This window comes from Diadema antillarum, unplaced genomic scaffold, assembly GCF_040938485.1.
Source record: "Diadema antillarum isolate AM-2024a unplaced genomic scaffold, OU_Dant_1.0 seq00000437_RagTag, whole genome shotgun sequence".
NCBI classification, from domain to species: Eukaryota; Metazoa; Echinodermata; class Echinoidea; order Diadematoida; family Diadematidae; genus Diadema; species Diadema antillarum.
Genome location: NW_027271414.1, coordinates 191,632 through 317,427, shown reverse-complemented (window position 1 = coordinate 317,427; position 125,796 = coordinate 191,632). Strand labels below are relative to the sequence as shown.

Below are 125,796 nucleotides of genomic sequence, written 5' to 3'. Positions count from 1 at the left end.
TATTCTGATGGTTTCATATAACTCAATGCGAGCATCGCTTCCGATCTCAAGAGCGCCACCTGCCGCAATTTGTTTTATATCTCGTCCTGCTTGCAGTCTGAGATGGTGTCGTCTGCCACTGTATTCTTCTCTTATTGTCTATACAACGCCCTCTAACCCTACGGACAGCGAATGTGTCCAACATTCCCACGTCATGGTGTTAGTAAGCAAAATATAATCAACGTTGGTGAAGGTGATGGAACAAACTATCACTTCCGAGGCGATCTGGATGTAGCTATCTTTCCGAAGCGCAGCTGAGGAAATATAGCGTACACATTCAGATCGCCGAGGAAGTGATAGTTTGTCTCATTGCCTGAAACTAAAAGTTGATTATTTGCTTAATATTCCACATCTAGGGTCCTAGATATTCCCATTTTATTCCACATCTGAACCCGTGTTAGCTGTCCTTAGGTATCGTCAGGGCTTAGGCTATAGGTTTAGACGTATGCGCATAGATGACAAAACAACGAATTTGTTCCGTTTGTAAGTTATATCACGCGTTAGGACAGTGTGGACGAAGAAATCAGCGAAACAAAATGACTATCATCATAGAGTGTAACGAACTTTTCTTCTCAGGTGATGTGATGGGCAAAACTAAGCTTTACCACGTGATCAGCTCTTGACCAATCCTTTAGCAAGATTCTTAGTATGTGGAATATGATATTAATGTCCCGTGGAGACGTGTGCAATGCATAGCTGCGGCTTTAATGTGTTTCATGGTTTGCATCCAATCAGACCAACTCGTTTGACTTCGATTCTTAAACTTTCAAAGGATATAAGTGTTGCTGTACTATCTTTTTCCCCATGCATGGGTCCGGACGTGGAACTTATAATTCTGCCTCACCTTAGCCAAACTAAGGTAGGGATCTGCCAGAAAAAACAAAACAACACAAAACAAAACACTTCATCACTAGCAAAAAGCAATAAGTGACAAACTATGGCAATAAAAAAAACCCCACACACACAGTGTGCTTTATGTTTCACATTAGTGCAATGATGTGACGTTTTGACATTCTATCTCTCAGCAACACGATTGTGTTTCTGCTCAAAACATTGCATCCAAGGATCATGCCACGTATTGTCAGCCTGATATCTTCAATCACTCAGTTTTGTTCGATTTGTTACTTACGTCCTTTTGCCAAACTAGAATAAACGCCAAATAAACGCTCCTAAGGTGGATAAGAATGCATTTTCCTCAAAAACAAGAATCAAGGTGTTATCCTGTATTCTGTCGAAACCTATTATTTACTTTTCAAGATATCCTCAATTTGGATTATAATCTATTCATAACTTTTACGTGTAGTTCTGCTAACAAACGGGAGAACTAACCAACAAAGCAACGCCTGCAAAGAAATAACCTTACTTGAAGGATGTTAGTGTTAATTCTTTGTGATTCCACAGCACAGCTCGAGGTTAAGAACACATTGTGTCTTCAGATCATGTGTCATTATTTTTGTTACGCCTGTCTCCATTGTTATTTCTTGCTGTTTCGGTTTCATGGCTGATTTGAGAATGTAAAAAAAAAAATACCATGATTAATGTAGGTGACAGTTGAAAAGCAACCCTGGAAAATCTGCGTATCTTCCTTACGTGATAAACTTTTCATCGTTAGTCAATCGATAAGGCTATCAGTAACAATGTTCTGATTCATCCCGCAGTAACTTCAGAAACTTTCGCACCTACATAATAGTTGTATAGGTAGAACCTATACTGTGGGTAGTTGATATTCTTTGATGCGCAATCATGGTAGATCGAGCAAATTTTACGGCTACAGTCTGCAGCTGTGGCAGTCGAAGGGTTTAGCGCAGACATGGTCAGTCGTGACGTCATATGCTGCGAAAGCGACGCTGACTGAGGCAGGAACTACGACATCAATGACATCAATGCCTGGTTTCCATGGCACTAGGCCAGGTCTTTTTTTTTCCTACATACTGTAGGATAATAATCAACTCTCAGAGTGCTACGCTGTAGAACAATAGGCAATAGGGATCCAAACTATTAGCATCACGGCAATTGTTCTTTTCGTTGCTACTTATTAAGTCTTTGATATAATGTGCTGAATGCATTCCATGTGTTTACACGGATGAGAACCATGCAGGTATCGAAGTACAGAATTCTTACTTTGTCTTCTGCGGACAGTTTATCTGTAGCTACGTCAGTATAAGCCAGCTCGGAGATAGCTCATTTGCACATGGGTACAAATGACCTTTCATTTTTCTCAATTGGTTAGGCACTTCACTTAATAATTCAAAGTAACATAATGGAGCAGCTTGCCTAACATAGCAATTTATGGAACTCATATTCTAACAAAGAATGAACCTGTGTAGATGAAGTGCCCAGAATGGTTCGTATATCAACACTTTGGGAAGCATCTATGTACTTGTGCTGTTTTGACTACATTAACGAAACTGTTTCTGTTAACATTGCCAAATACCAGGCTTGCTGTCATCTGGATGTACTGGCAGGCACCATTTATAGGGATCCATGAATGATCATAGCATTAAAGGATACTTATCTCAGTGAAATTAATAACCAACCTGTCTCTCGGTACAAATGACCTTTTTCTGCTCATGCTCAAACTGGAACCCCGAACTGGCTTATAATCCTAAATTTCACCTCGTGCGCGCGCGCGTGTGTGTGGGTGTGTGCGCGTGTATGTTCATGGTGGAGGGTGGGGCAGCAAAGATGGAGACTGTTGCATACTTTCTTGATACATGTAACTGCTAGCTGTTAAAGGGGAAGGAACGATTAATAGCGTGTTTTGATTTTATAACGTTAAACGTCCCGTAGGCACGATAGGTTTGCCTTGTTCGCAGCTTCGATACTTGCCAATTTACGTTATGCACCCTGCTCTTTGCGATGCGTGAATGAAGTGGGATCTTTTACGTGCATGAGATGCGACTCTTTCATACACGGGACCTCCATTTTATGTCCTATCCGAGGGACAGAGTGTTTTGCCTCTTACCAGACGGGACGATGATTATGATTACACACAGTATGCTCAGTTAGACTCGGGAATCGAACCCGGGTCCTTTTAGACGCGCTATACCGACAGAGCCAAATCACCGCCCTGTGCGATCCATGAGACTGTTATGGGATGACGAATTGGCCCTTTAACAGTATACCGTCTACGGCTACCAAAATGTTTGTGCTAGTTTAAAAAACATGGATGAACCCTAAATTTTGCACTTTGATTACCGATGCTATGTTTGCAGGTAGTGAGTGCCATTTGCAGAAACCTCCACGACCTTTCATTTTACTTTGCCCCTTTTTTTATTCTATTCAATCGTATGAATTACCTCTTGTGTACGCAATATAGTTGCCAGTCTATCAAGAATAAACAAGCTAAACTCTTGCAAGTCTCCGGTAAATGTGGATTTCAGATCTTTGAAAAGACAGCAGGCGGCATAGCATTTGCATGTTAAATCGACCTTTCTTTTGCAATGCTCTATGAAGTGCTCTCATAAGTACTCGTTAATTTTAGCATAGTTAGAGCATCCGCTGCACTACACGTGAAAAAGGAGAACATGGAAAAGCAAAGAAAAGGGAAAGAAAATAATGGAAAGAAAAGAAAAGGAAAGAAAAAACAGAAACAAAACAAAACAAAAACAAAACAACAAGAGAAGATGAGAAAGATCACGCCATTGCCAAACAGTGAAATCGGCCCCTAAGCCAACAGAATGAATCATTTTTATCGTATTTAGCTACGCTGGATTTCGTGATGACATTGCGCTATTTTTGTTCGGCAGACTCGTTTTCCTCGATCACTTGTCTGTCCTTTAAAAAATTATTCCAAATATAGAATAATCACAATTATGATGACATCAGCCCAGATTTAAAAACGAACAAACTGAAACATAAAAGTGATATAAAGAAGCTTTAAGTTTTAATGCTTTTACTTTTAAATCAAATACTTTTTTTGGTGAAATTCACCCAACAGAATAATAGTCTTGTATAAAGGCGTAGTTCCTTTTTTTAATCATAGTTGTTTATTGTCGCTTACTATAATCATCTCCTCTTTATAATAAAGACCTTGGTGAGCCCTTTCTCGTGCCTCCTTTTTTCATCCCTTTTCCCTGTCCACTTCAGTCTTTTCCTGTTATTCCTTCCATGTTTATCCCTTTTTCCTCTCTTTTATTTTGTATATTATAGAGTTACCTTTTGTTTGTGTGTGTACGCGCGTGCATTTCTTTTTCTCTTTCTTTTCTGTTTTCTCAGATGAATTCGGCTTGTTTTGCTTGTTCAGCAATTAGTTATTGCTATGAGGACACTGCAAACTACTACAAGCCCTGTTTTAAGTAGTCCCTTCCATTTCCAATAATTTTCATTCTGTATTTGTAATAAAAGTCAGAACATATTTTGTGTTTCAGTTCACAGTATTCTCTTTAATTACATTGTACTGATTTTGTTTTAATACAATTATGTACTCAAATGTTTATTGCATTTGCATTTTTTTTAATAAAGTTGAAATAAACGAGAAACAAAATGTACAGTTAATCATAACGGGAGATGTCGAGGCTCAGCGGTTAAGTCCACGCGGATAAGACAGCAGGCGTCGATGCAGGCAGGAGGTTCGAGCCCCAGCGCGGCAGGAGCACCCTTTGGCATGGCACTTTTACCCATCACAGACAAGTATTTCGGATATTCAGATATTGTCGAAGGAGACATAAAATCGTCGTGCAGGCGAGACATATAGTATATACAATGTGGGCTTATATCCTATTCAAGGAGAAGAACCCGCTTCACTTCTCTTGTAAACTTCTCTCGTATTAACCCGTTCCATACAGGAACCTGGTGCACTGTGCATTAAATCTATGGGGATTTTAGAATTTAGTATAAATATGGAGCGGGTTATAAGATGAAGGAGGAGTCCCGGTGAAGTGGTCAAACACACAAAGATCGGCAGAAACACTCGGGTGGTGAAGTGTATAATGGTTATTGATAAGCTGACTTTTCGCTGTCTTCGTAGACTGGAGGACTGCCAAAGAATTGATTATAACCCAGCTAATACTAATGCTAATGATGATAATGATGATGATGATGATGATTATGATAATAAAAATAATGATAATGATCATAATAATAATAATAATAATGATAACAATTATAATAATAATAATAATAATAATAATAATAATAATAATAATAATAATAATAATAGTAATAAGAATAATATCAACATGCTGGATGAACGACATTCCCCAGGCTTGTCCCATCGAGTTTCACAGACCAGCGGGTTAAAGATGAGAAGCATACGTGCACAATGCAAAGAGACAGCTGTCCCACACGGCTAGCTGGCAGAGGCCATACACACACAAAAAAAAAATTAAAATGAAAGAGAAACATATTCCCTACAGAATGATAAAAAATGACAAAAATCGGATAAGAAATAAGGAAGATATGAAATTTCGAAATTTCACGGGTTTTTTTTTTCGGAAATCATGACCAGTCCTATGGATATTCAAATGAGCAAGTTGAGGATGTCATGCTCTCACAATTTCTTATTCATTTCATATACAAACAACGGCAAAAAAAATCTCATATTTCAGCTGTATAGATATATAACTTGCCTTAAAACCACCCAAAATAAAAAAAAGAACAAATATTAACTCTGATAACTCTGATATATCTTCGTATGAGAACATGCTTTAACTTGTATTAGCTAAAAATAACAATTTTCCCAATTTCAAATGAAAAATTGTGAGGGTATGACATGAGGGTATGACATCATAAATGATGTTGACGGTATGTATGATTCTTTTATACAACAATTTTTAAATATATACAATCAATGTTTTCCATTGAAAGAGAAAAGACCCCCTAGAAGTAGTATAAATCTGTGGTTTACTGATGATATAAAGAAATTATGTAGGAAGAAAAATATGCTTTACAGAAAATACATAAAAAGTCCAACTCAGTATAGAAGATCAATTTATGTTAAATACAGAAATATGGTAAACAGTGCAATTCGTTTTCGAAAAAGAGAGTATTATAGCAACATGTTTGAGAATGTACGTAATGATATGAAAGGTACATGGCAATTGATTAATAATGTATTGAATAGAACTAGAAATGATGTGCAAAACTTGGAAATTAAACATGATGGAGAAGTTATATCTGACCCTCAAACTGTTGTCAATACATTCAATATATTTTTTAGCAATATAGGATCCAAACTCGCACAGAGTTTACCTGAATCTGACTCAAATTCTATGCAATTCTTGCCACATATATCATTCTCACATTCTTTTTTCTTGCAACCTATCCATGTAGACGAGATAATTAAGATTGTGCGAGAATTGAAAACAAATAAGAGTTCTGGATTTGATGACATCGATCCTTCAGTTGTAAAGAAGTCAATATATTATTTTGTAACACCATTGTGTCATATATCTAATTCTTCTATAGAAAAGGGTATATTTCCAGAAAATTTAAAAGTAGCCAAAGTTATACCAATATACAAAAAAGGAGAGAAGAATGTTTTATCAAATTATAGACCAATTTCTATTTTATCTGTGTTTTCCAAAATATTTGAGAAACTTGTTCATACTCGTCTCATGTCTTACCTCTCCCAAAACGATATATTGTTCAATAAACAATTTGGATTTCGACAAAAATACTCCACATATATGGCATTATTAGATTTTATAGACAAAATCACAACTTCCATTGAAAATAAGAACCTGTTAGTAGGAATATTTTTTGATTTGTCGAAGGCCTTTGACTGCATTGACCATACTATACTGTTGAGTAAACTGCAGTTTTATGGAATAAGAGGTACAGCTTTGAATTGGATTAAGAGTTATCTTTCAAATCGTGTGCAATATGTAACATATAATGGTTTTTCTTCTCCCCGTGTGACTGTAAATATCGGTGTACCTCAGGGGTCAGTTCTAGGCCCATTACTTTTTATTCTTTATATAAATGACTTACAGTATGCTAGCAAATATTTAGAGTTGATCTCATATGCAGATGATACTAGTTTTTTTATTTCATGTGAAGATATACAAAGTATCAGTGTAATCTTAAATTGTGAATTAGAGAAAGTTAATCAGTGGTTCATAGCCAATAAATTGAAATTAAATGCAGATAAAACATCATGTATGATTTTTAGACCAAGAAATAAAGTAGTAAGTATTGATAATTTTGATGTTAACATTGCTGAATTTAAAATTCCGGTTGTTTGTTTTACCAAATTTCTTGGAGTCATCATTGATGATCATTTAACATGGAGATATCATGTCAACGAAGTATGCTGCAAAGTCTCCAGAGCAATAGGTGCAATCAATAGCATACGTGCAATCGTACCCTCTGAAATTCTTATAAAGTTATATTATACTTTGATTATGCCTCATTTATCTTACTGTAACATAATGGGGAAATTGTGCAAAGTACCTCTTAGAGCGCATTTTTATTTTACAAAAGCGTGCAATTCGTATGATTAGTAATCGATCATTCTTTAGCCACACAGGTCCTTTATTTAAACAGCATAACTTATTGACGATTTTTGATATGCACAAATTCTTTCTCGCTGTTTTCATGTACACATATATGAACAACATTTTGCCAAAGTTTCTTGATACTTTCTTCATCCAAAATAAGAATTATTACAATACTAGACAGATGAATAGATTGCATATCCCAAATCTTAAATACTGTGTTTCAAGATATACTTTTAAATATACGGGACCTGTCTTATGGAATGATTTGCCAAATGTAATAAGGTTGTCTAATAGACTGTCAATATTTAAAAGAAGTTATAAATTTTTTCTTGTTCATAAAGATATGCTATAAGTCTCAAGTTTTATTCAGTGTATAAGCATGCCACTATGGAAACTCTTGCCTTCTTAAATGTATGTGTTTTTTCGGTAGTATAGTTTTCTTGTTCGTATTCCATCAATGTAACTATCTTATTTGTAATACTTGGGATCAGCCATAGTATAGAAAGACCAAACGGTCTATGTTGATCCCCCCACAAACTGAACAAATTGCTTTTATGTTGTGTTTGTATGGTGTGGAATTGTTATAAGTTGAACATTTTTCTGTATTGTTCCAATGTTCTACTGTGTATGTGTTTGTTCTAGTATTACTTGTATGTTTTTTATCAGGATGTGGAAATAAATGAAATGAAATGAAATGAAATGAATGAACTCGCTCATTTGAATATTTAAATAAGGACTGGTCAAGAAATGTTTTCCGAAAAAAAAATCTGAAATTTCAAAATGTCATATCTTCCTTATCTCTTATCCGATTTCAGTCATTTTTGTATCGTTCTGTAGGGAATATTTTTCTCTTTCTTTCGAAATTTATTTACTTTTTGGGTGGATTTCCTCGTTATGGAAAAATACCAAGAGTATGATACGTGCATGCACGTCGTCCCTTCCTCTAAAAAGTACAATGACGATTAGTTTTAATTGGCCGTTTGCCGTAATAGAAAGAAAAGTTATAGGTCCATCGCGTAAGAGGTTTTGTCGTCGGCTCTGCTGATCAGTCAAAATGTGTGTCCCAAATTGAACTGAAGAAAGAGGGTAATTGAGACTGCTAAGTTTATAGACCTGTTCGGTTTGAGTGATATCTTTACGTTTCAACCATTACTGCATCGGGGCTTGCCGTATGCATTTTATGCACTCACATAGCAATGTATCTGATTCATTACATAACCGATTAAATCATCTTTGCTTCTGATTTTGGAAGCCCCCATGCAGTTATGGCCATCAAAAGTTAAAGCGTTTTAAATCCGAGTAAGTTTATAGCTGCTTTGTTGTGTCCGCAGTACTAGTAATCAACGCAAAACATTATTAGTGATATCAATCGACGCGTATCATATAAGTTACAAAACCGTTAGGTGCCTACATCTTCTTTTCCCATGCCAGGAAGCAGTGTCTCAAAAAAGTTGGATAGCATGTAGGCCTATATACATATACATATATATATATATATATATATATATATATATATATATATAACAACGCTGTTGAGCAATCATCCAAACTGAACTTCAGAAAGAAAAGAATTTTATGTACATAACCTTTTGCAAGTGAAAAATAAGTCTGATATTCACACTGATTCCAGGAAAATGTTTACAAGGCAGACTAAGATTTCTAAATATATATATATATATATATATATATATATATATATATGAGCGGTGTAATAACATTGACGTCATTTAAAACTTCAAAAGAAACGATCCAAACTTCAAAACTTCAACTTCAAAACAACTGTGTGTGTGTGTGTGTGTGTGTGTGTGTGTGTGTGTGTGTGGGAGTATGGAGTTGCTAAGCTCCATGGTGGTTTTTTTTTCTTCAAGAAACAAGTGGTGAAATGTGCCCAATTGCCTAGAGCAAACTATCGTGTCCCCAGTTTAGGGCACTTTGCGAGAACATTTTAGGTGTGCTAAAACACAAAAACAAGCCCCAAAAAACAACAACAAACAAACAAAAAACTAACAACCAAAAACCGGATTTCGGTTTTTTTTTTTTGTCAAATGAGTCATAATGTAAGACTGACATATCTCTGTACAATGCTTGTGTATAATAATATTGTTTGTCTTTGTACAATGTTTTGCTTTTGTGAATGTGAATTTTGTGGCACTGAACGACATTCAAATAAAGAATTAAAAAAAAGTGAATGCTTCTGTGAATGTTTGAAACGTCACTCCTGCTTTCCAGTGCACACCCACGCACGACGGCTCCCGATTCCAAGTAAAAGTGTTGTTGCCATGACATGTCTGACCAGATCTCTCACATCACGTTCCTCCTGGTATGCTAATGGTCTGGCGTGACCGGATATTCGAACTTTTCCGATAAACGGACCCAACCTTCTTCACTTGTCACAACATCGGTATGTTGCAGACGAAGACAAGTGGGGTCGCAGTGAAGTAGGCGACACTTCCACGGCATTTCGCTGTTTACGATCTAACCTTGTATGTGCAGAGATCGTCCAAGTAAACGGCAACAGGTGTTCCATTTGGATCAAACGTAAAATAAGACAGTTATGGGACGTTTGATATCATCATATCTTATAAAATGGAGCCACTAGCTGGTCTCAACCACATACCTTATGTAATATAAAATTTTTAGATGGAGATACATAATTATGATGTCTTTTGTTTGACGAATTTCCCATTCACCGGTACACTAAAATTTCACTTTAATGGCAATGACAGTGTTTAAAGTGAAAGTCCGGACCAGATTAAAGTTAGAATGAGAAACAAACAACTTTTTATGCGCGCAACACTTAAAATATGATGAAAATCTGATAAGAGGTAGGAAAGTTATACACAAAATCATGAAATTGTGTCACTTTTCACAAAACCCTTCTTGAACATACAGTCAATATGCAGGCGCAAATGAGTGAGTTGATGACGTCATGCCCTCACATCTTGCCATAGTTTGTACACAAAATCTTGAAATTGTCACTTTGTCGGATTGTTAATCTGTCAATTGTTGTTGTTTTTTGGTTTTGTTGAAACGCACTTATGCCCCTCATGTAAAGTCTCGAATCCCATTTCCTCCTGAAGCAGGTCCAGGTGGCTGTTGAGAACATGCCTGTCGGAGATCACTGCCCGTCATTTCTGTTTCATCCAGGTACGAATGCCACGTAACTTTTACCCCTATATCCCTCCACTCATGGGGGCCGTATTCTGTCAAACAAACATTTGAGATGTTCGTTATGGCGCTAAAATTGTCGATATGAATAAGTTTTGACGTCAGGGTGAATGAGTGCGTGAGTTGGATGTTGTTATTTGTCGCAAAATTGTCTCATGCGTCTTTTATTAAATACTTTTGTGCTAACTTTGAAAAACAAGGAAAAAGACGAATTAGTTTATGAAATGGGATTTGAAAAAACAATGAAACATAGATGAATAAGTTTATGAAATGGGATTTGAAAAGATAAACAGAGATGAATACGTTTATGAAATTGGATTTTAAAAAAGAGACATAGATGAATAAATTCATGAAATGGGATTTGAAATAAAAAAGAAACAAAGAAGAATAAGTTTATGAAATGAGATTTGAGATTTGAAAAAAGAAAGAAACATAGATGAATAAGTTCATAAAATGGGATTTAGAAAAAAAGAAACAGACGAATAAGTTTATGAGATGGGATTAAAAAACAACAACCCATGGACAACTAAATTTGTGAAATGGGATTTGAAAAAAAAAAAGAAACATAGCTGAAAAAAGTTGATGAAAAGGGATTTGAAACAAACAAACAAACAAACAAACAAACAAACAAACAAACATGCGTAATTCTCTGGAAGACGCATCATGAGCTGTTAAGTATATGCTTTCAATTTTGAATTTCATTGACTATACGACAGTGATCGAATAGACATTTATCAAACAGCTGATTAGCCTTGATCTTTATATTCGTTAATGGGTAGGCCTACTGGCATTACGATCAATCCACTACAAACGTGTGTCTAACGCTGAGCTAGACTTCACCAAGTTTATTTTGTGCTTGTGTGTAAGAAGTTTGATAAAATGGACGCGACACTATTGTCTATGGTATTAAAAGGCCATGTTATCTATTGTCTCCTATACAAGACTAATGATAATGGCAGCTATTAATATTCCCGTATCACACCGCGGAACAAAGATATCATTTTTCATGAAGGAGCAAGATTGTTTGATGCTGACCAGTTATACATATTATAAGTAAATTAATTTTCCTCAGTTTCCAATGGTGAGTATTCTTTCAGGAACTAGACTTTGATCGATTATATTTTCGCAGTATTAGAATGATAGATGCCTTTTTTACCATCTTAAAGCCTGAATAATGTTCACAATAGGTATTGAAAGGAAACTCGACTTTGATCGATTATATTTCTGTTACACACTGCATTAGAATAAAAGTCGTCATGTTTGGTATCATCTTACAGCTTGAGTTATTCTCACAAAAGGTAGGGAAACTCGTCTCTGATCGATTATGTTTCTCTAATATTAGAACCATAGTCGTCGAGTTTGGTATCCTATAAAGCTTGAACGATAAACTCTTCGACAGTACCATATAGTGGATATGCTTTGTTGAATGGGACATGTGCGACGTAAAAGTGCAGAAAAGGTCAAAGAGAACATGTTGCGAAAAATGAGCGTTGCGCTTGGCCTTGGGTATTCTTGATGATGCTTGGACAATGGATGGTTCGTATTAAATTTCATAATCATTCTCCACGTAAACCAGAGCTTTCAAAAGACATTTATTTTGGCATATTGCATACACAGAAAGCGTATAGTTACACGTATTTGCCGTAGGAAGAGTGCTAAACCAAGAATTTTCTGCCAGGTTTTGGTGTTTCCTTGTTGTAAAATATAGTAGAAATTCAGGGAAACATAGATTTATGGAGAATTTATCCATGTATCATCCCAAATGGCATTAATGATGCCAAGAGCAGTTTTCATGATTATTCCTGCCTTCCTTAGATACATTGCTAAAAACACACTTATTTATGTAGGCCCAAATTATTGGAATTCTTTGAATCATCACATAAAAAATGCTCCATCCATATATTCTTTCAAGAGGAGACTGAAGTTTTTTTTATTGCAATCGTATTACTATACAATACTGAATTAACCTTTTGGCTTTTTTTTTACTTACTGACCTGTTCACTTTGTCCCCTCTTCGAAGAATTAATGGTATATTCTTTCCCCTGGATGTTTGTAATGCTGTCATCTATGCTATTCTGCCCATAGCGTCTAGAAGTTGACTTTCCGTATGTTACTCCTGTTCATATGTCCCTCTATTTTCTATTTTCTTGTCTTTTTTTCAGGCGTCAAAATATTACTTTTCCCCACAACTATCTTCTGTTTCTCTTGGCAGGCTTCTGCCGAAGATCGCTGTTTATGTTATTTCTGTTGTTCTGTTACTGTTTCTGTTTCTCATCTGCGTCCGGTCTGCTATTTTGTCTTCAGTTCGTCAGTCTTGTCCATCCCGTTTTGTCCTGTACAACCTTTTCTCCAGTAGTTGTCTTGTTGTCTAGTCCTGTCTCATGTTTGTTCGCGTCTATGTAAATGTATTTAATTGTTAATCTAATTTTTAGTGGGCTTCCAGACTTCTTCCCCCCTTTTTTTGGTTGTATCTACGATGATTCAATTTATATTTTCATCGATGTTCTTCTCCAAAGGGGCCCACATACTACAAGCTCTGTCTTTTTAGTGGGTCCCTCCATTTTTCGCACTTAAAGCAACGGTATACATGTATTTCACTTTGATCACTTCTGTTTCTTTCTTATTATAAAATGTATGATTACTATAGGTCCTCAATTGTTGTAGTCTTTTCATTTCACTATGTTCTACTTATCTTATTCTTTGTTATTGAGTGAAGTGAAACATGTTTTGTTTCTTATTATTATAATGTATGATTATTATAGGTCCTCAATTGTTGTAGTCTTTTCATTTCACTATGTTCTACTTATCTTATTCTTTGTTATTGAATGAAGTGAAACATATGTTTTGTCGAAAAATGAAATAAACTTTGAATTGAATTGAATTTATTAGTTGTGGAAACGGAATCTTCTTTGGAAACGATCCTGTTGCCTACAATTATATTCGAAACTATACTACATTTAGCTTCGTCCGAAATTCTTTAACCTTCGGTCTTCGAATATTCGACATTGATAAATTTCATAAACTATCTCTACTGTGTCGCGACGCGTCGATGCCTGTCACACTTATACGTGATCAATATTTATTATGTGAAATGGAGGAGTTGTTTTGAGTGAAGATGACTGTGAATATATTTTGAAGGATGTGAAACTGAGACATAATTATGTTATAGTTCTTAGGCTTATAAATCTTGGATCCCATGAAGAACAGATCTATCATGTAATAAGATTACACAATGTATATCTGAAATGGGCTATATTACTGTTACATATTTTATTATTTGATACATGTCAATTCGTTTCCAGTATGTTTTGATAATTCACCAATTATTCATAATCATGCACTGTGTAGTCAATAATGGAAAATCTAACCATCCAGCAAATATCTTGTATGATTCTCCTATTTGTAGTGGGAGAATTTTAACCGTATCTGCTCAAGAAATCCATGTGAGGATCCAGTATGTCTTGAGTGGGTGCTATACTCTTATCTACTTTAAACAAATGATATGTATTGCTATTTCGAGTGTTGTGACTACGAATGTAATCATTAAATTCAAACATACCAGAAAACATCTCAGGCAATAAATTCATTTGATGTTTGAACATATTCTTTACACAAGAACATTAAACTTATTCAATTGATATATATTATTTTCAAAACATTCATTTTCAGAAACAAAGTCATTGAGGGTGCGTCATAATTCGAGTTTGTGCAGAATCGAATTGCTCTTTTTTGAAGGATATACGATTGATAAGTATATAATTCATTTGCCCACACAGCGTTACAATAATTCAAATGAGATGAGATTAGAATGTTATATGACAAAATCAAAACCTTCATTGGTAGAATTTCTTTTGGCGTTTTAATTACACCAATATTTCTTAATATTATTTTATTCATCATCGCTATTTGTTTTTCCAGTTCAAATTGCAGTCTATATGAACCCCTAAAAATTGTGTACATTCTGCTCGAGGTAATTTCCCATTATACAGCGATGTCTCTGCTGTACTGCTTTTCTTTCATAAGAACGGATGAGCATAGTAGTGCATTTTGAATGCATCAACTGAAAATGGCATTGAAATAATTATGATTGGTAGGGGGTCCTGTTTGAAACTGCATTTATTTTGACAAGTCATGGCGAATCCAGGGTCTCAAAATACCACATTCCTGTCTGTGTAAGGCTCATTTATCCTGGGTATTTGGCACACGATTTCGACTTCGAATGAAACGTATTTAATTGCATTAACACACTTACCACAATTGCTGCAGAACATTGTACGTAGGATTTGGAATGGGAATACTGTTGGGGGAGTTCAATTAAAAGCTTTGTTTCATTTGTATTTCGTGGTAGCAGAACTAAATGCTGCTGCCAAGTCATTTACATCAAAGCTAACACCGATTAGGAAATATTACGAACTAATTACATGATTATGCCATTTTTATGTGTTTCATGATATCCTATAACATAATTATCGCACACATTAACTATATCTACGTCAGATACATAGGCATATATACAACAAAATATGAAAACAATACATGTTTCTTTACATCCATTCAGCAATGTTTTGTCACGTGACTGAAATGAAGGACAACAATCTTAAAACCCTTTGCAATTGCAAACTTTACCAGAGTTTACAGTAGAGAAATGCCGCTTTTAGCGCAAGCATCTCCAATTGTGTACCCCGCTGACATTTAAAGGTTAGATGAGTAGGATAACTTAACTGGCAAAATTACTACCCTAAACAAGGACGAAACAGCAAAAAAAAGTAGTGAAATTCGAGGGCGAGTCTTTGGGTGAATTGCTATTTTAAGACATGTATTTGCTACGTCTTTGAAAAATGAATTAATGCCATTTTGAGAGAGTGTTTTCTGTCACTTACAGCACTCCTGCAAGCTCCCCCGACTTCTTGCCAGCGTCAAAGCCCACCTCTTGAGTAAATTTCTTACTTCCTTCTTAGGTCACGCCCCTCAACCTGTTTCATGAGTCACACGGCGAACGATTGATGTACGGGCTCAGCCAATGGTGACGGCGTAGCCTCTCGATGACCTTACCCTATTGGTCGTGGACAACTTTATGAATATGCTAATTGCAGAGTGGGATGTCGTCATAAGCACGTGAATCATCTGGCAAACCTAATTATTCGTGGGATATGATTTGTATGTGATGTGCTCAGCCACGAAGCGGTGAAGGGTAGGAATATACGAGGGGAAAGGAAAAGCCGCGTTTGGGAGGAACGTTTACTCCTGTTCAACTTTAGTGCCACATCGTAACGTCCAATTCACAAAGCACCCACAACATTTTTTGCTTTATGTTGCTGTAGCTCTTTCAAGTCAAGAGTTCTATCCTGCGGACCTCTCCCTCTCTTTCACTCAACATCTCCGTTTGAGTTCTGTAATTTTCTGTTCCCTCCAGTTTTTGCCGTGGAGTTCTTTTCTTCGGAATCAACGATGAGGGCTTTAAAGTTAAACTTCTCCGTTCTGCTGGTTGCGCTTTGGGCGGCCATATCTCTGGCACAGCCGTTTCAAGGTAAGTTCAGATCCTCATCAACTTTAACCACACCACTACCACGAAATATTCCTGTACCCTACATACACCATCAAAATAACGCTCCTTCTGGACTGAAAACCTCTTTCCCGCTATGTCTGTTACATGTGACTCTGTATCGTCTGCTTCGTGTTGATTGCGTTTTTACGACTTTTCATTTAATCTTAATTCCTCTCCATTTCTTTACCATTCTACACCTATCTATGTATGCGGGACATATGTGTCATTCATTGCAATACTGCATGTGTAGGGTCAGCAGATAGAATTAGCATGCGATTGGTTTATGTCGTCACCTGAATTTACTTTAGGTGTGTCTCTACTTCGAGTGACTTATAAGGCGCTTGCAATGCGCTGCTGGCAGTCGTCTCTGCGGTATACTTCTTGGGAAGCACCTTTTTCTTGAGACTTTCCTGACATTATAGGGGACTTCCGCTGAACTCCACTTTGGCATTTGAATGGGAATCATTAAGAATACGGAATCATTAAGAATATGGAATCATTACGATGCACTCGTAGTCCTCATAAGAAGTTACGTCTACGTCTTCGGCATTCACTATTAATTCCCGAACCCAGCATCATCAGCACGCCTGGATCATCGATGCTACCCAGATCAAAACGGAACGACATTTCGCGATCTGGATTGAAATTTCTGTTCAAAGGTAGTTCAGAGCGCTTGGTCGGCCACTGTACACACCTGCATAGGGTGAAAAGTGTACAGAGAAGACAGTGATCGGCAATCCCTGCCAGGAAATTTCACAATAATTGTGCGCTGCGCAGTGTCAGTTCAATGGACCTTGAATAAACGTTCAAACAGTAAAGGAATTCTTGTTAATTTCATTTCGTACTGTAGTCAACATTTTGGAAGAATGATTACTGCCTTGTAATGTTAGAAGAAAGCAAAATAACTAATACGTTCCTATGTGGACCATATAGTTAATGAATCATGTTAAAGCTGGCTCTGAAAACTTCAAAGGAATGACCAATTATTAAAAGGCAAGTGGTGATAGTAGAATTTGATATACAAATTATTAGACGATAATTTCTAAAAGTGGTGTTTAGGGAATCAGGCTTCATATTATCTGCTGACGACGGCTTTGAAGAATTACATGTAAGTGCAAAGTCTTGGTGAAGTTCTCATAGAAAATAAAGTTATCAATAGGCATGGATGCAGACGAATCATATGGGTTATTGTAATGCAAAGTATATTTGCAAACACTAATATAATGTTTTGATTTTTTTTTCTTGTCTTAAAACTTCGCAGTATGAGACTTTGCAGTGTTCAATCATCCAGAACTTTTTACACAGATTTCGTTCAAGGTGCATGCGGTTCTCGTAAGGAGTGGGTTAAACGACCAAAAGTACCGTGATTTCCAACTACAGTAGGCCTATACTCTTTTGTTTTCAGTACTCATAAGGTTTTGATCAGAGTTGAATTATATCTAAACCACGTACTTCCGCTGACATGAGGAGGATAAATCACTTTCTTTTGATTTGGCAACCCATGAGAGTCCTTTAAACACTGTTCTGTTGCCGTTTTGGGAGCATTACTCACTCTGGAAATAGACGGCTTCGAATCCGATGGGGGCCATCTTTCTGTCGTCTGTTAAAGATGACATTAGTCATGGTGAACTTGGGGATTGTGGGTGCAATGTGGAATATACTCTGTGCAAGAGGGTGACCAGATTCAGGAACACTGATTTGACACGCACGCACGCACGTTCGCACGCTCGCATGCTCGCACGAAATGCAAGATGCTCCACACAGGATGTAACAGTCGTGGTGAAGTAAAGGCGAAAATTTGCAGCATCAACGAAGACAGGCGCCATTCACTGGGACATTTAATTGCATCACGCTCTGGTACTTGCGAGTGTCTTTAATGATGGATCGATTTAAGGATAACGTGTACACCTCCATCTTCCAGGATGGAAGGGTCAAGAAACTTTCATGAGAAATCTTCAGTCTTATTTTTTCTGTTATCCTCTGATTGCTTCAAACTCATTAAAGTTTAACCAAGCAAAACTGATGACAGAGTGGCTTTCACAGACAAAATGGGATGATTGAATGAAATTGCACAGTCTAGCTTTTATAAGAATCTTGCACGGGAACTTCCGATATGGTTTCAACGTTTTCCGTAGGCCTGTATGAAAGCTCATTTCCTAGAGTTAAAATCCATATGCGGTGATCACGTGACCGTAGATATGACATCACAACCATTCTGTTTTACACCACTAATAGGATATGATCTGTAACTTAGTGCACGCATACCATCACCCAGAATTTGACCATATCGAAGTAGTCATATTTCCTCGCGGAACAGCCCTGTTTCTCCTTACAGTTCCAAAATAAATAAAAGAAATCAATAAATCAATACATAAATTGAAATAGAAATAGAAATATAGGACGTGTCATGCCAAACGTCTGTTAAATTTGAATCAAGATAACGGAAAAAAACCCCAGAAAATGTCTTATCCACATCCACTACCATGTAAACAGAGCCATTAAGCTCCCCGATTCAAATGCTGCCTCCACCCAACTGGTGTGCTATCTCAAGAGTAACTTCGAAGAAAAGTAGGCCTATGTGGTTTATCGAGCTTTCTTTATGATAGGATGACACATGTTTCTCCGATTTATTTTTCTAGGATGCGTTGATTCTGTCTCGTATTTTTTTTTTCGTGATATCAAGAATGATTTCATCAGTTAGTTGATTGAACGTGCTTAAAATGCTTACCCGGAAGTTACCAATAATACCAATTTTCGTGGTCGTCAGTTTTCTTATCCGTAACCCCGCTTGATTATCTTAAAGACTCAGCAGTAAAACCTCGGAAGTCCTTGTTCGCGAATAACGACTGTCGTCTTGTATCGTTAAACACGCTGCGGGGTTCTCAGGGGAGAAGTCAGGAGCGTTTAAGGTTGGGTTATCGTTAGTACCCTGTCATTGGGCTTCTAATGTACAGTCTTCTTGTTATAAGAGCGAGTGGTAGTATGGTTAACTCGTAACACGCGCCGTCACCCAACCATTGGCAAAAACAGCTCCGCTGTATACTGAATAACCCCGAATATGATATTCATTTTGGCTTGGCCTAAATTCCAATTAAGCCCTTTCCCTGTGCAGAAAACACACTGTTTCAAAAGAGACAATGCGAGTGACTTCGAGTTTGTCCCTATGTGACCATTTCTGCAGAATACAACCCCCCCCCCCCCAAAAAAAAAAAAAAAAAAAAAAAAAATCACATGGGATGAAATAGATTACAAACAAGACTTTGTCGCCGGTGTCGTTGTTGCTGAAATGTATCCCAGCATGCAGTCGGGTATCGATGGTAAGCACTTCCTGTTATGATGAGACATCGATACCTATATACCAGTGCATTAACGCATTATCCATCAAACACATAATTATTGTAGTTAAAAGTCACAGTCTCGCTTTCATAAAACATGAGAAAAATAAAAATAGAAATAAATATCTTCTAAATGAATAAATACGCATGAAAGGGAGCCTCATTAGCACTCTAACACAATGATTATGGGCAATTAGAAGCAATTAAATTACCATTTGGACATAGGTTGATTTTCCAAAATGTCGTGTTGAAAACAGATGCTCCATCACGTCCATTGGCACTGATGTAAAAATTTCTACATCCTATAACATGTACGCACTTTGCTTACATAACGTTATTATACTACGATCACGTGGAGACCAATACGTGACATAAGGCCTGCTTAGTTCAGCAGGACTTAATAAATACAGGCTTATGCTCAAGGGGGTGTTTCATCAACGTTTGTCAGCGCTGACAACTTGAATCACCATAGCAACAGTCAGTGACCAGAGCATCTCAGCCAATCAAAACCAAGGATTTTGCTGAAATTGTCAGCGCTGACAAACGTTGATGAAACACCCCCCCCCCCCTCCCCAATTGACGCCAAAGAGATGGTACGGTGAAAGTTGGCAGAAATTTGGAAACCTGGTTCTCCTGGATTTCCGAAGATGGGATGTCGCAGTGGTTGTTGCTGGCTAGCGCGCTCCCGTCTGTCACCTCTTGGATCTCGGACTGATTTCCGATGGAAGTTGTGACTCTTGGGAGCTGCGTCACTAGTAGCTGCAAATTCCTTTCATTTCTTCTTTTTCTAGTTCTTCTTTTTCTCCTCCTCCTCCTCCTCCTTCTTCTTTTCCTCCTCCTCTTCCTCCTCCTCCTTCTTCTTCTTCTACTTCTTCTTCTTCTACTTCTTCTTCTTCTCCTTCTTCATCATCATCATCATTATCACCATCACCATCATCATCATCATCTCTAAAACTATTAGTCCAAATTACCTCAAGTCGTCGGAGTGGAGGTGTGCCGCTCCAACCTAGTTTGCAGGCGCCACGAATCCCCCTTTCTCTTCATAACTATTTAGATTACTTAATACAACATGGGAAAGACACGCGTTGAAAGCATTATGACGTTGGCGCAGACTGCACTACTCAGTATCCCGCCAACCCTATCTTGGTACAAATATCACGTCATGGCCCATATTAGTCAAGACAAGAAAGAAAGAAGAAAAGATAACAACAACAACAAACATGTGTTCCCACTGTTCGTGGTTCACAAGAAATCCTTGTTGATAATCAGTTCGGACACTCGGCTCTGAAAACCCTTGGTTAAGTAGTGATGCGTTAATGCGTACGTCTTGTCAAAGTCTTTCCAATGTGCACTGAAACGCGGTTTGCGTAGGGAGGTGGAAGATCACTTCCCTGGTTTGCGTAAGCGCCTCCGCTTACCGGCGTCTAGATAGAAAGCAACCTGGCTCATACTTGGCCATTCTCTTCCGTTGTAATTAATGGACAAGTTCCTTAGTTCTAATTGGATGACTCGGCACCATGGCCGGACACCACCTTTTCATTCCCCCCGCCAAATCTCTGAGTAAGGCACGAACACACACGCGTAACTTGGCAAGTGTAGACATGTACTCACACACACCCAACTGCCGTTGTCTAGAGAAGATAAGAAGTGACTCCATGAGAAAAAACTCATTGCAAAGGTTCTACATCACTTCCTTTAAAGATGTAATTGCCGTTTGGGTAGAGTTCATTAACCGTCAGATCACAATGCCCTGTGGTGTCTGAACTGACAGGTCTCACTTCACTGCGTTAGACTCTATGAGCAGGGAGGTGGTCTCTCTTCCACCTCCATGCTATATAAGGAAAGTCTCCATTAAAGTGGTATGGGTGGAACTCGCATCTGCCAAAGAGGCGGCCCGTCATGGAGAGTGGTGTAAGGTTACCCATCGGCACAATCAGAATTTACCTGGCGGTCATTTCCACGAGAAAAAAAAGAGACTTATGATTACAATGTGGGTTTGGGCATAATATTTGAGAAACTGTTTCTTTCCTCAGCCGCAAACGCATTGAGCGTTGGACTCCAGCTCACCTCTAGTTGACACCGTCACGCAAACATGGTGTGTTTCGTAAACATACCCGGCATAATTTCGACCTCTCTCGTCATTTGCTGCTCGTTCGGTATGCCGGCGACGCGCTCGCTCGCTCCCTGCGTGCTCGGATCACCCGAATTCGCCATGTATCTCGTGTCAAGGTTAATCCCCGTCCTGCTCCCCGGGCGGTATTTTAGGGCCGATTCCCGCGAAAACAGCATTTTAATGCGTCGCGTATCGGGTGGCCAAAGCAATCACCTGCCAGGGGACTCTCGGAAGGGTTCGCCTTACCTCATGTCCCTTCGCAAAATCATTTCATCTCTCCAACGCGGGCAGAATATTTTCTCTAGCGGTGCAAAAGATTACGACCGAATTTTGAATGCCATGCATGCTGAGGTTTAAAAAAAAAAAACACTAACTTGATCGGCATCTAGAATTGATTTGTTTCTGGAAGGTGGAACATGTCTCATATACCATAAAACCGTTACAGTGGTATAAGATGCGAAAAAAAATGCAGACAAACGAATTCAGTTTTCCGTAACCAGTAACCTGAATTTCTCTCAAAATAGAATAATTACATTTTGATGACAACATAATATACCACGTCCCTGTGAAGGGGGTACACGTATATCAAATGAGTGTAGATTAAAGGGACGAAATAAAGGAAAAGAAAATGAGTGAAACAGTAAGCAAGAACGCAAATCAATTTACACTCCGATAACGATGATAAACGTATCAACTGCTGATATGAGTCTAAAATGACGTTACGCGAGAAACCGATGAGAACAATAAGCGAGGACAGAGAGTGACGGTAAGGAGGGAGACGACCTTAACCTTGTCACATGATTAGAATATCTCTCCCCCTCTCATGTTTTTTTCTTGGATTTTGACAAAGCTGTTACATCTCCCTCCAAAAATGATTTGGATGACAGCACCACGATGTACTTTGAGGCAGTGGCAGGCAGGAAGTGGACCGTGGCGGGCGATGGTGAAGGGCGATTCATCATACATTACGACATCATGTGTCGATAACTGTAAGGACGTACCCGTACCTCTTACTATATTACCAGATCCTCGCCTATTAAATGTCCATGACAACTTACTTTCCCCTCAGAAATATTTCACATGTCTCGGCGTCGATTATGGGATATCAAATTTCTCATTGTCTTCTCCCACTATCCTCCCCCTCTATCCTCCCCCTCCCTGTCCTTCATTTCCTCTTTCGTCGTTGGTTGAGCTCCTCCCCACTCCCCTCCCCTCCCCACTCACCCCCCCCCCCCCTTCCCATTTCACAAATTATAGCTGTCAGTTCCGTATAGGTGCGCCGTAAATCCAGAGAAACCCGCGTAACACGAGTCGAGCTGTTGTTGAATGGGACCGGCTGAACTTTGCACGGAAACACTGGGTCACTCAATGCCAGAAAAATGGACAGAATAATATGATTCGGTCGTCGGAGCTCGTTCCGCCCCGACGATATCATTCCCCTCTCCTTCTTCACCCCACTCCTCTCGAAATACTGGCAGCTACGTGCTCCATCGCTCAGCCACTGGGTTAGCGGCTGTGCCCGCGAATCATCTATGGGTATCAATTTTCACCAATTCTGGGCAAGGTTGTCAAGGTAAACGGAATATTCTGACGAAGGGAATAAATCATTCTCTATCACAGCCGCAAAGCAATCATGGGAATCGCGTCATTATGTATGATTTCATTCGGAGAAGCATTTTTGACACTTTTGTATTCCCCCTTTGAACTCAGATCGTAATGATGATCGCATGCTCACTGGTGAGTCTGGGGTCACAAGGTCAAAATTAAGGCTCTGATTTTAAACTTTTGACGATGTCCCTCAAGACAGCACAAGTTTCGGGTCAGGGAAAGCGAAATTCCATTCTAATATCATTATGGAACAAGGCTGCGTCTGCTCTCTGTCAAATTCCATATTTTATTAAGATATTGTGCTCGATGAGCATGTGGTTGTCCCAAACAAATGATTCATTGGTTAGATCACACAGAATAAGCTAGGCAGTTACAAGTAAAAGAAACACACGTTGATTTGTGTCCCCTTATCCAATGTTAGCGGACAAAAGAAAAATCAACAAAAACAAACGTCATGTTAGAATGAATAATATTCCACGTGAACAAGAACCAGTTGGATTCTTTATATGATGGTGAACTTTTTTTTTACAAGGTAAGCTCATTCAAATGTGTACTCCTATGCAATACATCAACATGATCATTACCATCAATAGAGTTAAAAAAAAGAACAACACAAAACAAACATGGTTGGATCCGGAGTGCCTGTTTGTGTATTTGGCTCTCATTATTTGTGCTGTCGTGTTTGTTTACATTTTCTCATAGCACATTGCAGTACATTGCCCTTTTGTTCTTAATTAAGGTTTATCAGAACAAGGGAAAATAAAACGAGATAGGGAACCATTAAATTTCTAAAACGTGGAGTTTGCCTTTGAATTCCCAGTGACTGTCTTTAAAGGGAAGGTAAACCCAAAGAACAATGTGGAGTGAGTGAAAGCAGCAACATTAGTAGAACACATCAGTGAAAGTTTGAGGAAAATCGGACAATCGATGCAAAAGTTATGAATTTTTAAAGTTTTGGTGTTGGAACCGCTGGATGAGGAGACTACTAGAGGATATGACGTATGAGTGGACAACAATACAAAGAAAATATAAAGGAAATTCAACAAAAATTCACTTTTCTAGAATTATGAAAGAGCAATGGACCAACCGCTTTCAGAAAGCAGGAAGAATAATTGCTACCCTTAACATATGTCAATATCAAGTTGATGGAATTTGTAATTTTCATGAAAAATGGATTTTTGCAGAATTTTCTTTATATTTTCTTGGTATTGTTGTCCACTCATACGTCATAACCTCTGGTAGTCTCCTCATCCAGCAGTTCCAACATCAAAACTTTAAAAATTCATAACTTTTGCATCGATTGTCCGATTTTCCTCAAACTTTCACTGATGTGTTCTACTAATGCTGCTGCTTTCACTCAATCCACATTGCTCATGGGGTTTACCTTCCCTTTAAGACCAAAGAGCTTCACTGATAAAACAGGGCATTACATGGGGGATCGCCACGGGAAATTCCTCCTAAAGGGAAACCCCTGTGAATATACCTAAGGCTAGGACATCCCGCACAAAGTTTTGACAAGAAAATAAGAGTCTCTTTTTTCCTGACTTGTTTGTTATTCTGTTTTGTTTAACGTTAGATTTCTCCGTTCATCGCTCCCCCGCCCTTTCCCCACGCCCTAAACATCATTTATCTCCTTCACTCGTTTTGCCGTGGAACATGGATCCCCATCTCGGACAGTCAGGAAAATGTATAGTCTTCGGACAACTTTATCTCCGTCGACTCACAATCCATTTTTCTCACAAAATTACATATTCCAACAAAATTCTAGATGTTGATATCGGTGTTGGACGGACCACCCGGTGAGATTACTGTATATATTACTAAGAGTGAAGAGACCAAGAATCACTGATAAATTTGGGATTGACCGCTGACATTTTGAAATTTAAGAAAACAATGGATATTTCAGCGCTTTTCACACATACTGTAGTGGAGACATGCACTCGTTATTCTTTCTTTAAAAAGTCTAGCATTAGTAATAAAATTAGGGAACTCAGATGAGCGAGTAACATATATTTATATAGGCCTATACAGGATTCAAGGAGACAGAGTTAGAGATCGACACTTGGCTTTGACCCCGTTCGGCCTGTATCTTACTTTTTTTGAAATACACGATCTTGAGAAAAATTGACCCCCCCCCCCCAAAAAAAAAAGAAAAAAAGAAAAAAAAAGTGTATTTCTTGACACAGAGCGAGAGGAATTATTGATCACTGCCACCATCAGGAAGATATCAACAAAATAACAAAAAAAGAATAAAATATCAAGTAAATAAGGACGAGGCGATACATTTTATCACCTCGTTCTTCGACTTGGTTGATGATCTGTTTTTATCCAAAGTTTATGCAATTTTTTTTTATGAAGATAATGGGATTTTGCAAAATGAAACAAAAAATCACTGTATTATATAATATTTTACACCAAACAACTTGTGACCAAATAATATCTTTACATAAAAATCCTTCTGTGCCTTTCGGAGGTCAACCATGAGGAATTTCAAAATGTTCATCTCTGATTGGTTGAAAGTTATGTCATATTTATTCTGTTTCAATGCAGAACGGTCCTATGAAGACGGATAGTATTTTAAGACGATTTGAATAGGTCACCAGAGCAAACTCTTCGCAAAAGGCTCTAGGCAATTTAAAAAAAAATCCAAGATATCTTGGAATGGTCATTATTGTCTTTCGAGGAAACGCAGAACGCACAGATGGTGCTATTTTTTATGATTGTAAATTCTGTTTCTCTCATTTTCCTTCTTGCGTCATTGCAGACACAACTGCCAAAGCGAGATAAAGAATTACAAAGAAAGATTTTTAAAAAATGTATGATAAACGAAATATGGAAGAAAAGGGGTTGGGGTTGTTTATGAAATAATGGACCCCGAGGGCTCGAAGTGTTATTTTTTTTCTCGGCCAAATTATAAATTTCCGGTTGACTTGTCCCTCACTCTACGTCATGGCCTACCCAGGTCATGCCTTGTAGCAGCCATTTAATGTCCGTACCACGAATCTTGCGGCTTTCCCGAGTGAAGGATTTTACATGGAAGGCAGATGTATATGTACGTGTGTGTTGGGGGGGGGGGGGGAGGGAGTCACAGAATTAAAGCTACAGTTTACGCAGCAGCATGATTTGAAGGGCAGGGCGAGATAGGAGAATGACCAGACTTGAGTATACATTGCATTGTTTTGTGCATTTAGTATGTTATTATCGGTGTTGACGCAGATGGCTCCCATTTATTATCGGACTGTCTTGATGTTAAACAGTATTGATGGAGATGAGATACTAAGAAAACACTTATGAAATACTACAGAGCATACCATCTTAAGAGGAATTCAAAGTTTATTTGATGAAAATTGGGTTTGGAATGACTGAAACATAAAAAAAGGAGTAAAACAAAGCAATCGTAATAAAAGGTGGGTCCCACACTTTCTTAGAATCGCTCTGTTTTGGATATCTCAGCCATTTCAAAACCAATTTTCATCAAATAAACGTTGAATTCCTCATGGAATAACATGCTCTTTTTTATTTCAAAAGAGGTTTCTCATTGTCTCACCAAAAATGTTAGAAACCTGAAATTAGGTCTCAACCAAAACTATCGATCTGTCTTTGACTCAAAAGTTGTTTGTACTTAGCTCTTTGTGCTGTAATTTTTTAATATGCATCATGCATTCTACATCAATCAAGCAATGTCGTTTTTCCTCATCAAACTACCAACTCATATCCATCCTTCCTCACCCCGCCCTCATCATGATAGGACACGACGAATTTGACCGTCAGCCACTGAACGCGCGGCATATTAAACTTCTTGGATTGTCGTGTCAGACTTTAAATGACGAGATCATGATCATTAAAGTAGGCCTACATGAGTTGACGCTACCGCCACAATTTATTTTGCAAATGATTCAAGGCCACTCCCTTACGTCAACCCCCTTCCAAGTTTTCTTCTTCCATGCCATTCCTCTATTTAATGACTCTACGGTTTAAGTAATTGCATTTAAATAAAGATGATGTTGTTGATGCGTGACAATATACCTATATACAGCGCCCTGAATATTTTGCACATCAGAGGAGTTCCACAGGGCATGGGTTCGGCAACATGGTAACTGAACAAAAAATGGAAAAATGCCTCACGAAAATGCTGAAATTTTAGTAGAATGGAAGTACCGGTAATCTACTTGCCAATTGTGAACATTCTTCCGTGAGCAGCAGTCGGTATTAAAGATGCGATTCCCCCGCCTCTGTAAGAAACCTTCGCTCTGAGAATGCGATAATTTAGTGCATTTCAGTGTATTCCTTAATTATAAGAAGCACGGGCACACTGACCCGGACCTCAAAGGAACTTAATACACTGCTTGTTTTTCATGATTTGTTTTTCATGCATTGTTGTATCATGAGTATAATTGTATTCATATGCTGTATTCATACGTGTTGGAAATGAAGTAAACGAAACTCACTTACATTATATTCTACATGTAGGCTTATTGCTTGTACAGTTGTACCAGGGAGGTGGGCCTCCCTCGTTGTACAGAAACCTGCTGATGCACAGTGTACACCTTTGTACTCTGCGCCGTGCACTGACCACTGAAACTAACGCTTTAAGATCTCTTCGTTCCAACCCTGGGTGATGATAATTTATTCGGTTTTAAGTTATCCGATGTTTCACTCATTGATATTAAGATTTGGATGCTCTGATACACGGGACCTAGTTTCGTTTGTTTGCTTTGTTTTGTCTTGTTTTGTAGCACTGTAGAGCTTCGTCTCTGTGAAGTTGGATATCATTTGTTTACACAAAGCATTCACCTTAAAGGTCACACATTTAAGAAAGCGAACCTACATCTTCGCGTGCTTGAGTCTAACTACTCAGTAACTTGCTTCTCCAAACATCAAGATGCCGACAGACTCACATCACCTATTTACCATGTGTTGAGAACAAATCTGTAGCAATCATACACCCTTTGATCTATTGCTGTTCAGTATTCTCTTTGCTCTTAAAGTAGAGGTCATTCAAGAACTGCAGTGAATTTCCATTTACATGTATATGGATCGTAAATGAGTGGATAAATTCAGTCGTGTAAGTCTGTTACATAACACATACCAAAAGTTCGTGCTAAGCAGATTTGTTTAACCATAATTTGACGGATGAAACTGAAGGGACACAATTCAAGATGTACGCAGTTTGTAGATGGGTCGATCCTGCTGAAAAGCGAAGATTGTCGTCAGGAATTCCACCTGTCGTTAATAACGCAGCCGTTCAATGAGCATCAGAATGTGCAGGCGCGCACTTTATTATCTATATAGACTAAAGCGCGCTCCAAGTTTCAGGCATTCCTTGCCTGCGAACTTATGGGCTTCCTTGGCGTAGATTACGGTACTAAATGTACCTTACACACAGAGAAATTAGGGTTCTATTAGGGTTCTTATTTTCACCCTACGAGCAAATCGAACTACGTGGCACCTTATAGGGTTCGGGATGGATGTAGGGGTGCAAATCCGAACCCTAAAGGGAGCCAAGTCTTAAGGGTTCGAATTTGGAACCATTCCATAGTCTTTCCCGAAAGCTGACATGTGGGTGTTGAATGGTGTTTGCTTAAAATGCCACACTATTTTTGGATATTATCGTATATTTTTATTTGAAAATATAACCACACGTTGTTAAAGAGTAACAGTGTCATCAGTAATACTGTACTCAAAAAATTACTACTTGAATTAAACATTTGTTTTTTCTTCTCGCACCGGGATCAAGAATATCATTTCAATGACGTTATCATAGAGAGAAAGCAAACGAGTACAAGTACACGTATTATGCGTGCACGCGTGGACCGTTGAGCACTTGGTCAACGGCAAAGCTAAAATTGCATGCGCACGCCACGCCGTAGGTCGCGCGGTATACGTACGTGCATACTACTGAAGTTCCTCGTTTGGAATGGACAGACGACCGTGAGGTTGGGGTGATGAATTAATCTTTTTGATGAGCCAAACGTTGTGAGTAGATAATTGTACTGTAATTCCGTTGAAAATATTTCACAGTAATCGATGATGATATGTGTGAATTATGCTCATAGAATGCTGAGTGGTGAAAACTGATGCGAAAGAGTTGTATCGAGGTACATGTGTACTAACATGTCAGAAGTGCGATCATACCTACAGTAAAGCATAGCGAATAAGTCAATGAAAGTGCACGGTAATACGGAAAGCCTAAACCAAGGTACTAACTACGACCAACAGCCCCATACGCATAGCGTAATTACGCTATGCGTATGGGGCTGCTGGACGCAGTTACCAAGGTATGTACGTTAATAGGTGACCGGATATAGTCGCATCATTTTCGTTAATGGGAATTATTACGTTTGAGCCGAGTTGAGGCTCAGTTGGATATTGGTTTCTGTGAAGTTGACAGAAAGAACGATGTACGCATGTATGATGTGGCTAATGAAGAAAAATAGTGTTCCTGGTTCATTTAGGAGAATTTAAGACATGTATGAAGATTGAAGTCAGAAAATTTAGGTTGGCCTTAACTCCTTGTTGTCTATCAATGAAACTAGAATGTGTGTTATAGATTAGCAATGCCATAGTCACAGAGCATAAGCAATGATACACGATATGTGAATTTAGATAATATCCACTGGGGAAGTTGCATGTGCTAGACATGACATAAAATTAGTCACACAAACAAGGTATGTAATGTAAACGGTAAATCACTTCAGAAGTACAACCACTTGATCCCATACTTTAGCAGGTAGATACATGTAGGCCTATTCCAATATTGATTGTATGTTGAACTTTTTTTTATTCAATTACTGGTTGAACCTTGCTGATCCATGCTGATGCATGGTGTTAGCTTGGTCTCATACTGGGCCAAAGGGACCTGTGTTTGATTGATTATTTGTCATCGAGTTCACTATGCATCAAGTTCAATAATGGTCTTCAGGATGAGTGATGCAGGTCAACCTCGAGAGACTGGTGAGCCATATAGGATGCCAGAGCTGGAGACGGAAGATGTTCAGGATGTCAATCCTGGTTCCTCGTTGAGTCAGTGTGGAAGCCATGCCAGTTCTTCTGAGAGTGATGGCCTGAAGGGCATACTATTTGGCAGCTGAAGCAGCTGCTATAGAAACGCATCAAAAACTAGAGCTCGAGGAGTTTCGACTTATGCAGCGTAAGATGAGATTAGCTATGAGACCAAGCTGCAGGTTGCTGAAGCAGAGGAGCAGATATACCTTGACTACGAGAACAAGAAGTTGGGAGTCGGCTTTCCTGTGAAAGCAGAGGATGAAACCTTGCTGTACCCAACTGAATGCGCCAACCAACCAGTACACACGAGTACACCGATTTCCCTGACTAGAGAAGTAGTAAAAAAGTTATTTTCAAATTTTCTTTGACTTTTAGCAGATATAGTCCAAAAGCCAATAAGATCATCAGCATCATGTAGTATCCCTGAACCAGGTTTGATGAAAGCCCATCAATTTTTCCGTAGATACATCCGTACAGACCGGGAGACAGACAGGCAACCTGAAAACATATGCCTCCGGCACCATTCAGGGTGGAGGCATAATAATGAGACTCCTATAATATGTCGTGTATGTTTAAACCATATAAAATTTGAGACGGGTCACATTGAATCTCCCCCCTCCCCCCCCCCCCCCCCCAATTACAATTGCTAAACACCACGGCTCTAGAAACATCTTTCCATTTTAATCCAGAAAGTAATCAACTCCCTGTTTTTAGCCGAGGGTGAGCATGAAGGCATTCCATGAAATGAAGATTACCATTTTTTCTTTTGCAAAATATATGTGAAAATGTTTAATTTCATAGATAATGATAACTATTTATTCTGTCTTTTAAACTGTTGTCAGGTTATTCCCTTTCTTAGAATGCACTGGCCTTGAATATTTACAAGAATACTCTAAAGAAATATATAATAGAAAAATACAAGAGAACGAACTTAAGAGAACTTGACTTCTATTCACTTTTATCTTCTTTTTTTTTTGGGGGGGGGGAGGGTGGATTATGGATGAAAATATGAATCTGCTAATGGATATAAAATACTCAAAGTATGCTTTCCATTATATTTCATACTATACAACATGGGGTTAGTTTGTATTGTTCATATTTTAGATATTTCTTCACCATCGATAGCCTCAGTGCTTCAACAACACCTGCACACTTTGAATTGATTGTTTAAGTAGAGAAAAAAAAATAAGTCGCCTGATGTTTTTTGTAGTAGACAGCCACACAATGTATGTCAATTTTGGGCAATCTCTGGCAATGCAATGTCATAAGTGGAGTAGTTTTGTGACACTTGACAGAAGCATGATTTTCTCACAAACCCTTTATGTATAATATAAGGATTGAAAAATAGAGTTTGTTCCGAAACCTGAGAAAACTCAACATATCATATCTACTTTTTTGCATATAGAAAAAAGAACACTGGACTTCACTCTTTAAGAAGGCAGAAACTATTATCATTGCCCTTACGTCAGTGACTTGTCGAGGAAATGTGCATGTTTTTCCTAAGAGAAAAGAAATGTGAAATTCTCTTTAGGTTTTCCTTGAATTGTTCTACGCATGCGACTGCACAAATGATTTAAAGATTATTAACTTTTGAATTGAATGTCCGCTTTTCAATTTTTTTACTGATGTGTTCTTATCGTATAAGCCAGTTCGGGGTACCAGTTTGAGCATGTGCGAAAAAAAGGTTATTTGTACCGAAAGACAGGTTGTTTTTTTAATTTCACTGAGATAAGCATCTGTAATGCTAGGATTATTCATGGAATCCTTATAAATGGTGCCTGCCAGTACATCCACTTGACAGCAAGCCTGGTATTTGGCAATGTTAACACACAAAAAAAAGTTTGTTAACATATTCAAAACAGCACTTGATAAAATAGATGAGTCCCTAAGTGTTGATTGACGAACCATACTGGTCACTTCATCTACACTGGTTAGGTTCATTCTTTCTTTGAATATGAGTTCCATAAATGGCTATGGTGGGCAAGCTGCTGCATTATGTCACTTTGAGTTGAGAGAAGTGCCTAACCAACTGAGAAAAATGAAAGGTCATTTGTACCTTTGTGCACATGAGCTATCTCCGGACTGGCTTATTGCAACGCATTCACTCAATCCACATGTAGGTCTATATGAAGGTGGACTTGCCCTCTAACTCTGATTATAATTTTAAGCTTTCTTTAAGTAGGTTGTATAAAGTGCTGATATATTTGTGTAAGGTTTGGTGAAAATTAAGTGTTAAAATGATTGGAAGAGTTGTGAGACTGTATACATCAACACTTGAGGTATTTCTCATGCATGATCATAAATCTGTAAAATATTAATGGTAATAGTAATAATGATAATAATGATGATAATAATAATAATAGTAATAATAATATATTTTGCTCCTGATCATTATGCTTGTGATGGTGCCAATACCAATACCTGCTTTATGAATGTGAAAAATCGACTGCTCTTTACAATATTTTGAATGTTGGGGCTAAACTGCATACATTTTGTAATTATATTTATGGTCTACTGAGTACAATGTGCTTCTTGTTTCCATCGCTTGAAAAAAAACACCACAATGTATCAAAAAATTTGTTTTTAAACTTGTCTCACAAGACATATTCCTTCCTCTTTATGTCCAGTTTGTAATACCACTGATTGGTTAACCTTATTTTCCCTTTCTGAGTTAACATTTTCTGTGGAATTGTTAATGTTAATTTGATGCAATGAAAAGTGTTTTCAGATGTGCTATTCTGCCCAAGATTTATAACTGGGACATATCTTTAGCTGTGTGCATAAAAAAGTAACCAAATTTAGATGTGCATTCTTCATTTTTTTATTTTTTTTTCACCTTTCTTATCATTGGTGTAATTATATATGAAAAACAAAATGTGAAGTATACTAATTGTATAATGGGGCACATTTGCAAGCTCTCAATCTTGGAATTGGATGGAATATGTCAGTACAAGTAGTGAGTTTCAAATATATATGACAGAACTTTGCCATACCCTTCATTGTTTTGGCAATAACTTGTGTACCAGAAATCAGAGTTGACATATCGCTGTTAATGTCTAAGAGCGTCATAAAGGTGCTTTTGATTACCGTAAGATGTACCGGTAAATTCAAGGTGCATATCTATGATCCATTCTAGAAGTAGAAGGACAATGTGAAAGATATTCGTCACATAGTTTACTATTACTCTGCGCAAGCTTCAGTAATTTTTTGAATAAAAAGAATTAGTGCTTTTTGTCAATGTGGTAACTTCCTTTAAAAGAAGAAAAGGTAATCATGTGATGGAAAGAACGAATATTATTTTTCTTATTCAATGCACTGACCAAATTTCATACATTTTTTATTTACATTGCCCTTTTTATGACAAAATATGCATCTCGTATTAGAATTTGTAGAAATACAATGTATATTTCATGTTCACTTTAAAGTAAACCATGAAAACGAAAATCGCTGTAAACTTGTCCCTCTTCCATGAGACATATATTAAAATGTTAATAATCTATATGTAAGTATGCACTGTATTCATCATGTTTATGTTCTATTTGTTGTTGAATTGAAGTCTCTGACTTCAGTTTTCGAAAGATTGTGGATTTAATTGACTGAGAAACTGTGTGTAAATCTACTGTATGCATGCTACTTTGCTTCAAGTCTGGAGTGTTACCTTAGTTAATTGTGAAGTCAGTGAAGGCATCCAGTAGACCTTAGGTAATTGTGTGTGAAGTTAGTGAAGGCATCCAGTATATAATTATTTTGGTTTAAAAAAAAAGGTTATAATTTTCACCATATGGGGTGCAGAAAGGTAACCCTATATAGAGACGTGTGCAAATTGTATTGCATCCTATATTGCGGTGACTTTATCACCCCATAGGGTGCAAAATTACAACAATAACAATATGAACCATAATGGGTGCAGGTATGAGGTGCAGAAGAGGAACCCTGTATAGAGGTCTATATTTGCACCTTTTTGGGTGTTGAATATAGGGTGCTAAATAAGAACCCCCAAAAATAGAACCCTAAATGGAGCCGCTGGTGTTACAACGATATGAACCAGAAAGGGTGCAAATTTGCACCTGAATTTTTGTTCACCCTATGGGGTGCAGAAAGGGAACCCAATGGAGGGGTGCAAATATGCACCCCAAAAAATAGAACCCTAAATGGAGCCGCTGGTGTTACAACGATATGAACCCTATTGGGTGCAGAAAGGGAACCCAATGGAGGGGTGCAAATATGCACCATATATGGTGTTAAACATAGGGTGCTAAATAAGCACCCCCAAAATTAGAACCCTAAATGGAGCCGCTGGTGTTACAACGATATGCACCCTCTAGGGTGCAAATTAGAACCGTAATTTCTCTGTGTGTAGGGACTTTCGACCGGTACTGCGTTTGATTTATAGCCATGACGTTGGTCACTAGTTAAAGTGCAACTAGTGACGAGAGTGGACAACCCGGATGAAGTATAATTCAATGCCCCCTCTCTCCCTCCTCAGAAAAGAGAAAAAAAATACTCTGGCCGACGTTTTCATCTGCATGTGACAGTGGACACCGAGATTGATGTAAATCTTGAATGTTACTGCTGATCATAGATCACACTCATAGACGGGGATCAAATTGAGCGATACCTCCATTAATTATAGGTTTTCCCGGCCAATTTCGCACTTTTGTCAGTCCATTTGATAAAAGGTTCATTCAATTTAGCGAAAATCCTCGTCACTGCACATTCTGTCATTCAAAATTGCAAGTTGGTCGTTCAATTTAGCATTTCGATCAATGAAATTTGCTCATGTGCCATTCGAATTCGTAAAACGAGCATTCAAATTGGCACGGGCTCTTCAGTCATTCAAATTCGCCAACACTGGCCGAAAGGGGTATTTCAATCATTCAATTTCGCGTATGGGCAGTCAAATTCCTAACATGTTCATTCAGATTAACGTCATGTTATTTCTTTTTTGAAAAGGTGATAAAATTTAAACGTGTATTTCTATGTGACTTTTTGTTTCATCCACGCACTGTTAAGCAGTAAAAGTATCATATTTTTTATCATAATATATAACTCGAGTTTGTTGTTCTGTAACGCCCCTTTTCTTTCATACATGTCATTTTAGGCCTACATGTACCAATACTACAGATTAACTTCATCTTCTTACAGTCATGACAGCATAAGTTAGATACAGACGTATTTCTCAAGAAGACAGAAGAAGAATTATAGAAACATTTGATGATCATAACCTTGACTTCCTGGAACTGGCCTACACACTCGGAATAAAGCACCCAACGGCCAGATAAGTTGTGGTCAGTCATGATACACTATATCTTCGGACTGGAAGAATCACTAAGCACAATGAAGAAAAAAATATGATGCCAAAATATCTAAAATATGTACGAAAATATGAAATGTAATGATGCTTGCAAAGCAATAACTATGTTGACAAAAAAAAAAATAAAGACAGAACTAAAGCATTAATATGCGTGCTAAATTGACTGCAAAAGATGTTAAATTGGATGCCCAAAAATGAATTTGAATGAACGAGTGCGGCATGTCCGTGATCACGTGACTATATCATTCTAAATTGAATGAACGAATAACTAAATGGTGCTTGTTTTACGAATTTCAATTGAAAAAGTGTTAATTAGAATGAGGCTAAAGGTAATTTGAATGCTCCAAAACGAATGTGAATGAAAAGATCATAAAATTGAACTACCGAACATGTCATCTACGCTAAATTTTGCTAAATTGAATGCAGCAATTAGGAATTGGACTGGCAAAAGTGCGAAATTGGCCGGGAAAACCTATATTAACTACTTTTGTGACGTCATGTGCTCGTACTGCGACTCTCGACACTCGTTTCGCCATCGATTTGTATTTCTTTCTTCACGATCAAAAGGTGTAGGCACCTATTCGAAACAAATCGTTGTTTTCTGAAATCTTTAATCCCTAGTGTGTAAACCCGGGATTGCTTTGAAAAGTATATTTCAGTTCACAATTGAAATCATGTTCGCTGCTTTCAGAAAGATACACAATGATAGCAGCTGTACACAAGGAAGTAAACAATCAGATAAAATAATACCGCATTTTTTTTTTTACCAGGATATAAAATTGGAATGTACTTCTATCAACTGTAAAGCACATTCACACTTACTCACCTAGAAACACTTTTACAAAGTACTGTACCATCAGCTACTTGTGTTAGTTCCTAAGGGAAACGCACTTCAGATTGTGACGTGTTTGTCAAAGAAAACAACATCTAATCGTGTAGGTAATTCCCCTACTATTGAAATGAAAGTGCCAAAAAATTTGCATCCTTAGAATTCCGCTGATAAATAAAAATAATTTCCTCTGAATTCAGAGGTTTCAAAGGATGAAATACCTTCTGTTAGTATATCATTGTATGTCTGATTGCGAGGTCGAAATGTCATTATATCCATCAAGGGATTTATCACAGAACATTTACCATTAGGATCTACTCTACTCTACTTCTACCGAGAAAGACTTTTTAGTGCAAATTAATTTGTGTCACAGCATTGAACGAAGTCTAAACTTCCGCTTAGAAGCATCAAACATCACCAACATCATGCTAGTATCTTTTTGAACTCAAGGCACAAAATGGTAATTTTGTTGGTTAAAAAATTATCTGTAGGATATTACCATGGTCGAATCCTGGTATTTTTCTCCCGAGCAGTCTAAATCCTCAAGATATCAGTTTCGTGTTGGGGGAAACAATTATGATTTGACATTATTTGCTGTTAGGCCCTATTGTATACCTTGCCAAATCAAACCGCAACATACGAGTAATAAAGTCAATCATTTTTATTTTCCTGCAAAGTTAACCCAGCATAGGTATTTCTTTGTTCCTGTGGGATTTTCCTGATTACGCTTATATAGCTGTGGATAGCAAAAAGAGAAAGAGTTATGTGAACGAATTTGTTTTGAGTGAGTGTGCGTGCGTGCGCACACTCGCCTATTCTAATCAAATTTATATCATACAAAGGAACAAACACCCCATTATCGTTTATAGACGGATAAAAGCTGTAGTACTTGTATATTTCTCGTCAAAAATGACCCATGTACACATGTACAAATGTATAGTCACTCCAAGCGTCGCGTCGAAGTAGGTTAACAAGTTTGTAAATTGCACATCTCGGCGCCCGCGGTTGATTAACAAGTAAACTACATCCTGTAGGCATGTAAATAAGTTGTAAACTAATTTAGACCTGCTTTATACTGACATGGTTCTGTCTGTCTATCTCTCTGTCTGTCTGTCTGTCTCTCGGTCCTTATTTCATCCATTTTCGCTTTCTGTCTGTCCTTTCTCTCTCATTTTCTCTTACTCTCGGTATAATCTTTCTCGATCTATATGATTATGTTTTGAAAGTCTGCTTCATATTATACATACACATAACAAAAATGTGGAAAGAACTATCACATAGACATGCATGATTTAAACAAATGATTCTCTGAGTGGAGCCGGGAAGTAAAATAATATAATGTATTTATGACAATAGTTTCGGGTCTCTGATGTTAGTATACCGTGGTGATAGTGCTAAAAGGAAAAGGCAAAAAAGTTTAAAATATCCATAAGAACTAAAACCTTACCATTCTTTCCTCCTTTTTGTTGTTGTTGAGCAATTACATATTTCCTGACAGGAACTGCTGTCCCATAAATGGTGTTGTTTACTACGAAAAAGAATATTGTTTTAAATTTGAGGACTTATTATGCATAGTTTTATAGCTTAATGAGTTGTGTGCAATTGACTTTATAAACATTTAGCAATGTCAAACCTAAAGATTCTAAACTAATGAAGTGCAATGCATACAAAATACATGCAAACCATCAAGCAACACATACAATGAAGTGGTGAGATATAATGTCCTTTTGATGAGAAAGTTAAAGAAGATGATTAAACATGGATGGCCGTAAAGTAAGAATAGCAAGCGTCAATTTATAATACTTCATTGCGCTTTAGAAATTGCGGTGGTGTGTTGCAACATGACAAAATAATCACATGAAAGAGAGAGAGAGAAGAAAAAAAAAAACATGCTTCGTTTTGTAAGTGGCAAGAAGTCGTTTGTACCAATAAATGTCACAGTCGCAGTACGTCCCACTTCAGACTGATATCGCATTGTCGTCATCAGTCATTTGCAGGAATGGCAAGGCGTGACCGATAATGAGATCGGTCAAGAGAGAACCGATAAACGTGTCGTCTGCCGACAGGGAGAGGTCGGTAGGGAGATCATATTGTATTGAGTGATGGCACGAAAGAATTTTCCCGCGCTTTTCAAGCGTCCCAATTTCGGACACACGGCAATAATTAAGTTGATGTTTTCTTGAACTTTATCGCTCACCAACCCAACTATTGCTTTTTCTCCTTCCCCTCCCCCTTCTTTCTCTCTCCATCTGCCTTGCTCACGTGACCACAAAATGATAACTGACCACGAATGTCGTTCGGATAAAGCAAATACGCTTGTTTGAAAACATAAAACATCATCAACACAATAGTTTCTAACTATTTCCTGCAAGAAATTCACGGCTTGAACGAAGGGAGAGTGTCAAAAATTATTAATGATCCAATATTTAGCTCTGAATGGTATAGGTAAAGGTTGTCCTTCATTTCATTGACTATGACGTTTTTGTTCCGTCACGAAACTGCATTTTATCTTGCAAATATTTTCGGATTAATCTCCATTGAGTAGACGTTCATATTAAGTTAGTTATTCAAGTGAGGGAATAACAGTGCACGACAAAGTTTACAAAAGTAATAAAAGGACAAAATCCTTTGTAATAGCACTGAAACAGGAATAAAGCACTAACAAAAAATACTACTTTCGAAATACGAAAGATGATTATAGAAGGCAGACTGTTGGTAGAAAGTACAATGCGGTGTACTGAGAAGCACCTCAAAATATTAAAAAAAAAAAGTTATTTCATAGAGAGGAACACTTGGAATTTTTGTAATTCCATTTTCTTTGAAATGGAGTGGTTTGCAATTTTTTCAGTGTGTAAGTTCGTTTTGGGTTTCTTCATTAGGTCACTGTGTCGTAAAAGATAACGTTTCCAGTTACGTCATATAGTTGACGGTAGTTTCGCAGAATAACACTCTATAAATGTATCATTTCCAACAGATTTTGGAATTGAGATTAACGTAAGTTTATACCCAAATACTCAAGACATAGGCCTACATCAGAGAAGAAAAAAAAGAAAGACAAGAGAAATCCCGCACGATCAAAGATTGCAGTGTGTTCAAGCACTAGTGTTTCGTTCAATTTCCTTTGTCATTCATTACCTAATTGTACTCAAAATCAGACATCACTCACGGAAAGGCGTTTTAACACTCTCGGTTTCCTTCCCTTTCTTTTCCCTCTCCCTCTCTCTGCCTATCCTTATATCACACACATTCTGTATAATGTATAGGCCTCTATGCGTATATAGGAGCAATTTGTTTACATCAATAGTAATAAAACACACATACACACACAAAACTTCGTGACATAACAATGTACCAGTCACAAATGTGTTCGTTGAAACATCTTCTTTTAGTTTATCTGCGTGTGTGTGTGTGTAGATACACAAATATCCTTCTTACTGAAAACTGCTTGCCCGTGTGTATGTTATGTTCTTCTTCTTTTTTCTTCCCTCCACGTAAGAATAACGTCATTGCCTGCCCCCAATTTGTAATTTCCTGTATGTAAAAATAGCCCCGAGCCTCCTTCCGACGAGTCCAAATCAACTGAGCGTGTGTTCCTTAACCCTCGCGTTGAACGCAGTCTCTAAAATCCCATCGCTACATAGCACGGAGTGGTTCGTCTCTGGCTGTGATTGAGTTAAGGGAAGGCGAAACACTGAGGAAAGAAATCCTGTACTGGAACAGTGTGTGAAACGAGACCTGGTCCTAAGGACAAGGCCAGTTTCAAGGCCTGGACTAGAATGTACCCTGGACTCGGAACTAATTTTATCCTGGCCTTGTCGATAGTCTTCTGAAGATGACAAATTGACATTGGCGAAGACGATTTTATTTTTGTTTGTTAGTTTGTAAGTGTCATTTTCTTTCCACTTTTATTAACGCGCACATACTGATACACATACTAAAATAAGCCTGCTATCTTTGCACTTATTTTCTTACTCATCTATTCGTTATCTGTATATCTATTAACAGGGTGAATGAGATTTCTGAGTATAGGTAAATGTGTTACTCTATTCCCAGCGAGTATCCAAAAAGACGTTTAACCATTTCTGGATAACAATCACAGAGGAAATGTATGGTCTCAGAAAAGAGGGGAATTATAACAAGTTCAACTTTATTTCCATTTCCATTGAATAAACAGGGAAAAAATATACAATACATTAACAGAACATATTTGTTACAATTTCAAAGAAAACGTATATGTGATCACGAGTAACAAGAGGAATTCCTTTTCTAAGGTATATACATAGGCCCTATACATAATACAAAGATTAGAATGGAAATGGAGGGTCCCACTAAAAAGCGAAGCTTTTAGGGTAATGATGGTCATACTGTATCTGTATCTGTATCTGTATATGAATGGATATGGGCGGGAAAGATTAAGACAATGCCAGTGATTTTCACACTGCTGTGAATAATGGCGCCACGCTCCTCTGCTCGGGTGGCAAACGAATAACACGTTCCCCGCTATCTCATGGCCATCACGGGTAATTAAGTCAGATTTGCTCCTGCGAGAAAGCTCTGCAGAGATCACTCTTGCAATTGTTGCGGATCTATCTTTGCGGCCACATAATCACGCCAGCGAAGGTCGTTTGGATTAAGAGAATAAGAGGCAGATTTTTAGAGAGACCAGTGTCATGCTATCATATGAAAACAAAGAAAACAATCAATCAAACAAGCAAACAAGCAAATGTGAAAGACAACTGTGAGGTTGTTGGATCGTCATTTTGATTTTGAGTATGATGTATAAACGAGAACGCTGTCTATAACGTGATTAATCCCGTGTTGGAAAAAAATCGCATGAAAATACTTGTTGAGACCCGTGTGAAGTGAGTTTATTTCTGTCGCCCCCATACACCCACCCCACCCCACCCCAAGAAATACACGTTTTACAACCAGAAGAAAATCGAAGGATACTAAATGTTAACCATGGGCCGCTGACCCCCTACGGATATTCTGCCTCGCTTTAGCGCAGACGTTCTGACCACTTTTCACCTGGCATATGATAATTTCGCGCCAAATTACGTCTGCAGGTGCACGCCATTTAATGTCAAATCTCTCTTCCAGTCCATTTCCTTATTTTCTTTTTTAACCAATATTTGGGGCCGGAGCGAGGGGGCGAAAACCACCTCTAGACGAATGGAAGGGGATAATCATAGCTTGAGGGGTAATCTTGACCTGTCTTTAACTTTTGCTCATTCGTCACCTGTGTAAGAAAGCATGTAAATTCAGACAAGGATACAATATACCTGGTGGTTGTTTTGTTTGATATCGAATTGAAAAGCGGCAGTGAGCTGGCAGAGTTGATCGGCTTAGAAAATCAGACTTGCTCGTCTCCCATCATCCCCCCCCCCCAAAAAAAAAGAGAGGTGGAGGGGCAAAATATTTGTCCAATTTATCTACGAATTTGCATCAGAGACGAACATGTGTATGCAAATAAGCATGCTGAAGTTCACGGCTGAATGACACGGGGAGCGCTTGCCGTAGCTAGCCTATGTGCTTCCTACTTTTTTCTGTTCTTTATCGGTAGCTTCGTCATCAATGTTTTTTTGGGGAACCTTTTCAGGTGAGAACATTCAGGAATAATACCAGATCATAGAGGAAAAGGGAGAAAAGAGGTGTGTGTATTGGACCGTGCGATTCTGGTCGACTGCGTGGAATATTGAGTAGGTTTTCTGTGCGCGTGCGCATACCGAGAAATTATCTCTTTCCACGTCGAACGTCGAGTGTCGTGTGTTTCCGCATGGACTACAATAATATGCATCACTTACATGTATTATGAAGCTTACACTGAGAGACATGGTCTCACAGCACATTTCGTCGGGACGTCTTCAGACACGATTGCTTATGTTTAGAAACGGGCAGATGAGATAGAACAACAACAACAACAACAACAACAACAACAACAACAACAACAAAACAAGAACAAACCACGGTATAAAGTTGCAAAGGAAACTAATCAATCTAAACATTACCCTGTATTTCACTGTAACGAGACACACACAAGCACATAGTGTCTGCATAAAAATTGTTAACCCGTTCCTGTGCACGTTCTTTCCGAACTGCACGATTTACTTTTAAGAGTCCAGTCTAGTACTTTTTGCCTTTTGACATCATAATCAATGTGATATGCTTTTGTGATTGTTTCATGTCACATTTTTCGTGGACGTTTTTTAGAAAAATTTGTAGAACTCTCGTCCCGACAATGCTTTCCAACACAAAGAAGCTAAGCCCATATCTTGAGATTTTCAGTTTCTTTTCTCATTGTTCGATTTTTTTTTTATTCGGGGAGTGAGGGTTATAATAGCAGACGACAGTTGTGCCTGTCTCGTCTTTTCCGAGATATCCGCCATAGAATGTAAAGTGATATCGCCTTCCTGCGACTTTTAAGCCGATAACCTTTAAGAGTTGAATATTCAACTCCGCGATCCTTCCCAACTTCCCCCAACGGATCGTGGGGGTCTGGCTGACCCGGTTTTACGGGGGTAAACGCCTTCTTTTCAAAGTGATGTGGGCCAAAACAAGAAGAGGGACGAGAAGTTGATAACGACGATTAGATACGGAGGCTTGGGAGGATTTTCCGGAGAGCATCAAAGCCGATTTATCCCCTCATCCTAGCATCTCGCACGATATTCTTTATTACTGATGATGTTGTCTGTGCGTTGTTGTTGGTTTTTTTTCTTCATATTACTGGTTCACCTGATTCGTATGTACACACCAGCATGCAGTCGAGTATCCAGGACGGATTCTGATGCGGGTATATCGAATGACAAATTCTGGCGTTGACCATCGCAGTTTAATCGTGTCTTATCAAGTTTGTCTGTTATTGAAACCTTAGACAATTTTCTCTTTTTTATTTTTTTTTATTGGCGCGCACGAAAGACTGTGTCCTTTGCGATTCTGCTGACCGTCCGCAAGAGTGAAACCCAACTCGCAGCTTTTCTTTTAATGTCAACAAATAACTGAAGGAGAGGCAAGGAGACGTCTGTTTTGTTGGAATTTTTCCCCAGGTATTCTTTAAGATACGAGGATAGATCAGCAGGGATCACATTAAATGTTCGAGGAATTTCCAAAAGAAAAGCAAAAGAAGAGAACGCCGGTTCTTCATTTCTCTTGTGGGGGAGTTAAAACTGACCTGTAATAAAATAATGTTGAAAGATACCACGGATCAAAACTGACTTTAAGGGATACAATGCTAGGTAAAACAGAAGCGCATTTTACCAGAAATGATGCCCAAAGACTACCATCATAAATATTCATGTAGACATTTACGTTATACGTTGACGTTTGGATATTGTATTTCGATAAATTCCTATTAGTATTTGTGACACTCATGTAATTTTTATGTGCACGTAAAAGTAGAGACTTCAGAGTGAAAGCTGTTTTGTCCACAGATGACCATGTGTTTTCGAGTTGTGTGGAATAACCCAGCAGCATAGCTAGTTAGGTTCTTTGACATGGGACGACATGGGAATGGTGTTGTGTGAGAAAGGAAATGTTCTAATTACGAGGCGGTCGACACGGAGTGTACTAACGGAACAGGTGTATGAGGATTATAGCGTTACGCATTTAGCGCCAGACACGTGACTTTCGCTGGTCCGTGTACCGGTTTGGCACTTGATCTACAAGTCTTTCAATCGGAGGAAGCTCGGTAAATAAGATTACAACTTGAGGAGCAAAATGGAACGCAGATTACCGACGATTTTTGACACTCTATCATACATGCAACCTTACGATTTTGCAAATTTTGCCTAAAATTAGCGAATATGTCAAGTTAGTATTTCGTCGAAAGTAAATGAGTTTGCTGTGAAGCCAGCTGATAACACTATCATCGACTAACCTGGCACATGTAATTTCTCATATCACACATTCTCTAAATATACTCTTTCGATGTATTTTGCTACTATAGAATGTCAAGCATCCAAAAAAAAAAAAAAGAGGAAAGATTAGTCCGCTTTTGTTGACGTCACTATCAACACGCCTATATCGGAAAAAAAAATGCGACAGACTTTTACCGAAATCAAATATCGATAGGGTACATTTTTCTTATGACTATCTAAGTAGTGTCTGCACTCTCTATAAAGAATAAGAAAAACATTTTAGGAACAAGCGAAAAGCGTGTATAAGCGATATAATGTTCCCTACACACCATCATTGTCATCATCCACTACGTTAACGGCATGACTGGAATGATCTGATCTGAAGAGTCGTTCACTCTACAACTTATTTGAGAATTACTAAAGAGAAAAAGCTGACGAAAACAAGAAGGGGAGGAAGGAGGGGAGGGAAGAGGAGGAGGAAAAGAAGAAGGAAAAGGAGAAGGAGAAGGAGGAGAAGAAAAGGAAGAAGAATTAGGCGAGAACGAAGGGATCAAACCTTACAGAGAGTTTGACTCTGCCGGGGAGGACAAATTTGCCACGCGATTTTGCACTCGACCCGCTATTTAATAGAATACCTTGCTTGTCAGATGTGGAAGAGGGGACGATAAAGGTCGAGAAATCGTCTGTATCTCATTCATGAACCATGCCATGGTCACAACTTGGTAAAATAGGGCGCTTTTAGTCTAATGGAGCAAACAACTTGCAGTTCTATTTTCAAGCGACTGATTTTTCCGATTTGCCATGAACATCAGACATTTACAGGATAGAAGAGCTTACATTCTTAGATGTTCTTTACGTCACGGACAAACTTTACGATGACCTCGTTGCAACGGGTAATGGCTGTTTTCCTTTTCCCCATCTCTAGAGTGTCCGTGATTCTTGTCAGTACACTGTAGTATTTGAAGTTTAATCTTTCCATGATCTAATCCATGAAAACCGTTCGAGAGTAGACTAAGTGCTGTCCGTTTCAAAGTTTTCAAGGTTTGTTTTGGTTTAAAGGTCGTGTTTAATAAAGGAATTTTGCCTTCTCTTTTCTATGAAGGGATTAAGTGTTGTGTTTTGATGAACATAGTTTCAAACCAGATAGATATCTAAACTGTCAGATTAAAAGTTTTAAAGGTGACACAATATGACTGATAAATTTGATATTTCCCGTCAGTGTTGAAGAGAGCAACATCGCGACCAGCTCAGTCAGAAGAGCTTCACAATCATGTAGGCTAGCTTTACAAGTCCATCTGATATCATCCACCCTCATCAGGGGCGGATCCAGGAATTCTGTAAAGGGGGGGGGGGGGGGGCGCAACTAATATTTCTGGTGCCACTTCCGGTTTCATTGCAATGTTTTCTTTTTCTTTTTTTTTTGTTTTTAAAGAAAAATAAAGAGGGGGGCGTGTGCCGGTTGCGCCCCCCCTTCTGGATCCGCCATTGCTCATCTTACGTATGCACTAATGCACGTATGCACTAACCTATCGCGAGAATCTTTGTCCATATACTCCTACACCCTCTCTCTCTCTCTCTCTCTCCGGTCTCTTTCCCGCCAGCTTTTCAATACTTCGCCCACATTTCCACCCCATTCTGATGTAATCATCACGTGACTATTTTTGTTTGTGACGTCGAGTCGCCAAACGGATAAAAACAACAACTACCAGAATATCTTCTAGGGGACAAGCAAACAAACTTTGATCTGATTTTAGTCAGCGTCTATTTTAAGCCCAGGTTGAAGAATTGTTTCTTTTTTTTTCGGTGACCCCTAGAATTTGCGAGCTAGTTAGCTCATATTTGCCAAACCGCAACTTTCTTCTTTTAGACCGCGTAATAAAGACAGAAAACAATGGTTTGCCTTGACAATCACTGCATATTGCTGCTCCGTGATGAAGCTGTTTGTCGTGGGCGGTGTGTGGTGCACAGCAGTCACATTAACTCTCACACATTCAATGTCTGTCAATGTGCATTCACGTACAAGGGCACTTTCAATCCGAAAGAATCTCACGTGACAATTGGCAATGATCACGTGACCAACGAAATTAATTGTCTTCTCGATCATCTGTTCACTTGCCCTCCTCGCGCCGTCTAATTATTCTATCCTGTGTCAAACGAAGGTTCGTGTGATAACAAAATATCTGCGTGAGGCCAGTTCACCGTATAGCGCCCGACGCGTAAAATGTCTATTTGAAGTTTTGCAGAGCTTGTAAATCGTTGTGTCCTTGAAAATGCAGCTGGGGTACCTACAATGCACAGTCCGTTGAGCAAAAGTAACACTCACATCGGTATCAATTAAGAAAAGATATATCATAATTTAATCATACAGCTCAGACAGTGATAATGTTGAATTATTAGTTTTGCTCGCTGTCTCACCAGCAAGCTTTGCCGCTGATCTGAAACATGAACTGAGGTTGGACAAGGTCAGGCCAAAGTGGGATGACGTCAGAATGACGGTAGACACTTTTCATTTTCAAAATCAAATTTTATCTCGAGGGTGACAACGACATGTAATAAGGAGCTTTTGGATTTGCCGTGCAGACGTTTAGACAACGTCTGGTTGGCCATTTTCCCCTCTCCCTGCGTCGTACATGTGTTGCAATGTAGCTTAAACTTTAGATTTCGCGAAGACGCACTCCATCTACCGGGTATACAAAGCAAAATGGCGCCTTTCAATGATCATCAGGTAGCTCTCTGCATCGTGAATTTGAGCGGACACAAAAATGACCCAGAACCGACCTGAAAACTCTGACGACGCGAGATCAGTTTGATATATGATTTTGCGCATGCGCAGAACAGATCCCCCCCCCCCCCCTCTGTACGTTCCCGAAGCGAAAATCTAAAGCTCCATACTGATGTCAAAATGAAAGCGTTAATGGCGGGAATACGCCAACATTCTGTTTATAGAATCTGCATATTTGTCTCTGTAGCTGTTGTTGACAGTGCAAACCTAAAGACACCTTAAAGGTTTGACATTGATAAAAGACGAGTGTAGAAGAGCTGTTTCACAAATGCAGATGTACTTTAATGGTTAACCAAACGGTAGTACCATCGGAAGTTTGATCGGAGCTATTCTTGTGTTCAAAAATGCCATCTGTCAATCAAATTTTGGCGGGAAATCAGAAGGAGCTCGCAGTATAGGAAGGAGGATTATTTCTATTTGGCAATGTCATCTCCATTCTCATCTGCAATGCTGAATGTTGTAGGAGACAGAATGAGTGGTGGGATGTTGTCCTTTTAGGCTTTGATGTCTCTTGCCTCTTATTGCAGCATCCTCCTCTTTAGTGGTGGAGATTTATTCCCTAAAACAAAAAAGCTAGAATTATCTTTGCTGCTACGTTGACGTAAATTGAACGCCATCTTGGGAATCATTTGGACGTATCTGGCATTCCAAACCTCGGAAACTAAATGTCACGCCAGGACCTACTTATTATTGTCGTGTAACATTTCCGAATTAGTGTTTCTCATCCATCCAGTATGCCTCATCAATCAGTATTTATATCATCAGCTATTAGAGTGCTCTTCGATTTAAGATGTTATCTTTTCCTTTCATCGGTTTATTTGTTTAGTTATTTTTATGCGAGACTGTGAACGTTCTGCACTCGATTATATCATTGGAAGTAAGATGTTACTTTGGTATCCCACTCTGTCTGTCGTATGCGATCTCGTATGATTATTCTATGCTCGTAATGTGTGGATGCCATATATTTCTATGCTTCAGATGCTTTAAAGGACCTGCGCAATTCAAATGCATATTGACATGTGTTGAGCTCTAATACCCTGATTATCACGTATATCATGGCAAAAAGAATCTGTCCAGTATAATTATAATAATTTTCTGATATATTTTCTTTCGATTACATGGATACGCCCATAAAAATCCAAAACCAAGATTCTGTGGATGACTGCTACATCACCAATTTGATTACCAAAGGAGGAAAAAAATGGACTGCACCTCCTCCTGAGCTGGGTATTACTTATAATATCATGTTTCCATACTGTGCAAAAAAAAATGTTGGTGGCATTAATAGCCTTGAAACTTGCAAGAACTTAGTACCACTCTTTTTAGGGAAAGGTGCATTCCAATGTTTTTGTTAATCGAATAAGTAATGAAGTCGTGATTGACAACGAATTAAGTCAACAGAATCTTGCATTGGAATATTTGTGTGTGTGTGTGTGTGTGTGTGGGCGTATCCAAGTAATCTAAGGAAAATTAAAAGAAAAAATATAAGATATATGAGACAAAATCATGCTTGTTTATTGTGTCAGCTGGGGGAAACGAATTATTGAAACGGTCATCATTCTTGAAGAGGGCCTATTCGGGGGGGGGGGGGATGACATGATGTTGTGGGCGTAGAGAGAGGGAGAAGTCTCAACAAATCTCCATCAAGTAGAGACGTTTTCCTAAAGCTGATAGTAGTTTTCCGCCACTGATGTGATGATTTTAACTTTCCCAGGCTCCTGAACGTCCGTGCAATCCACTATGTCTGAAGCTTGTCAAGACATCTTAGCTTCGAGATCACTACGAGTACTCGATGTATCGGGTATATGGAGAAAGGATGGATACGTCAGCGCAGCAAAAGGAATTGAGGAAAAGTCTTTATGGAAATATGTAGGCCAAGAGCTTACATGCTTCTTCTTTTTAGGGGTTGGGGTCAGATATAAGCGCAGGCTTATGATGTACTATATCGATAAAAAATTTGAAAACGCAACATGTAGTAGTTGATTTATGTTCATTGCCAAATCGTCTTCAATCATTGTTTGGCATAAACGCGGATTGTAATCGGGGCAAAAAAAAAGGACCCCCTAAAAAGAATGCATGCCATACAAGATCTTTAGAATGTTTTGAGGTTTATCTCCCCTCCTGTTTTTTTTTTTTTTTTTTAGTTCTTATAGATAAACTGAAAAGATTCAATTCGAAACCATATTTCGCTCATTGGTTGGTTTGTTTCTATGAGCATCATTTACATTTCTGTCTGTGCAGTTGTTTGCGTATAGGAAACAGCGTCAGTCAGCAGTCACATTGTGCCGAAGGCAGCTTTTATCTCAGGTTCATTGAAATGTCGAAGAAAAATGTTCAATCTAACATTGATTTTCTGAAAGTATGCAGCTTAAGGTAATCTTGTGCAGTGATACTAAATAAACAAATTCTATAGCGTTAAGTGATCGGTAACCTTTAGAAGATCAGGGACCGGTGCCCACCCTGGAAAAAAAGAAAGTCTCATATACTGCCGCCTATGGAAAACTTCCATCCTCGTGCAGCCAAATGCCTCGTCTATTTGCATTACTTGCAAGTTTCATTCAAACAGCCTGTCCACTCGATGAAAGGAAGTATTCCTGACAGAATAAGGGGGCCTGATGTCTCGGCAGGTCTCTCATCCAAAGTTTCGACTCAAAAGGCCGCTGTGGTCCTGGAAAAAAAAAAGTTCTATCTGTGACAAACATCGGGCTCTGTCTAGCGGTAACCCGGGAGGGAGACGGGCGAGTACTTCTCAGGATTTCCGCCGACTGTCCGGGAGACTAAAAATACCCGCAGTGACGCGAATCGCTAGGCTGACTCAGCCATCCCTTGGTCCCCTGCAAGCTCGAGATCAAGGTTCCAGGGGTGCGCTTAACACATAGGAAGGGGTAAGGGTAGGGGGGAGGGAGGGGGGGGGGGGGTAATGGGAGGGGGGCGATGTTGGTTGACGAGGCACCACAACTTTCCTACTCTCCTCATTCCATAAGCGCCTTAGATGGTAGAACCGTTCCCTTCCCATGGCCTGTGCCTTCAAAACGTGACGATTCCACAGCTGCCTGCAGTCTTCTTCATGCAATTTATTGGGTCATTAAAGTTATTTTCCTACTAATTATCCCTCATTTGCATCTTTACTGACTAATTCATCCTCAAACCCGATCTTAGGTAGATATAGAACTAGCAAACGAATTGTTGAGGTTTCGTTTGCTCGAACGAGACCTTGACGCACTTGTGCGCTTGATGCTTGTGAAAGATTTGAAAGACGCTTTTAAAGAACATTAATGGGGTTTGTTTTATTATTGTTGTTCTAATTTATCTTATGATTTTGCTGAGGCCCTCCGAAGACTACCGTTCCACAGACTAGTCGAAAAGTCAACAGTTATGAAGTTTGACCAATTGAGCTGCAATTACTATCTCATACGAACTCGCCACTAGTTATTGAGAGATGGCGTGCCTTACTGACGTCATAATTTATACTTGCCACCAATTACTCAAAGATGATGTAGCTTGCTGACGTCATAAACATCACAATAAGTTATTTAAGTGAACATGACTTACTTTTACTCACGTAAAGGACGTATGGCAAACTGACGCACCAAAAGTGTCCCACAATTACGTCGTTGGCACCATCCCAATACAGGGGAGCCAAGAGTTAGGTGATTCGCACATTCTAAGTATTGTTCATAAATTCTATATCAAAATCATATGCAATCTTTTTTTTTAAAGCAACGTTCCGCTTGCAAGGTTCCTCAAACAGAGGAGATATGTTGTGCTGTCTAAGTACAATAAGCTAAAGACAAATTATATATAACAACCACTGTTTTATCCAGTATCATGGGTACATAGGAGATAATTCAATCTACCACATGAAACGAGCAGAAATATGAATATGAATTAAGAATTTGCTCTTTTTCTTATCATTCCCGAAAAAGAAAATGCGTAGAACCATAGATAATCCCCGATATATGGACGTCATAGAGTTCTTATTCTTGGGGAAAAAAAATCCAGCTAAAGCCCTTGTGTGCTTTTAGTGCCTATATATTAGCACCTGAAAACTCAAAAGAGTAAAATTGTGCGCATTACTATAGAAGTCCCTGGCACAGAAACGATTATACCTCCAATGTTTTGGTAACAGAGACTCATTTGCCCAATTTACAAGACTACATCTTTCCTATCTCTATCACACAATCCTACTTTCCTCACTTTTCAGGCTCTTAATGATTCCATGTATCTTGTTAATGGCCAATGTATAGTCACGTGTTGCTGCACGCACCTATCCTAACGCACTTATTCTTTAGACGTTCCAGCATCTTATTCACTCTCTTCTGTTTTTCTTCCTGTCTCTTCATTATTTCCTTATTGCACTACTCATTTACTCCGGAATTATTATTCAGCAATGATGACAACAATTTTGTTGAATTATTGTCATTTTTTCATTGAATATTTGTCTTTTCAATGTGTTACAATTTATAGCTCCGCTAGACACAACGGGCAAGGAGTTTGTCTTCGCCTTCCAGAGCAACTTCCAGAATAAGAGACCGGATCGCCTGTCACTGCTTATCGGAGCCAACGAGCCTGGACCAACCCGAGTGCAGATCGAAGCACCGAGGTTTAACTGGCAGCAAACGCTTCAACTTACTCACAAACAGGTAGAGTAAAAAGTCTGTAATGAATATCAATTTTTAAGTTGCTGACGCGGGGGATCGAAAAAACAAACAAACAAAACGCAACAAAAAATTGGATCAAACTTGGCAATCTGCTATTACGCTTTAGATTACTTGACTAATTGATTGATGGATTGATTGATTCATACAGATTAACTCTCCATTTTTTCCCCGTTAGTTAAACTGCAAAACATTCACACAATTCAACAAATATCATAGAATGGAGATAAATCTGTTACTTAATGATGAAAAACATGCATGTAATATCAACAAATAAGTTATGTAACCTAAGAACATGGATGTGGGGTGTAGGAAGAATGCTACAATAGCTGCCGTCAAGCAAGAATGGTATGTAGACGTTGTTGTGGTGTCCTACCACATCATTTTGGCTTCTCACTTTCGTCGTAACAGGTGAAACAAGTCGATGTCAATCCTGATGTCGCCGCTCGAGGTGCAGGGCCAGTCAATGGCACGCTCATCGTCAGGGCCACCAAGGATATCACAGTCCACGGTCTCAACTCGCTGACGATGACGAACGACGGCTTTCTGGTCATCCCCACCCATGGTCTCGGTAAGGAGTACTTCGTCGCTTCTTATGATCCTGTGCCGATTGAAATGTCGCAATTCCTGATTTCGGGTGTCCAGCCCGATACCACTGTGACGATTACAACAGCTGCCCGACTTCAGCACAACTCCCAGTGGTACAACAAGGGGCAGACTCTCACGGTCAACGTCGGCAAATACGAATCCATCCAGTTTCAGAGCCAGGAGGATCTCACGGGAACCAAGATAACATCCACCAAGCCTGTCAGTGTGATGTCCGGAGCCTCCTGCACCCTGGTCCCAACTCAGGTCTACCGGTGCGATCATCTGGTTGAGCACCTCCCTCCATTCAGTACGTGGGGTAAGCGCTTCACTCTCCTGCCTTTCGCCAACCGTTCCGGCGGTTTCATCTTCCGCATCATCGCCGGGCGTCCCTCCACCACCGTCCACATCATGGGCAACAACGTCCAGCTCCAATTCCCGGGAAGCTTCCGCGAGTTCAACCAGCCAGCCTCGCTGAAGACTACCCTCCAGTCGGACAAGCCCATCATGGTTGTTCAATACGCCAAGGGAATGCAGAAAGACAACAATGGTGACCCCTTCATGACCGTCGTCCCGCCTGTTGAGCAGTACATCCAGAAGGAGGTGACCTTCGGATCCTTCAACCAGTCCGGAAGCGACCCGCTCGTAATGTTCGCCGGTGTGTCCATGACCTCCGAAGCTCTCTTCACTATGACGATTAACGGCAAGGCGGAGTTCGATCCCAAAGCTGGAATCCCCGGCACTGGCATCTCTTCAACATTCACGGCTGACAAGTAGGTTTCCCGATCAAAATTCCTTGTATCATCGATAAGAAAAGCAGATCCATTTGATCAATCCCGTGTTATATGTTTTTTATCAGCAAAATTAAAACAAATGCTGACAGTAAGAATATTCATTGGGAAGAAAGCACTTAAATAATGCTTTTTGCTCACACCTCATAAGTAACGATACCTCATGAATACTTTGGCTTCAACGTGAATGCAGGCGCATTGACTGCTAAATTCGAATTTTCGAAACTTCGAAGTAGCTTTCTATCTGTACGAAGTTACGACAATGCATTCATAAATTACAAATACAGTACTCTCCGCATAATCGGGTAGGCTCGTGCAGAGCGTTTCTTACCCGATTAAGCGGAGTACCCGATTAACAGAAGAAGACGTCTCATTCACATTGGACACACACAATGTGCATGTACATGCATTGTACACTGCACCAAACACCTACACTGTATGCTTAACACGCGTGCTTGTAAGGCACATTCGGAGCGCAAGTGAAGTGTGTTCAACTCATGTCTGTCTGTGCAATTGTGCACTGCAATTGTGAGTGCCAGCTACATGTGTAATATTCGTTTACGTGTGACAAGTGGAGTCGGTACTGGTACATGTGTTTTCATTTTTAATCACTCCCCAAATGATCGTCTTCTTTGCTTAAAGCAGAGAATGCCATTAGCCGTGGAAAATTTGACATTCATGATTTCTTAAAGTGTCATATTTTCGATAAAATATGGGTAGAAATTAGATTACAAAAAAATTATTTACCCATTTATGCGGAGAGGCAACCCGATTATCAGGTAATTTTAATGTGCATTGGAACTGATTTTGACATTACTACCCAATTAAACGGAGAACCCGTTTAAGCGATACCCGATTACGCGGAGAGTACTGTATATGCATTTGTGTAACAAAATGACGGAGAAACTTACTGCTACTGTGCATCAAACGAGCTTTAATTAGCTAATCTTTTCTGATTAGCATCGCTTTAATTTTTCTTTTTTTCAGACCGGATGTCACTGAGTATACCTTCAAAAAGCAAATATTCATACGGTTATGACGAGTACTGAGAAAAACAAAACATGCATGTATTATCGTAACTTTTAACCTCCTTCCCTATAAGTATTTGGCAACATGTTGTGGTGATTTGTGTTTATACGATCACCACACACCGAGAACCATAACTGTTATTGATTGCTAGGTCGAGGCCGGTTCGCGATCTTTTCAGGACAAGGCTTTCACAAAATAATACATAATTCTATGCATTTATAAATTTATCTGAGTAAAGTGGTCAAATTTTGTGTCGTATTTTTTTTTCATCAAGTTTGAATCAATTAACATGATAAATACTGTACTCTTCCCTCCTCAAGGACGGTTTCTCTAGAAAACATCCAAAATGTACTTACGAATTTTGAGAAGGACATCCGCTACATGGCCATCGTCTACGGCTTCGCTAGCGGTACCTCCTTCGGATACCCAGCAGCGTATTCACTCAGACAGATCACGTGTACACGACCAGGACGAACAGGTATGTGTTGTTGGGATATCTGGGAGGGGGAGGGGGGGGGGGGGTTAAGGGTGTAGGGATTGCTGAAAAGATAAGAATAGAATATCGTCCATCGAAGTGGCTTCCGGTAACATGATGAGGAATAAAACTTTGTTGATGAATTACATCCAGGAATATAACAGGAAACAGTGTAAGGTACACTCGAGGTCAGAATATGCTCTGAGCTATAACGGAAGTGACTACATAAAGCTATTCCATGGACTATTACACAAAACAATCGTCGTGAGAGATCCGATGTATGTAAAGGTACAGTTTACCAATGGGAGCAGTGATTCATACAATGTTCGAGCTATAACTTTTGATGCATATATTGTGTAGGTCAGTTATATCACAAAAACATCCTATCGTATAAAAAGTTCGCAATGAAGCCTAAAATATACATAGATATCATTATTTACTTTTCAGGACACCATAACTGTAGACCGTTTATTCCAGAAACAATTCTGCTATAATTTTTGTTCACGTTTTGTAAATTTAACAATACTTAACGTTGATTATACTGATTGACATTTTGGCATTGATTGTTTCTATCCTTTACTCACATTTTTTTTTCATATGCAAATGGTAAATAACATACCTTTAAACACAATACTTACCATTTGCAGATGAAACAAAAACGCAGCTTTAGTGCTTCAAAATAGTTCTTAAATGTGAGTTAGGGATAGAAAAACAAATCAGTTTAAAAATGTGAATCAGTATAATCAATGGTAAGTATTGTTAAGTATGCAAAATGTAAGAATAGTTATTATATAAATGTTTCTAGACTAAACAGTTATGGCTTAGCGAGAAAAATAGTAATATCTCGTTATACTTTAGGCCATATTGCGAAAGTTTTATATGGTAGGATACTTTGTGTTACAACGGACGTTTATGCATCAAATGTGATTTCTCAAACATTTTTAAAACACTGCTCCCAGTGGTAAACAATACACAACCACTTCAATCTGAAAGTCAATATTATCTGGATTACAAAATAACAGCAGATTTGAATTCGAATTAACTTTTATTTCCTGCATCACAATTTCTATACGATTAAAAAACAAAAACAATATGATACAATACAGCTGAGAGAGATACAACATATTTTCCTTTAGATTTTATATAAAAGAGAAAAAGAATTTACAAAGGTCAACCGGAGACAATTCAAGTTAATCGGCGTATATATCTAATGTTGTATATAAATGCCACCATCACATTATCGTTGTATTGTGAAAACGTCTGAAACATTATTGCGCAATGCATTGTAAGGTATTAATATCCTATGCACACAAGGCCTGAGTGGATAAGGTTCTTCAAGTCAATGACATCATTAGCGTATATATCTTATATTGTATAATAATATGCCACCATCAAATTATCGTTGTATTGTAAAAACGTCTGAAACATTATTACGCAATGTATTCCAAAGTATTCAATTTATGCGTGGGAGGTATGAGAGGACAAGTTTCTATTTATACTCTTTACGAGGCCTTCAACAGTAGCATTTTAGTGATGGAAGCCCGCTATAGTAGGGCCAAGGCATCAGTTTTTCATGCTTTGGGTATGAATCTTCATGATAGCCTTTGCCGGTGCCGTTTTAAAAGAGTGCATCCGATATTTATTGGCTTCGTATGCACGGCGTTTCTTTTATTTATTTTTTTTTTTTAGCTGAAAAGAGCTACATTAGCGCTAGCGCATGCTATCCAAACTTTGGATGACATTAAAAAGCGTGCGATATGTCATCCGAACGTGCCGCAAACTCGTGAGAAGGAATCTTTGTACCGCGTTGCCTGGCCCCTTGCGGTTGACCAAACCATATGACATGATACCTATAGAGCGTTCAATGCCGTTGTAGTCTCTAGTGAACGTCTGCATCTGAATTTTAGCTTTGGCTACAGTTACCTGTCTTCTGACCCCGTCAACAAGGGGGGGGGGGTGCATGGTGTTCCAAGACGTGTGCTCACATGCAGAAATAATAAAACATAGCACAGCGCATAGCATGGGCAAGGTATAGCATACAGAATACATGGAAGTGTTTTTCCCCGTGACATTCTTATCCACTGACATCTGGGCCCCGTTTCATAAAACTTGTAATTTTAACTTATCAGTTACAAGTTGTGATAGTTGTTACAAGCTTCTGAAATCATTGCATCTGACTGGCTGAGAGCAAATTTGTCACAGAAATGTGGCAGTTGTCACTGATAACAATTTTTATGAATTGGGGCCCTGGTCTCCAATAGTCACAGAATGCAAACCAAGGACGACTTTTTGTTTCGTTATCATTATTAGCTTTTGATTTCTATTTTCTCTTGTTGTTGATGTTGATGTTGTTGTTGTTGATGATGATATCAAGGAGAACAAACAGCAGGTTGAAAAGTGCAGAGCCATCTTTACTAAAGGCGTGGTGAAAACGACGATAATAGACCAAGCCTTTAAGTTATTTTAGTGTATACGTGTCTTGTTTTCCGTGCTTGTTGTTTAATGATCGTGACTGCAGCACTTTAAAGATCCTAAACTGTTCACCCTGCACGAAAATACCTGAGCTAAAAAACAAAAATAATTGTCGTCTCTTCCAATATAGTTTACGATGAGCACGATGCCATCAAAGCTAAATTTAGAAGAATGAAAAAAAAAAGATCAAAGGCAGGACGCTTTGTGACGTTAGTGCAACTTTTCGGCGGAAATGCCTTAAAAATCAGATCACCGAGATGGATTGTTACTTCGGACATCCATGAAAAATTAAATGACACTAGAACGTCTGGTTGGCATGGAAATGACCTTATCTACAAAGGTCATACAAGCAACCAATCCCTTCATTTCATCGAAGGGATGGGTTAATTTGATGACTCAAGTCGGGGGACATGGAGCGCTTCCTCAGATTTAACGCGCGGCCCATGAAAAAAAAAGAGGGAAAAATATGCAGCTAGCACTGCTATAACGTTTTCTTACAAATTATCACAAAACTGGTCAGAGCTAAACAGAAACGAAAGAAAACGTATACGTGAATAGAATTTCAACGGTCAATATATGTTTACGATAGCAATTTGCTTTTTAGACCCTTGATATTTACAATGCCTTTTTCTTTTCACGTTTGGCGCCGTAACATGAGCCGTGTGTGTGCGGGGGGGGGGGGGGGGGTTGCTGTAGTAAGTTGTAAGATCACCTCCGAGGAATTTTTTTTTTCGCCTTAGAGCGATGTTATTCTACAAAGATTATAGATAAGCCTATTAATATTTTTTAACATAAGTATATAATACATGTCCGACAACACGGAATACAAGTTTTTTTTTTTTTTAAATTCTGATCATGCTAATTCTGATTTGTAAAGATGCTTTTGCAATTTGCGCATCATTAACTTCATGCAATTAACGCTTTACTGTAAATTGAAATTATATAAGTAGGAAACACCAAAATGTCGTTTCATGCTGTGTATGGCTGCAAATAGCTGAAATAGTCATAACTTCACAGACTATTGTGATATTCATAGTTGACATGACGGCCCCTAATGAGATTTGCATTGACTGTAATTAGTCCTGTATAATTGTAGAAAATATCGAATGAAGAAAGAAGGCATTAGGCACATAGAGGAGAGATACATTGGAGTACAAAACGGTCGTAACATAGTTTTTAACTGATATAGATTAGATCTGATATAGATTAGAGACGAGTTTCATAGAAAGTGGCAAGTAAGACTTGTCAGAAAGATTCATAATGGTTTGGGTCGTCTTTTCTTTTTCATGGATGCTCTTTGAGCTTCCAACAAAAGGCTGCACGTCAGTAATTAGGAGACAACGGCTTCTAAAACTGATTGAACTTCCCGCATAGTTCCAATGGATTTCCTTTGTGGAAATACCTCTGGGGAGGGGTTGAATCTCTTCTGATGTCTCTGCATCCCCAGTTTGAATTTCCGCTCCACCGATTGGCCTAAAATAGCCCTCCAAATTCAGATCACGCCAATGATATCGCGCTGTGGAGTGAAAAGGCTGATTGTATTGTGTAAAGCAGTAAGACAAAAAACAAGGAAATATAAAGCAACATGTGATGCGAATGCTAAATACGGTTCGAAAAACAAAAGTTGGAATGGGATACCCGAGGTTAGTAAATGCTATTGTTTATAGCTGTCAGCTTAATTCATATAAATCGATGGCATGATTTCGATAAATCAAGTTGTAACGGCAATATCCATTTTTATTATTGAAATTGCTATTGGATTCACAATGACAATTGACTCTTTGGTTGATTTAAGATTATCAAAACTATGGATGTTCTCGCCGGTAAATATCGTGAACACTTGTTGATGTTGTTGCTTTACAATTGCGATATGACAATAATCAGATAAATCCCTTTAACAGTCATAGGGAATGGTGACCTATGACTCAGGACATTGTGAAAGGGGACGAACGTCTACAAACACTGGCGGCATATCTTTCCTTCCCCCAAATTCCCCCGTAATTTTGAAACACATCCAAGTCTGCGTATTATACAACGTTAACAGTGATCACCGAGAGAAAAAAAAAAAAAAAAAGTACTGTACACGGCGCTCCCGTATCCACACGAACGAGCGAGCGAGCGCATCCGTGCTGTACCTTTACAAGAGCATTAGATTCTCCTCCTGTACATAGTGCTATAAGTGCAAAAGGGGAGATGTGTGCCCAAATATGGGCATGGGTTTTAATGACAAACACGATGACTTTGCAGGCATTAATACGCATGCGCCTCTTGGATAGGGGAGGGGGAGTAAATCCTAGCCATGTCGTTTGCAAAGACGAGCGCCAGATTGAGGGGATTGGACGGCACCCACTTTCCTAACACTTTCCTAACATTGCTAACGCTTTCCTAACACTTTCCTAACACTTTCCTAACATTCCTAACACTTTCCTAACGTTTCCGAACTTATGCCCCTGTGTCAAAACCTTATCTGCGCATGCGGATACGTCCGTCGCCCGTGAATGGCTGCATCACTGTACTGTATTTGCATATGTAAATTACAGTCTTCGTATCATCGTCGCTCTCTCTCGCGCAACCACCACGCGCGAGACTCGAAACCTGGAGCGAACTCTCGACAATCCTGGCCGCCGAGCGCCGCCCGGCGGCGCGGCGACGGTTCCCGGCGGTGGTGGTGCACGGTGAGGCAGGTGGATCGGTCGAACCTCTGTCTGATGTTTCTTGCGAATGTCAGTTCGAGAAAAGTTACTTCCTTCTAAGGTAAAGGTGAGTAAGAATCTCATAATACTAATTGAACGTGTGTGGGGAAATACCCGGGTGATAATAGAGCATGTGTGAGGAAATGTTGATGTTGGAGTTACTTTCTCAAGCACGCGTCAACGCTTATTGTCGTGCTTTGCGTACATACAGTGCCAGTGCAGTGCCAGTGGCCAGGTTGTCTCTGCATTTCTTAATTTATTTCCCAAATCGGATATTGTAGAATCTAAACCACTCCGTCTTTCATCGAGTTAATCTACTGTGGTTATATTTACTGAAACTGAAACATGATTTAGTTTTGTCCTCACTACATTTCGAGGTTGATGACAAAATGTTGCTCTAACGTTACGACCTAACCAAAATTCAAAAGTAAACAGAATCTACTTAAAATAGTCACAATGAGTACGGTATCGGTATAGAGGTTCTAACGTTAGATCCACTCGTTGCTTCAATTTTTACGTAACTTAGCATTGAAAGTTAATTTCATTAAATTCCCCTGCTAAATCTAATTTTCACGTATGTTTCTGCTGCTTGTTTAACTTTAAAATACCAGATCTAGAGTAACTGTAACACTCCACAGTAACACAGCTAGATAGAGCACTGCACACTTTACAGTGACTAACCCATACCATGGGCATGCATTTTCCCTATTCTGTTCCCATAACTGGTTCTGTAGCGTAGTGGCCTACTTTTGTTTTGTTTTTTTCAGTTGGCCTTGACAATGTTGTATTTGTTGTTTTACGTGGGCATTCATATCGCAAAATACAATGTAGGTCCCCCTCCATTCACCTCCAGTCATTTCGTCAAAGCCGGGGACTTCTTTCTTGTAGACTTTGCACATACAATTGTGTATAATTATGAACACACACGCAGAACGAGAGGGGACCGACATCACGATTTGGCCTTTACCTGTCATGTCAGACCAGAAATTTAACAATCTCTGAAAATTTGCTCGTGCAACAGTGGTTTTTAGGGCCTACTAATGTTCTGGGACCGTCAGACCAGTGCCAGTGCAGTGTTTGCTGCGTTGTGATGTAAATGCAGCGTGTCTATGGCCAAGGCTTTTATGGCATGCTGTCACTGTAAAGGGAATTTTGGAGCAGGTGAAGTAAAGCAGATGATGGGTCTACCAATTTTGGGCATGTGGTAGTAACAACAACGACTTGTTGTCACTACTAATTTGACTTAGGTCAGGACAAGGGTGACGAGCTGGCTGATTGTCATTTTATTGCGCACAAAGTCACACAGTCTAGCCTCAACCAGTTCTCTATGACCGGTATATGACAAGTAGGGTTACTAATAGACAATTTATATGTCACCGGAGTCTAATATTGTAGATTAAGTGTGGTTGATTGATGAATGTTACATTCTGTCCTTTGTCTCATTATAATGACGACAGAGGAGGAGAGCTGGGTCTGGGACCCTAGCTTTAGAAACTATACCCAACAGATTAAGAACAGTTGTTAAAGGGAAATGTTATCACTAATAACAGAAATGCAGCAGAGAGAAGAACATTGGTGAAGAGAATTATGGTTGAGATGGAACAAGGGAAATGTTCACAGAAATAGGAAGGATGATGAGGTAAAGGAAGTTATACAATTAGCCAAGTGGTGATCCCTTACAGTGACAAAATCAAATTGTTGTCACTTCAAATTTGACTTGGGTCAGGTTGAGGATGGTCGTGGTAAGCTGGCTGATACACATAGTCATCTGTCACCCAAAGTCTTACAATCTAGCCTCTACTACATGTAGTTCTCTCTGTATGACAAGTATGTCTACAAGTATGTTTGTCAACACAGTTCTTTTCACATACAGTTTAACATCAATGTTCTGTTCTGTGTAAGGTAAACTTCCATTTCAGCATACCTTATACATAATTGTACATGTTTCTTCTTCTCTAGTCTTAATTTTTTTTTTTGTTTGGTATCTCGTATGTTGTTCTTTGTTTCTCGTCTAGTCCCTCTCTCTCATGCCATGAATAGTAATTACAATGATGATGACGGTGATGATAATGATAGCAATAAATTGTTAAAACTATTATTATTGAATTCATTTAATTGATTGAGGCCAATTTAGGCTATTTATTCAGCAAAATAAAACACAAAAACATACAATATAATAATAGTGGCATTTACGATGAGAGCCAGGCAGCCTTCAAAGCATCTTGTGCTTATACAGTAGGATGCCTACACAGGAAAATATTTGGCTACATTACAAATAATTCTGTGTGAAATCGAGTAGATAAAACAAGACACCATCACATACACTCACACGCACAACACATACACTCACATGCAGTAAGACAGGATAGAAAGTATGTTGTCTAGTCAATCATGGGTAACTGTTAAAAAAAGGAGCACTTCAGTAAGCACTGAAATGTAGAAAGAGTTGTGCTGTATTTCAAAGCGGTACTTTTGCACCTCCCCCCCCCCCCCTTTATGGAATTCCTGGATCCGCTCCTGAGTAACTCAGGACAGTATAAGTATGCTATTAAAAAGGTCAAACCTTCTACTGTTTTCTCTTCTGTTGTCTACAGACTACTACAGTTCAGCATGCAAAATGACCAAGACTGGGAAGCCGTACAGCTGTTGAGACCATATTATGAGATTGTGTGCAAGAGGACAATATCGGTTTGGTGTAGGCCAATCACCAGGTGGAAAAAAAAAAGTGGAAGGAGGTGAAACAGAGGATTGACGCCTGCCACCTTCATGGTTCCATCTGAAGAAGCAAGCTGTTGGTGTGTTTGGAGCTGTGCTGGTCTGCAAACATCAATAGGCCCTACCACGAGGTGAGTTTTTTTTTTGTTTTTTTTTTTTTTGTTTGTTACCTCCGCCAAGGGAGGAGGTTATGTTTTCGTTATGGTTTGTTTGTTTGTTAGTTTGTCCGTTTGCAACATAACTCAAAAAGTAGTTAACGGTTTGGATTAAACTTGCAGGAAAGGTTTAGAATGACACAAGTAACAAACGATTAACTTTTGGTAGTGATCCGAGAATTGTGGGGGAATTTATGAAGGATTTTTTATATTTTGACAGGTAGGGTCAATGAACTTGGGAGTTCAGGCTGCACGTATTTGAGGTTTACATGCGCGCACTAAAGTGCGTGGTCTAGTTTCTGCTAGGGCTAGGCTCGCCATGCAGCTGAGGGTTTATGACGTAACAAAGGCTTTTATATTGGGAAATGCGGCGACATTCAACACACAATGCTATAAGTACATATGGGTGGATGGAAGAACAAGATCAGTGGTGGAAATGAGCTGCATGCTTTGCGGAGGTCTGCGCTCACAGTGCTTTTCTAGTTTTGTTTTGCTTTGTTTTTGTTTTTGTTTTGTTTTGTTTTGTTTTGTTTTGTTTTGTTTTGTTTTTTTTTTTTGGGGGGGGGGGGATAACACCCAGAAAGTCCCCTGAGTTGTCAGATTAAATATTTCCATCCTCATGTTTTGCAAAACATAGCTGTACATGTGATGCAGAGTTCATACAGACTGTTGTAAATGTCCAATACATTATATATTAGGTTCAGAGATTGTTTGCTGGGGAATTTAAAGTGATGCAATATTGGAAAGAAGTGAAGAAAGTCTAATTTCAGCTGCAGCCTCTAGATCATATTATGTATGATGAAAAAGAATAGAAGTCAGTTATAAAAGTCCAAATAAAACATATATTGAAATTGGTGAAATACTTTGTGCACACTAAACTGTACCAATTTTGAAGTCATTCATATTAGAAGTCATGCCTTAGACCTAATCTTTTTGTACCAGCAAGTTCTTGTCCAAAATGTGTTATTGCGATTCTACATAATAAACTATAAACAATTTGAATGTTGAAATTACAATTTGACTACTAGTATTGGTATGACTTTCAGCCCAGGACTGTAATAATGTATCAGAGAGATGAGAGTGATTGTACCTCGGAGTGGACATGAATTTAGTGTTAGTCTGTCTTTAAATGCTATTTTTTTTTTTCAGTTATGAACTAAGCTCCAAATATGCCTTTGGAATTAAATTCTGACCCTCAGCCTACAATTTTAAGCCTCCGCCACGAAGTGTCGCCGGAGGCATTATGTTTTCAGGTTGTCTGTCCTTCCGTCCGTCCTTCTGTCCGTCATAAATTTTGTGGACAGCGTAACAAAAAAAAAAAAAAAAAAAAAAAACCTTTGAGGCATCCTAATAAGACTTGGTATGTATATCATGCATGAGTGAACGAAGTTGTGCCTATTAACTTTTAGGTGCTCATGCTCAAGGTCAAAGGTCAAAAGGTCAAGGTCAAATGGCTCAAAAATTTCACTATTTTTCCCTTATGCAATGCCTGAAGGTTTTTCTTTAAACATGATGCAAACATGTGATACCAAATAAAGATTCTCCAGAGAGTTTGGAATTATGAGTTCAAAGTTCAAAGGTGAGAGGTCAAGTTAAAATGTTGAAATTTCACCCTTTTTTCTCCATATCTTGGAAATGGTTCACGGCATCTTCATAGAATGTAATTACATCTATGCATGTACTTACTAGCAGTGATCATCTAGGGAATGTAGGGATCATGGGTCAAAGGTCAGGGGTCAACAATCAAGGTCAAATCAAAATATCATTTGTTCCCTCATATTTCTGCAATATTTCCAAGATTTTTCTTGAAACTTGATATATTGCCCAATAGAGATTTTCTAGGAAGTTTCTTGCCCAAAGGTCAAGTGAAAGTGCTAAATGGGCCATTCTCAGATTAAGTGTTCAATTCCATGTGAGTAAAACCGAAAAATCAACCACAAAGTAATACATTCAAAGATGTGTTTTCGGAAACTTCAAAACCGGTCAAATACGAAACAAAAAGTGGAACATTCTAAATGATGGCCATTCATCGAGTAAAAATGAATTGAAATAGAGCATCATATATGATTTTTGATCACCAATCAGATACGTTACCACAAATTTACATGTTGTAATGGACTCCTAACTCTGAATTAAATTTATTGTTTTGATCCAATTTCTGTTCAGGAAAAGACATCTGTCCCCCCTAAAGATATTGGGGTTTTTCAAGAGGTAAAAATGTTGTCATCCCTTGCTAATTGGTAGAAATTATTTCTGTGTGGTAGGTTGAAATATGCTTTTTGCTGAAATGAAACATAACCTTAAAATTCACTTTGTATTTTTAGCAAATTTCGCTTACAAATAAAGTTTCGAATCCCACAAATCATGCAAAGGGAACGATCCGATCTGGAATTTCACAGGAAACAAATATGAATTGCTTTCCTGGGGAAATAACTATTGAAAAACATCGAATCACCCTTGGTAACGTATCTGGTAAAATATAAGTAATAATTTTAGTTGTGTATGAATTAATAAATATCACCTGTTTAATTATTTACCTCATGAATTGATGTAAAAATGAATGATGTAAGCCCAAATTAACCATTTTAAACATTGTACGTAATATTTAAACAATGAAATGTAGTGGAAAAGAGCCCTAAATGTGAAAGCTGAGTTCTTCATTCACAGAATATTCTCATCTTACGTCTGAATGTATTTATCCATCTGACTATAAATATTCATTAAGTTTTGATGGATAATGCAAACAAGGTTTAAAAAATATATTTTTGCAGGCACTTAGAAGGAAGTAGGAACAGTCTCTATGAACTCGATATGCTAAACAGTTGTTTGACCTATGGTAACGTATGTGGCTCATCCCTTTTAATCAAAATGAATAAATAATTGTTCAACTTATCAATGAATCTTGAGTAGTTCTTCATATGTTGAAAAACACTAGAATAAATATGCAACAGAACACTGAAACTTTTCTCGGAAGCGTTTCATAAACTACTTTTTACTCTTTTAAAGTTTGGTAACGTATCTGGCGTACCGTAAATGAATCTGTCGGTGAAGTTACAGAGCAATTTCTACTGAATATTCTTCATTTGAACATAACTTTAATTTTTTATGGAAGCGTCATTCTATGCAGAATTGTTTTATGAACACTTTGTTTTACATAACATTATTTGTCACCGTGGGTGCCCTGAATTATACGTAACGTATCTGCTAAATCTGAAAAGCAAAAAACTGATATGCTGAATCTTAGCTTCGTCTTGTAAAATAAACGTTCAAAGTTGTTGCATAGAATATGAAAGTGGCTGGGTTTTATAGAATAGAACTTTGGAGTTTATGAGCACACAACGATTTGTTTGTAAAAACATTTACAATTTCTTTTCAGCATTTTGATTATGTGGTAACGTATCTGTCGGAAAACTTGGCATTAAGTTGTGAGACACTGACGCAGAAAAAAAAAATCATGTGGACGTGTTGATCTTTTTCACCTCTCTGTCCTTTTGGTGTAAGAATATAATCCTGAGGTCCAACAAAACGAAGCATGTAATGTGTAGGGATGAATTTTGACCAGATTTGATCCCCAGAAAGCACAAGACCAATGAGCAAAATTCGGTCACGTATCTGGGGTAACGTATCTGTGGTAACGTATATGGTCGATCATATTATTATGAGAGCGATATCTACCAAATATTTCTCACTTGTACTGAACTTTAATGTTGAATCGATGCGTCATTCCGAGGAGTAATGTATAATATACAATTTGTCTGACATTGCAATATCTGTCGCAGTGGGTGGCGTGAAAAGTATGTCACGTATCTGTCCAAATAAAAGTGTAGAAAACCGATATTTCAAACATTGTACCGTATTCTCAAAAAAGAGCTGTTGCACAAAAAATCTAAGTACTTGCAATGTATGAAGTATATCCTCAGGGTTTCATATACACAGGGTCATTACATAGTCTTGTTATTTTCGCAATGCTGTAACACTAAAAAAACTGGTAACGTATCTGGCGGTGAACTTGGCGACAGGTTTCAAAAGGCTATAAAAAAAGAAGTCAATAACAATTTTGGAACTTTTTGAGTATTGTGATTAGCACATATGATATGCTCATCGTCCATGAAAATGATATTTGGAAAGTGTGTTTGTGGACGGAGAGGAGCAATAAAACATAATTCTGAAATAGCCGGCGACACTGCATTTTGGGGGTCTTAACGAAGTTTAACAGCAAAATTTTATACAATAAGGCAGACAACCGCATTTGATCGTGTTTATTTTTAACAAATAAAGTCCTCGTGATATATTATAAACATTTAAATAGTATCTAATAGGTTTCAAGGAACTGCAAACTGTCATGGAATATCGGCGACACCAAAATTCCGTATTTGAACGCTTTTACTGAGAATGGGCCAAATTTCACTTCTTCTTTTTTTCCATATCTCGAAAGTGACTCAAGATATCATCATGAAACTTAGTACAGATTAATGCATGTTCTACCTGACGGTGATTCTTTCGGGAATTTTAGGGTCATAGGGTCTAAGGTCCAGGGTCAAAGGCCAAGTAAGAATGCAAAAATTGTATTTAATACATGAATTACACTTTTTCTCCATACTTTGAAAGTTACTAAATGCATAGACTTATAAAAGTGTCAAAAGTCAAGTAAAGATTCTCAAATCCCCAAATACAATTGTACCTGCACTCTTAGGCAGTATAGCCATCCATCCAATTAAAGCTAGTGCAAGGAAAGTGAACATTCAACACATTTGTGACAAACCTGTCATTCTAATATTTTGCCAGTTATGTGAAACTGTAATCACACATTGTCAAGATGTTGTACTATAGACCTATTAGGAGAATGATGCATTATGGCAGAGGCATACCGGTCGCCATAGCGACATTTCTAGTTGTTGTTGTTTGTTTGTTTGTTTGTTTGGGGAAGTGAATTGTGTGCTACAGTGTTCAGGTTTGTCCCATGGATTCAATTGAAGCTCTTTTCCTGTTAAATAGATATCAAGAAGTCCTTGTAATTTTCGACAAAGAATGAACCATCTGATTACATTAAATCAGCACAATAACAACAGTAACATACATAGCTATCAAAAATATTTTACCCATTTGAAAGATTTTTTTCTTCTTCTTCCCAGTTATCTAGGTCTAATGGTTTCAGCAGTTTGTTATTATCCTTCTTTAAATTTGAATTTTTATGGTCATGACAAGTATGTGGAGGTGTATTACATTGGAATTTACATTTATTTTTCTCACAAACAGCCGACTAAGAAAAGCAGTGAAGGCATTTTACCTGTGACAAGCATCTCATCATCTGCAGCAACAAGGCATCCAGCAACTGAGTCAGTGTCAGCATGTGCTCAGCCTCCATTACCTGCTCAACCTCAACAATCTGCTCGGCTTCAACAACCTGCATCTTCCGAGCAACAGTATTTAAACTAGGCAGCAAGAGAATGTTGCCTGTGTCACTGAAATATCTTAGTCAAAGACTTTGCAGAGCATCATGACTGTACCATGCACAGGTGTCTTGCCAGATATGTGGCAGAATGTGTCGTGTCCAAGTAGAAGAGACGCTTACTCAAGATATTGAAAAGCACACAACAACACAATCTTTGCCAGCTCTTCCAAGACATTCAGCAATGTATGGTTAGTATCATAATTGATGATTGTCTATTGGCTGATAAAGTTTGTAAAAAAGTTAAAAGTGAAACGTATCCAAATTCCAAATTTCTTTCCTCCATCGTAAATGAACATGCTTGAAATGCTTGTAGAATTGTGGGACAATATTGACATATAACAGCTACACAAATTTACCGTAAAACTTATGGAAGACAATTGATGCATCATTCATTTTGAACTAAGGTCACATGCTCATCATACAAGTGATAAACTGAATTATACTTCTAAGAACTATGTGAATTAGTGTTGACCAGATTCTTTGAGTGATGCTGTATTCAAATTCATGAACTTCCTTTGTCGAATTTTTTTTATGTGAATAATTATGCAGTACCCGCTGCATGCTATAAGGATTAGGACCACCACTTGCTGTCTTGCGTAAGCTCTGTAGTCTAGTGGAGATGATGCCTGTCAGAAAATCAGGAGGCCGTTGGTTCAAATCCTGCTTGAGTACATTATGCCCATGATTTCTATTATTATGGCTGCTGGCAAAACACTGATCAGTTCAGACCTAGTGCTTATTTACGTCGGTGTAGGGCCATTTGTCTGTCAGTTGCAATGGAAGCATCTCGACGCAAGAATTTCATTAATTTGAATAATTGAGCAGTATCCGCTGCATGCCATAAGGATCAGAACCACCACTTGCTGTCAGGCGAAAGCTTGGTGGTCTAGTGGAGATGACGCCTGTCCGAAGATCAGAAGGTCATAGATTCAAATCCTGCTTGAGTACATATGCCCATAATGTCTTTTTGTCATGGCTACTACTAAAAGACACTGATTAGTTCAGTGCTTATTGAAATCAGTGTGGAGCAATATGTAAATCAATTGCAATGATGCTGAATTGTAATGTTGATAAGCAATGATTTCCCAGACATGGCTTTGTATGAATAAGTCTTAGAATAGTGAACAAAATAGATTGTATTTTTTTTATACTTGTCAGCTGTGCGTGATACACATGAGATATTGAAATATTTGTCTGTGAAAATATTCTGCATTGTTTGTTTTGTCATGCAGGAAAGACACAGCCCCCTGCCACAGTATCCCAGCCTCCTGCGGAAGAATCTGTACCCACTGATGAAGAATCTGTGCCCCCTGCTGAAGAATCTGTACCGCCTGCTGAAGATTTATTTTGACACCGCAGTTTTTCAAATTTATATTTCTTAATACTATATAAAAAGTTAAGATAAAAAATTGCCCATTTAGAATTCATTCAAAAGTTTAGAGCTTAAAATCTGATACGCACACACACACACACACAAAAGAAAAAATTATTGTATGTAACTAGCATAATGAACATAATTTAGAGAAAACAACCATGTTTTTGGAAAAAATGCCTCTTTATTCTTGGAGATTATGCGATAGGGAACATGCCTGGCAATTTTCGCCGCGATAGTTTGATGGATGGCCAAGATCTTAAGGAGGAGCCCAAACAACCCTCTCCCCCATTTTCCCCATGGTCGGGCGATTGGAGGTCAAGATCTGAGGAGGGGGACAAATAAGCTCCAACCCCACACTTGGATTAGGAAGGGTTAAATGTGAGTTGTGTATCACAGAATATTTGCATTTATATCTTATATGACAGTGACATGTTGTCATGATACCCTCATCATAAAAGATTTTGGGTTGTCTGTTCAAACTTGTTTTAGCACACTTGCATGAACTAGCAGTAATCTTTCATGATTAATATGATTAACCTGGGAAGATGAAACCTTGAGAAAGTTGACAATGGCTCTTGATATCTTTAAAGGTACTAAACTTTTTTTTGATAATTTCAAGCAATAATATTCATTACCAGCAAAGTCGTGGGTTTTTCCATCAGGACAACATCATGCCAACTCAAAAGCACTGTACATGGTCTAGTGTGTGAAAAAGGTCACATAATTTCACTCAGAATGTAAGGACTGATATATCCCTTAACACTTTAATTTGGTTGGGTTATTTTTCTGTAATGTATATTTGCAGATGACTTCAAGAGAGCAGAGCTCTCCCAGCCCCCCCCCCCCTGCAATTCAGTATACAAAACTGTAAAGTTGGGTGTTTTTGTTTTTTAAAGGAAAAAAAAACCACTTAAAAAAATTGCACAAAAAGGCATATTTTTGGTAAATTTGGTTGATGAAAAAATCATTTTTTTTATGATGCCTCCACCACAAATTGTAACCAGAGACATTGTTTTGGGGTTGTCCATCCCTCCTTCCATCAGTCAGTAATCAGTTTTGTGGACAGCATTAAACTTAAAGGGAACCCAACCCAAAGAGCAATGTGGATTGAGTGATAGCAGCAACATTAGTAGAACACATCAGTGAAAGTTTGAGGAAAATTGGACAAGCGATGGAAAAGTTTTGAATTTTTAAAGTTTTGGTGTTGGAACCGCTGGATAAGGAGGCTAGAGGTTATAACGTATGTGTAGACAACAATTTAACAAATATTAAAGAAATTCCACCAAAATTCACTTTTCTAGCATAATGAAAGAGCACATGACTAACTGTTTTCAGAAAACAAGGGAATACTCAATTTACTCAGTCCACAATTCTCTTGATTCCCTTTAAGAACCATTTTAGGTATCCAAATGAAACTTGGCATAAACGGTGAGTATGAGAGAAGGAAGTTGTGCCTCTCAACTTTTGGTTGCACATGTTCAAGGTCAATGGCCATGGTCAATTGTAAAAAAATTTGTCTGTATACATATTACCTGATAAAGTTGCTCTGGTAAAATTCTGGGCTATGGGATCAGAGGTCAAAGGTCAAATGAAAATGCTAAAATTCTATTTTTCCCATATCTCAGAAATGGCTCATGGTATCATCATGATATTTAGTGGATATGCATGTACTGCCTGACAGTTATTCTTTGGGATTTGGGCGACATTGAGTGAAAGGTCAAGGGTGAAAGGTCAGGTTCAGAGGCTAAAATTCCATTTTATTTGATTACTCTTTTTTCTCCATTCCCTGGAGATGAATAACAAGTCTAGGCACAAGAATACACATAACTCACTGCCCAATGATTCGTAGAGAAAGATTTTTGCCATGGGGTCAAAGGTCAAGAGAAAATGTTCAAATGTCTCATTATGAACTTATTATGAAACTTTTTAAAGGGGGTGGCTAGTAACTGATCAGTGGGAATCAGTGAGAATGCTGGGGGATGATTGTTCCAATCGTGGTGGGATTCAATTTAGAGTATTTCATATATGTGTGAAAATTATTTGCTTCAGAATGGTCTCATATTCAAGTAATGTGCAGTTCAGTGTTTCCAGGTTAGCATGACTGTGCAGTGACGGGGTGATCGTTAATGATCACCCCGTCACTGCACAGTCATGCTAACCTGGAAACATTACTTGAATATGAGACCATTCTGGAGCAAATGATTTTCACACAATAGATCTATATAATGTACTCTTAAATGAATCCCACAAGGATTGAAACAATTATCCCCAGCATTCCCACTGATCAGTTACTAGCCATCCCCTTTATAAAGACATATATGTGTCAGTTTCCAGAATGTTTTATGATTATATCATAAAATTGTTTAGGCTACCAATACTTTGTACCTGTAGTTGCATACTTGTCAGTTGCCTCAGGAAATATGTATAGCATATACAGCTGTATTGCCAGTGTAGGCCTACCAAATAACAATGTATATTATGTTGAATGATTCTGATGACTTATTATGTTTATTGGTAGAGGAATGTTAAGGGGGGGGGGGGGGCTCATCCCCTGGCCTATAGATTTGGTTCATCTCGTGGCATTATTTCATCTGCTCAGTAAAGTAAGGGACCTTTTATGAACATTATGAACTTATTATGAACATTATTAAGACATATATATATATAACATAAATGTCAGAATGTTAAGAAGGGGGAGGGGGGTGGGCTGCTCCCCTGGCCTAGTTTTGGTTTGTCTCGTTGCATTATTTCATGTGCTCAGTGAAATAAGGGACCTTTTATGAACATTATGACCTTATTATGAACACTGTTAAGACATATATGTGTCAGTTTCCAGAATGTTTTATGATTATATCATGAAATTGTTTAGGCTACCAATACTTTGTACTTGTGGTTGCATACTTGCCAGTTGCCTCTGGGAAATATGTCCAGCATATAGGCCCCTACAGCTGTATTGCCAGTGTACCAAATAACAATGTATAATATTATGTTGAATGATTTTGGTGACTTATTATGTTAATTGATAGAGGCATTACATACTTGCCCAGCTCATTTAGGAAACACTTCCAGTTAAATATGTATGTGATATATGCCGCAGGAAATAAGTGACTTTCTGTGACAGCATATGTAGTGAAAACATGGTGTACTTGACAGTTGCATCTGAAAACACTCCAGGTATTCATTGTCTGTGTGCAAAATGCCATGTAACATCTTGATGAATCTTGCCAAATTCATTTTAATGAAGATCGTAGTTTTGAATAAAGAAAATATGAACCTTTTGGTTCAGATCATGTTAAATGAAGGTATGAATTTGTTTTCCTCTCTTTCATTTTCATTTTATGTATTTTACGAGTAAGTTCATGTGTATAATTATGTTGATTGTAAAGTTTTGGTCTCTCCCATATATCAAAAACGAGGCATAGACATCACTTTTCTGTCAATGGTGACATCAACAATTTGATGTACTCTTTCCATGAAATCTTTGAAGGTTTTTGCGGCGGTAAAACATTGGATCGTAGAAGGCTTGAAGGTGCACCGCATATATTTTCAAGATTATATGTTTGGCCCTGAAAAGGGCCTTCCCAGCCCGGATAAGACCTTTTCTAGAAAGAAGTGTTGCACCTTTAAGTCTTATACCACCCAATCTTCCTCCAATTTTCCACAACTTTGAGCTATTACCATCAATCCTCACACAACAGCTACATACTTAAACATGCCAGTCAAGTTCAAATATGAGTGATGTCTAACTAGGTCAAAGGTCAAAGTGAATGTGTCAGTGAACTAGCCCTGATAAGCACTATACTCATAATATTGATGTATATTCTGTAACTTTCTACAGATCTAAGGCTTAGCTTTGACTACCAAACTCATCACAGGTGCATGACCTAAAGATACCAATCAAGTTCAAAATGTGGTTGTCAAAGTCGAACAAGTTCAAATGTCAGATGGTTGAAAATTTTTTCCTCATAGGCAAGGTACTCACAGTATTGAAGTTACATTGGTTGCCAGTAAGGCAGATAATTGCATCTAAGATTTTGTTATATGCAAAGTACTGCATGGTCAAGCACCTGGTTGTCTATCAGAATTAATATTAATAAAATCATATTCATATTCACATAATTTACGAAGTACACAAGAGTTTTAAGTTGCTTCTAAAGCAATCTCACGTAAAACAAAAGTAACTTTTGGGTATTGTACCTTTAGCTGTGCTGCTCCATAACTTTGGAATAAATTACCTGAGAAAATGAGGAAGGCCCCATCACTTGCTGTCTTCAAATCTTTGTTGAAGACTTACCTTTTTCAGAAGCATTTGATTAATTTGTTATTTATTTTTTTTGTGTGTGTGTCTAATCAGTAACAATGTCAGGAGCTCTGTTACATCACAGCACAGTAGAGTATATTTACATAGTAGCTGCGCTATACAGATTTGTCTAATTATTATTATTATCATTATTATTATCATTATTGTTATTATTGAGGTGTACTCATCAATATTTTTTTTCAGATTTGAGCAATGACCACCAAACTCACAAATTAGGTAGGCTAAATAAATAAAAACTGCCAATCAAGTTGTATATGAGTGAAGTCCAACAAATTCAGAGGTCAAATTAATGGAATTAATGGTCGGTGAACTTACTTAATAAGCACTTGAAACAATATAAGGACACATTGTGGTGTACACTCAATAACTTTCCACATTGAGAGCTACGATAGCCACATATTAACACCACATGCATATCACCTGAAGATTCTGCTCAAGTTTGAATATTGGTAAATATTCTAGGAACTAGGTCAAAGGTCAGATGGTCTATGAACTTTCTCCGATTTAGTGTTATATATTGTTTGCTCTCAATAACGAATTTCCACAACTTCGAGCTATGTCCGCAAAACTCAAACATGGGTACATCTGCTAAAGATATATGCCTGTCAAGTACTTGGTTAAATTGAACAATGTAAAAGGTCAGAAGTAAAACTCTAGAACTAATACACTTAAAAAACATTTTAATGACAGAGTGTAATATTTATGTGGGCGAGGACGATACATGGCTTGGTGTTTGTCTGAATTGTCATGAGTTACGTGTGAGTGGATGTTCATCTGTTATCTACAAAAACTTGTTTTTTTTGCGTGGAAGATGCAGTAAAATAAGGTTAAGATTTAAAAGCTTTGAAGTAGGATCCTGAAATATGTTGCCATTTTTCTCACTCTAGGGTGCAAGTCTAGTCAGTATTTGTAAGTATCAAGTTGACCTGACTATTATAAAGGTCAAAGGTCCCAAAATTGAATGATTATATACAGAAAACCAAGTATTTTTCAGTATATTTTGTAGAAATCCGTGGTTTTTTTTTTCTCCCCCTCCCTTCCCCCTCCTTCCCCTCTTTTCCCCCTTCCTTTTTCCTTCTTTTTCCCCCTCCAAGCAGTCCATTATGCCCTGGTTCGAGCGCAGTAGTTTAGCCATCAGTCGTCATCGCAAACATCTCTCCGTAAGAGGTGGAACAGAGCGTAGGCGAAAATTCAAGTTAAAGCCTCTATCTTTTTTTTTTTCAGTTATGGTTTGTATTCATCAAGTTTCACCGTCTTAAGCCATCTAGCTGAAAAGGGGCATCTTTTTTTTTTCAAAGAAAGAAACTTTTTTCCGAGTTTATTTATTGATTTCTGAAGACAGCGTTCCACGGTTACCTGGAACCTGTAAATAGGAATAGTGTAATTATATATATATAATTCACGCTATTTTTGAATTCGAGATAGAATGAAACTTTGGAGGAAGGTATTATATTCAATTTCATTTCATTTTCATCATTTTTCATTTTCCAACAACAAATACTGTACATGCAATTAAATGATTTACAAGGTGATCAACTCTGTGATATCAAGGAATTGGAAAACGTTGATTTGTTCAAACATAACTAACAAAACACACACACACATTATGTGTTTGCAAATATATATATATATATATATATATATATATATATATATATATATATATAGTACAATATATAGTAGGATGGAAGGCGTTGCTTTATTAGTGACTTAGCTGGACAGTCTGTTTCGGCCGAAGCCTCGTCAGCAACTAAATCAGTTTCTTGTTAAAGTACAGTGTAAGACATACGGCTCTGGTGCACTCAAGCAAGCAAACAAAAGATACAAAAGATACAAAAAATACATGCACGTGGCTACTTAACAGCACAATAAAGTTGATAATGACACTGGTACTGGGCTTAAGGCAGGGGTAATACACTTGTATGGCTCAGATTGTTACATGTGGAAGCCGGGGAGGTGGGGGGGGGGGGGGGGGGGGGGGGGGAGCTAACCAAGCTCTGCGAGGGAAAACTTTTTCTTATGTTTACATGTTGAAATGAGTTCTGTTCTTGAGTTCAGGATTGCTGGTTTCTTGTTATAGTGTGCATATTGTCCATGCAGCTGTAGCTTACTTTCAGAGTGTTCCTGTTGCATATCTTGCTGAGCTGGTGTCCTTTAGGGAAGTGGTGCTCGACGAGGGCTAGGAACTTCCTCCCGATGTTTGTTTTAACATGTCTGCTGAACGGGGGGTTGAACCACGTTATGTTTCGTTTCCCCCGTTCAGCAGACATGTTAAAACAAACATCGGGAGGAAGTTCCTAGCCCTCGTCGAGCACCACTTCCCTAAAGGACACCAGCTCAGCAAGATATGCAACAGGAACACTCTGAAAGTAAGCTACAGCTGCATGGACAATATGCACACTATAACAAAGGCACACAACAACAAAATAATCAACAACAGTCAAGAGCAAGCCAGGGACTCCTGCAACTGCAGAAAGAAGGAAGATTGCCCGATCCCTGGGAAATGCACAGCCAGGAACATCATATACGAAGCGAAGGTAGCGACCCCAGACGATGAGAAAATATACATCGGCCTCACCTCAACCTCCTTCAAATCCAGATATGCCACACACAAGGCAAGCTTCACAAACAGGGAAAAGCGACACCAGACAGAACTGAGTAAACACATTTGGGGACTGAAGGATGAAGGCACTCCCTACTCACTCACATGGAGGATCGTCAGGCACGCCCAACCGTACTCGCCCAAAACAAACCGCTGCAACCTGTGTCTATGGGAGAAATACCACATCATCACGGCCAAGAAACCAGCAATCCTGAACTCAAGAACAGAACTCATTTCAACATGTAAACATAAGAAAAAGTTTTCCCTCGCAGAGCTTGGTTAGCTCCCCCCCCCCCCCCCCCCCCCTCCCCGGCTTCCACATGTAACAATCTGAGCCATACAAGTGTATTACCCCTGCCTTAAGCCCAGTACCAGTGTCATTATCAACTTTATTGTGCTGTTAAGTAGCCACGTGCATGTATTTTTTGTATCTTTTGTATCTTTTGTTTGCTTGCTTGAGTGCACCAGAGCCGTATGTCTTACACTGTACTTTAACAAGAAACTGATTTAGTTGCTGACGAGGCTTCGGCCGAAACAGACTGTCCAGCTAAGTCACTAATAAAGCAACGCCTTCCATCCTACTATATATTGTACTACATGGGCTCCTATATAGTTGAGCACTGTCAGCCATATTGCAGTTCACACTCTACTTACGTATATATATATATATATATATATATATATATGTATGTATAATATATGCATACTATATATGTACATAATACGTGTACTTTTCTTTTTTGGCAGTTTTAAATGAGATGAAAAAAAAAGATGCAAATCCATGTTTATCCGGTCTTGGTATTGGTGTATGCTTAGTAGAACTCTTAGACCAGCTGCTGAGATGGGCCAATTAAGTTTGCCAGATCCAAAATGCAATGACTTGATGTCAGTCTGACATTGTGTTGCGATCCTAAAAAGATTACGGGCCCAAAATTTGTCGATGTTGGTATAGGCCCTATAGGTGGATAGGTTGATGACGTCAATACCTTGGTCTTTCCCCACAGGTGTTCAGGAAGAGTACGAGTGCCCCGAAACTCACCGCCGGCCACGCCCTACAGGCCCACCTGTCCCTGAGGGACCCGGAACAGGGCCTGGAGGCGAGGGAAATATGGAAGGTAATGCTGTGATTATTGTGGATACCATGGCTACCTTGGTCAAGATTCCTTGATTACTCCCGAATCTCACCCCCCCCCTCTCTCTCTCTCTCTCTCTCTCTCTCTCTCTCCTGCACATTCCCACACGCCCATTTGTGATGTCACCGACGGCCGTCCCCACACTGTATAGGCTTGGTCGCACTGTACTCCTCAGTATTACGGAGGAGCGAACCCAAAGTATGAACCTCACCTCCCTGGTATAAAATGAGTCGAGGGAATTGAGGGAATTCTGAAAGCACATCATCGAAATTTAAGGAAAATCGGAACATCCGATAAAAAAAGAAAATATAGGAACTTTTAAAGTTTTGGTTCTGCCATCGCCGGAATAGAAGACAACAATACTAACGTCTTTGTGACGTCATGTATTGAAAACGACATGAAAATATTAAAGACAACAACATATTTCTTCATAGTAAAAGAGCACCTGACTTTCTTCTTGCAAAAAGCAGGGGGAATGATACTATCCATAGCATATATCAGCTAACATAAAATGTTAGTACCTATAGCCGAGGAAGTATGTTCTTTTCATAGAGAATGAAATTTTGTGGAATTCTGTTGAGATTTTCTTTACGTTTTCCATACATGACGTCACGAACTGCCGTTACGTCACGAACTGTGGAAGTCTTGTCATCCAACGATGGCTGCGCAGAGCTTTTAAGAATTCATTGCTTCTGAACGGACTGCCTGATTGTCTTCAAAGTTCGCTAATTATTTTGTTCTTACAATGATGCTGCATTTAGTCAGTCCACATGTTTATTGGGGTTTCTTCCCCGTTTACTTTAGAAATTATTTGCGATTCCTTTGCATTCTTCCCACTTCAAACGACCTCTCTTGATAGCGTAAAAAGCAGTATTGATTGCAGTGCACTCTAAAGAGACGGAGTGTTGGGTTTAAAGGTATTGTTTACCATTGGGAGCAGTGATTTAAGATAAAAATGTTTGACCTATCACTTTTGATTAGTATGTGTAAGTCGATTTTTTCACAAAACATCTTACCATAATTCGCAATAAAGCCTAATATATAGAGGGAAACAATATTTTTATAATTATTGTTCACATTTTTTACATGTAATATTGATTATAGTGATTAACATTTTTACATTGGTTGTTTGTATCCTGAACTCACATTATCTAGTATCAAATATTTTAAAGCACAATAATGCTGTGTTTTTGTTTCATCTGCAGATAGTAAATACAGTACTGCCTTTGAATACATTTGTGCATAATGAACAGTAATTGAAAATTACCATATTCTGTTCAGTTGCAATATTAATGGCAGCTGAGGTTCCTCATGCATTGGTTCTATACTTGACTTATTACGTCATAATACATTTCCTGATCTGTTTGCTTCTTCCAGCTTGTTCATCTAAGGGCGTGGTCGTTCTCGCTGCCATTCTGCCTGCTCTCATTGTCTTCATCATTATGGTCATCATCCTAGTCTTCGTTCTTTACAGGTAAGCGATCTTCCTTTGCCTTGAAATCATTGCAGTTAAAAGTATCCTGTTTCAAGTAAATAGATAAATGGAGTCACGCTTTAATTCTTGCTTTGTTTTCTTTTTTAGCTCCACGTGTTTTTCACCAAATGAGCACACAACAAATGTATCTCTTTAGTCATGGATTTTGGATTTGTTTTGGATTTTTTTTGGTGATTTCGAATTCAAATTCGAATCACAGGTACACATCACACACATTCACACACCCACACACACACACACTCACACTCACACACACTCACAAGCGAACAATGATATTGACTGTCAACGGATAATTTGATTATCGACCTTTACCATCATCGCTCCTATTCAAGATTGTGGCGCTTATTTCGATGTCTGATTGTGCTCTTTCTGATGGCCCTTGACCTATCATTGATTACGTGTAACTTGCAAAAATGATGTGCATGTTAACTTTTTCTGTAGTGCTGATATCATAGGTAGAGTCGGTCGGTCCCGTCCGAATATGTGTATTATTTTGTGCATGTCATCTTTTGTCCATTTTCTCCCCTTCCTATTTTTTGTACATTAAGTTTCAACCAATCTGGTTTCACATACTTTCTCCATTGCTTTCATTTATACAAGGGAGCATCTATCTGTCATGTTTGTAGTATTATAATTTATGCAAATGTATGTTGGATAGTCAAATCAGTGGAAAAAATAGATGTATGTCCCTATTCGTATGCTCAACTGTGTACATACTGAAAAGTTTCAGTTGTACATCTCGATATTTCTTCAGTAGTGAGTTGTGAATCCAATTGGCGGTGCATGTGGTCCATTTTTTTTCTTTTATTCGAATATTACGCAGAGGTGGACTGTACAAGAACTTTTAATCAGCCAACGTGGAAGTCATGAAGTGCAATAAAAAGTTGGAAACGTAGGTGGGCAGTAAATTGCATTTGGAAACTCGAGAATGCACATTGATTGTGACTGTAGATGTAGCATTTTACTTTCCGTCATAACAAGCACTCACTCCTCTCTTAAGTTCCTCCCCTTTAGACATTAACTAGCTTGATCCTCTCACGACACAAGCATCGCTTACGCTAAATTTATTACTCAACATCAATGTAGACATCCGTTTGGCTTGGGCGATTTCTCCATCATTATCGTTTGCACGTATCGATCACAAGTAGAATACATTATGCTTCACTCTGCGCATGTGTTGCCGATTGGCGACGCTGCTTTGAATGATTTTACAGAATATTCCACGCACTCCTCTCAATAAATGCGTTCGAGGCAAACAAGGTATCCAACAGAAATGATTTCACATCCAACAATTTGATCCGAATGTGCATACCCTTTTTGAATGCAATTTGCAGCTCTACCACAACTATTTGGATTTATCACAACTCGGCGATCCAATTTTTAGCCACTCTCTGATTAGCCTCATGTCAAGACGTTACAATGATTAATACATTCGTGTTTGATGTCCCTCTTCTTGTATTTCCCTTTGGAGGAGTCCCTCTTCGCCGGAACTCGAAAAGTTCAAAATGTTTTTTAGGGTAAACCCAAGAGAGCGGACTCTCTCTAGATGTTCGTTCGTCCGAAACGGAAGTCTATGATCTATAGGGGTTGTGAGGTATGCCTTCGAAAACGTTCCAATCAGAGCATGCGACTATGTTGCCAAAATTCATTTGACGAAGTTTTTTCAGTTCTTCTACGTTGGCTGAAATTCACCGCATGACCGCACACACGTTCGTTTTTGTTTTTCTTTGTTTTTTCACATTTTGTTTTATTTTCTTGGCACGCATCTATATTTCCCCTCTTATTTTCTTCCAATTTCACTATTTTTGCTCAGCATTTTTTTTTTTTTTTTTTTTAGTATTTGCACCTCATAACTCATGCCATTAATGGCAGAGTTGGAATGCGCAATCCTTTGACCTAAGCACATGCCATGAAAAGATCGTTGCCTGTAATGTTCATTATGAAGAAATTTAGGATTGGAAGTTCATATGTACTCTCTGATAAAACATAAAAACAATCCCTGGTTGATATGGAAAAAATATCTCAATGATAATACTGATGTCACAAAGTATCTACAAGGTTTTACGTATCAAAAAGAAAAAAATCTACATTTGCCAAAATAGCAATTGATAATTGTGACTATCGTAAGAACAGCCTGACTACGATAACGAATCGTGCATAGGTGGAAAACTACAAAATGAAGCACAAGAAGAGACGTGATTTCTTTCCCCAAAACTGCTTTCTGAAGACCGATAATGATAACGATAATGATAACTACAATAGCAAATTACTTATAGGAGCAGTTTCCCTCACCGTTTCAAGGTTTGCACCACTGTCTAATACCTCATGGAATATATTTTCTGTAAAAGACATAGAACACATTTACCCGTTATTGTTTTTGTACTAATTATTATTTTTTAAACAAACGAACAAGAAAATAGTTGAAAAGATAAATCATCCCCGTTTTTCCTCCCTTCGGCGAGGACAATGACGTTTTCCCAGTCTAATTTAGTCCTCGTTCTGATTCAAGACTAAATCATTGTCGGAGCAAGAAATGCATTTTACAGCCCCCTATAAGTTCATGCCTGCCTTTTCGATGCAGAACTCTGAATATAAAATAAAGTGCCTGCATAATCCAATTCAAATTCATCACTGGAATGACTCGTAGTCATTTATTATAATTATGATTATATGTGTATACACATCAATACAGACCTACCATTTGTGGTCATCTTTTTTCTTGCGGATACGAGATAATCATTATGATATTGTGAACGTGTTCTTTTTGTGCGGAAAGTAACGTTTCGTATTTTCTTTTTCTCCCTTGATGTTTATTTTATTCTGCAGGTTGAGGAGAAAGTTCTAAAGCGGTTCACGCCATCACCGAAGTGCAATAAATAAAGAAGATTACAGGACAAAACAAATACGGACCATGCTATCAAGATTATATGAGTTGACTCTTTTTGGAACTTCACTGAATTAACAGACAAACTTGACTTTTTAAAGATTTTGTTGATTCGACACATGACTATAAGGATGTTATTTTTCTATTTTTCATGTGGTCACATTGTCTTTCCATTTTCCATATTATTACATAAAGAATATATAGTGTACATAGCATTTTATGTGTTCGTTATTCTGAATTTCTGGTGCTAAATATATGTACAAATTGTAACAAACTTGTAAGATATTGCGTCGGAGATAGAGGCTGCCTTGATTTTTGTATTATCTTTTGGTCAGGTCTTAACGTTCGTTTGTCAGTCAGTCAGTCAGCAAACACACGTGGTCACATGAATCTCTGAATAACCAGATAAGATCAGATGTGAACGGGTATATACAAATACTCTTTTCAAATTGCCCGAACAAACGGAAAGAAGTGATAGAATAATGTGAAACTTTTTTGGTTGGTTCTTTAATTGCGGGAGATAGTTTTCACTAGCTGTATTTTCATGTATATAGTCTTTGCTTTGTTCCATTTTCTTTGTATCTCACATGTCAATATGTATTAACGGAAAAAATATAGAACAGTAAGGGTTGAATAGAGAGTAGGTATTGTGTAGGTTTGTATTGTAACTTTTAGGAAAATCGTATTATAAAAAAAAGAAAACTGTTGCTGGGATGAAATTCTATTAACTCCACAGTATCTGAATGCACTTCAACTTGAAATAATTCTTCCTCGATGAAGGAGTAAATGGCTGCAAAATTTGAAGGTATGTGGACCTCATCGACCGGAGATAGAACCTATGTAATATCCAATTGTATTCTCTAATGTCTTTCTTGTAATCCTTAACCTTCGAGATGTATTGAAGCAGTGTAAAAAGTTTTCATGCGATACATTTTGGAAAGCTTGTGAAACTATAAGTAAATTTAACTGAATTGTGTAGTCAACTGTCCATTTCACAACTTCCTAAAGATTGATCCTATTAAACACTTTTGTCCTATTTAGAGAATGAGATTGCACAATATGATCAAGTTTTGTCGATAGTGTACATGAGAGTAAGGATTTTTTTATTCTACTTTTATTGTTATTATTTTAATAATGGTGTGGTGATGTCTCTGGCAAAGCTTTTGACAAACGGTATGGAATGTTTTGTATTGCTTTTATACAAAATGTTATGACGTATATGCACCCCAATAAATGTTTTATTTCTTACAATTCTCTTTTCATTCTTTTTTCCAATGTGTGTCCCTAAAATCGAGACTATTCCGAACGTTGACCATGTTAACACATTTCTCCTATAAGACAGGTGAAGTTTTTCATATAACAATCGATCAAAGTAATGCAACACGCGAAAATGATGTTTACGCTGTACAGCACTTTTTTAATAAAGTTACCTTTTATAATCATTTCATAATCAATGATTATGGAAACATTTAGTGTAACTGACACAGTATATTTCAAATAGAGTAGTACACCGGAGGCTTAACGAACAACGGTGCAAACAAAACCATAACTTATATCCTTTGACAAAATGAGAAACAGAACACTGATTTTTAAACACTATCAAAGGAAAAAAAGAATTTTTTTTCTCAAGGAATGAATTAAACACACACACACACACACACACACTCTCTCTCTCACACACACACCTATGTATATTAATACAGATACATGTACATAGATTGATAGAAAGATAGATAGATAGATGTACACGTAGATATAATTACATTGTCAATGTGATCATTATCATATTCAAGAATCAAAATGATGTTTACTAACTTATCAGTGTGATTACAAATCAGAGATGCTGTCTGCGTGTATTGCGTTAATCTTCCGAGCTACTGTACGCTCTATAGAAGTATGGTAAAAGTCAAATTTGCTGGTTCACTAACACACGTTTTTATACACATAGGCAAGTTCGTCAGGCTCCCGGAGGCGACTATGTGCTAATGTGCGCAGCCACAGCTCCGATGACGCAATGCCGCTGTGCCCTGAATCACGTAGATATCAGCGCACGGTTTGCCAGGCTGCCCGAGATTAGATGAGGAAGCGAGATTTAAAAGTGCTAATTGAAACAGCTTTCGCTCATTTGAAAATATGATTAACACTTCCATGGGGTAAGGGAAGGGGACGGGTATAATGGGGTGGGGTGGGGAGATACTATCGTGGTGGATGAGGATGGGGAAAAGGGGTGATATTCGGCATAGCTTGATACCAAATAGTGAGGACATGTTTGCTAGTGTGCCCTGTAAGGTTCTGCATAATGTTCTGTATATCTTCGTAGGATCATGAAAAAAACAACATTTTCGATTGAGACTAGTTTTGAATTATTACTTATACTAAGATTGATATTATTAGTTTGATTATTACTACTTCCGAGGACACGTTTTTGTGCAAGGCGTCCTACGTCATAAAATCCAAACGAATTACTCATACTCTCAACATGGTTGAAGTAGGGCCTACATGCGTTTATGCGAGGCAATAAGTGTGTGTGTATGTGTTTGTGTGAATATGCGTGAAGACGTCCGAGTGGCGTTTACAGGCAAAGAGTACGCTATGAAGTGGATACCATTTATATTACACGGGCAATATGTGTTCTGTATGTTTATCTTATCAATAAATATAAGTCTTATGCATAATCTATAAACATTGATAAGATACAGCCAGGTGGATTAATGTTGGAAAATAAAATCCGCCATTTGCATATGTATATCATATAATGTACATATGAATAAATTATTGATATACAAGATGCGGTAGAAAGACAGCTGCACAATCTTTGAGATAAGACAAGAAAATATTTAAATCATTATATCCCATTCTTTACCCATTCCAATACACATTTAACCTTGTGCGAGTATATGAGGAGTACATGTAATAAAAAAACCCAGCCACAACAACAGCACCATTCCGCCTCGGGGAATACCAACATTGTTCTGTCGATTTACTCGTATGTTCATGGAGTTTAAAAGCGGGATCTTGATTTACATTTGGTTGCGATGAACACTTGTACGATACAGGGACAATGCGAAATAGTGTAACTGTGTAACAGAGTGTGCATAGAAAAATGGCGAAAGGAAAAAGTGAAATTAAAGGTCTACAAATATAATGTGCCTATATACTCAAAGTTCTTATTGCGTTCACAAATATTACATATAATATTTGTATCGACGGAAAATTGTTAACTGGACGAACGTCTAATTTTTAGGAGTAGTTTTGAATAATAGATTGACCTTGTATGATCATATAAGGAATATGACAACTGTTATATCCAGACAGATTGGTATATTATATAAATTGCGATATTTATTGTCATCCAAATCATTACATGTGCTTTACAATGCATTCATTTTCCTTCATATGGCTTACTTTAATATTGTTTGGGGTAATTGTAATAAGACGCAGATAAATTTAGTTTTTATTTCAAAAGAAGGCGATCAGAATATGTTCACACTCTACGTATTTAGCGCATATACGACCCCGTTATTCAAGCAGCTAAATGTGTTAAAAATTTCTGTATTTATGTACATGTATAAGTACACACAAAATTTGCTACCACAGTCCTAATTTTTTTTATATTATAATGCTAACATTCATTCGTACCCTACTAGACACTCAACAGATTTTCATCTCCATAATCCAAAATTTCTTATAGCTCACAGGTCAGTGAGGCATCACGGACCTGATACATGGAATGCTTTACCCGACACGAACATCTTTGTTTTCTTTTAAATCTAGCTTAAAGAAATATATGTTAACTCAATATATTTAGTAAAATATAGTATAATGTATAAAAATTTGATATGATTTTGTTTATATTTAGGTTTGCAATTTTTAGTATCATTGTATTGATATACTGAAGAATAACATATTGCATGGCCCCAACACAAACATTCAAGTCACCTATTGCACTCGCACAGCACTCACTCACATCTTTTTCCCTATGAAGATACTATTGTAATGTAGAACAACAACAACAACAACAACAACAACAACAACAACAACAACAACAACAACACTGTACTTTCTGTGAGAGGCAAACCAGAGTTATATTTCCCAATGAGGCCATCAGCCCAGTCAAGCTATGCTTATGCTGACGGTCTCCTGCTTCCCTATCTAATCAAATGTACTGCCTTATTTGTATTATGTTGCGTACGTAACAATCAATGTTTTACAAAGATTTCTGTTATCCATGTATTATCAACTGCACTTATGTTTTGTATATTGTATTGCTCTTTTGTCATTTAGGTATGTTTGGTTTCAATTTGTCAGATTGATGTTATTCATTTTTTTATTTGATTTGATTGAGAAGCAAAATAAAATACGAACGAACGAACGAAAGTCCCAGACATGGAAAAATGAAATAAGAGCCTTCGAAAAGTTTGGGAAATTAATTGACAGAAAAAAAAAAGCGAGCTCTCTGACCTACATAAATCATCCTGATTATTGAATCGTGACTTCAGAAAGAAAAAAAATATAAGGATCCAGACACCATGCAGAGTCCATAGCTATAACCACTGGAGCCGTTCAAACGATTCAGCGAAATCAGGCCACAGATGTCACGACACAAAATCGACTGAGAAATCAATAAATGATGTAGGCTATAGAATCAGGTTTAAAGGGGATGGCTAGTAACTGATCAGTGGAAATCAGTGGGGTTGCTGGGGGATGATTGTTCCAATCCTTGTGGGATTCATTTAAGAGTGCATTTTATACCTATTGTTGTGTGAAAATTATTTGCTTCAGAATGGTATCATATTCAAGTAATGTGCAGTTTAATGTTTCCAGGTTAGCATGAATGTACAGTGTCGGGAAGATCGTTAACGTTAAGGTCTAGGGCAATTAACCCCTGGGCAATTACCCCGGACCCTTCCACCTGACTCTCACCCTTATTCTAATCCTGAACCTAACCATAATTCTAACCCAAACCCTAACCCTAAACCTTACCCTAATCTCAACTCTAACCTTATCACGAACCAGTTTTTAACGAGAGGAGGGGATTAAATGCCCACACACACACAGACACACACACACACACACACACACACACACACATATATATATATATATATATATATATATATATATATATATGTATGTATATATATATATAAACGAATGAATGAATGAGGTTGCTAACAGCTTTTGCCTTCTGCGACGCTTTAATCTTATTGCAATAACTGAGAAGCGGTAAGCATTGAACGTACAAGTATTGTTAAAAAGGTACAGTCGAAAGTTTGACACGTGTAATGTCCATTTGCCGATGGAAAAAAAAAACAATTTAAGTGCTTCAAAACAGTTGTCAAATATGAGCTAGGAAGTGAGACGACTAATGTAAAAATGTAAAATATTGCTAAATATACAAAATGTAGGAAAATTTTTTTCTTTTAGAATAAACCGTCTGCAGATATGTTTTTTTGAGGAAAATGGTGATACAATGTATCTGCTATATAGTTTAGGTTTCATCGCGACATTTTCAAATGGTATAAGATGCATCAAATGTGATAACTTGAACATAAGATCACTGTTCCCAATGGTAAACAGTACCTTTAATCATTTCTTGGTTTTGTTTACACAGAAATCATAGCCATACTCTAATTTCATTTTCACACCCTTTCGCTTAATAACCAGGAAGTCGGACAGTTCGAACTTTTGAAGAGACCTTTGTCTCTCAAATTTCTCCCCGACCGGTGTATTACCATAATTAACATGGTTATAAATATCCTTGAAATGCCTATAAGATGCATCAAAAGTGATAACTTGAACATAAGATCACTACTCCCAATGGTAAACAGTACCTTTAATCATTTCTTGGTTTTGTTTACACAGAGATCATAGCCATGTGGTAACTCTAATTTCATTTTCACACCCCTTCGCTTAGTAACCAGGAAGTCGAACAGTGCGAACTTTTGAAGAGACCTTTGTCTCTCAAATTTCTCCCCGACCGGTGCATCACCATAATTAACATGGTTATAAATATCCTTAAATGCCGGCTATTAAAGTTTTTTTTTTTTTTTTTTCATTTGAGAGCGAAAGTGGAACGATTTGGCAAGTACATGCACTTGAAAGACATCACCAACAGTGAAGAAATCCAGTTCATGTCTTACTCTCTAAAAAAAAAATCGAGTGAAAATATTCACTCTTAAAGGAGTGAATGCAAAAAAGAGTGAATTCAGAGTGAAATTGGAGTGAATTTTGAGTGAAAATGTTCATTTTCACTCATTTTGGAGTGACCTCAAGGATCACTCGAAGATTTTGGAGTGATCCCTAAGGTCACTCTAAAACGAGTGAAAATGAACATTTTCACTCCAAATTCACTCCAATTTCACTCTAAATTCACTCTTTTTGTTATTCACTCCTTTAAGAGTGAATATTTTCACTCGATTTTTTTTAGAGAGTAATGAGAGTATCGATAGGATGTTATGATCATCTCGATATCATTAGTCTACATAGTGTACCTGCTGTGCTGGGTCCATCTATAATCACTGCAGCTTATCAAAGTTTATCGTACGTTTTATCAAAATAGCACGCAGGCCAATCCATTAGAACGGATTGGAAAAAAATTCTGATTTAACATTTCATTTATTATTGTCGGTGATAGTGTATTGACATTTTCTTCCAAACATGCAGTTTACCTTCGGGAAATCTACCTTGACGAATGCAAGTCCCCCAACCCCCGCCCAAAAAAATAAAAATAATGAATAAAAAAGGATAGAAAAATAAAACCCAAGTATCTATAGGGATATGCACATAGATTTCCCTATCTATACCCGTGAATCGTAACGTTAACACTGCCTGGCAATGCTTCAACGCATAACGGCCTAAAGCGAACGAGATGGTGTGTATCGCAAAATGTATACGGTCCGACTGCTTTAGTGCTTAGAGTGTATGTTGCAAGCCCGATGGAGTGGTGGCTTCTAACCTTGTTTCTTTAGACAGGAATTATATATATAATATATATGTATATAATTATATTATATCAATAATGTAATACTCTTCAACGAGCCAGAGTGGTCAGAGGCGAAATTACATGAGAAGACAGTAATACATCTGTGTCTAAAAAGGTGCCCGCCAATACTTCGTTGGAGGACAATATTTACTCCCCACTACTATGGCTATGGTAGCAATAGTCGAACAATTGGCTTAAAACAGCTTGAACAGAATGTCAATATTATTATTTTGTTGTTGGAAGATAACGCTTTTCGTTTACTTCATCAAGCGAATATCTCGAATTCAATACAACTGAACTTTATTTTAGTGTTCAACACACTGTCAAACGACTTTGCAAATCTCGTACCCAAGGTAGTTGCATGTTGGCAGCAGCATGCAAAATGTGTTGTTGTTCATGCTAGTTTGACAAAATATTGATTTTTACACACACACACACACACACACACACACACACACAAACGCACACACACACACGCACGCAAACAGATGGAATGAAAGGGCAAACTGACATGCAATGCTGGTAGATTATGAATTAATCAAAGGGAATCTTATGACAATGAATTTTAAGAAAATGGCAATATCTTGACAAAATATTTTCTGCGCCGTCTATTTATTTAAACCCTCTCATTAAGCCTTTAAAAAAATAAATGTCCAAAAATCAATTTCAGCTTCAAATCTGCTTTGATACATCATCAGCTAAGGAAAATGCTGTGCTGACCCTCCCGCACTTTCTGCAAGAAACTTAATAAAAAAAGAATGCAGCGAAATCAATGACAGGAATCTTTAATGAATAAAATTTAATCCTGTCGGTCTTTTGCTTTCGAGCGTTATCACCACCATAAGAATGACAAACGTCAATCAAATCAATTAGAGAAAAGCACTCCTTGAGCACAGACCTCAGCCAAGCAGACGATTTCTACCACATAGAGATTGGTGATTTTCACTCATACATACCTGCTGAAAATCGCCTGATTTTCCAATATACCAGACTGTTGTCATGTCATCAGCTTCCTGCTTTACGCGACGCCTCGCCCGAGCAGAGAGCTTTAAAACACTGCCCTATTTGCCTTTGTCAGTATTATGTAAACCTCAAATACGTGCAACTTGAACTCCCAAATTCATAGAGCCTATCTGACGAAAGGTTAAAAAAAAAAGATCCGTCAAAAATCCATGAAAATTCCGAAATAACGGCCGAAATTTGCCCATCTGTTCCTTGTATCATTATCAACTTTTTCCTGCATGTTTCATTCAAAACCGTTCACAACTTTTTGAGTTATTTATCTATCTATTTTTTTTTTTTTTTGCACACAGACAAACAAAGAAACAAATTATGAAAACAACACTTCCTTCCCTGGCTTAGGTATTAATGTGAACAGTATTCCACATCTGTCAAAGGGGGCAATATAAAGCAGAGATGCCTAAATTACATCAAGAATACCGTGAGGATAGGGATTGCTGCGTAACTCTTCCACAGCGCGCACCTTTGCAACAGTTCATGCAGGCCCTATAAGTGTACATGCAACGCGATCTATTTTCTCGTATTGCTTCACTTCTTTGAGCTCAACTGCGCTAGATACAAATCTCTCCCAATGTGGTAGTTTTGATATTCCTGATTCTATACTGCTAATTACAATAGATAGTGTCTGGTAGGCAACATTGTGTTACACTGTCTCAATTATAATAAAAGCGAATTTCATTAGTCCACAATCAGAACATCAACAAGAGGCATATTTCACAAGGGCCAAGAAGAATGAGGCATATCTCACTCATAAAAAGTCAGCCATAAGTGATCACGTGGCTCAGGAAAACCACACCATTGATTGGAAAAAGAGCAAGATTGTGTCCAAAGACAGCAATAAATTCACACAAGTCACAATGGATAAGAGAGGCTATCCACATCCAGCGGGGGCGTGCACACATTATTGACGAGTCGTGACATGGGGCAATACAAGTTATCTTCAGCGTACATTCCCATTCTCTCGGACTGTAAGACTGCTGATATCCCATCTGCGGCGAGTCAACGCCAGTCTGAAGACGCTTGTAGAAAAACGGTAGGCGAAAGCACACACACAAGGTAAATAGATTTTTGATTATGGACTAATAAAATTCACTTTTATTAGACATCTACCAATCAGATGAACCTCTTCCAAGTGTTTCAATGAGTTTAAATCCCCAAGAGTCGGTGGGAAAGTTAACAACTAAAATATATAATTGCAAATTCAATGCACGTATCTTTTGATTACACATGCGTTTGGGTAATTCCTATAAAGTATGGAACAAAATTTCTCTTTTTCACTCGACATACCATCATGCTTTAGAATGACTGTGCATGTTATTGATGAAAATTAACTTGAACATTTTGTGTGCTTACAACTGCCAGTAATACGAGACATTAATTTTATAACTAAGTTCTTTACAAAATGACAGAAATTGAGGAAGAGACAGGAGGATATAAAGAGATAGCTTTCCTCAGAATCTGAGAAACAAGCTGTAAGATGAATGGACCTAAGGAGAGAGAAAAAGAAACTAAGGTTAATTTCACTTGGTCCGAATCAAAGGACAGCTGTTACAGTATACGAGTGAAATGCACTGATCTCAGTATGGAAATCCATATAAATTTGATTCAGTCACTGTGGAATGACTGATCGGTCTGCCTCCCTCTATTGACAGGATTGTCGACTTTATACAACTCCATGCAATCTCACTTGAACTTTAGTTTTCTGTAGCTTGAATACCAACGAAAAAGTTAATACAAGTTACCCAAGACAATGCCTCCAATCGACAGTAACACGGAGTCTCGACATACCTCTACAACACGCCGTAGCCTCTCGCTGTATCTTCGGTGTTCATGAAAGATTTTCTGATGGGACAATTTAAATGCGCTGCTGGCACCTATCGTCGAACCGTCGCGTCGTGCCATGTCGTCTTTCTGGAGAACAAGTCAAAGTTGCACAGAGTCATGAAATACGACGACGCCCTCTGCAGCCTTTTGATTTACATGCAGCAGGATGTGAACGAAGACTCCGAAATGCAGGTTTTGTTGTTGTTTTTTTCTGGGTGATCCACATTTTACAAGTTCTGATTTTCAGGAGATCACTTTGCCTTTTTCCCATGGCTTTATCAAATTTTATTCTTTGTTACCATTGCAAAGTGAGCATTGGTATCCGGCTACATAATGTGTACGTGGATTATGTGTATTTTGTGTTGACCAAGTTAGTGTCGGACAGCTGGTATCCTGTGACCTCTCTTCCCATCATTCGTCACAAATTATAAATATCTAAATAATACTGGATGGCCTTGCGGTTAATACAAGGAAATATTGGACGAGCTATGCACAAATATTGGACGAGTCGAAGACGAGTCCAATATTTTGCTTAGCGAGTCAGATATTTCCTTGTATTAACCGAAAATAGGACATCATTATCACTATTATCCTACAGAGGATTTTTGCAAAGCATATTTTCACTTATCCTTTCAGTCTCTGAGTGCTGTATGGTCTCCTACTGTACTTGATCCTGACATGGGATATGGTACACTCTTCAGTGCAAGTTTAATACACTTTATTCCCAGATAAAACAGTGATCTTTGTATTTTGATGTACAATTTTAACTAATTAATATATGAAATTTGTTTGTATAAACACAGAATTTTAGAAAAAACGACATTATAGTTAAGTCTTGATTGACCAATCACAGACGTTTTTACTTCATATTTTGGGTCATCTCGTATGTCTCAACCAATCACGGTGCAGTTTATAAAAACTTGGGGGAATCCCTGTCTTGCCGTCCAATATTTTAAATATTTGTCGTCTCGGCAAAAAAAATATTGGTCGAGATCAACAAACTTTCTAAGTGGGTCGGAGGTTATGAGGTGCGTCGACAAAATAACACTTGTATTTGGGCTCTACATATCCTCTGTATAGATAATGATACTGTATATGTACGTGACCCTGCGTCACAAAACCAATAAATAGTGGCCAAATATGGATTCTTAATATAAGAGCAGATTCTGAAAGAGCAGAATTTAAGCTTTAAACTGATGTATAACTAAATCCAAATGGAAACTCCAAACCTAATCTAAATATTGGTAAGAAAACACACACCCTGGGAAGGCGTTAACTGAGAGGAGAGGCTCTGAAATACAGGTTCTATTCAAGCACAGTGGCCTTACGAAGCCACTCTAGCTGTGCAATGAATGGGACAAAAATGGAATGATAAAAACCGGAGCAACAACAATGAATTGATTATCAGATTGAGCTGCAATTGAGCATGTTCTATTAACACATTCTGTCCATGATTAATGCCAACCTTCAAAGAAGTAGCATTATCCTTTCAAACGTTATTCGACTTGAAAGTACACTATCACCGACAATGATAAACGAAAAGTTGAATCAGAAATTTTCCCATTCCGTTCTAATGGCTTGGCCTGCATGCTATTTAGAGGAAAACGTAATATAAACTTTGATAAGCTGCATTGATTATAGATGGACCAAGCACAGCAGGTATATTCTATAGGCTAACGGTGATGTCAAGATGATCATAAACATTCTGTCAATATTATCATTATGACATGAAGAGAGTCGATTCTCCGCTGGTGATGTCTTTTAAGTACATGTTCGTCCAAAATCGTCTCACTTTCGCTCTCCAATTAAAAGCACTTAACTGGCATTTTGAGAATATCTATGATGACATGTATGCTATACTTACAAAACAAAACTAGGCATGATTAACGTCCTTTACAGGAATCACACCCGCAAAACTCTTGCCATTTTCGGATGAGAAGGCTATAACACTTTGTCATCTCACCTATTTATGACATGAAGGAAATAATAACATAAAAATTCATATTTTACTTCCTTAGCATTGTGAAAAGCACTGAGTTCCCTTCTTACCAAAGCAAGGGTGGGGGTGGGGGGGGGGGGGGGGGGGTGGGGGATGAGGGGGAAAAGATTCCTTGTAAACACGAGACGCCAGGAAGTGCAGAAGTCTTCCTATCCAGCCATTACTTCTTGAAAAATGAGTAACATTTTGCTAGATTGTCTAATTTTCCTCTACCTTTGCAGATGTGTTTTAGTAATATATTCAACCCAACATTTAGGATCTATTCCCAATTCATCAGTGACTTCCACCACATTTCTCATCGAAACACAAACACGCACTCACACAATTGAGTGCATGGGCGGCCAAATACTTTTCAAAGAATAGCCACATGTAAGTCACAGATAGGGGGATACCGCAAGTCTGACCCATCTTTAGCTCATCCAGCAAAAAATGGACCCGATAATATCTTGTCAACGCTATGATATTTACCGTTAGGTGTCCATCTAAATATTGAAAACAATTCTTGATCATTATCATGCATCTGACTTTCGCTACACTTGCTTTGTATGAATTGGCTAGATATTGAATTCAACACTTGTGAAATTGATTGAAAAGGGTTATTTACCTAGTTATTGCTAATTTCCTTTTCTTCTATTTTTGTAGATATTAAAATCAAACGAGTTATACACTGAACTTGCAAACCAAATTCTAAAGGCTTGCCTATAAGGCTTGCATCAGGCATCACATATTTACATGAATTGGAATTGTGGACATAATGAACAAAATGACTGTCATCACATTTATGAATAGATCTTTATTTCCTTTTATGTGATTTACATGAGTCAAGTCGACAGAACTTCTACACAAAATGTGCACAGTTTGTTCTGATTTTGCCCACGTATTCATGTGTTTCCAAAAGAGCGATAAAAAAAATAATTAATATATTTCCAATAGATGGAACTTCTTTTCTCAGTATGTGACATTCTGATAAAGAGATTCTAATTAGTTGTGTTGGGGAACATTTCTGTCCTAGTAAAGGCTATCAGAATTCGACAATCACCTAGGGAACGCTTTAGTATCGTCGTTGTCATTGTTTGTGATATCTATTATTTTCGTTATTCATTATTCATCATTATTATCGTTAGCATTAATGTTAGCTGCAGCATTGTAATACTGATTTGCTGGACACAAGTTCTGACAAGGCCAGCATGTTTGATGGTATGGGTTTTCCCGGTCAATTTTACACTTTTGTTACTGATTCGAGTTTCTATTCCAAGCATTCAGTTCACGCATTCCACGCTAGCAGTAAATCGGAAATCAAACTGAAAATCCGGTCATTCGAACTCACTATTGGAGCATTCAAATTTACGAGAGGAGCACGCATTGCAGCAACGAGCATTCAAATTCATGTCAAGCTGGCGACGGAATCTCGTCGGTAATTCAAATTTGTGAATAGGCAACCATGTTCCAAATAACTGCATCCAACTTTGAAGGAAGTCCTGAATTTAGTTAGCTTGGGGCCGTGTATGTGTGTCCTTTTTTTTCATTTAGCTTTGAATGTATTGGGATTTATGATGGAGATTATTTGTTTTGCAGTATAGATCCACCTGCTCAATCTAAAATTTGAACTCGAGCTTCATGAGAAGGAATATACAGGCACATTATAGGCACAGTATAGGCCTACAGACGAGCATAATAGGGGAGGTTGATTGACACCTTCGGAAGAAAAAATCGACTGCATTAAAACTGCATACAGAACCAATGAAGGCTTGCATATAGTGTAATTATGATTGTTTAAAGGTTCGATATTGTTCTCTGTTCATTTATATTTTGTTTTTTTCATCTCAATAAATTTGAAATTGAAGACCTGAATATAATAACGACCCAAGTCCAATTTTTGGCCAAATTCAGTTTGACATGGGAAATTGTAGCTTATGCATGGACTCATCTTGTGTATAAACGATAAATCCTAATTACCCCCGGAAGTGCCTGAAATGAATGAGTTTAATCTTATATGAATGTAAGAATTATAGCAGAATATCATGTATATGATTCAAAGAACGACCCATGTCCATATGATTCAAAGAACGACCCAAGTCCATCACACAAAATGACCTCTCCACAATTAATGTTAATGTTAATTTATATGCTAATTTGTATATACAATGTTGCCTTCCCATCACAGTTAAATAGAATATTATTGGACAAATAAAACAGATATGAAGTGTTTTTTTTTAAGTTTACTCGAAATGGTCTTCCATGGACTTGGGTCGTTCTTACATTCAGATACTCAATTGTAAGGTCCAATCAGCGGTGCATCCAAACAACGCCATAACAATCTTATTTCTGAATGATACTGCATGCTGACATCGCCCCAACACTAAACACATCATGACAATGTATCAATAAAAGACAAACTGACTCACAATTATCTCATATATTCTCGCAAAAGTAAACAAATAGGATGGCAATACACAACAAACAAGACGACCTCATACATAATGTTCATGTATCAGTTTCAATGAGACTAGCTGCGAGAACCGTATGGAAATTGGTCGGCCATCGGCTATACATCTAAATGATATTATGTGATATGCCAGTTACCTGCATTCAAGATTACCACTTGTACTTATTCTGATTGCATGTAAAAAATAGAATTTGTGAAACATATCATTTTATCGTTGCTGTGTACTATCTCCAGCACCCCCTATCTGGAGGATCTTGAAACCTGAAAAAACAAACAAACAAACAAACAAATAAACAAACGTGGTTTCTCGTTTACAGTCTTTGTTTGCCAAATACCAGTACATAACAAATAATGTAATCTCTTAAATGTTTTCTATAAAAAAATGCGTCAATCATAAGTATATGAACTATTTGACTAAGAGCTAACGTTTCTACAACAATCATTTTAACTAAACAGAGTAAATGTTCTCTTTCATCCATAATTTGAAAGTCTTTGCAATTTTGTGAGTTTATTGTCCCAATTCAAAACCCGTACTTTATCCATACAAGGTAAAACATGAAACCCTAAGTAGTTTGTAGGTGTGTCTGTGCACACTAAACCAAGATCACTGAGTGACCCTTATACTTGGCTGCACCCATCCACATGACTGATGTTTTGCTCTTATTCAGTTTTGGTCCTGCACATCTCCAAACAAATTCAACTTTTCACCTGCTATTTCTAATGCTCGTTTATCAAACAAATAGAACAATGTGTCATTTACGTATTGTAATGATATGATTTGCATCAAAGATTTCCTTCGTTTTTAAAACAGAAACATTATTTATATAATCATTATTCCCTATTCGGATAGACATAAATTTTTCAGCAAGAACAAAAGTAAAGCTGAAAATTGGCAATGTTGCCATGGTTGTCTAATATTCCTTTGTATCAAAAGACACAGACATCTTCATATTTACTATATAACACTGAGCTTTATCCATTTTTGAAAAATGATACATGTACCAAAATTAGATTTGTCTACACATGTAAAGCATGACACAAAATCAAGATAAGTTACATCATCAGTACAGCATGTATTCCTTCTCTTGTTGTATGTTCAATAATATTAATTGTCATACGTATATTGAAATCACATAATCGATTTTTGTATAAACCAGTTTGATCTTCATTTAGAATTTCATTTATCACCGATTGCAAGCGTGTGAACAGAACTGGGGCTATTATCTTATACTTTTATCTTATAGGCGCAGTTCAAGAGTGTAATTGGTTTCCTTTCGACACAAAGCGGTGGTTAAAAAAATTAAGCAAAATATATTGAATCATATCCCAAAAATATTTGGAAAAATTCAATAGGTATATCCGCAGAACAGGGTGATCTGATTTTCATTGAAAGAAAAAAACCCGAACGTTTGCAATCAGTAATCGTTTCCAAACCATCACATTTCTTTTTCCCTTATTCACTCAATGTATGCATATGAACTGAGTTAATATACTGATTTTGCTTTAATATTTTAATCAACATCATATTATCCTCTTAAATACACTGAATAGAATTGCAACACTTCTTACAATACTTGTAAATGCTCAGTATAAACATCTGTCGTTTTCTTCTGAAAAAAAAAAAATGAAAACATGAATTAAATATTTCAGTGTATTCAAATCACCAGATCATTAATTGTTCTCTTAAGTTTACCTTCACCTTTTTCTTTTTGAAGCTTTTTTTCTACAATACTTTTCCTTGAACGCACGTACTTTACTTTTAATGATTTCCATATCTGTGCAAAAAAAAAGGACAAAATTGCGTTATATGAATGGAATACTTCCCCTAAGAGGCTTATTATTTTTTTTTAAACTTCATCTTGTCTTTCTGTATGCATTCCCCGGCACACTAGACCTTTCGAAATATTTGAAATCTTTGACATAAGAAAAATAGCTTTGAAATAATATTATGGTGGTATGCCATTTGACATTTTCTTTCCTGCACATCTTTACACAATAACCATTATTCAAGTCTTGATGCTATATTTAATGCCAAATTTCACCAGGTGAATTGTCTGATATCTCCATGAGTATTTATCCGCACATCAATCAGTTTTCGTCGTCAGTTTTCGTTTGTGTAAAAACTACGTAGTGTTTAATGAGCTTTGACTACCTCGTACACTTTTTTTTAAATATCTGTTACACAATTAAAATCCCCGCAAATAATAAGATGGGCTCTATTATCTGAAGCATCGTAATAACTCATTTATGAATTTTCACCAAGAATCTGTCTCTTTTTTGTTTTTCTAATCTTTTTAGGTGCATAAACATTTACCAGAGAAACAAAACCTCCTATCTTAACATCTAAAAATAAAATAATTCTTCCATCATTTTGTGAATCTGTCTTACTTATCTTTTTTTTTGTATGCCAAATCTATCATCTATAAGAATTGCCACCCTGCAAGATTGATTGGTGCCATGTGAAGAAAAAGAAAATGCCTCTTCATCCACTTTGGATGATTGTTACCCTATCTTTGTTATGTGTCGTGCCAAAAACATTTTATTATCTTTTTGTTGTTTACACCATCCATATATCTCACTTCGTTAAAGTTTGTTTCTTAGTCCCCTCATATTAAGATCAAGTAAATGACATTAATAAGAAATCACATAAAATTTTAGAGAGACACAATTGAACACATTTCACATTATTTGTAAAATGAATTAATTCATCTTATTTTCGAGCTTTTTTCCTTTGTTTTCTGTTTTGTTTGAGGTGTCTGGTTTACTTTATCACCAACTGTTACTGTGAAAATATAATTGTCCAAGTATGTGGCCAAAAGAAGTATTCAAAACAAGAATGCAATCAATCTCTAATTTATCTAGATTGAGACTGAGATTTAGATTGAGAGACCAGTCCGAAATTAGAATGATATTCTCAATCTAACAAATTTAGCAGTAAATCTTTTCTCAGTCCTATTTCGGATCGGTCCGTCAGCATAATCTCATGGATGGATTCCCATTCTAAGGAATTCTTGAAACTTGTATTAGATACGTTGCATACAGCTGTATTACATACGTATAGTACAAATTCGAACTGTATACTATACAATTATTGCAGTGGCGTATCTAGGGAAAACGGCGCCCGGGGCAAGCGCGAAATTGCGCCCCTAATTTCTGAAAAAGACTATTGTTCAACCCCAACCTCATCCCGGAAGGGACTTTAAGCAAAGTCCACATGATATGCTTTTCAAGCCCATAAAAGGGGTCTTTTGAGGGTGATTTAAATGTAATGAATTTTGATGAATTTTGGCGAGCGAGCGCAGCGAGCGAGCCGAAAATTTGTGTATTTCAGCTGACAAAACATGGAATTCTTGTCATTTTTTGCTTATCAAATCTTACAATCCTACTCAAGATAGTGACGGCCAGATAGTGACCAACAAACTGAGTAAAAAAATATTCTAAATCAGGGGGGCATTTCATGAAGCATTTTGTCCGACAACCTGTCGGAAAAAAATTGCTTTCAGCCAATCAGAAGCAAGGATTTCAGTAGCTTTTAACAGTTTGTCAGACGAAATAGATTCTGACAAATTGCTTCATGAAATGCCCCCCATGTACGCGCGAGTGAGCCGAAATTTGATTATTTCCGCGTCATCATCATCACGTTTTGTTCGTATCTTGTTTATTTTTGGCGTCCCCCCCCCCCGTATGTTTGAAACGGTTGGCGCCTTCTTTTGATCCAACTGGCGATCGCTTCAGAACGAAAGAAATTGCAGCCGCTGCCCCGTGAAACATTTTGCCTGCTAAGTATAAAATGACATGTGTGAACACAATAGATATTGTCATTTTGTCCGCGTCATCATCACATTTTGTTCTTACCTTCTTCTTCTGTATGAAATTTAGAGAGCGAGCGCAGCGAGCGAGCCGAAAACTGTATTTCAGCTTACATAACATTGAATTCTTGTGTGAACACAATAAACATTGTAATTTTGTCCAAGTCATCGTTATGTTTTGTTTTTATCTTTTTTTTATTTGGTTTTCTGCCCCCCCCCCCCCCACCATTCTTCATCACAACATAAAACGGCATTTTGGAAAAATGTCGTCATTATTTCCATCTCATTCAGGCGGAAGTAATGCACTAGCTACAGTATTTGCATATCCGACCATTAATACATACAATTTTTTTTTAAAATTACATTTCATACAAGCGTACAAGAGGAATTTCGACATGATTCAAGGGCAAATGGAAGAAATATTGTTGGCCTAGACAGAATTGCAAATAAAGAGAAGTAAAGCAAATGTAAATTATAGGGGAAAAATAATCTATATCCCAAAACGACAGTAAGTGTGTGTGTGTTGCCCAAATCCAGTCTGCACCCCGAGGTAGAGTCATCAACACACGTTTGAAATAAATGAATAAAAATATATTTTCAACTGTTTTTTTGAAGGTTGAATATTTACTGAATCTTGCCCTCATTTATATGAACACAGACTAAAAGGGAAAAACAATGTTGCTCTTCGGCCCACTCCCATGTAATGAAAATGGCAGTGAACATGCTACAGGTAACATGACATACTTTGTGTTCGAATCAAATTTTTATTAATTAATTATTATTATTATCATCATAATTATTATCATTATTATATTTTTTTAGATCGGAAGGACATGATTAATCTGTGGATTTGACCGCATGCACTTCTCAAAATAGGCCCAAAACAAATTCTGACCATCGGGGTCCTCAGTCCAGAACAGGTTAGGCCTGTCTCTGCTCAGAAAGAGTCTTACCAGGTATGGCAGCCGCTCATCTGGTATGTCCTCCAAATATACCAGGATGACTTTGTCAAGCCCTGTTTCATTCACATGCTCCAGAGCCACTCTGACCTTGGTGATGAACCAGGCATCATCAGCACAGTGGTTGCTAAGCAACAAGACAGTCTTGTAGCTGTTGTCGATGATGTGGTAGACAGCATCAACGTAGTACATAGAAACCCTGAGAGCTTCATCGCCGTAGGCAATCCGTTGGAGATGGGGCATCCTCTCTTCCAGTGCAGGTCTGAGGACACCGTGAACCCAGTCATCATCATCATCATGACACATGATGTTGAGCTGATACTCATAGTCATCCGCCTGTAGGTCTTCTTCCTCTTGTTGCTCATAACCCAAGACAAATAGTTTAAGTAAGAAAATCTTGTATTTCAGCCACCAGCGTTTCCTGTAAATCACAAGTCCCAGGACAGTAACTGTGACACCAGCAAACATGAGTCCATATATGAGTGGTGCGTTGATTCCACAGAAGTCACCTGGATGAAATTCTTCAAGTGGCAGATTCACAAGTTGTTTCAAAGAATTCTGTGAACATAGGGTTTCATTAGCGGGGGAGACATCAGCATTGGTCGTTTGGAGCCAATTTCGGAACCATGCCAAGCTGCAGTCACAAACTAGAGGATTATTAGAGATATCAAGGCGCACAAGTGTCTCTGGCATAAATGTGTTTGGTGAAATTGTAGTGAGCTGATTTTTGTGGAGGTACAAATGTGTGAGGTTTGGCGTGTCCAAGAGTAGATTTTGGTCAAACGCAGACATCAAATTATGCTGCAAAAGCAATTCCTGTAAGACTCCAAGTCCCTCGAAAGCATGTGGGTTAATTTCCTGGACATTGTTTGAATACAGCCATAAGTGTGTTAGAGACGAAAGGTGAGAAAACAGACCTGACGTCAAAATGGTGATACGAGTATTACTGAGGTTAATTTTTTGCAGTTTACGTAACGGCAAGACATGACAAAGTCAATAGTGCAGTCAAAACTATGACAACAGTACCTCCAGCCATTTTGATTTGCAGCAAAGTAATTCACTCTGAATTGCAAGCCTTCTTGCTGTTATATTTAAGGTCTTTCCATGAGTCTCAGTCACTCTGTAAGCAAGACCATGCTTCCCTGATAGTAGTCTAGCGGCTTTTTTTCTCTTCTTTTTTTTTAACTCGTAGTTGTGATTTAGTGTACTCAAGATATACGCCATGAGCTGGAAGAGGGAGTGACACCCAGGACTGCGCTATGCCGAGAAACGCGATACGCGAGATTTTTTTAATGTGTGAGCAGTCTCATCATAATGGGAATAAGAAAATTAGCCCCCTTTTGTTATCGCACCAAGGAGAAAGAGGCGAAACCCACATTATCATCAAGTGTTCGTTTCTTTCACTTTCTTTCGTTAGCATTTCCGCCTTTCAAAAGAGGTTGATAAAATTTTACCATCGGTATGATCAATAGTCACATGAAGAAAGTCCAGTAAAATTGCTGCGTGCCGTAATTTCTTCATCTTTTCCTGGAGTCTGCACTTAAAAATGCACTTCATAAGGAAGATCAGACGCAATCCTGTGTTCATGTTTTCTCTTTCGCTTGTTTGTAATGTTACGTGATTATTTTCAAATGAGGTTAGGGAATTTCGTTCTACTCGTATTATGTACAACCGTAGAGAAGAAAAGGTTTACAGATAAAGATATCGTTGATAAAAAACTAGTCCCTATGACGAACGAAAGCTTTCCGTTCTGTATGCAGCTTTAAGTCAAGAATTTCTCTGTGCTTTGTATACTGTCATCTTGATGTTACCGTCAAAAAAGGAAAGACTCAAGAATGTCTCATACATTCTTTGTACAATTCTACAATTTTGTCTTTAGCTTTAAACGTGAAGATCTTCGTCTATGGGCCTTGTTTGCACCCTTTCCCCTCAGGACCGACATCCCTGACCGCTTAATGAATGTTTGATTGCATTATATGAGTAAAATTCGTCCAGCTTTGTGTATTATGAATAGAGGTCATCTATATATCAATTATCAGCAAAATCATATCTGATTTAGTCTGATATTGATGTTTATTCTTCTCGTTGTGATAACGCTTGAACAAATTCAACTTTTCATCTACTTTCAACCAAAAATAATTGTTTAGACTCTTTCGGTTCATTTTGGTACGGCATGCTTCCGATTAAATGTTTCTATGCAAAGTGAGTTGATATCTCTCAAGATAACTGATTGCCTTTTTTTAAATTCATACACATCCGATGGTAAAGGCACATAAATCAAAGGGATATTAAACAATAACACATAAGGATAATACACGATACTTAACGAAAAGGAACGAGTCAATGAGAGACACAAACAATTTGATCAAATCTCGCTGAATAAAAAAGTTTATTTTGTCACAAACAGTTGCAATTCACCTGTGTGTCCAATGACAATCGCGTATTGTTATGACGTAGGGTTAATAACACCTTAACAACGTACATAGGAGTGGAACTTTAAAGTGGGTCTGCATTGGTAAGAAACATGTCTAGCGCCATCATAAGGCTCATTTCTCTCTGTGGTGCCCAGCATGTCTCCCATAATGCCGAGCGGCGTGCATCAAAATTAACCCGTTCCATACTGAATTCTGATATTCCCATAGACTTAACACACAGAGGTTTCCGTAGGGGATGGCCTAGCAGCGCAGCGGCTCGCTTCGCTCCCGTATTATCTTGCGCAGTCCAGTGCATACATTCACGTACCACAGATATCTAGATATCGATACCGTTATAGGTTGTCACTTATCACTTCGCGATGCGCGATCTGCATGTATGTTCGGTGCTTTCAAACACTGTCTTCGACACTCAGATCGTTTATTCTGATCGTTGTGTTGAACTTCAATCTGCGATTATGTCGCGGATACGACTTGGTAAATGCTGGATCCAGTGGGAGGAGATGCGAGCTGTTTATCGGCAAGAAATGAACAAGATAAACGTTGCCCTTGACAGCCTATCAAGCCATTCAACACAGGATGACTTTGCTGGTCATCTGCTAGCTGCTGGATGTCCACCACTGGGCATCAGCACTGACAGTGTCGAGCCTATGAAGCTGTGTGCCAGGATTGCGGGATCAGCCCGTCGTGAAAGTTCCGCTTGCACTCAGACTGAGTCAGAAGCCTCTGATAAGCCATGGTGGGTGAAACTCAACTTGTATGATATACAATTGTACCTACTTTTTATTCAGTTGCAAATGACATTCACTGAACGCTGAATTTATAACCTTCCAAATCCATGTAACGACTAACGTTACCGTTACTCGAATTACCGCTACGTTGCCGTTGATCATCATAACATCGCGATGCACGATGACAAAATTTAAAACAACCTTATTCACGTTTTTTTCAGTGATTATTACAATAAATACTGACGTCCAACTTACGACAAGAAGTGTCTATGATGACTTGATGACTAGACCTAGACCTAGGCCTGATTAAGTCAATTAGTGAACGTGTACGGTGTAGACCCATAACGGGCCATATCACAGTATCACTATCTTATCAATCAGTATGAACGTTTTCATTTTAGCGTTTACAAGTATTTTTAAGGTTATTGTTCCTCACTAACCCAGCCTCAACAAATTGTCGAATGAAATTTCTAGGAAGGGAAATCATGATCAATTCAAGATATGTTACCTGTTTTCCAATTGCAATCTCGAGATGTTAGCTTGGTGTCATTTCTCACATGTGTGATAATAATATTCAGGGCAGGGGGACAGCACGGTAGGAACCGCATGTACATTTGTTCTGGTACTACTAGATACCCATTCTAGGCCTAGTAGTTTACTAGTAGTACACTTTGTACTATTACTACACTGTACTAACGTTTAGATCTATATAACTCTTACCGTCTAACTGTTAGTAGTAGCAAAGATTTATGTGTGAGAGATATTCGTAAATGCATCTGGAGCTTTCCCTCATCACTCATTGTGTTGGACTTCATGAAAACTCAATAAAGAGCATGAAATTTGAAGGAATATTTTACTGCACATCATGTAGATATCTAAATCAGCTGGCCCGACGAAGAAACCGACGGCCACATTAAAGTATTTTCACCGCCCAGCGACGTTTTTCTGCTCGCTGCGCTGGTATGGTGTATAGCGATTAGGTCATTTGGCTGAGTGAGTGGATTGTCGCGGATCTCTCTCGCGGCAAGTAACCCGTTCCCTCGCGATCGGCCGAAAGATCGAGGCCGCGCCGGGCGGGCCGCGCCGGCCCGGCCGCGCCGCGCCGGGCGGGCAGGGCTGGGCTTTCGGTACCCCACCATAATTATTATGCACTGCTTGTGTGTGTTCTCTCGGCTCTGCGCACAGCTGCTGTGAGATCGCGCGCTGACCGGCATGCAGGCGGCGATCAGCCACAAACGATGTAACCACAGAACTAGAGTTCTGACTAGAGTTAACCCGGCCACCGGAAGTTTTGATAGATGGCGCTCTTTACAAAAAGTTCTGGCATCAAAATAATGGCCAGTGCAGACCGGCTTTAAAAAAAAATCTTCCTAAAATTTGTTCCTAAGTGCATTTTAGAATACCAACTTCTTCCCAAGTCTGATATTTGATATCTCATCTTCATTTGCATATCTTTCTAAGTTTCTTCCTAACTCTAGGGAAAAAGTTAGAAAGACACTTGGAAGAAACTTGGGAAGATTTTTGGAATACCACTTAGGAAAAAAAATCCTGAATTTGGAAAACATTTCTTCCTATAGGAAGGATTTCAGAATACCACCCTCTGTTAAAACCTCGCGATGAATAAGGGAAGCCATCTACATTCGCAAACAACAAGGCAAAACCTGCAACCGAGACCTGGGGCAATACTCACTTTCCTTAATATACGATGCCATTCCCTCAGATTGGCATGCGCTACGTCGGCTAGTGGGAAGACTCTCTCACAACGTTCGATCTGAAAAAGCCTATACAGATCCAGTAGGTGAAAGTCTAATGTAATATGTAAATTACGTCTGATTGGGACAAAATGAACTTTTAGCCAATGTGATTGTTTGCATACTAAATACATGTGTGTCATACATAGATCAGCTTGTCCTGGAATATCGTATTAACAATTCTCAAAGTTATATCTACGAGGTACTAAATTTCTCTGTTTGGTTAACAGAAGTGATTGTCATTATCATTATCGATTTCTTCCGCAAAGAGAAAATCGAAAACATCATGATTTTTCTTCTTTGATGTCACATTTCGTCTTTGCTGTCATTATACATTCGGTCACTTTAAAATTTATCGAATTAGAATGTTATTTGGGGACGAAGATGAGAATATGCCATCTCAAACCTTTTTTTTTTCTGTCAGTGTTTGTGGGAACCCCCCCCCCCCCTCCCCGACCCCCCCCCCCCCCCCCCAAAAAAAAAAAATATATATATATATCAACCGACACAATGCAATTACACTGGATGCATTTCACTCATTGCTGTTTGTCAGTACCATTCTAGTAATTATGCCCCTCTATCCGGCTGGAAAGATTACACCTAGAGCCTTTCCGAAAAGAGGATACTGTAAGTAGGTTAATTGCAATGGAGAAATGAAGCTAATCGCGTCAGTTACACTATAGCAATATCTTTCTTTATAAAGCAATGACAAATAATTCTAGTTCCCGTCCGCCCCTTATTATGTATATCTATTACGCTGCGCAAATTGAAATCAAATTTCTTGCAAACCAGTACTAAGAGCATTACTGAAGACACCGCAAAGACATCACTTGTTGCCATTAGCCGCTTAAAAATGAAATGGTAAATCCAACACTTAGATTGTTCATAAAACACTAAATATGATGGATTTTACCATTTCATCTTTAAAGCTTAATGATTACGAAATGTTATATCCAACATTTTGAGTAACTAAACCTTTCCAAAAGGCCTGCTTGGAAGTGACAACATATAACGCTAGGGTAATAATAATGGCTGGGCCCTCTGGTAGAGCAGTGTCAACACTGAAGAGGCTACCTTGGGTAAATAAGACCTTATTATTATTGTTATTATTATTATTATTATTATTATTATCATTATTATAAGGTGTTTGTTGACCATTTCAATTTTTTTTAATGTTCATTCATCCAGGGTGTTTAAAGTAACACCTACGAGGATATTTTGAATTCATTTATTTATTTATGTTTTCTTTAAAAGCAGGTTTTCCTGTTGAGAGCCACAAAGGCCTGCTTTCCGAGCTAGCCCTGCGTCAAATACAAAGATTACAAAATCAAAATCGGATTTACAAATTATTTGCAATCTTTATAAAATGTATGTATAAATATATATATGTATTATATACATATATATATATATATATATACATACATATATATATATATATATATATATATATATATATATATATATATATAAGAGAGGGACGGAGAATAAAAATAATCAGGATAGAGAATTTCACAAAATGTCATCTTTGTTAAAAAAAAACACGTTCCTTCAAGATGAGAATGACATACGTTAAAGTGATGCTATTACCCGTCTTTTCTGAGAGAGGTATTATGTCAAGTACGCTTTTATATAGAAGAGCGAAACGATGTTGACCTTTCTATGACATTTCATCTTTTCATTTTTCATATTTATCTTTATACTGTTTTCTATACAGTATACCTCACAAATAGTTGTAGTCTTCTCATCTGACGATAGGGGCACTAAACATGTTAATGCAACCTAGAATTTGAGTCTCTATCTCACTTGTAGCTTCCACAATCTTGTGGGATTCGTTTACAGGTTTTGCACTATGTGTGCTTTTTAGAATCACTGGTTTGTAGGTGTGAGTGTGAGTGTGTGTGTGTGTGTGTGTGTGTGTGTGTGTGTGTGTTCTGCGTGTTGGTAAATAGTATTTCAGATTAAATTTAGATTCTGACTTTTTATTTTTGTTTTTAATTTTAATTAGGCGTTTTTCAGAAAAGGTACAAAAAGGAAAATGTGTACAGTGTATTCATATCAATTCTTTTGTATTTCTAGAGAGAAACAAACAATGGAATATGCCCATTTACCTTCAGCAAACTATCATGTCCCCGTTTTGCGGGCATTTTGCGAAAATGTATGTGTGTTTAAAAAAAAATCGGATTTCGTTTCTCTGGTCAAAAAAGAAGCATAATGTAAAGCTGAATTATTTTGTACAGTGTTTGCGTATAATGCATTTTGTCTTTGTATGATATTTTGTTTTTGTTTTTGTTAATGTGACGCCTGATGCGGTACTTCTAACGCACAGAGCAGACCAGCTTTGTACGTCTTATACGACGCTTCATAGTCATAGCTTTTGAAGGAGTATCTCCTCGTGTTGAGCTAATGTGAGAGCATGAATCTTACCCGGGTGGTTGATATGCAGAAAATAGTGTATTGTCCTTGCTTTATCATATCTGTTATAAACGTAGTGAAGTTTTCATCTCTACGTCTTCTCTTGCACGTTGAATCGTTATTGCTGCTATATCGGATATGAATTGAGCAGGGCTGTCAGCTTGTGAAGAAAAATATTTTGTAACAAACAACATAGTTTATATAAACATAACAATTATGCTTTACGTAGCGACACTTGCATCATTCCTCTCACACAAAATATGAATAATGATTTTAAATGAGTATCATCACTCACATATGATGGTAATTCTCTTTGATTTTTGTGCACATTTTTATCTGTCCAAAACATCTTCGATTTCCTCATCCTCATCATCATCCTCCACGGAAGTCGATGACCACGGTTCCTTCAGGCAAATCTCTTCCGAGATCGATTCGCATACTTCCTGGTCGCCCGAATTACGTAAGAAATCGCCTTCAATCGATAATGACAACTACAAGCCTCGACGTGTTAGCCACAAAACGGGAACCTCACGTCGCGTCCTAACAATTTCGTTGTTCATCATTTTTTTTTTCAGATGTGCTGCCACCTATCGGTGAACCATCGTGCCGTGTCTTCTCGCTGGATGATAAGTCAAAGTTGCACAGAGTCATTGAATACAACGGCGCCCTCTGCGCCATTAGATGGACATGCAGCAAGACGTGAAAGAGGACTCCGAAATACAGTTTTTTGTTTGTTGCTTTTTTTTTTCTGAGTGATCAAGTTCTGATATTCAATAGATCACTCTTATCCATCGCTTTATTAGAATTTATTCTTTGTTACCATTGCAAAGTCTCCATTAGTTTCGGTTACATAATCATCCGTGCGTGGATTATGTGTATTTCGTATTTTACTCATGTGTGTACTGACAATTATATGACTTATGACAGTATGAATGGGTAAATGTTACTCTGCATTATGGAATATATTCATCCTGAAGGATGGAAATGATGTATCATGAGATCACCATTGCATTGAACCAAGGGCGAAGGCCTCCCAATCGGGGACGAATCCAGGAATTCCGTTAAGGAAAGGCTCATTCACAAAATTAAAGGGGGTGGGGTACGCCCCCACTTTTTCTTTTTATTTCTTTTGTTTTAAGAAAAATAAAGAGGGGCTAGCTCGTGGTGCGCCCCCATCTGGATCCCGACAATTCCGATGAATATTCTGACCAAATTTTGGCCGGTGAAAACCATCCAATTATCGGCAGCGACTATGAGCATTGATGTCCATATCTTGTACAGATGAACTGATGGAATGATGCGTTGTTTGTTTAACGGTGACATTTTCCATTCGTCATTATTTGTTTGGTGATCTCTTGTAAATGATAATGATAATAATAATAATAATAACTTAGAGGTGTGAGGAAAGTTAGAATTAAGATTCTTTATAATGTACTTGACTATGAATGTAGTAGTGTTTGATTCAGAGATTTTCGAAATCCCCTACATGAATAATGGAGTATTCCAGAACGGAAAGGGGAAATATCTGAGATTTCATCGGCCAGTTTATTGCGTACACTTCCGAAAATCTATATATTCTTGCATTCATGCATAAATCAGGAGGAAATTGTCTCCCATGTGTTATAATTATTAAGCGGTAGGTCACGTGTTGCGAGGCATTTGGCGCAAGTGCCTTGTTCGCTTTGATATCGACTCTACCGACTGTAACTTACAGTGCCAGGGCCGTACACAATCAAGATTCCAAATGACGTAAACAAAATGGCTGCAAGTCATCACAATTTCATAATCTACACTCATATAGGCCTAGTCTCAAAAAAGGTCATATTGATATTTATTCTAAACCACAATAGCAAGCTCCACAAGTAGAAAATTGGTTAAGACATTATCATCACACAATATTTTTCAATATCCAAATTACACGTACACGTAAATATTCAAATAAAAAGTCGCCTTCGAACGCCCCAGCATTGGCAATGTTTCCATAATTACTGCAGTTATAGGGCACAAAGTCACATCAATGTGTTCATAGTCAAGTAAAGATGAACTACCGTAGGCGAGTCAAGAAGTGAATATCAAAATGAAAACTTACAAGCAAAATGATAACATGGAAGAGAATAAGCTTCTAGCAAGTTTCGAGATAATATCTTGAAGTTCTGCCATGATTACTTAATGTGCGTAATATCACTATATCTGTCAACTAAGGACACGAAACGATTCAGATTACAACTTTTCATATGCAGGTGGACAGCCAAATATTCAACTGGAGCTAAAGGAGTAGCTCAAGAAATTTACATCTGGATTCAGTTAATACATGCAGAAATAGTTGAAAACAACCCTTGAAGAAATCAAGAAAACTACTAAATCCCGCATCTCCCTTAGTTAGTTCTGTTGGGCTTTTTGATGTCAAGACATGTCTTGCATTTTCAAAATCTATCAAAATTTCTTGTATAGCTGGCATAGTAGAGTCATCATGGACACTTAAGGCTCTTATGGCTTGTCATAACAACTCTCTTCTCTGGCTCTTAGATTTAAAGCTTATTATTCATTACCTGATTCAATAATTGCCAATCGCGAGTCGTCTCCTAGTAAACTATCATATTGAGATCACGTTTGAAAGACGATGTCATAATGTTCATTTTATTTCATTTTCCGCAGCTTAAGATTTCATGTTACTTTCAATATTTCTAACCTAAGCAGGCACACGATTTATGGTTATTTCTTCATTGGTTCCAAGACATCTACTCCTGCGACAGTTGCTCCCAATAACAAATATCTACACGCTAAGCCATACACATTCTACTGACAAACATGACTCTATAACCCTTATCCTAATTCTCACATCAAACTAAACCTAAAGCCCTATCACAATCCTAACCCTAATCCTAACCCTAACCCTAAGTCGTTGGAGAAAATAAGAACAAAGCAATCGTCGCATGATCAAATATCGTGTCACCTTCTTCATGATACCCCATGATTTTGTACAGACAATTAAGCGAAAGAACACCGAGTGTTGAACGTTTTAACTATTACATCTGGTATCCTGTATCATCCCTTCCCATTGTTTGTCACAATATAAATATTGCTGTATAATGTATGTGACCCTGCATCACAAACCATCAAAAAACGAAAAATATTGATTTTTGATTAAGGGCGGATCTTAACAGAGCAGACTCTAAGCTTTAAAATGATGTATAACTCAATTCAAATGGACTTTCCCAACCTGTCTAGATACTGGTAAGAAAACACACACTCCGGAAAAGTGTAAACTGAGAAAAAGAAGCTCTGAAGTCCAGGGTCTATAAGCACTAAATCTTTACCAAGGCACACTAGCTGTGCAATGAATGGGACCCCCCCCCCCCCAAAAAAAAAAAAAAAAAAAAAAAAAAAGATGTTGACCACCAGAGCAACACTAATGAAGGGATTATAGATCAAGTTGAAATTGAGCATTCTTTATCAACACATTCTATCCATGTTTGTGATAATTTATAAAATACTATGTAGTAGCATTATCGTTGCAAAATTTACTTGAGTTGAAAGTGAAGAGTGTACAAAGGATTTTCAAGAAATAGAGAAATATCCAGTACCTGATCCCACTACTCTACAAAATAGTTGGTTGTAGAAAAATTACTAAAAACATATTTTCCAATGATCTCACTTTCATTGAATAATTGTGACCCGCTACAACAAAATGATCCTAAAGTCGGGCGAGGTCGATTATTTGAAAATTGCATGATATAATCCCCTAATCTTTCTGCTTTAAATTGATATATTTTATAACACATTTTATACAAATAATCGCCTGGGGAGATATCGATGTTTAAAAGAGAGCATGTCGAGACGTCTGGAAAAGCACTGTTTCGAGAAAAGCGCCCTAAAAGTCTTCCTTTCGACGCAATCACGACCAAGGGACACGCAAGTCAGTTTTCACCTCTGGACAATAGAAGGTAAGCCCTAGCAACCCCCGAAGAGTTCATTCAAGCACATCAGCGTCGGCGGTCTCCTCACCAACCGATCAGTGACCAGGATGTGAGAAGCGGCTGAGCATAGCGCACCCCGCCCACACGTGCACCAGTCGACTGGGCAGTGTGCGAGCTTCACGCTTCGGTTAGCAGCAAGCAGCAAACTGACCAATGAGATCACTCTGGTCGTTGTTAGGGGCGGAACCTATCTGTGGCGCTCAATCCAAATTTTCGAACCAGTTTCTGCTTCGTTGAAACGCCAAAAAACATGGCTCAGAAAAACTCTATTTTTCAATCTTTCCTTTGATCATTTTGCTTCAAAATTTCGACAGATGATAGAAGACATGTTAGACTCCAATAATATATCAAAATCAGAAAATCGTAAGTTTTGACCAATTTTAATGCTCTGACTTCAGACTCGATTTTCACGGCTTCGACAGTGCACGACTTTAGGACCTTTTTGTTGTAGCGGGTCACAATTATAGATGAAGGACAGCTTTTTCAGAAAATATGAAAAACTCAATTTTGACTACATTGACCGGTTTCAGCTATTTTGAGTAACCGTAAAGCCACACAACGACTGAAATTTTAGTTGGAAACACACACAGACACACAGACACACACACACACACACACACACACACACATATATATATATATATATATATATATATATATATATGTTGTGAGTGTGTTTATACGATATGGATAAGCATAAAATCGTCCATAGAGAGATAAACGTCTGAAAACGTGGCATCTTCAGGAGAATTCGTTCCAAGGGGGATTTGTTTTATTCCCCTTAACGTGTTTACGTCACGAGTCATTTTGTTATTTTATTTCATTTTATTTCAACATATTTTGACAGGATAACAAGATCAACAAATGAGTGCTGTTTTACATCACGGTCCTGTGCAATCCAACTTTATAGATATAAAATCATGTTACATAAATATAAGCATAAAAACCACAACAAACAAGCAATCGGAGTTGAAAGAAGCGATACGTCTAGTTGAAATCAGATTAAAGTAACCAGATCCATGTATGATATGACAAAACAATATGATAGAAAAGGATATAACAGCGAATGAAATGGTGCAAGATTATAAACACAATAAAACCCTTTGGTGTACAAATTGAATTTAAAAATTCTGCCAGTAAGAACTTAAATCAACAAGCCCACAATCATAAAAAGCAGAAAAAAAAATCATGTAAAAATCTACACTAATAAATGAATTAAATACAATCTGGCAGCCATGCCCATTAATCCTAAACAGTTGAATGCTTGTATACCCATAACACACATTCAAGGACTCACGCACACATACATTGCACAAGGCAAGTTTGTAAATGATACAGTGTGACTGAAATTGATATGATACATATTATGTAAGAACAGGGCGTTGGCTAAAATCAGTAAAAATACATTTTCCTATATAACGATTTGAAAGCTGATAATTACTTGGATTTCTTTCAAACATTTGGTGGTGAGTTCCATACCTTTCTAAAGCAACTTTCAAAACACTTTACATTCGGTTTAGGTGGTACCACATTCAGAGAATCAAGTGATCTTGTATTAAACCCATGCCTGTCAAAAATCATCTCAATATCATTACGGCAGAAATAAGAGATTATATGTGCATATCCCTATAAATACTTGATTGTAGGTACTGACATTCATCAAGGTAGACTTCCCTAAGGTGCACTGCATGTTGGGAAGAAATGATCACACAATTTCCCTGGCATAATAAACGAAAGGTTAAATTAGATTTTTTTCCAATCAATTGTAATGGTTTGGTCTGCATGCACTTAAACAAGTTAAAAAGAAAACCTGTGATAAACGTTGATAAACTGCAGGAACCATAATGGGCTTAGCACGGCAGTTACATTTTATAGGCCAACACCTATACCGGGTGTCCCAAAAAAAGCGGAACGGTGGATTTTAAGTACCTTGCAGTCTAAAAGTTATATATCTTTTGACATCATTAGAAAGAGCATCTTCCGCAGAAGACTATGATACCAAAATTATTAAATTTGGTTCAGTGCTTTTTATTCTACGCCAATTTCTGAAAATGCAGTCATTGTCAAATTTCGCCGGATTTTTGTGACTTATGAAATAATAATTTGAGTGCGACACGCGATCCATACGGTGACTATTGTGTAAGCTCGGTGATCCATGTCAACAAAAGATACAGCTTTCACATTGGGCACGGGCCAGGAAAAAAACGGTGTGTGTGTGTGTGTGTGTGCGCGCGCCCAATATGAAAGCGTTATCTTTTGTTGACATGGATCAACGAGCTTACACAATTCACCGTATGGAACGCGTGTCGCACCCAAATTATTATCTCATAAGTCGCAAAAAATTGAAAATGACTGCATTTACAGATATTGGCGTAGAATAAAAAGTACTGAACCAAATTTAATGATTTTGGTATCATGGTCTTCTGCGGAAGGTGCTCTTTCAAATGATGCCAAAAAATATATCACTTTTAGAACGCAAGGTACTGAAAATCCACCGTTCCGCTTTTTTTGGGACACCCGGTATATATATAAAGTTATATATATAAATAAAATTCTCATCATGACAAGTAGAGGACTACCTCTCTGCTGGTGATGTATTTTAAGTATATGTAAGTCTCAAATCGTCGCACTTTCGCTCTCCAATCAAAAGTACGTACATGGCATTTATAGTTATGTTGATTTACAATGGTGACACATCAGAGAAATTTGAGAGAGAAAGGACTCACTGACTTCGCACTGCTGTTATAGTAACTTCCTGGTTATTAAGCGAATAGATGTGCCTATGAAAAATATAATACACACACGTATAAAGTAAAGCTATAATCTCTGTGAAGACAAAACCAGGGAATGATTAATGACCTCTACAGAATTTGCACGTGCAAAACTTTCGACTGTTTGTGCCCTATGACCAGTTGTAATAAGATTGAAGCATCGGTACCGGTGCAAAGGAAAAAAAAAAAACACAACAACTATAGCTACATCATCACGAGCGCAAAGCAGTATTATATATGTAAATGGGTATTTTCCACGTTATTGTAACTAGTGCATGCTCTACCACGCACTATGCTAGATTATAGAAAAACGACAATACTGAGTTATCCTCTTGTTCTATTGATGCATCAGACTGGTATTGTTAATTAAAGACCATAAACCCCCTAAATTTCTCACTTAGAATGTAAGCAGTGCGCGTAGTTGTTCAAATGTAGAAGCCTGAAAATCATCCAGAGGCCTCCTTCGGAAATCAACGAAGCTCATTTTCTATAATAACGGAAAATATAAATTAAAGGCGATGGCTAGTACCTGATCAGTAGGAATCATTGGGAATGCTGGGGGATGATTGTTCCGATCCTTGTGGGATTCATTTAAGAGTACATTATATATCTATTGTTGTGTGAAAATTAAAACCACATACAGATTATCTCCTCTTTCCAATGATATCTTTATAGTCATACACGGTCATGGATGGCTGAGTAATCATTCTGTTTGGACAATGGGTTGAACTGGACTTGGGACCAAGTGATTACCTTACTAGAAATTAATTTAACAAATGCAATAATGAAATTAATAATAGTAATAACTTCCCATCGTCTTCTTTCAGATATCTCTTTTTAACATTACATCCCATGCCCCTCAACATGGCCACCATTCCTTTCCACACAGAGATTAGCTCTTTTCTCCATCTCAAGCACAGCCCTGCGAATCATTGGGGCATGGTAGCGTAGAGCTTCAAACTCATGAGTGATTCTTTGTCTCAGAGTTGCAATGTCAGGTGGAGGGGTAACGAACGCTTTGCTCCTGAGTTGAGATAACCCCAAAGAAAAAAAGTCACAACAAGTCAGATTCTGAGATCGTGGTGACCACTCCAAATCATGATACAAGGCAATCACCCAATTTCCAAATACCTCAACCAATCTGTTTCTTCCTGCAACTAGTTGATGGGCTGGTGCGGCATCCTGTGACCACCAGACAGGCGTCTGAACACATCCCTTTGTTGCACAGGAATTTTCCATAAATTCAGGAATCACATGTCCATTTAAAATTTGTAAATATCCATTTCCGTTCATGTTGCTTGCAAAGAAGAAGGGCCCTAGGTATGCCTCACCTGGCTGTACATTCCAAATAAAGGGAGAATTGAAAAGGATTTATGCTGGTCTTACTAACTGAAACTTGGTCTCAAATCCAATTTAACCCATTGTCCAAAAAGAATGATTACTCAGCCATCCATAACCGTATAAGAATGAATAAGACAACATTGCAAAAGAGGAGATATGTGGTTTTAAGATGTTGCTACTCACTTTGGTGTAAAATTAACACAATCTTCACAATTTTGAAATTAACTCTTTTTCTTTCTTTTTTCCCCCTTCCACAGGGTTCATTTATTGAATAGTATCATACACACAAATATATACAAAAAGAGATATGTATGTACATGCAGATTTAACACATGATATTCTTGGCCATTTTAAATACAATAAGAACAGCAAACAGTTACAAAAATCAATTATAAATTGCAAATTCTTTTCAAAGTGTCAGAAAATTACCTGACAAATCATTTCATAAGAAAACACAATCAGAAACATTTAGTAAAATGTAACCACTTTTTCATAAATGTCTTTTCTTTCAGATTTGTTTTACATATATACTTTTCCATATCATAATAACTTTTTATCGCTGACATGATTTGTTCAAAAACTGGCAAACAATTTTTGCATTTGGCTGTAAAAATTTCTTTCCTTACTATAATCATAATGCAATTGAGGGCACTGTTATTACGTCCATAAAAACCAAATAATTTATTTTGATTTGTAAGCTTAGTATGAATAGCATTACGGGACAGCCAAAGCTCAAGTTTTGACCATATCTCGTTTGAATATATACAAAAACAAAATATATGCATAATTGTTTCTTCGCTGTTATTACAAAAAGTACATAAGTTATCTGTTACTAATTTAAATCTCAATAAAGCGTCTTTCATATAAAGAATTCTATTTAACATCTTGAACTGAAACCATCTCATGTTTACATCGACAGTTGAATAAAAGGGAATTTGGTAATAAAAACTCCAAATGATATTGTCAAAATCAAACTCCTGTTTCCATTTTATAAGACTTTTACATTCCTTTGTCTTATGTTTCAAGAAAGCCTGGTAGATATGTGCACAACCTTTTTTCACTTTCAGTATTAAAAGCAATGTTTCAGGGATAATACATGTAGGTTCCATAATCTTAGGTATGACATTTTTATTATAACCAAATCGAATAGCATTACACAAACCATAATATTGAAGAAAGTTTACTTGTACATTGTATTTACGTTGAAAATCAAAATATGAAAGAAATTTTCCATCTGTTTCTAGAACATCGTTAACAAAACGTACCCCCTTAGCACACCATGACTTATAATAAATTACATTATTATTAACTTGTATTCTAGGATTGTTCCAAAGGGGTTGACATGCGATATTATCTACAATGGACTGAGTTAAATCTGAAAAGGCTAATAATACCTCTTTCCAAAATGGGTTGCGCATTGAAATGGCTAATTCTTTATAATATTCAGCCCCCATGAATAAGTGGAGAGATGTGTATGATGGAGGCAAGAATGATTGGAACATATGTAAAGTGAAATTTTCGTTACTTGGATAACAAAAGAGTCTTCTTATCCATGATATTCTGAGTGATTTAAAATGTATAAAAATATCTGTCATTTTGACCCCACCATCACTGTATAATTGGCACATTTGTTTCCTACTTATTTTATCAGGTCTATCGTGCCATATAAATTTATAAAAAGATCGGTTAACATCATTCATAATTTCTAATTTTGGTTCTGGAAGAGATAAAAGCAAATAATTCAGTTTGGGTATCAATAAAGATTTTACTATCGTTACTCTCCCTAAGGGAGTCATTGTTCTTTTCAGCCATATCGCTATCTGACGTTTTATCTCTTTAACCTTTTCTTGATAATTGGGATTAACCATTTCAGATAATTTAACTGAAAAATCAATGCCCAGGTACCTGAAATATCCTTCAGATATCCAGTTTAATTTGTACTCGTGTAAAATCTCTTTTTTGAAAGTTCTGTTCTTCCCAATCCATATTACTTGAGTTTTAGTTACGTTAATTTTGAGGTTGGACATATTTGCAAATTCATTAAGTATTGTAAGAGCACTTTGTAAATCCTGGGTTGAACCGTTGAGTGTCAAAAGGGTATCATCTGCATATTGCAAAAGTTTAAGCGATTTCCCATTCATATGCAATCCAACTAAAGAATCCGAGTGTCGTATTAGGATACCAAGTATTTCACTGACTAACAAAAAGAGGTAGGGGGACAAAGGATCTCCCTGGCGACACCCTCGTCCTATTTCAAATCTATCTGTACAGAATCCGTTAACTAATACACAAGAGGATGCATTTGCATAAAATAACTTGATCCATTTCTTTACAGATGGACAGAAGTGAAAAAAATCCAGGACCTTGAATAGAAAAGTATGCGATACGGAGTCGAAAGCTTTTTCGAAATCGACAACAAGAAGCATGCCTGCTATATCATTTAATTCAGTATAAAGTAGCGTGTCATATAATAGACGTATATTTTCGCCAATGAAGCGACCACTCAAAAATCCTGTTTGATTTTCATGTATTAAAAAAGACAAAACGCCCTTGAGTCTATTTGCAATACAACCGGATGCCAATTTGTAAACTACATTCAGTAAAGTGATCGGGCGCCAATTTTTCAACAAATGTCTAGGTTTATTTCCTTTAGGAATCAAGGTTATTATTCCCATTTTTTGTGAGTTTGACAATTGTCCTGAGAAATACGCATAATTCAGTGATCTTACCAGAAAGTATTTAATATCTTCCCAAAAGTAACGATAAAATTGTACAGTAAAACCATCCTGTCCGGGAGATTTATTATTTTTCATGAGTTTTAAAGTGGAATAAACCTCATCAACACTAAGTGGACCTTCCAATAAAGAGGACAATTGTGAAGACAACTTAGGAATATCAGGATGATTTAATAACATTTCCAAATTAATTTCATCAGTTTCTTTTTCTGCATAAAGATTAGAGTAAAAATCAAACACTTCCTTAAGTATGTCATTTTGTTTATCTAAAATATCACCATTTTCAGTCGATAACTGACGTATTTCTTTATTGATATTATTTTGCTTTTCCAAATTCAAAAAGAATTTAGAAGGTTTTTCTCCAAACTCCATCCACTTTATCCGAGATCTAATCGCACTTCCTTCATTTGATTTTAAACGGAAAACTTCCAATTCTAATTTCAATTTATCAATTTCCTCTAATATGGAATTCTTATCATTTAAAATTGTCAATTTTCTTTCTAACTCTTCAATTTTCTTTTCTAAATCCTTTTCACTATTCACACTTTGTTTTTTAGCGAAAGAAGCATATGATATTGCTTCTCCCCGTATTATCATCATTAAAGTTTCAAAAAATAACTGATCATTTACAACAAATTCACAGTCACCCACTATGCAATCATTTTGATCGAACTGTACTCCGTCTTTTGCATAAAACAGAATAGTATCTTTTATTTTTTTCTTAATGTGTGAAACAAAACCTTCGTTTTTTAACAAAGAATTATTAAATTTCCAAAAGCCAGGGCCTCGTTGTAACTGATTCAAACTGAGACTTAAAAGAATTAAAGAATGATCTGTTCGATAACCTGAAAGAATATCAACCTTATGCACTAATGAAAGAAGTTCTGAGGATATCAAAAAGAAATCTAATCTACTATGTTTAAAAGGGGTAGGTTGTCGCCATGTATAATATTTTTTATCTGGGAATCTAATTCTCCAAGGATCACATAAATCTAATTCATCTTTCATGTTATTTACTTGTTGTTTTGCTCGCGGGTTATTAACATGCAAGTAGTTATATGTATCAAGGTTTGAATCTTGTACTAAATTCCAGTCTCCACAAACAATAGCATGTGGATTCTCAAAATCTAGTATAATTTGTTGAAGATCTGAAAAAAATGTTGGGTTGTCTGTATTTGGCCCATACAACGTCGCGATAGTAATATTATATTCGTACAGAGTTACATCTAAAACCACAAAGTTCCCTGCATTATCTACTTTAAATTTATTTATATTTACTGGGATAGCGTTCTTAAAAAGAATTGATACTCCTCTTGAGTTGGACGTATTGAAAGAGAAAAAAACATTTACCTTCCCATTCCCTACTTATATCGGTCTCTATTTCCCGAGTAAAGTGTGTATCCTGAATACAACAAACATCATATTGTTTAGCTTTTAAATACAACAAAACATCTCGTCTTTTGCGACTATCTCCTAGGCCGTGACAATTCATTGAAATAAACGTAACGTTATCCTGCATCATGTACGAAAAGAATGAAGGAAAGAAAAGAGGAACAACCTGTGGAAGTTTTCATTTTATGTACACAAACAGTAACGACACAAACAAGACTGTACTGTGACGAAAACATTACAATACACACAACACAAAACAAAACACACAAACGTTTGGACGCAACGCAACGCATCAGAGCTGACTGACGACAGCTGCGAATAGCAAATCAACCCCCATAATTTCCGGATCAATGTCTGGAAATCAGTCCGAAAAAAATCTATGCCCCAGACCATCACTGTCTAAAGGTAAATATTCATAAATGTAACCGTGAAAAAAAAATGTCTATAACAAACAAGCAAAATGTTTTTAAAGTCAAGAAGTATGACTATTAAACACGATGACCATTTCGCACCAAATGTTCGTTCAAAATGAATATCTATAGTCAGTCTCTCTTCTGGATCATACTTATTCTCTCATTTTCATTTGCGAAATGACAAGCTCCATAATTATGTCAAAAATTAACTAAAACATTTCACTTCGCGTGATTTAAGCTCTTTTTTCTTTCTCTCTCTTTTTTTTTTTCTTTTTTTAAATTTTTTTACAAACGAGATATATAAAAAACAAAGATCGTGTAAGGATTTTAGCACATCAAACGGTGATAAAATATCACGGATGTAAAAATCGCCACTCAAAAAAGTCCAAAATAAGGCGTCTTATGATATTCACTTCACGTGAGATCAAGGTTCAAAACTTTCCATTTTGTTTCATCCAAATGAAGAAGATTTACATCATTCAATCAATAACAATACACCATGCTGACGGAGATCCCTTCTCCCTCTGCACTCTAGATGCAGATTTACACCATTTAACTTGATTTTGTAGATTTGCTATTTTTTTTTCTCACCATATTTCTAATCTTGGACCCAGCAGAAGCACTTCCAAGAAGTGTACATTAGAATCATCCATATACATGTATAGAATTCGTTATATGCACTTTTGAAAATTCAGAACAAGTGCTCAGGCATTAATGATAAGCATTGTGAAAAAAAGAAACAACCAACATGTCACGTAGGTTATGACCTCGCTAAAAATAGATACTCTTTTCACTGCATATAGTGATAACCCTGACTTTACTAAACCAATTTAGGTCGCACATTTCTGTGGTCATGACATAGTTATTTCACACATTAAACCAATCTGAAAAATATTCTTTAATTTCAATTTTGTGATTACAAACTAGCTATAAGTTTTACGATAAAATGGTTAGGTGGTGTTTTCCCACTTTTGGCTGTTTCTTGTTACAAACCACACACCCACACACACACACAAAAAAAACATTACTCCGTCTTGAGTTACATTTGAAAAACTCAACTATACAAAACGCCATATAATTATGTCCTTATACAGGTAGTATTCATAGGAACTGATTTGTATCATTAAAACCAATAAACTTTTGTCCAATCCAACAAACTCGTTTAACAAAACCCAAAACATTTTTCTTTTGTCGAAAGTATTTTTCTTTCCTTTTTTTCTCTCTCCTATTGGATGTATAATAATCAAATATCTATTATCTCTGCTGAACAGTCTCTTTTTTTTTTCCAAATCCGTAAATGAAAGTTTTAACAGTTTCTGAGAGATCTCAGTATCAATTTCTTTTCATCACATTTCAATTATGTCTTCTTCTTTTTTACCTCTATGATTTTCTAACAATATAATGGTTAACAAATATTAACACTCAATTATATTTTTTTTCATTAAAAAATTCACTGGAGAGAATCTTGTGGTGTATGTATGTATCAACAACAGATCATAAAGAGACACGATTCATACATTCGCTTGATCAATATGCACATTTGCATCTTTCTCGATCACGGGCAAAAAAGCGATGATCGCGTAAGGGTTTTAACACATCATCTGTGATAAGATAACATACTGTAGACTCGACCACCGGAATCAAAAAAAAGAAGAAGAACAAGAAAAAAAAAGGGGGGGGGGGCGTTTTATAATAATCAACTTCGGGACTGGTGACGTGTAGATTCAAAGCTTTACATTTTTGATTCAACCAACTGTAGAAGCTTTAGATTACTCAATCAGTGACAATACGCCATGCTGACGAAGATCCCTTCTCCCTACACTCTAGATGCAGATTTACACCATTCAACTTGATTCTTGTGGATTTGTTCTCATTTTTTCTCATCTGATACGCTTTTTGCTCGAGTAAGAAACGCTTCCTCTTCAGTGGTGCAGGTAAGTCGGTCACAATGCGGAAAGCGTGACGGACACCAGTTTGACCTTCAGAGGTCATCGGACGTACTTGCGCTCGTAGGTATGCATTTAAGACGGCATCTCTATCCAACATGGCGCCAAACCGTACAATGATTGGATCGTGACCACGCCTACTCTGCTCATTTCCGGGTATAACACGTCGTGGAAGCCGGTGTGCGTTAGCAATGAACATACTCTGCGCCTCCTCCTTCGAGAAACCCAACTTCTGAATTATGTTTCTCACAACTTCTACAACTCTTTCATCTTTCTTTTTCTCCACTCCATATATCAACAGATTCATTTTTCGGTCATGTATTTCCATAGCCATTATCATTTGCTTCAATTCATTTTCGAGATTTTCGTTCTTTTTTTGCATCTTAGGCAAAACATCGTCTTCAATCGCAGTGAGTCTTGCACTAGAATCTGCAACTGCGGCTTGTAAATCCGACATTTCTGCCCGCATTTCAGAGACTTCAGTGCGAATCGCTGTCACATTAGCATTCAGCGCATCTAATTTTTCCAGAATTTTTTCGGTTGTTTTAACAAAGTCAGAATGGCTTACCGGACCAGTATCCGTAGTCGGGGGCGCCATCTTGTCCTTCACTGAAGTTAATGAGCAATGCGTGGGATGTGTTGTGCACCCGGGCGTGATGTGAAGTGGGCCTATTGTAGAAGACGTCCCTCCCGTTTGATTGCCTGACGTGGCACCAGCAGAGGCCTGTAGAGTAGGTAGTGTAGCGTCCACTTGTGAGGTATCAAAAGTAGTTGGGTGTTTCGTTTTCCTGTTTCTCAACAAATACGGCTCCCTTTCAGTTCCTGTAGATTTACTCACTTTGCTCATAATAATACTGGTAATGGAGCAATATCAAAATAGTAAGATCCGGAAAAAATGTGAAATTAATCGGCCCTCACATCAAACCGCCTTGCCTTCTCCATAGCGTGCGTGCGTTCGTGCGTGCGTGAAATTAACTCTTGTTGCGTTTTTTATACGCACTGTATACATATATATATATATATATATATATATATATATATTCATATATTATCATATTATACATTATTCTTCTCTAAGGAACGGACCAATCCAACTAAAAAGATAAAAAATGAATGTCTCACCAATTGATGGATTGAAGAAAAAAAAATCAGTGTATGGCATTTCACGTAACGCCGTTAATGTTGATGAAGAGATTCTTATAATGGTTTTTCTGGTCAATTTCATACTTTTGTCATTCAAGTTCCTATTATGAGCATTTAATTTCACGCATTCCGGAATCGCAGCAGTGAACCAGAAATCAAATTCAAAAACCGGTCATTGTAATATATTATCGGAGCATTCAAATTCACTGTCGGAGCACTCGAAATCACTATCGTAACCAGCTATTGCAGCTGAATATAGGCTATCAAACCATCTTCTTTTACGGAAAATAAAACAAGCAAAATGGGGCTATAGGCCATAGGCCTACATAAGAGCATAATAGGGAAGGTTGGTTGACACTTTAGAAAAAAAAATCGACTACATTGAAACTGATAACATGGAATCAATATACGTCTTGTTTGTTGTTTATTTCTTTCTGATTGGTTTACCTTTGCTGAACTATGTGAGATCACTATGTGTCAAATTGATGCAATGTCATTATGTGGTTAGTGTTGGGGCGTTGACAGTATGCAGTATCAATTTAAGAAATATGATAACTAGTAGATAGTCGTTGTGTTCTTTGGATGCACTACTGATTGGACCTTACAATTTGAAATTTATTGAGATGGAAAACAGAAATTACATGAACAGAGAATAATGCAGAGCCTTCACACAATCATAATTACACTATATCCAAGCCTTCATTGGTTGCGTATGCCCTCTCTCCTTTAGTGAAAAAAAAAAAAATCTATTTTATTTTCCTCGTTAAATTGCTTGCACGAAGTAGGAACTTGATCGCCTGAAAATGAAATTGAACGCTCTAAACAAGCTCGTCGGGACTTTCACATGATCATCGTATATATCTGAATGTACGAGTAGGAAATGCATTGCTCGCATTTTGAAATTGAAGGCCCAGGATTGAATCTTAACTTGAATAATAAATCTTTGAAATTGAATGACGAATGTGCGAAAATGGATGGGAAAAGCTATAGTTATCTAGGTTTTACCATCAATTTTAGCACTTTTGTCATTCAATATCAAAGATTTATTATTTCGTCCCGAGAAGCACGTGGAACGCAAATCCTAGCTTCAATTTCGTCAATTGTCATTGTAATTCGTTTTCCGTCAAACATTTTCGAAGACGTAGCAAGAATCGTCAATTGTCATTCAAATTCATCCCTCCCGCTGACGGATCGCAGAATGTGAGGATCAAATTCGTTTTTGTTCACACAATTTCATAAATTTTTCATTCAAATTAGTCAGATGTTGTCGATTCATTATTTTGCTGGTGAACCAACTTGAGGCCGACATATTTTTATTTTCTCTCGTAAATGGTATCCTTACACATTATTCCCTAACCAATACACACGAAAAACGTGACTGCCAACCAAAATTTATTGAAGGATAAACAACAGTCAAAAGTCATAACCCAGGACAGTATGTCAGTGTCACCCTTTGAACTCGTAATGTTCAGGTTTTTGCATCATAATGCATGAAGCAAACTTTAAATTTTGTACCCTGGATAGCAGCAAACACAATTATGTTATTCATTATTTGACATTAAACAGGCTACAATTCTACCCTTAAATTTTATCTTTAATCATGTATGCCTAGAAATCGTTTGTCAGTGTTTTCATTTGCGTACGTCTTCTTGTATCAGTGTGTACCCGGATTGCTTGTGTGTGTGTCAATATCTATGGTTCTGTGTGTGTGTGGGTGGGGGGGGGGACACTTGTGTTTATGTTACCTCCTGTATGTAAAATGTGAACGGTTGCAGGAAAAAAATACATGAATGACTGGAAAAGAGATATGAGACGAATATGAATGAAAATTTGAAGAAA

General features: G+C 37.7%; 1 protein-coding gene across 1 annotated transcript; it reads left to right on the top strand.

Annotated features, from left to right (window-relative positions):
• Positions 1 to 16,064: 16,064 nt before the first annotated feature.
• Positions 16,065 to 81,942, top strand: LOC139732568 (IgGFc-binding protein-like). The gene is made up of 8 exons (XM_071643421.1): positions 16,065 to 16,176; positions 51,501 to 51,676; positions 52,103 to 53,049; positions 54,417 to 54,574; positions 77,361 to 77,471; positions 78,867 to 78,963; positions 80,456 to 80,578; positions 81,811 to 81,942. The coding sequence occupies exons 1-7, from the start codon at positions 16,098 to 16,100 to the stop codon at positions 80,559 to 80,561; spliced, it is 1,674 nt and encodes a 557-aa protein (XP_071499522.1). The 5' UTR covers positions 16,065 to 16,097; the 3' UTR covers positions 80,562 to 80,578; positions 81,811 to 81,942.
• The last annotated feature ends 43,854 nt before the right edge of the window (positions 81,943 to 125,796 follow it).

Excerpts from the sequence above, each read along its gene's own strand:
- LOC139732568 (XM_071643421.1), top strand. The coding sequence starts at position 16,098 with ATGAGGGCTTTAAAGTTAAACTTCTCCGTTCTGCTGGTTGCGCTTTGG. Across the intron at positions 51,677-52,102 it reads TTCAACTTACTCACAAACAG|GTGAAACAAGTCGATGTCAA; the intron begins GTAGAGTAAAAA and ends TCGTCGTAACAG. Across the intron at positions 54,575-77,360 it reads TACACGACCAGGACGAACAG|GTGTTCAGGAAGAGTACGAG; the intron begins GTATGTGTTGTT and ends CTTTCCCCACAG.